General features: G+C 42.0%; 2 protein-coding genes across 2 annotated transcripts; both read left to right on the top strand.

Annotated features, from left to right (window-relative positions):
• Positions 1-69,026: 69,026 nt before the first annotated feature.
• On the top strand, positions 69,027-82,132 carry Eef1e1 (eukaryotic translation elongation factor 1 epsilon 1). Its single transcript, XM_036186751.1, has 4 exons — positions 69,027-69,179; positions 71,415-71,615; positions 72,962-73,057; positions 80,780-82,132. The coding sequence occupies exons 1-4, from the start codon at positions 69,093-69,095 to the stop codon at positions 80,918-80,920; spliced, it is 525 nt and encodes a 174-aa protein (XP_036042644.1). The 5' UTR covers positions 69,027-69,092; the 3' UTR covers positions 80,921-82,132.
• An 11,740-nt stretch (positions 82,133-93,872) lies between these two features.
• On the top strand, positions 93,873-143,910 carry Bloc1s5 (biogenesis of lysosomal organelles complex 1 subunit 5). The gene is made up of 5 exons (XM_036188589.1): positions 93,873-94,033; positions 97,778-97,860; positions 116,587-116,716; positions 131,941-131,999; positions 141,805-143,910. The coding sequence occupies exons 1-5, from the start codon at positions 93,919-93,921 to the stop codon at positions 141,982-141,984; spliced, it is 567 nt and encodes a 188-aa protein (XP_036044482.1). The 5' UTR covers positions 93,873-93,918; the 3' UTR covers positions 141,985-143,910.
• Positions 143,911-144,179: the final 269 nt, after the last annotated feature.

The following is a 144,179-nucleotide window of genomic DNA, read 5'->3' as shown; positions in this document are numbered from 1 at the left end:
TTGCTTCAGGCATTCCCCTAGCTTTTCCATGAAGACTGTGTGGGTGTCATGTTGACATGCATGTGAAACCACAGCAGGCAAGGCACCAGCTCCCATACTGCATCATCGCTGCTCCCGTTAATGTAAAAGACCACATTCGTGTCAGCATGCTTAGGGCAACGCCTTGTGCATAGTAGTCACTCAATAAACAAAAGCCTAGCTGAATTAAGAAGGCAGCAAAAACTCAACTCTAGGGGTGGTACCCAACGGGAGCAAAGTAGAAACAGACACAATAACTGTGACAAACCAAAAGTGACATTTCCAACCAGTGTGACCTTTCTCCTATACTGTTTTAGAAAATGGAGGGAAAAAGAGAAGGAAGGAGGGGGTGGAAAGAGCAGGAGGACAAACAAGGTTTTCCAAGCTGTGTAGCCTCTCCCTAATGATAGGTCGGTGTTCAAAGCATTTCAACAACACAGTCCCTTTGACCTCACTCCCGCTCCAGGCACAGCGACTTGAAACTGGAAAGAGGCTTTTATCGTTCATCAGACTCTGTGGGTGTTGCTGGGTTGCTCACTTCATGCCGGTGACACTGTCTGGGTAAACGATTTGTGTACATTCCGGTGGTCTGCCTGGGTGATGCAAGAAGTCCTTAATGAATGAAAATGAGAGAGATGGCTGGAACCCACAGAGAGTGGATGGGTACAGAGACATTGGCTAGAATGACAGCCGTATTTGCTTGTATATGTACTTTTTTATTCCTTCGTTCACTTGCTTGTTCATTAAAGGGTTGAGCGCCCAGCCTAGGGTGCATGCTAAGTGCATACTCTACTTCCAAGCTGAAGGGGCTCTACCTCCATCCTCTTGCACCCTGGATCCACTTTTAAAGTCAAAATTCTTTTGGATTTACCCCCCTCCAGTAAACCATATGATTCAAAACATTGCACATTATAGAAACAAACCCAATTTCTAGGATCACCTGCCCCTCATTAGCTCTGTAACCTTAAGGAAGTGACAGCTTGTCCTTAACATTGACTTCTGGTGGTTACCATGAGTCAAGCTGCTCTGTCAACGTGCATGACACAGCCATTGACTCCATAAACTCTTAAAATTGTATCAAGGCATGTTTTCCCTCCGTTACTCAATGTGCTCTTTTGCCTAACAACATGTAAAAACGATTATTAGGTTAAATTTTCATCAGACATAAATTAGCACGTTGCTCCCAGTCCAGCCTGCAGATGGCCTCCAGCTTCCTGAGCTGGGGTGGGGAGTGTCAGTGCCCCTCTGGGGCTCCTCACCCCCATTTTACTAGCCTCTCACTTAATGCACAGGACACACTGGAAGTTTGTCCTTAGGATCCATTTGGACCTGGGGTTAAGTACTAGTCTTGCTATCTAGTAAGAAGCATGTCCCTTCATTTCTCTGTATCTCAGCTCCTCCATCTATACAAAAAAAAAAAAAAGACAATAACAAAAAGGAAAGTAACACCCATGTGGGGACGGGTGGGGGTGCGGATAGCCATGGCAGAACAGGGAAGAGCTTAGTTTCCTTCCACTCTGTTCCAAACCTCGCATCCTTCCGTTTCATATGCCCCCCTTAAATTGAGGGGTCCCTCCCTGACCAGGCCACTGTCTCCCCTCCTTAGCTTTGTTTTCACTGGGTGGTCTGTCTGGACTAGTCTCTCCTGACCCCTAAGCTTCTGAAATCCTGTCCACTCTTCAAGACTCCAGTTAAAGACTCCAGGTCCTCTTTCTCACACAGCTTCCCTCTGCCTCCTGAGGTGAAGCTCTCATTCTGAGAAGCCTTAGACCTTTGTTTTGACCCTTTTACTAAAGCTTCACACTGTGTTTATGTCCATTCTAAGTCACGTCCTCAGAATGTTCCTAAGGACACAATATCTGCCTGCGGTTTCCTACCTTTCCCTCACAGGGCTGTCACACTTCAAGTTCTAAAACAGTATTTTTTTGAGTGACTGAATCAATAACAAATTATAAATATCTGTAAAATAATTTTCTGTGAATTGTCAATGATCAATTAGCAAATAAGAAGTTTAGGTCATCTGAATGAAACCAGAAACTCTGATTTTCCATTTTATCTTATATACATAGGAGAATCTACGCGTGTTTACCGGCAAATTAAGGAAGGAATTTAATGGCTTCCTTCACTATTCCAAACACTGCACAGTTTCTCATTTTCTGTGGAGAAAAGCAAATTAATTTAATTATGTCACTTTCTAGCACTGACAGCTTTGGGATTTCACATATGAGAAATCAAAGTAACCAGTGATTTCATTAATTCAATGGTGGAAAACGTGTCAAAATATCACCTGTCTTTGTACACATTAGTGAATTGACTGCATTTTTTTTCCTCTTTTAATTTGTTTGGGGTCCTACAAATGGCATATTAAACACAACTAATGTATCTAGTTTCCCAATGGTTTCTATGAATCCTTTAAGTTCTGTTTCAATGTCAAAAAAAAATTTACCACTTTAAAAATACTCAAAGTAAATTTTTCAAAATTACAAGTGGAAAACAATGCTTCTTTAAAATGTGCAAAGATTATGAAACTGAGCCAACATTTAACTCCATGTGTCCCAGAACAAAGGCATCTCCAATGTTCACAGTGTCGCAGTTCCATGATGGGCAAGAAGGAGCAAAGTAGAACTTAACTGTGACACCATGAAGTGTCTGGGGGCTACCCAAAGGTTCCCACCTGAACCAGAGAGGAAACGGAAATGACAGCCTGATGCATAACTCATGTCTGGAGAAAGAACAGAAGGGAACTGTAGGGTCCTCAGGGTTTGGAAACCATAGGGAAATAATAGACCCACACAGCCGCGTGAAAATGTAATTTACCACAACACATCTGAGGCCCAAGACTGAGGCTCGAGAGCTGTGGTTCTCAGCCTCCCTAATGCTGCCACTCTTCAGCACAGGGTCACGTTTTCTCACGTTGTGGTGACCTGAAAACCATAAAATTATTCTGTTGCTGATTCATAACTATAATTTTGCTACTGTTATGAATCATGGTGTAAATATCTGATACGCAACGCCTGAAGGGGTCGAGACCCACAGGTTGAGAACCACTGTTCTAGATGTTACAATATTAAAGAGTAGTTATGGATATGGGAACTTTTTTAAATAATACACACAACCCAGATAAAATACAAGCCTAGGAAGGACTTAAGAAGACCTCATGCCTTACCCCTTGAGTGACCCCAAAGTTTCCAACACTCTACAGAATTCAAGAAAGATCTTCCTTACCAGCCTATAAAAACTGAGAAGTAGGTACTATTTCTTAAATACCAAGATTTCAACAAAATGTCCCAAGGCATGCAAAGACCCAGAAAAAAACATGGTTCATTCAAAAGAGAAAAATGAATAATCCCTGAAGAAACATGGCATTTGTCTAACTAGAAGAAAACATTAAAAACAACTACAACTGTCTAAAGGACACACGAACAGAGAAAAACACAATCAGAAAAAACTAAAGGAAATGGTCTACTACAATGAACAGGATGACACCATCAACAATAATAGAAATGCAAAGAACATTGGAGCTAAAAGATATAACAATTAATTTGGACGTCTTCATAGAGAGGTTCTAAACAAAGCTCGAACAGGCCAGAGAAAGGGCCAGAAAACAAGAAAATGAGTTACGTGAAGTTGTCCAATTAGAGGAAGGAAAATGATTAAAGTCAAATGGAGTTCCAGAGGAGTAGAAAGAAAATCAGTCCAAAAGGAAGAACGAACAGGGACAGTGATGTTGCTGAAGATGGTGGAAAAGCTCCCACACATGAAGAAAGACACATCTACAAGCCTAAGTCAACAGACTCCAAGAAGGATAAACTCAGAGACTTGTACCAACATATGTCACAACTAACAGTAGACACTGTGACAATGGAGCAGCAGGGCAACCAACCACCATCATGTCTCCAGAAGAACTCCAACAGAGTCCTTGGCAATTACCCTGATAAAGAACCTTACTGGCCAGAGGCAGCGACAGCAGTGTGAAATATTTAAAGAACAGCAATGGGGACCTGTCAACTGAACATTCTATAGTGTGTAACAAAACCATCCTTCAAAGATGAGGAGGAAATCACTACATTCCCAGACAAACAAATGCTGAGGACATTTATTATCACCAGAAACTACAAGAAGGACTATGAAGGAGTCTTTCAAGATGAAATAAAAGGATAAATGAAATAAAAGGATCTGCACACAACTGAAGACAAGCTGGCTTTAGTCTGAAACAGTTTGTGATAGTCTCAGAAGGCTACAATGTGATGTCTGTGGAAATGTTTGTGATGGTCTCAGAAGGCTATAATGTGATGTCTGTGGAAATGTTTGTGATAGTCTCAGAAGGCTACAATGTGATTGATGTCTTTGGAAATAATACACAACATATCTAAAGAATATACACAAAAGATAATGATAAGAGGATTGAATGTATTACTAAAGTTAAATCAGCTAAACACTAAGGAAGGCAGTAAGTGAGGAAATGGGGGGAGTGTTAAACGTCTATAAGATGAACAGAAAGTAAATATAAAAAGTCTAAAGTAAATCTCTCCATAGCCAACACCGAGAGACAGTGGTGGGGGGGGTAAATTAGTAGACTGTATTAAATAAGAATAAATGGAATCTAACCAAAAATTTCCTACAAGAGAGTTGCTAAATATTTAAAGACATGAACAGTTTAAAAGTGAATGTATGGCCATCTTCCAGTAACTCGCCAAAATGACAAACACAGGGAAAGAGGAGAGGCATCCATTATACCCTCGCTAGGCCTTTTGGGAAACAGGGAGTTGTTCCTTTGGCCATGTACATGCAAATTTGCAAGAAAGGTGATATCATTGACATCAGGGGAATGGGAACTGCTTAGAAAGGAACACCTCATAAGTGTTACCATGGCAAAACTGGAAGAGTTAACCCATCACTCATGCCATGGGAGTGGTTATAAAACAAGCAAGCTAAGGGCAAGGTTCTTGGCAAGAGAACTGATGTGTGGACTGGAACAGTTAAGTTTCTAAGAGCCCTTACTAAAGTGGATGAAAGAAAATGATCAGAAACAAAAGGGGGATGCCAAAGAAAAAATATCTGCATTCAATGGAAGTGAAGCCTGCAGTCCCCAGAGAAGCATACTTTTGAGAATTCATAGAAAGGAGCCCATTCCCTCTGAATTCATGGTTAATGTGCAAACAGAACAAAAAAGGATCTAGATGGTACTTTTCTTTAAAAAATAAATGAGAGGCTGAAAAGATGTAATATAAATAATGAGATGAGAGATGGCAATCCTAATGCCAGACAAGATAGACTTTTAGTCCCAAGTTACAAGACAAAGAAAAAGCATCATGTAACAACAAAAAGTCAACTAATACAGAATGTGAACTGCAAATTTTAAACATCAAACACTAGCACTCCAAATTATATAAACCAAATATTAATAGATCTGAGGGATGGTCTACTCTGCAATACTAATGGGAGTCTTCCACAGGCCATATTCAATATAAATAGTATAACTAGATAGCAGATTAATGGGGAAATACTGACATGAACAGCTCTGCATGCATGTATAGAGAGCACCTCATCCAACAACGGCAGAATACATATTTTCCCATATACATGTGAGAACTTCATCAGTATAGACTTCTAGAATGTAAAAATGTTTGTGAAATATGTGAGGATGGAGCCATGCATGGTAGTGTGTTCCCCAGCACCTTGGATATAGAGGAAAAAGGATGAGAACTTAAAGGCATGACTGCTACCAGGGAGTTTGAGGCCAGCCGAGGCTGCATGAAACCTCTCTCAGAAGAAAGTGAAAAGATTGGTCTCCAGAGTATCTTCCAGTTTTAGTGGGACAACACTAGCGAACAGCACAAGAAGAAGAGCCAGAGGTGTTAAACACGCGTGGAAACTGAAAAAGTGTTCTTACACAATCAATGAGTCAAAAGTAGAAACGGCAAGGGAAATACAAACTGTCTTCAGATAAAGAAAAATGAAAACACGTTATCAATTGAAAGCAATAACTAAAAGCAAAGTCATAGCCAGATATGTCTGTACTAAAATGAAAGACCTCAAACCAGCAATTTAATTCTAGATCTTATGAACTAAAAAGTTAAGTTAAAGCCTGCATTACCAAGTAAATAGTAAAAACCAGGGGGAAAAAAAGGAATTGATTCTTTATATCTAAAAACCTGGCAAACATATGGGTAGATTCACTAAAAATAAAAGAGAAACCTCTTTACTAAAATCAGAAGCAAAAACATACATCTTACTATGAATTTTACAGAAATAAAAGTATTTATGAGAGTTCTAAGAACAAGTCTTTGACGGCAAACTGGAAAACCTAGAGGAACTGTGAAAAATCCCAGAAACAATCAAAATCTCATCCTTAAAAAAAATCTAAATAGATATAATTAGTAAGAAAATTAAATTTGTCATCAAAATCTTCCCCAGAGGTTTGGAGAAGCCTGGATCAGTTGGGTTCATTGGTGAGCCTATAAATCCACAAAGTTACAGCCATCTTCCACAGACTTTGCATTTCTTCAAAACAGAACAGATACAAAATGGCCAATAAGCACATGAAAGGATGCCTATAATCATTGGCCATTAAGGAAATACAAACCCAAAACACAGCAGCATACCACTTTCTATCCATTTGGATGGATGCTGTCTGTTTGTGGGAATGGGATGGGGAAGCCAGTGGCATGTGTGTGGAACTCAGAGAACAAGTTGTGGGAATTGGGCCTCTCCTTCCCTCATGTAGGATTCAGGGATCAAACTCCATTGATCATCAGGCTTGGTAAGAACTATCTTAATCCACTGATGCATTGCACCAGCCCATGGATGGCTACACTTGCAACAGGAACAACAAGAATAGCAATTATTGGCGCAAATATGGAGCAACTGGAATGCTGTGCCCTGCTAGTTGAAATATACAGTGGTACAAGTAAACCACTGTCAAACTGTACAACCATGTACTCAGAAAGAATTAATTCTAGTATTCCGTGAGCCAATAATCCCACTTCTGGGTGTGTTTCCTGGAGCAGTAAAAAGTAGGGTGTTAGGCAAATACTTGAATATTCACATGCTTAGCATTATTTACAATATGCCAAAGTTTAAAGCAACCCAGGCCTAGCAACAGTTGAACAGGAGATGCACTAAGATGAGGAATATGTGTGCAATAGAATATGATTCAGTGTTCAACAGAGAAGAAATCCTCTCGCAGGTTTAAAAATATGAGCAAGGTCCTTATAAAAATAAAACCAACCTGCCATGAAAGGGCCAACACTGCAGGACTGCCGCCAGAGTGTCTGCAGTGGTCCAAGAGTGGTGGCCAGGGTTTGGGGAGGGTGTAGAAGGAGGAATTGGTATTGAATGGGTACAGTTTCAGCTTAACAAGACAGGAAAGACCTGGAGATGGACAATTGTGACAGTTGCCAGTATAAACGTACTCACTGTCACTAAAATGTACACTTGAAAATAGCTGAAATAAGAGATGACACTGAAGAAAAAAAATCAAACTTAGAATATCTGGAGTCCATTCAAATTATCAACGTCAATTATAAAAATACGGCTGTTGAAGAAATTTCATGTTACAAAGATTCAATGTTCCTGAAAAGACAGTGAGTGGTATGCTTATGCGCATTGCTTCTGACTGCCTGTGATGTGCATCTAATTCTGGTCAAACAGTGACCTTATCTCCATATTTTCTTTCTTTGCTCAAATATTTTATTAAACTGAACCTGAAGTCAGAGATCCTAAAACTTAATAGCAAATAGCTTTGAATTATTAAAATCATAAATGAATTTGCAGAATTTTTACTCAATAGAAACGTTACCTTAGGTCACAAAAAGTAAGATCTCAATATTACCAGGCATCCCTTGCAAAGACAGTGTCAAACTATTCAGAATGTAGCCAGGAAAGAGTAGCCAGTGGGAGTTTGTGGGAATATGAAACTATGGTCCCTATGATCATGGCAATGAGCACATGAATCTACACAGTGTTGAAATTCATAGAAATGCATACAAAAGAAGAGTCAATCAAAAGGGCTGGAGAGATGGCTTGGCAGGTAAAGATACTTGCTATCAAGCCTGATATCCTGGTGGTTTGGTTTTGGTTTGGTTTGGTTTGGTTTTGCTTTTGCTTTTTGTTTTGTTTTGTATTTCCACAGAACCTGCCAAGTTGAAGGAAAGAACAGACTCCTGCCAAGTTGTCATTTGACCCCTACACACATGCACTGTAGCTGTCACACACATACACACACACACACACACACACACACACACACACACACACACTAAATGTTATAAAAACACTTTAAATATTTTAAAAAGAATCAACAACATTTTCTTCAACAGTGCAGATCTCCAAGTCTTCTTTGATTATTTCCATCTTCATTGGTCTTCCTCCTCGGAATCCACAGACTATACGGCCCTCGGGCTACTAGACAGACACTTGTTCCAGAGCATGCAAGAGAGCAACCAACAGACATCGTCACAGGTCAAACACTCTGTGACATCTTGAAGCAGCTGAGAGCTAATATGCATTAAATGTTTGCTGTGCTGCTCCAATCTCGATCTCCCCTATTTCTACTATTGATCGTTCTCTGGCTTTAGAAGTGCGTGCCCAATAAATATTAACCACCAGACACATGCTAGCAGCTCCCTGCTACAGAATATGCCTCTTGTCATCTCTCCCTAGGAAATAATCAGACCTACACTTAATATACTTGTAACAATAGCAAAGCGCCTCCAGGATACGATGTGAGAAGCAGGGATCAGAAATCATTGTTGCTTTATTTATTATGCTGTCATTTACTGTCATGTGGCAAAGGCCAGAGAATCTAATCCCTAACCCTACTGGGATTAATATAGTTTGTATATTTTTTAAATATAGATTGTAGATTTGAACAGGGCATAACTGAGCTCTGGTGTGGTCTTTTTGTTATCCATATGCAATCTGAGTTTTACCTGCAGAGAAATGAATTTTGCCTAGATCAGGTTGCCTTCCCTAATATCATTGATTTGGACTTTGTATCTGTAACAAAATTTGAATATAGCAGATCTGGGGAGATAGTTCAGTTGGTAATATGCTTGCCATCCAAGCATGAGGACCTGAGTTCAACCCCCAGAACTCACATAAAAATCAGGGCAAGATTGCATGTACTTGTGACCCCACAGTAGAGAGGCACAGATGGGTGGCTCTTTGAGCTCACTGGTCAGCCAGCCTAGCCAATCAGTGAGTTCCAGGGCAATGAAAGACCCTGTCTCAAAACAAAATGAGGCCATCCTGAGACATGAGTTTAATAAATACATGCTTACACTGTATCCACATACACATGAACATACAGACACATGTAGAAACACATAGACATAGAAAAAAAAACTTTTTAAAAAACTATATTTTATGCCAGGAAGTGATGGTGCATGCCTTTCTCATCACTCAGGAGGCAGAGGCAGGTGGATCTCTGAGTTCAAGGCCAGCCAGGTCTACAAATCAAGTTCCAGGATAATCAGAGTTGTTACACAGAGAAACTCTATCTCGGAAAACACACACACACACACACACACACACACACACACACACACACACACACACACAAACCAAAAACAACTATGGCTTATATCTTTTACAAATATGATTATATATACTTTTATTGCACTTGTGTTGTTTAGATACTGACAGTATCAATCCAGTTCATACTGGGGTTACAAGAAAAACATAATTTTAAAAGGATCATAAGCTGGGTGTGGTTGTACTTACTTATAATCCCAAAACACTTGTTTTGAGTTGCTGAGGCAGGAGGATCATCCAGCCTAAGCAATATAAAAAGATGTCATCTCATTAAAAAATATATAACAGGGGGGTTGGGAATTTAGCTCAGTGGTAGAGCGCTTGCCTAGCAAGCACAAGGCCCTGGGTTCTGTCCTCGGCTTCAGCAAATATATATATATATATATATATATATATATATATATATATATATATATATATATATATATATATATTTATCAGGAATAGAAAGATGGCTCATAAGTTAAAAGGGCATACTGCTCTTCCAACTTTGATTTCCAGCACCTGGTCAACAACAGCTTATAACTCCAGAAGCATCTATACGCATGTGCATATATACCTTCCCATACACACCACATAATTTTAAATAGTAAAAATAAATCAAAAATTGTATTTAAATGTGAGGACAAATTCTTCTTAATTTCTTCATCATTGACTTTTGCATATTTTCAAATATTTATCCTTTTCATTACTGTGTTCCAATAACCCCCTTTAATCATGCCTCAATAATCCCATTCTAACTCTCGGTAGCAGTAAGACATTTGAGTCAATGCACTGAGAGATGACTCGCTAGTTCTGCCAATTCTAATCCCACTTGAGCAGCCATGTTGGATTCCTAGGACTATAATCAAAGAACTCCACAAACCAGATTACTTAAAGCAATAGAAACTTCCTCATTCACAGTTCTGGGGGAGTCTGAGCTCATGATGTCCTCAGGAATACATGGTCTTTGAAGCCCCACCTCTGTTGGCATATGGCCCTCTCCCTGCAGATCACACACTATTTTATGAAAACCCTAGGCACACTGCATGAAGATCCCGACTTACTCATGTGTGACCTCTTCTTAGCTAATCATATCTGTAATGATCCCATTTCCAAATAAGGGCATAGTGCAAGGTAAAAAGGGCTGGGACTTCCAAGTGCCTGTATAGAGAGACCATAGTTCAAGTCACAACACTAACTAACTCAGTTGATCGTTCTTTGCTGTGGATGTTGCTCTGTATAAATAAAATGCTGATTGGCCAGTAGCCAGGCAGGAAGTATAGGTGGGACAAGAGAAAAGAGAATTCTGGGAGGTAGAAGGCTGGCTCAGAGAGATACTGCCAGCCACCGCCATGACAATCGAGATGTAAGGTACTGGTAAGCCACAACCCACGTGGCAACTTATAGATGAACAGAAATGGGTTAATTTAAGATATAAGAACTAGATAGCAAGAAGCCTGCCATGGCCATACAGTTTGTAAGCAATATAAGTTTCTGTGTGTTTACTTGGTTGGGTCTGAGCCTCTATGGGCCTGGCGGGTGAGAGAGATTTGTCCTGACTATGGACCAGGCAGGAAAACTCTAGCTACAATTCTTAGTCTTATTTTTGGATGGCTCTGGCATCAAATTGCATGTGTGGTATTTGTGTGGGATGTGGTTCCATACTGATGACAAATTAAGGTCACACTGTTCACCTGACAGTCACAGTGTCCTTTCAGCTGACCAGTTCTCTCCCTCCAGACTCTCTCTGGTTCTCTTGGCCCTCTTCTCTTTCTCTGCTCCGTCTTTGACTACAACTGCTTGTCTTCATTCACCCTGTGCTTATCTACGACACAGTTACAAATTTCCTATCTTTTCCCAGCATTAGTTTATTTGAAACCAACCCCAAACACTTGTGATGGGTGGAGAACTGTGGCTGACCTAAATAGTCCATCCTTCGACAAAATATTTCCTGTTTGTAGCGATGTGAATAAGAATGCCCCCCACCAATTCATATATCTGAAATCTTGGTCCCTAGTAAGTGGAACTGTTTAGGGAGGATGAGGAGATGTGGCCTTGTTGGAGGAGGTGTGTCACTTGGGTGGGTCATTAAGGTTTCAAAAGCCCACACTGTTCCTAGTTAACTCTCTGTCTCATACCTATGGATCAACATCTAAGCTTGCAGCTACTGCTCCAGTACCATGTCTGCCAGTCTGCTACAATGTTCCCGCCATGACAAGATGGTTACAGATGTACCCTCTGAAACTGAGAGCCCTATAGTATGAATCTTAAAGGTACTTGTTAATGAAATCAAATCTGAGGCTAATTATTGGGGTGAATGCTGGAAGATCAGAGAAGCAGAACAAGCCACAACTTTCTCACCTTGCTAGTTCCTCAGGTGATCCTGTTTCCTTAGGCTGGAAGCTTCTGAGTCCTCCTCCACATGAATCTCAGCTGAACTGTGCTACTCCAAAGCCTGAATGCTAAACCAGCCAAATGCATAACTAACTTAGTTCCTGGTCCTCACGCCTTATATACCTTTCTGCTTTCTGCTATCACTCCCTGGGATTAAAGGCTGGGTTTTTGGCATTAAAGGCATGGGTCACCAAGCCTAGCTGTTTCTAAAGTGGCCTTGAACACACAGAGATCCACCTGGCTCTGCCTCCCAAGTGCTGGGATTAAAGGCGTGTACCAACACCGCCGAACTTCTGCTATGGCTTGTTCTGACCCATTTTCTAGCCACCATTTTTGGCTCTGTTCTAGTGGCTGTCTGTTCTTTTACCCCAGATAAGTTTATTTCAGGGAATACCACAATATTTTGGGGGAATACAATACCACATTTCCCCTTTTTTGTCTAAAAATTTAAAAAGGTTATAACTAATACAAGAAAAATCATATCTAATAAGTATATACAATATACACAGTCAAGATTACATTAATGATGTCTAGTCCATTAACATTTAACAGATTCAGGCAAAAAACTCCATTATATATAACAATGTCCAGTCCAGTAACATTTGATAAACTCAGACAAAAAAATTTCATTACTTATCCTATTTAAAACAAGTAGTTCATTTTAAAAAGTAGTTTCAAAATTTGATCTTTTTTCTTATAATATTCATATTCTCTCTTTTTTCTTTTCATAAAAGTTTCAATAATCTACCTTTTATCATTTTTATATTTCTCCCTTTTCTTTTTACAGTAGATCCAATCATCTACCCATTTCTCCTATTATTTCTTTATCTTTTTTTTCTCAGGGTAGATTCAGTGATCTACCTCATATCTATATTCTCCTTTTTCTTTTTTAAACAAAAACTCTATATTGGGGTTAATTGTCAAGTCCAGCCGCCTGCATAATGAGAAAGTGCAGGGCTTGTTTCAAGTCCTTGTTCAAGTAGTCTGTCAGGCTGGATCATCTCAGCCAGTCATCTCGAAATTGTCCTGAGCAGTTTGTAGTCCAAAGCCAATCTTTCCATGGCACTAATGGCTTTACCATAGTCCACATGAATTCATCTTTGTTGGGTCCCGTCATCCTTTTGAAGATTCCAAAGTTGCTGTTAGGCATGGCAGCCCCAAGTCAACTCTCTTTGCTATAAGTTACTTTGGTCTTGGTGTCTCATCTCAGCAATATAAAAGTAACTGAGACACTATTCTTACCCAGTTGCCCCAACTCTCTTGCTCAGTCCATCTGTCTGTGCTTTGGAAAGCCCTGGGTTTGATATGACTAGAGTGGACTCAGGTGTCGCAAGTCTTTTCCTCTATGTGGAATGCTGAGGAGTGGCAGAAGCTTTATGAAGTAGGGCTTAGTACAGAGCATTGAGGGTACAGGAGGCACTGGCACTGAAAGAAACTACAAGAGCAAGTTGTTATGAAAGACCAGGTCAGGGCTGGAAACATGGCTCAGCAGTTAAGAAGGCCTACTGCTCTTCAGAGGATCTGGGTTTAGTGTCCAGCACGCCCGTCAGGTGATTCACCACACCTGTAACTCTAGTTCCAAGGATGCAACATCCTCTTCTAGTCTCCAAGGGTATATAGACACATGTGACATACATTCACATGCACACACACACACACACACACTAAATCTTTTAAATAGATATTTACTTTGGAAAATAAAAGAGCAGGTCTGACTTCTCAAATCTTTCTCAGGCTCCCTTTCCCAGCCTCACTCACTGGTGCTCCAGCAAGGAGCCTCAAATGCCTTAAAGCTTTGGACAAAATTGAAGCAAATAAATGGAGTTGCCTAACTTGGACTTTTAGTTTCCCAAACCCAAGGTAAATAAATGACCTTTCTTTATCATTCATCCATCCATAGGCATGTCGCTATAATAAATGGAAAACTGACTAATACAAACTTGATTGTTGACCTAATAAAGATGATACATGCCTGCATCATGTCCAGTTCCTAATGGCTCATTTCCCTCTTAATGTGAGCTATCCGATTCAAGATTCCAGAGGAGGGGCTAGTGAGATGGTTCCGTGGCTAAGAGTACTTACTGCTCTGGCAGAGGGCTAAAGTTCAGTTCTCACCACTGACATAGCAGCTCACAACTGCCTGTAACTGCAGTTCTAGGGTATCTGACACCTTCTATCCCCTGTGGGCACCGACATGCATGTGGTGCAGGTACATTCATGCAGGCTCAAACACATACACAAAAATTAAAAAGATATAAATCTTTTTAAAAAGATTCCGTGGGAGTTGAGAGAGCCACTGGAGACAGCGATCAAAGGAGAGAAAACTCCGCACTGGTCTGCCCACTCTGCATACTCTTTCCTATTTTTGTGTAGCCACCACATAAGAGCACTAAACCATTTGTTTAATCACCCTGTTTTCCCTGACTACAAGTCATAAAATGCTGTACCCTCTAAAATAATTTCCTAGCTACTTGCTAAGATTCATCTCTGACATTTCATTAAATATGATCATTTAACTGTACAAGTACAAATGCATTTTTAATTTAGCTTACTGCAGATATTACAGATGTGGGGAAATGAATTCCTGTTGCTGTAGGAAATATATATCATTCACATATGAATGCCACAAAAGAACAAATTATTAAAAATTACTGAAACTTCTACGAAGATTTATATTTAACTTTTGCATTTCCAATCTCTGTGTCATTGTGGAAACATAGCATGTCAGTTTGTCGTCCATGATTCTGTGAAGAATGTGTGGGTGATTCCATAGGGATCTTGATCAATAGCACTCACATCTACCGTGCACATGCTGTGGTATTAAAGGCAATGAGGACTGAGTTTCCATTGTGCAGTTATGAAGGTAGCATATATAAGTATGCTAAACAATTGGTTACTGGTCTTCTCTGTGAAAGAAGAGAACAATAAAAAATGTATCTTTTGCGTGGTGTGATGCCTTGGGCAGCCTTGGTGCAGTGGGGAGGGGCTTGGACCTGCCTAGGCTCAGTGTGCCAGACTCTGCTGACTCCCCATGAGAGACCTTGATTTGGAGTATGTGGGGGTATGGGGTGGCTTGAGAGGGAGGGCTGAATGGTGGGAGGAGGGAGGAAATGGGATCTGTGGGTGGTATGTAGAGTGAGTGGAAAATTTAATAAAGAAAAATGAAAAAAATACAAGTAAGAAAGAAAATGTATCTTTGGTCCTTTGTATGATAAATTTAACTGTGGCTCAGGCTACAGCTTTACTAGGAAAGTGCTCAAATGTAAGCCCACATTCTCAGTGCATATGGTCATTGGATGTAGAACAACTGAGGAGGGAATGGACTTAGGCTTTGAAATCAAGAACTTACACCCTGCAAACCAGCAATTATTACCTCCTATGGTATCAGGTACTTCCACAGAATGTGCTTTCACTGCCATAAAAAGAGGCAAACTTGTCTGCAAACAACCTTGCAGTATATTTTAGAGAAGTAAAATAATAGAGGTGTGAAATACTTACTTAGGAAAAAATTCATTCCGGGAAAATAGGAGGCCCAACACTTCCATGTATTCAAAAGCTAAGAAGAAAAAACAATCAAAATGGGTGATAGCAGTGAAATAAAAATTGAAAGTGAATGGTAATGAGAAGCAATCTTTTTTCTCAGCCTGTTCTTGCACATGTTTTAGGTCCATGTTTAGACTTAGATTTGGTGGGAATGATTCCACCCCACTTATCTGGAGACTTTCTAAGTCATATAATAAGTTTAAGATTTTAAGTTTAGAAGGGACCTTTTGAGATAATCTGGATAGATCCTTTCTGCCCCCTAATAGACAAACTGCCTTCCCTCTTTCCTTTACCAAGATAAGGAGAGGGATGACTCCAGGGACTGTTGGTAAAGTAGAATTGGTGAGAAATGGTTGCCCCCAAGCTCCCAAATACTCTGACTGGTAGCAGAGATTCTCCTTTATTTTAGTTCATTGTGTGTTTCTATTTTAAAAAATCCCCAAGAATGGGTAAAATATAAATAAAAGGAATTAATTTGGCCTGTGGCTCTGATGGTTGAAATTTCCAAGGTCCCTGATTCCTCCATGTGGTGAAAGTATATGCAAGGAGGTTCACACAGAGAAGAAACAGGAGTCAGATGAGAGACCTTATGTTCATAACAAAGACGTCTCTCAAGAACTAATTTATTGAGACCTGCGTTGATCCCTTAATGAGGGTAGTCAGGTTTCAGTCACCTGATTGCCACCCATTAGACCTCATATCTTAATGGTTCTCTCTCCTCCACATCACTACATTGAGCACCAATTCTGCCTGTGAGCCTTTGGGGGACAAACCACATCTAAACCACAGCATCTCTGCTACTTGATGAAGCACTTAGGCGAGCCAGGAAGAGCTTTAATTTGTGTGCTGCAGGCTCGTACAACGCTGCCACTTACAAATGTTATGATGTTAGTCCTGTTACAAGTTACTGAGTGAGGCAGTGTGCCCGGGAGGAATGTGGCTGATCAGCGGCAGTGAGGGGGAACGCAGCATCCCAAAGCCACTGGGTTGAAATGAGATTATCTTTACAAAGATTTTTCTTTTAACCACAGCAGCAAACATGTCGTTTTTCAAAAGCAGAACCCATAATCCGCTAAATCAAATAGCTTTTGAATGCAATGTGTCAAAACATTGAGATTCCATTCCATGTCTTCAAGACCTAGCAGACAGCTAGACTAAGGGGAGTATTGAATAACTCTTCTACCACAATAGTTTGTTTTTTTAATACAAAACTGGTACACAAGTATGCATTCCAACACATATGATGAGGTGTGCACAGTACCTTTAATTCAAGGAGGTGGGGAGCAGTCATCCTTCTTACTTAAAAACAGTAACATTTTTTTCAGTTACTTCTAGAATACCAAAGAACAATAAGTCCCAGTTGTTTAAATATTTTACTTTTTACTATGAATGAGAAAAGAAGCAGTAGCTGTGTTCTGAGCAAGGTGGAATTCAAATACACTAACCTGAAATGAAATATGACCTTATTCACCTACAGCAATTCCCAGGGGAATACTGGTGAGCTCACCTTGGGTGCATTTCCACTGTCTCCTCCAGGGGTTTCTGAATGCCCAGTTAAGTTATATGTAGTGTACAGTTTGGATATGATTTGCATGTCTGCACAAAAGTTGATATGCTGGGAACCTGGTCACAGTATGGTACGGCAGTAATAGGAAGTGATGCCTTTAAGAAAAGGGGTCTGCTGGCAGATAATTAGGTCACTGCTCATGGAAAGTATTAATATTGGCTTGAATAGTTTGTCATCTCAAGTGGGGTGGTTATAAAAGGGAACTCACACCGTGGTTCTATGTAGACAGTCTGTACCTTTTCTTGCCTGTCAGACCTGTGGAAATGTAAAGGATAAAAGGAACATCTATTCACCCCAAATAAGGAGGGCACAGACAGACAAAAAAAAAATACTCCAATGAGTCTTCCTAGGACTCAAATAACTGAGTTTATTAGGGTTACTTGGACTCAAATAACTTAATCAAATAACTGAGTATATTAGGGTTACTTACAGGAGCATGGGTGACTCACAGATGGACAGATACTGCCCCCAGAAGTCCCAACCACTGTCCACCAAACTCCTTTTCATTTGGCCCTAAGTCTAGAGGGCCATCAACACAGACCTGGCTTCAGAGCACTACCTAGCACTGAAGTCTTAGAAATGACCACAGGCTCACACAATATGAGACAGAAAACCTAATCCTAGGAAAGTTCAATGCTTCTCCATATAATATCCTTGCTCATATCAAGAATTCTGCTGATCTCAGAAAACACCATCCAACCATGAGAAAGACAACTTACTTGGTTGCCTTTTAGCACATACACCAGCTCAATGGCACCTTGCTGCAAGATGGAGTTACTCAGGCTGGGATTCAAAAGACTAACCCACCACACCATTGTATTTCCAAACCATGTGATGTAGCCAGGACACCAAACTGTTTGGACCCCCTGGTTACCAGAATCATGAGCCAAATAAATCTCATTTCTATGTAAAGTAGCCAACATCAAAAAATTTGTATAGCAATATCAAATACCCTAAGGCATGTGGAATGCCAACTTGACCCCCTAGCAATCCCAGGACAGCAAGAAACAAACATCACAATAAAAGACTGCCTGCATTTCCCTGCCCTTTGTGCAGAGTCCCTCATCCACCCAGTTACATTCTACCCCACATCTGACCTGCCACAGTTCTTCACCCATCGGTCTGTGGCCTCCCTGATCCCATCCCTCTCTCTAAGCTTGATGATTAGCATAGCCACCTCCCCAGAGTTCCAAAATACCTGTCTCTTCTCACCCTCTCTAGCAGTGGTTCTCAACATGTGGGTAATGACCCCTTGGGGGGTCAAACAACTCTCTCATGGGGGTTGCCTAAGACCATCAGAAAACACAGTTATTTGCAATTCATAAAAGTAGCAAAATTACAGTTATGAAGTTGCAACAAAAATAATTTCATGGCTGGGGATCACCACAACATGAGGAACTGTGTGAAAGGATCACTGTAGGTGAATTTTTCTTTGGGCTGCCAGTTCACAAAAAAATGACATGGAGACTTATTAATTATGAAAGATTGGCCTATTGCTTGGGCTTGTCCCACTAGCTCTTATAACTTAAATTAACCCATTTATATTAATCTACACTTTGCCTCATGGCCTTTCACCTCTCTTTCATCTTGCACCTCTTGTTTCCTCTCCATGTCCTCTGGCATCTCTTCCATGCCTAGACTCATCTTTACCTTTCTTTCTCTGCCTGGAAGTACCACCTAACCTCTTCCTGCCTAGCTATTGGACAGTCAGCTCTTTATTAAAACAATCAGAAGATATCTTAGCAAAGACATATCTTCACAGTACAAAAAGATAATTCCACAACATTTTTCCATTTTGTCTAAATGAAAAAGAAAGGTTTTAACTCTAACATAGTAAAACTACATACAATAAGAGCAATTATCAGGTATTGTCTAAATAGAAAGGAAAGGTATTAACAAATGAAACTATATACAATAAGAGGAGAAGAGAGGAGAGACAAAACGTACTATATTTAAAGAGAATATTTCAACTGTTTTCTGTAAACCGAGCTCATTTGGTCTTTCCTCAAAAATATACCTTGTTTTTATTTATGTATGGGCCGAGCTCCTTGGCCTTAAATTGCATCTTTCAGTGAGGCAAGACAAGTCCCATTTTTATGGCATCTTGAGCACTATGTGGCCTACACAGAGTACCCAGCAGTACTGAAGTGAGAAGAGTACTAGTGAAGATGCTGTTGATTAGGATGATGAAGAAGATGACAAGCTTGCAGTGACAACAAACCTTCCTCATCTATAATGTCTGTATCAGAGAGGAACCATTCCCTATGACTTTCAAATTTCTTTCCTTGCTTGTAATACATGTCAGGTTTCACTGAAAGGCTTTTATCTACTCTTTGGGATGATTTGACAGGATGAAAGAAAATAAGTTTTCCATAGCTGAAGAACCCTTGCTGTCTCACAAGAGAACTTAGCAAGAAAATATGTCAAGTAGGATAAAAGAGAAATTGAAAAAGGAAAATAGATGATAGTGAGCCTCAGACAACCTCCTCTGAGTCAAAGAACTATTAAAATGCAGAAGAAATATAAGTCCAGGAAAGTTAAACGTGGCCGAAAGATGTTTGAAACTTGAGCATGTCTAAGGAGATGCTAAAGGCAAAGATGTCATCCGATAACAACGTTCATCCTGAAAAGGCAGGTCTAGGTCACCTCTTCCCATCAGCTGACCTGGGGCTGATTACCCATGGCAGCTAGCTACAAATAATTGCTCTAATCATTCCAGGGAGTCCCTTACCTTGTCCTAGCAAAGAAGCAATGCATTAGCCAGCTTCAGAGGCCAGGCACCCCAAACTTGACATCTCTAAGAAAGACACCTGCATTCTAAGGGAAGCATTCCTTGAAGTGGCTCACGTCTACAATGGCTTCAAAGCTGCCTGTAGATAAGGGTCTCATGAAATGATTTGGGAATTTGTCTTTGCAGGTTGAGCTGAGATGATGACCAGTGGGGTGAAACAGATAACAGCAAGAAAGGGGGAAACATGTCACCCAGGATTGTGTTAAGGACTCAGCTCTTGCAGAGAGTAGAGGATAATTAGGGCTTTGTGTCATCAGAACTCTTCATGTCAACAAAGAAGCACAGTCTGCCTAAATAAGAAACTGTCAGGTCCTGTTAAAGCCGTAAGAGTTAGGGCCTGCTTTCCAACCTGCACCTTCTCACTGGATATGCCAACTTATCTTAGAAGGCTAAGCAAAGAGGTGCTTTATTTGGATGCTTGTATATGTATTTGTTTTCATGCAACTTTTTAATTCTTGAGGAAATTGTCTACGGCTTCTCTTAGCATATAAGCATTTTGTCTTCTTGCTTAGATAATATTGACAAAACCCAAACAAGCTCTTCTGAACCCAAACAAGAAATTATCTAAACACTGTATTTAGTGACAAGGAATTTTTATAGAGAAAAAAGTATGGGGAAATCTCTCTAATGTGCTAAACTAATAATGAACCAGACAGCACTGAATTCAAGCCAGCCCTTTCATATAATAGCATTGGGCATCTACCCACCAACATAGAGCCTTTGTCCTACATAGAATTTAGCAGATAGAGGTACTTGCTTTGTGTCTATTTCTCCATGTAAAGCTGAGATTCTGGAAGGCTAAAAATAGTCCACCCTTTTACTCTTTAAGTCTGACCTAGTAACTGTCACTTAGCTAATACTGAACAACAAATGTTGTAGATGAATTTTCCTCAAACCTCTGAATTAATTGTTAATAGTCACTTTAACTAAAGATGTTTTTCTGAACTAATTTTCATTTTATGTACCTATATATCTAGGGTCACTTAAAAATTCCCAAGTAGAGGGGGAAATGGATAAGATCTCCATAAGTAGTCTGGGGGTAAGGGGGGGACAATGGAGGGTGGAGGATTGGGGATGAGAACATAAAGGATGGTTGAGCCTTAACAGGGATGGAGTGGAAGAACAATGAAAGAGATACCATTATGGAGGGAAACATCATGGGGATAGAGAGAAACTGGGTGCTAGGGAAGTTCCCAGGAATCCACAAGGATGACGCCAGCTTAGACTACTAGCAATAGTGGAGAGGGTGCCTAAACTAACCTACCCTGGTAATCAGATTAGTGAATACCCTAACTGTCATCATAGAGCCTTCATCCAGTAACTAATGGAAGCAGATGCAGAGATCCACAGCTAAGCACCAGGCCGAGCTCTAGGGGTCCAGTCCAAGAGAGAGAAGAGGGATCTATGAGCAAAGGACATCAAGATCATGATGGGGAAACCTACAGAGAAAACCAAACCAAACCAGTGGTAACTCATGAACTGTGGACCAATAGCTGTGGAGCCTCCATGGGACTGTACTAGGCCCTCTGCATAGACAAGACAGTTATGTAGCTTGATCTGCTTAAGGGACCCCCTGGCAGTGGGATCAGGACCCATCCCTAGGGCATGAGCTGGATTTTGGAGCCCACTGCCTATGGTGGGACACCTTATACAGCCTTGGTGCAGGGGGAGGGGCTTGGACCTACCTCAACTGACTGTATCAGGCTCTGCTGATTCCCCATGGGAGGCCTTGCCCTGGAGGAGGTGGGAATGGAGGGGAGGATAGGGGGAAGGATGGGGATTGGGAGGAGGGAGGGGAGGGGATCTGTGGTTGGTATGTAAAATGAATAGAAAATTCCTTAATAATAATAAAAAAAATTCCCAGGTAGAAAGAGGTCATGTTGGGAAATTTTTAGGAACCCTATTACAGAAAACCGTGCACACACACACAGAGCCCCTGCCTTTTTCTCTACGGTACATGCAGATTCTAGATGCTTTTGTAGAGGGAAGGACTAGTGATCAAGGAAGGTATAGGATCGAATCTTTCTTCTGATAAATGTCTAGCCTAGAAAAAAGATGCTTTGACCCCTTCTCTGAGTTTAGCCATTCTCCTGTCTTCAGGGCCAACCTCTGCTTCCAAACCTTCTGTAGTCTCCTATAAAGATTAACCTTTGTTGTCAATTTGACTGGATTGAGAAACACCTAGAAAACTTGTCAAGCACATTTGTAGGTGTGTCTGTATTTCCAGAAATCGTGGACATGTAGGTCAACGAACTGAGAAAGTGGGAATTTCTCTGAATGGTACCATCCCATGGAACATCTAGAAGGAGGAAGCTTGTGCATATGCACACATAGTTCCTCCCGAGCAGATGCCTTTCTACTCCTGATGCTTGTGGACATCAGACTCCACAGTCCTCCGCCTTTGAATGTTGTCACACCAGAAACCCTCCAGGAAGCTTCCAGGCTTCCACCTTCTCACTGGAGCCATGGTCTTGGTTCCTCTTGTTTCTGAAGTTTCCATATTTGGGTTTCTGCAGCATTCTGCACACTTCCATTGTGGGACTGTCCAGCCTCTGATCATGAGAACAAAGCTAATAAATGCCTTCTTCTAATTAGAAATGTATAGGTAAGGATGCAATTCAGTTAGTAGAGTGCTTGCCTATCAAGTAAAAGGCCCTGGGTTTAATCCAAGTACCACATAAAGGGTATGGTAGTTCCCATCTATAGTCTCAGTATGTAGGGGTTGAGGCAGGAAGATCAGAAGTTCAAGGTCATCCTTAGATATATAGTTAGAAACCCTGTCTCAAAAAATAAATATATTCTCTTGGTTATGTACCTGTACTAATACTAATACTCTTGGTTCTGTGCCTATACTTGTACTGACTAATACTTGTCCCGTTGCCCTTAGCCATGGCCAACTATGGTGATCACAGTTGGCATGGGTACTAGAACCTTTCTTGACTTGGTCCCAGTTCCATTGTCAAGCCTCATCTCTTAATGTCTCCATCCCCGATACACATCTTACTCTATCTACCAATCTCTCAAAAAGAAAAAAAACCCGCCTGGCAGTGGTGGTGCATGCCTATAATCCCAGCACTCAGGAGGCAGAGGCAGGTGGATCTCTGTGAGTTCGAGGCCAGCCTGCTCTACAGAGCTAGTCCAGGACAGACTCCAAAGCTACAGAGAAATCTTGTCTCAAAAAGCCAAAAAGAAAAAAGAAAAAAAACCTACCACTGGGCTCTCTCCCATGATGTATGTAGGCCCCATTTTGTATGGTCTCATCTTACACAGTTTTAGCTACCCATGGTCAGCATAATGAATTCTTGCACATTTCCACTCCATCCAGCCAAGGACCTGAGTCATCCCTTAGTCTAGTTTATCCAAAATGCACCAGCACCTACCTTTTCCTCTCTGAGTAGCCATGTCTGATACCAGATCAACTCATGGAATTATAGTGCCTCTGTCCAAGTAATCCTGTTTTACCTAATAATGGTCCCAGAGTACAAAGTAATGATCCTGGCAATTCAGATGTACCAAGGAAAGCTGGGAAATGCTTCCTTTAGACAAAAAGACAGAAGCTTGCAGATTAAGAAGAGGCAAAAAGAAGCCCGTACTGAGGTTGCTGAGATCTACAGTACATGAGGGCACATTCCTATAAATTTTATTACAGGACACTGTCATAATTGTTCTATTTTGCAATTAGTTATTACTGATACTCTTAGTAGTTTAATTCATATATTAAACTTTATATAAGTATTTTATGTAGAAAACCAATGTTATGTGTATAGTATATACACTATATATCATATGTGAAGATTACATAATTACGGTGTATATATATATATATATATATATATATATATATATATATATATAATTATATACATGCCTATGGTTCAGTTCTAATCACAGCTTCATGCTCCACAGGGGCATCTTGTAATGTGTCTTCCATGAGTAAGAAGTATCCACTCCATCCACTGCCTGTTACATATATACCTTCACTCCATCACCAACTCTCAGGAAACTCACTGTTCTTGATTTGGCCAACTATCTCCAATGCATCTCTCAAGTTGCAACTTGAGAAAAACCTCACAGAAAACCTTACTCGGGGACCAGAGTCTGGGCTCAGCAGCCTTGATTTACACACTGATTCTTGGGAAGTATCGATTTTCACCCAGAATCACCTAACCTCTAGAAACAGCAAATTATCTACGATTTTGAGCTCCTATTGTCATAGACAGGGTGCTTATGCTCAGTGCTCCCTCTGTCTTACTCTTTTTTCTCACTACCTCTACTATCATCTAGCTTTTTCAGCAGACTCTTTCTTGAAAGCACTGGGGAGGGGGAGGGGTGGTTCTGGCCCAGTTAAGCATCTAGAAAGATCCAGAAGGATCTTGGCATTCCAGGAGGGTATCATTCCCCAGCTGGCACTGGAAGAATGCCCAGAAACTGTACAGGACACAACACCAGTATGGCACTTCTGTGCAGGGTACAAAGTGACCAGGAAGATCAGAATGTCTGAGTTCCCAAGAGATTTCTGAGCATCTCTTTCCAGTGTGTCTTGGGGGAAAGATGTGGGAGGAGGAGAGAGAATTTGAAATTTTTTAATTGACCCAATTTGTCCAAAAGGGACCATTTTTAAAGAAAAAGAGACCATTATCTTTAGATGTCAAATGTAAGTCTTTCAGAAATCAATGAAAATGGAATTTCTAGAGTAGTGCATGTCCTAGTTAAAAGAAATAAGGAAAACTTCAATTTTTTTTCACATCTTCATTATAATATATTAAATTGGCCTGGTTTTATCAATGAGACAATTTGCCAACTCAACACCTCTGCCAAAATCATTATGTATGAACATGATAGATATCTGAGGGACCAGTAAGTAAAACCCATAAGAAATATTTAACATTCTCAGCTTAGGTTATGGTGGCACATGCCTGTAATCTAACTACCCAGGAGGCTAAGGTACCAGGATTGAAAGTTTGAAGCCACATAGTAAGACCCTTTCATATAGAAGAATTTAAATGAAAAGGGCTTGGGATATGGTTCAGTCTTTAAGGGGTTTGCTGCATAAGCGTGAGAACTGAAGATCAATTCTGGGCACCAATGTAAAAGTGGACTGCTATGCAGTAGGGCTGGAGAGAAAGGAGGTATAGAAACAGACAGACCCTTGGTGCTCACTGGCCAGCCAGCCATGCTGAATCAGTGAGTTTCTGGTTCAGAGAGAGACCCTGTCTCAAAAAGACAAGGCAGAGAGTGATTGAGGAAGACACTCAACCTCTGCCCTCCACACACATACACATACAACAGAGAGAGACAAGGACAGAAAGACAGAGAGACACAGAGAGAGAGAGACAGGGACAAAGAGAGACAGAGACAAAGATTTTAAAGGAGGAAAAGAACAAAAAAGAAACACTCAGAATCCCCCCAAACAACAGCTAAATCCCTTCATTGTGATCAATCCGTAAGTTATATTTAGAACAAATTACCAAAGGATAATATTCATGGAATAGAAGCATTTTTGTATGTAAATGAAGAACATTACACATGGTCATATCCCTAACAGTGCCTTTAAATCCCACTATGCACATTTATCAAGCCTGTGACTAGTTCATGTCTGAAAATATTTATAACAAGAATCTCTACTTTAAGTCACTGTAGTTTAAAAATATAGAATATCATCTATAAATTCACAACATAATTTCTTTTAAAAGTTATTGTTATGGCACGTAGGTAAAGCATTCCTCCAAAATATTGAAGGAATATATTGAAGACATGATCCATTGCAAGCAATGCCTAGAGGGGGGCTTTGGGGAAGTGAAGCATCATGAGAGCTCTGATTTTATAAATTGATTCCATTGATGGATTCAGACTTGAATTGACTGTTGGAAGGTGGGAGGCTCTGAGAAGCATGTCATTGGGAGCGAGAGTTTGAAGGATCCATCTTGGTACTAGACATTTGTCACCATACTCTGCCTCCTGACCACCATGGGATGAACAGTCTTCTCTTCCATGTGTTCCTGAGTATCTCCTTAAGCACCCAGGAACAGAGCCAACCCAGCAAGAACAAGAGCTGTGAGCCAAAACCAGGCCTCTCTTCCTAGCTGTTTACATCAGATACTCTGTCACAGTGGTGAAAACGAACACACGTGTGCTGGGATTTTATGAATCAAAACTTCAGCTCTCTTATTCATTATCTACACATCAGCTATGATAAACTGTCAGAGAGAAACGGCATGAAAGGCTCCATCTTGGCTCATTGTTTCAGAGATTTCAGTTCTCCATTACTTGTTCTGTTGATTGAGGGCCTGCCACAAAGCAAAACCTCACATGGCTGCACAGTGCTACTTTTTCCCCAGGACCAGGAAGTCAAGACAGAAAGAAGAAAGGACCAGAATCTCAATATTCCTTTCAAGGGTACACCCCCCATGACCTGACTCCCTTTCACCAGACTCCACCTCATAAAGAGCCCACCACCTCTCAGATCCTGAGCATAGGCTTTAACACAGGGTTTTTGAGAGATGCTCCAAATTCAAACAACAACATCTCTGTGACCTTGAGCATGTAATTTAGCCATCTGAGTTCAGTGTTTCCTCAGCTGTAAAGTAAGAGAAATAATTCTGACATCAAAAGAAATACCTCAAGCGTAGTATATATGATATGACTCTGAAGTCCCCCTTCTATTTCCACATGGAAGACTAAAGGTAAAGGGAATTAAAAAGAATAGAAGTAGATTGCTGTCTGTGGACACAATGGCTGCTCCGTCCCAATTGCACTGCATTTGCTCAGGCTGTTGAAATGGTTGTTTCCACTCAAAGAACCGTCCTGTGTTCCCTTCTACTCTCTTCTGTTCAGGGAGGACATGAGCAACAGTGGATGATTTCTTCCCCAATGGCTGCTCTACAGTGAAGCCCAAAGCACTAGACCAGCTCCTGGCTGTGTCTCTAGAACTACAGACAGTCCTTTCCTGGCTATTGCTGAGTCTTCTGGGTGCACAAATGACTGTGCCAAACAGCGCCCTATTCCTTAAGCAACAGGAAACGGGACCAGGGCAAGAACACACTCATTTAACAGCAGGACAGCGCGGTTTATAAATGCCGATGTTCTCCTTGATGAAACCTCAGCCAACAGAAACGTGACTTTATTTGATCATGGTTCACAGTGAAAAAACATCCTTTCCCTACACTTCACATTGAATTAAGCTGATGATGATTAAAAATAAAAACGGTTACACGGATAATGTGAACCAAGCCTGGACCATCATGAATATTAGTCACTATTCTTCAGGCTGTCAGACCCTGCCTGTTGGCTAGAATGCTGTCAGCCAGTGTTAATAGCAAAAAAGAACAAGAAGACTTCTTTATACACTTTTTAGGAAGGCACACTTGAGGTTAAATCAAGAAATCGTTTTTCTTTAAAGAAAATGAATCATCAAACACAAGACTATGGGGTACACTGCACTTGTCTTCCTTAGCAACATTACTTTTCAGGTTCTCTAACATACACCTTCCTCCAGCACGTACATAACACCTTGCCATCTAATGCATATTTTTACAATTAAAATGGAAGAGCCATTCTGAGAAATTAAATGTAAATATAGTTGTCTGAGGTTAAAGTTACAGCTTTGACTCTTTCAAGAGGCAGATTTTCTTAGAAGATAGATGGACTTGAATTGAAAAGCTTTGTGATAAAAAAAATTACAATATGAAGCCAGGCAGTGGTGGCGCATGCCTATAATCCTAGCACTCGGGAGGCAGAGGCAGGTGGATCTCTGTGAGTTCGAGGCCAACCTGGTCTCCAAAGCGAGTTCCAGGAAAGGTGCAAAGCTACACAGAGAAACCCTGTCTCGGAAAAAAAAAAATACAATATGAAATAAGGCCACTGTAACAGAAATTACTAATAAGTGCTAGGGATATAGCACAGTGCTGGAGCATTGGTCCAGCTTATGCAAAGAGCTAGGTTCCATCTATAGTACTATGCATACACACACAAAAGGGGGGAAAAACTCCTGGTAAGTACATCTAGCATTGCTAGAAAACCAAGTAAATGGCCATGATTGTGATGGTTTTAATTATCCTATACAGTCCCTGGAAGTAGGTGAGTTTAGTGGGTTCACATTACTTATTTACTGGTTATTACCTGAAACCTGTATTTAAAAAAAAAAAAAATCAGTTATTTTCCCAAAGTACTGTTGCCACAAAAGTGGAAAGCATTTAGGAAGGACTATATTCTGATTTAAGCTTATGTCAATAATTTACCCCTCAGGATAAATTATGTCAGGGCTGAAGAGATGACTCAACAGTTAAGAGCACTGGATGCTTCTCCAGAGGACTGGGTTTCAAGTCTCAGGACCCACATAGCCAGCTAAACCTTCTATAACTCCAGGTCTTGGAGATTCAGCAAAAGTGCCTGGCATACAGTGTTGCTTAAGTCTTGTCAGGAGTCAGGTTGGAGATCCAGGGCTTGGATGAAGGTACACCTGCACTTACCCTGCATGTATGCATAATCAAAAAATAAAACTAAAGTTGAAAAAAAAAAAGCCAGGTGGTGGTATTAATCCCAACACTTGGGAGGCAGAGGAAGGCAGATCTCTGAGTTCAAGGCCAGCCTGGTCTACAGAGCAAGTTCCAGGACATCCAGGGCTACACAGAGAAACCCTGTCTCAGAAAATATATGTGTGTGTGTGTGTGTGTCCTAAAAGCAAAATGTTGAAAATATGAATAGGTCGGGAGGTAAAGTCGACAGAGGTTGGAGAAGAAGGTGCTCATCCTTAGGTGATATCTACAGCACCAAGAAGGAATTTCCTCAAAGTGATGTCCTGACTCCTAAAAGCCAACTTTTCTTACTTGAAAGACCCTATCCTCCTGTTGAATGAATTAAACAGTTCCTAGGTAACCTTGTTGAGAGGCACATGCAATGCATTCACTGGTGTCTATTTCTGTGTACTTCTTCTTAGACAAGTTATTAAAGGGTATGTGTGGTTCTCTCACACTAAATATCTCCTTTTATGAGTTGGGCAAGAAAACCAGGAGGAACCAGAAAAAAAAAATCTATATTAGTATACGATCCATAGTCATCCCTGAAGGAATGGAATGTCCTCTGCCTTCTTCAGTGTTACACTCTAGGCACCAAGCACAGACATGTGGACAGTCCTGTGTGATCTTTGTCTGGCCACATGAACAAATATCAGGAGACCATCATTTATACTCTAACAAACAGCCAGGACAAATATGATTTAGCCAACAAACAAACTGAGTCCCGAAATTCCCACAGAAACTTGGTGAGAGAGACAAGACAAAGTAACTGTGTCTCCATTCTGTCAAGAGGCCCAACACATTGTTCTCCAGTGCCCTGCAAATCCTCAGGGGCTTCCAGGTCACCTTGAAAGATGGAGTAGCTTGGTCAGTTCTCTCTACATGATGCACCACCACACTTTACCACTGCTTAGCTCTATGAGAGAGAGAGAGAGAGAGGAGAGAGAGAGAGAATGGTAGCACAGGCAGAGACAGAGAAAACCGAAAATGGGGTTGAGAAGATGGCTTGGATAATAAAGTGTTTTATATGCACACCTGAGTTTAATCCCCAAGAACCCATGTAAAAAGCTGGGCTCAGTAACCAGTTCCTATAGTCTCAGCACTGGGAGACCGAGACAACGATGCTCCCTGGGGCTCAGTGCCTAGTCAGTCTAGCTAACACAGTGAGCAACAAGTCTGGTAAGAAACGCTGTCTCAATAAATCAGGTGTAAAGTGATTGAGGAAGACATCTGATGTCAACCTCCAGCTTCCACATGTGTGTGCATGCATACAACACACACACACACACACACACACACACACACACACACACACGTGCCTGCACACATACACACATATGCACACATGCACACACATGCACAAGTATGTGCACCTGAATACATATGTACACACACACAAACACAAATACAAAAAAGTAACCTAAGAAGTGTTTTTAAATACTATAATATAAATATTTCTTTTGTAAAGTATGTTGATAACTAGAAAGAAATAAAGAAAAACGGCACTATAGTAGAGTTATTTATAGTTGATTTTTTTCTTCCTTTTATTTACCTGACTTCCTTATTTAATTTTTTGTGCATTGGTATTTTGCTTGTGTATGCATCTGTGTGAAGGTGTCAGATCCCCTGGAACTGGAGTTACAGACACCGGTGAGCTGCCATGTGGGTGCTGGGAATTGAACCTGGGTCCTCTAGAAGAGCAGCCAGGGCTCTTAACTGCTGAGCCATCTCTCCAGCCCCTTACCTGTACTTTCTAACACAGGTTTTATTGTTTATTATTTATAACAAAACCATATTATCTGCATGCTATTTAGGTCCATCTGCCTCGCTTTTTATGTATAAAAAGGTCAAAACTCCATATTGCAAGCAATTTTTTGTGTTGACTCTTCAGTTAGTTCATCTTTTTTTCTTTTTTCTTTTTTGTTTTGTTTGGTTTGGTTTTTTTGGTTTTTTTTCTTTTTTTTTTTTTTTTTTGGTTTTCGAGACAGGGTTTCTCTGTGTAGCTTTGTGCTTTTCCTGGAACTCACTTGGTAGCCCAGGCTGGCCTCGATCTCACAGAGATCCACCAGGCTCTGCCTCCCGAGTGCTGGGATTAAAGGCATGCGCCACCACTGCCCAGCTTCAGTTAGTTAATCTTTGAGCAGACTGGTATGAGAGAGTCTTTAAAATTTTCAAAGGCCTTAAGATAAATGAAAGGAGACCAAGTTTGCATGCACTGGGCTCCAACAAAAGCTCCTCACCAACAACTGGCTTACGCTATGCTCCAGGCTTGAGCAGACTCTCTTTGGTCTCATGATTCTGAGTAGGAAGCACTACAAGCTTGTGACGCCTCTCTTTTACAAAACTCAAAAGAGCACAGCCAAGCTAAGAGAATTGGAGCTCAACTAGTCAGCATCTCAGATGGGTCACCTCAACCTAGACTAGGGAGGGGGCTTCACTGGTTGCATTTCCTGGCACTGTGTCCAAATATTTGATAGAAGCAACTTAAAGGAAGAAAGAGGCATTGGGCTCATGGCTCCACAGAGCTTTCAGTCCATCGACGTGAGGCAGGCACGACAACAGAAGCAACACCATCTGTGGTGGCAGAGGTGCTGAGCAAGCAGCTCCTCACATCCTGGGATACACCTATGCAGGATCCGCCACTAACGGCCCACTTCTGCCAACCAAGCGTCACCTGCAAAAGTTTCCAGAGCCTTCACAGCCACATTTTAGGGGTCAGTCAGAAGAGGAACCTATAGGGAACATTTTAGATTCAAACCCTAACAAGTGGAGATGTTTTGTTCTCTAAACTCCATATGCTGAGGTAAAATACCTAGCGTGTCGGAAGGAGGCTGTATTCACAGAAGAGTTTTTAAGGAGGATATTAAACTAAGGGGAGGAGGCGCTAGTGTGGACCTTAATCAGAACTGATGGTATCTGTGTAAAGGATTAAGATACAGACACACCCAGAAGGAAGACACGTGAGAACTTGGGGAGGAGATGGCCACCTATAAGCCCCGGGGGAAAATAACACAGCCTGCACCCTGATCTTGGACTCTCAGCCTCCAGAGCTATGAGTAAATCACAGTACCATTAAAAGCCACCATCCCTGAATGTGGCACTTTGCTATGCCACCCAAGCTGACTATTAGAGGGTTAGCATGAGATCAAAGCGAGCTCACTGCAAACCACATAACTAAGGAGAACATAGGCTCTCTATTAGGCCCCATGAGTGAGCCGAGCCAGCAGAATCCTTCCTTTAACAGATTTTAAACACCAAAGGTTTATCTGGTCCCTCTGTGACCTGCAACAGACATGGCTTACAGTAGAGCTAAAACAGGGGGGCAGTAAATTTTTCTATCAAACATCAGTTTCCTAAGTCTTAGCTCTTGCTTTCAAGTTCCTCGCCTACCCAAGCCCCCACAGTTGTTAGAACTCTGCACCCAGCGACTGACTGGAAATCCGAAGTTCAGCCAAGACTCTTCTGATGGTCCAAATAGATGAAGGGCAGGCAACATGAGAAGAAATCAAATGCCTGGAAAAGGTAGCACTTTATTAATGAGTCCTTTTTAACTGGTTCCGAGCTGGTGGTACCTAACAAGAGGGAAACTAAAGTGTATAGCAGAGGGAAAGGAGAGCGGCAAACCATTAGCCTGATACTCTCCATTTGCTAAACATAAATAATAGAGCCATTACTTCAGCCCCCTGTCCTTAGCAGTATGGGTTTGATTGTCCTCTTGCCTACAGGTAATTCTCCATCAAAATTAAATCCGTCAGCCAGTCCTCAATTTTATAAACTATGCAGGCAGGGGAAGTGATGAGGTCAGGCAGCTGTGGGCAGAGAGGAGGTTATCCTTCCCAGGGCTACAACACCAAGCCTAAGTTGTTGGGGGCTTCTATTTTTTTTTTTAAATGGCTGTATTCACAGTCCCATAGCGACATCAGCTGGCCACATTCCCAATAGCAGCCTCGATGAAGAGGAAATGGCTCAGAGCAACAACATACCGAGTGTGCTCTCTGGACTCAGCCTTTTCTGATGGAAATATGTGCTGCAAAAGGCGCAGATGTTTCCATGTCTGCGACAAGAAGACGGCAGATGCACAAATGTGCAGATCTTTGTCTTTTAGTGACCACTTCAGTCCTGAAAAATCAGTGATGTTGCTGATGCTTGTCAAACAACCTCTTTCTCCAGGATAATTGTATACCCAGATCTGTCTCCTGGAGTTAAGTCAGGGGGTGTTCCCTGGCATAGCCAGGAGATGCAGTTGTGAGAGAGACAGTGAGACCCGGGGTCTAGTCTGTGCACAATAGGTGAAGAAGAGAAACTAAGACTCTACCTTTAGTTCGGGGGGGCTGCTTAATCTCCAGAGCTCCTTTCTTACACAAGCCTCTTCACCTACAAAGGGTCCTGGGAATTCTTTTACTCACTGTTGCTTCTGATTTTGTACCCATAATCTTATAGCTTTCCCCTGAAGAGGGTCCCTCGGATTGTATAAGCTTTAGATTTAAAAACAATACTGGGATCCTTACCTGCAACACTGTATGAGTTGATGTAAGCTCTTAGATGGCTACTCTGATCAAGACTGTACTGGGTACTGTGGAATACATGGAGAAAACAAGCTTCCAAAAATGTCCTGTTTCAAAGGAGCCACAGCAGTACACGAAACAACTAGGATTTTGACAGCCAAACTGAATGGTTAAGATTATAGACATAGTGACCTGGAAACTCAAGAGACAAAGGTAACAGAGGTCATTAAGGAATTGGAAAGCCAGGCATGGTGGTGCACACCTTCAGTCCCACCACTGGGGAGTGGCATAGGAAGATCAGGAGTTCAGGGTCATCTTCACTACAAATGAGGTTGAGAGGCTAGTCTGGGCTATGAGAAATAGCCTTAAATATATATGTTAAAATTCAGCTATGAAATTATGAGCAATAAGTCAAAAGTAGTATCTAATCAAGGGGAAAACGTGAGTGGAAGCCACAGACTGCTGGGGAAGAGACCGTAAACAAATACAGAGCAAACTAGTGGAAGCCAAGCTGCATGTTAGGAAGTCATAGATGCCATTAGGCTAAAAGAGATATAGCTCAGATTCTTGAGAATTTGGATTTGAGTCATAAATCTCTTACTGACTCAAAGGATGGCCTCAAGGATGACCAGTTGCCTTGGATACAATCCCAACATTTTCCTAACAATTGGCCAGTAGCAACATCAGCATGGCAGTGCTGGGAGAGACTGATCCAGTGAGGAGAGTCTGGTAGTGCTGTGGTCAATCTCTTCAGCTTTAGCAAGAGCTCCGGGTGTCTAGTGACCAGGACTAAAGCATCGGATCATTAACTCTTCTTGCTGTGCAGCAGAGTCGCCATGTGCGGTGACCAGCAACTTTCAGAAAAGGCCTCCGGGTCCTGTCTGCAGAGTCTGTGAAGCACCATTCCAACCCTTTCACAATGCCCACTCCCCTTACACAGCCTGTCTAACTGCTTGGATCTTGGAAAAGTACACATTCCCAGTCTTTAAATACCTGTAACATGTGCTGGATTTTTTATAAGATTTATTTTTATTTTTATTGTCTCAAGACTCTGTGTGTGTGTGTGTGTGTGTGTGTGTGTGTGTGTGTGTGTGTCCAAAAGAGTGTCAGATCCCTGAGAGCTGTTGTGAGCTACTCAACATGGGCACTGGGAGCCAAACCTGGGTCCTCTGTGAGAGCAGTACATACATACTCTTAACCACTATGCCATCTCTCCATTTTCAGCCTCTAATATTCATAACACCATGCCTCACAGGTAAATAGATAAGGCCTTATAGGTCAGTATATCAAGAATTTAAATATTCCCTAAAATATATAACTGCCTCCCTTGATAGCCTGCTGAATGGGTAGAATTGTCAGGACATACCATGGTTCCCTGTGAATGAATTCAATACCACATTGTCATACACAAGCTTCTAAAGTTAGAAGTTGTAACTAGTGTTCTAGTATACCCTAGAGTGCTGGTTAGTTTTTTGTCAACTTGACAAAGACTATAGTCACCAGCCTCAATTGAAGTATTGCCTCCATCAGATTGGCCTATGGGCATTGTCTCAGTCCTTGTTCTATTACTGTGAAGAGACACATGACCATGGCAACTCTTATAAAATAAAGCATTTAATTGGGAGTTTCAGAGAGTAAGTCCCCCATGATGGGAAGCAGACAGGCATAGTGCTGGAGCAGGAGCTAAGAGCTTTACATCTGTAGGTAGCAGGTGGACAAAGGGAGTAGGGGTAGGCCTGGCTTGGTGTCTTGAAACCTCAAAGCTCACCCCTAGAGACATACTTCTTCCAACATGCCTACTCCAGCACACCCCATAATCCTTCCAAATTGTTCATCAGCTGGGGACTAAGAATGAAAATATATGAGCCAAGGGGGAACATTCAACCACAGGCATGTCTATGAGACATTTTCTTGATTATAAATACAGGAAGGCTGAGCCCACAATAGGCAAGGCCACTCTTGGGCAGGTGGTCCCGGGTTATATTTTTAAAAAGTAGGCTGAGTAAGCCATGGGCAGCAAGCCAGTAAGCAGTGTTTATCTGTGTTCTCTGTCTGCTTCAGTCCCTGCCTCTAGGTTCCTGCCTTGAGTTCCTGTCCTGACTTCTCTCAGTAATGTTCTCTTACCTAAAAGTGTAAGCCAAATAAACCCTTGTAGCATGAATCTTAAAAAGTCTTATTAATAAGAACAAACCTGGAGCCAGGTATTAGGGTGAATGCTGGAAGATCAGAGAAGCAGAACAAGCCACAGCTTCCTCACCTCAACAGTTCCTCAGCTGATCCTGTTTCCTCATACTGGAAGCTTCTGAGTCCTCATCCAGAATGGATCTCAGCTGAACTGCTGCTCAAAAGCCTAAAAGCTTAACTAGGCTCTAGTTCCTGGTCCTCACGCCTTATATCCCTTTCTACTTTCTGACATCACTTCCTGGGATTAAAGGCGTGTGTCACCATGCCTGGCTGTTTCCAGCATGGCTTTGAACTCACAGAGATCCACGCCCTCAGACGGCTAGGATTAAAGGTGTGAGCCACCATTTTCTAGCCTCTGTATCTAGTGGCTATTCTGTTCTCTGACCCTAGATAAGTTTATTAGGGTGCACAATATTTTGGGGAATACAATACTACCACAAACCCTTTCCACTCCAAGATGGTTTGGGTCAATGCTTTATCACAGCACCAAAGAAGCAAATTAGCACAACTAGTGCACAGCCATTGCCCACACATTAGGTAGATATTGCTGTATGGATAGATGGGTCTAGAATAGTTCACACAGCTGGGCAGTGGTGGCGCATGCCTTTAATCCCAGCACTTGGGAGGCAGAGGCAGGCGGATCTATGTGAGTTCAAGGCCAGCCTGGTCTACAGAGTGAGATCCAGGGAAGGCGCAAAGCTACACAGAGAAACCCTGTCTCGGAAAAAAAAAATAGTTCACACATGTGAGAAGCTGGAAATCTCCATGGGGTAGTGCTGATAGAAGTGGACCCATCCATAGTCAGGATCCAGGTCACAAAGATATTGAGCAAATGGGACCAAGAGAAGAAGATGACCATCAAATACTGGCAGAGAAGACCAAATGCTACAAGGGGAGACTTGCCAAAGACAAACTTTCCTTCTCTGATTGGCTTAGGTGCCAGTCCTAACAACAACCAAGGCCTTGGATGAAGCCGCAGCGTCATCAGATCACCTCTCAGGTTCACAATGCAATGGTGAATGTATTAGTCAACCCATGCCCAGTACTCAGCACACAGTGGATCAGTGTGGGCTGATCTATCCCATTAAGTCTTGACCCACCAGGCTCTGTTCTCAGTGCTCTATACATATAATCAAGCTTCTATATCCAAGAGTTTCACACCCACAGATTCAAGCAACTTCAGACTGAATATATTCAGAAGAAAACTACTGAGTCTATACTGAACAAGCTCTTTTCTTGTCATAATTTTTTGAGAATATGGTATAGCAACTATTCATGAGACATTTGCCTTGTACTGGGTATCCAAAAGTCTAGAGGTGATCAAAAATGCACAGGAGGACACAGAGTTTATGTGCAAACACTAAACCCTAAGGGGCTTGGCTGTCTCTGGATTTTGGTTCTACGCAGGCGAAATGGCAGGAAGCAATCCCTCTTGGATGTCAGGAGACAACTACATTAAGTCCTTTAGTCCTTGTGACTGTCCTATTAGATGGTTAACACTATCTCACTGCACAGGTGAACAAAACCAAGCACACAGATGGGAAGTAACTTGATCTGGGCTCCACTCTTAAAATGTAGTAGGAAGAATGTGAAGCAAAATAAGCCACATGCCAAAAAGTATTTCCTAACAGGCAAATGAATTAAAAATGTGGTATAAACATAGATTTATAGGCAGGTATTACACTTTATACCACATTTTATCTATTTGTTCGTGTGTATGTGTGTGTGTGTGTGTGTGTGTGTGTGTGTGTGTGTGTGTGTGTGTATATCCTTTGTATGTACTATATATGTGTGTGTAAGTATATATACACAAAGGAACACTATTCGGCAATAAAAGGAATGATACATAGGAGGACAACATAGGTGAATTTCAAAGAAATTATGGAGAGAGAAAGAAAAAAAACACAGATTTCATGTTATTCTAGTTAGATCAGAGTCTAGAAAATGCTAATACATACTGACAGAAAGCAGATCACTGATAGCCTGGAGAGAAAAGTGGAGGGTGGGATAGAGGGTAGATAAGCAGAGTTTAGGAGTGATGGGTATGTTCATTATCTTGATTGTGGTGATGGCTTCATGGGCATATTCATATGTCAAAACACATCAGATTGCACCCTTTAAATATATGAAATGTAGTGGGTGTCATTGGGCCTCAACAAAATGTTAGAAATGTTTTAAAGATTACTTAGCATATGATGGTGTTTTTGAAAGTTTCAGCAGCAAAAACAATTAATAAATGGGGTTTGGAGTCCAGTCAGTGGTTGGTTCTTCTTGGAATGAGTAGCTGGAGAGATCTCCAAAGGTATGCAATTGTTGCCTCCCCCAACCAAGTGCTGCTGCCTATATGGGATGGCCTGCTTATGGAAATGCATTGAGTTAAATGTTTACAATTAATACAGTTTTCCATGCACATGCTAGCCAGCAATAAATAGATTTTAAGAGCTGGAGAGATGGCTCAGTGGTTGAGAGCACTTGAAGTTCTTACATAGGACCAGGGTTTGGTTTTCAGCTCCTACATGGTGGCTCACAACCATCTTGTAACTCCAGTCCCAGGGAATCCATTTTGGCCTCCTTGGGTACCAGGTACACACATGGTGGACAGACATACATGCAGACAGAACACCCACAGTTATAAAATGAAAATAAAGGGAATTAAAAAAAACACAAAATGGAAGTTCCTAGACAGTTTTTAAAAAACATCATTTTTACAATTTAGTTATTTTTAAAAGAAAACCAATGATTGATTACTTATAAGCAGTGTGTGTGTGTGTGTGTGTGTGTGTGTGTGTGTGTGTGTGTGTGTGTGGTTGTATGCCCACTTTAGTGTTGGAGATACATGTGCAGTAGCCTGTTCTATAACTTTCCACCTTGTTCTATAGATAGGGTCACTCACTGAACCTGGAGTAAGGCTGACAGCCAGTAAGCCCCAGTAAGAGTCCTGCTCTGTCCCTTATAGCACTGGAACTAAAGCATGACAGCTGTTTACATGAGTGCTGGGGATTTGAACTCAGGTGCTCACACCTGAACTCTAGGTGTTCTTATCTGCTGAACCATTTCCCTATATGACTAATCATGTTAATGAATAAATGTGAAGCCAATGATTTGGTAGTTGGAATGGATTAAGTTTCCCTGAATAGCAAGAATAGTTTTGAATAAAATGAATATTAAGTTTATCTTTTACAAGAACTTCCCCTTTTCCTCCAAAGATAGAAAATCAGTCTATATCTCAAATGACTTTGATTTTTGTTTGTTATATAATCTGTTTCTTGGTCTCCATGACTAGGCCCATATACAAAAACAAATTACAGTGTCTCTAATGGTATGCTCAGAGACTCTGGAATAAAGATCTGCTCTGGTTTAGATCTGAAATGCCCAAAGCTCATGTGTTGAAGGCTTGATCCTCAGTGCACCAGTGTTCAGGGGTGGAGGTTCTAGAATGTGTGGTTAACCTTGACTGCCAGCTTAATAGGATTTGGAATCCTCTAGAATACACACCTCCAATCAAAGCTATGAGGACATTTCCAGAGAGTACTGACTGGAAATGGTGAAGGCGAGGGGGGGGGGGATGACCCTTCAAAGTCATCAGTACCTTCCAATAAGTGAGTTCTGAGGACAAAGCATTGCTACCCACCCACGTGCCTTTGTTTCTTCCTAAGCAAGTGCACCTACCACCACAGTCACTGTTGATATTAAACTCAGCACCCTTCAATGTGGACTGAAAACTAATGACTCTCCAAGGGGCCCCAGGCCTTTGCCTTCTAGGTTGAGCAGCTAATTGTCAATAGGTAGAACTGGAAAAATACTATGCTACCTGGGATCATTCAGGCCCCCTCCCCCCAAAAAATGGTCCAAATTCTCTCTCATATGTGGGTCCTAGCTTTGAAAATGCTATCTGTTGTGTTTATGCTGGAGTGTGTGTGGAAGCCAGGAATCTAGAACTGAGCCTAGGAGGGGAAGGGATGGATGAAGCCAGGAGGATTAGCAGAATGTAAGTGAAATGAAAATAGAGTGGGGGAAATACAGGAGCAGGAGTGTTCAAACTGGCAGTAGAGCGATGGGGATGGAGAAGTGAGAGGGTTGGGGGAAGGGTCAACCAAATGAAGTACTCATGAAGAAGCTACATGGGAATCTGTGTAAGTAAGATTGCAACCCAAGTGAGCAGTATGAGGAGATAGCAGAACATATGTGATATGGAAAAAATAAGTAAGGGGGATACTAGGAACTAACGATTTAAGAAGAAAGGAGGATGGAGAGCTGGGAAAGGAAGGATAGGAGGGGGAATAACCAAAACTAAGAATTTACAAAGGAATCTTATAAAACTCCAAGTTTGTAAGCTAATTAAAAATATAATTAATCAGCCCCAACATCCAGATAGCAGGTAAAACTCCTGCAGGTAGGCTACTCCACCTCCGCGGCTACCCACTGGACTCTATGACCTACAAGACCTACTCTGCCAACCAAACCCACCGGACCCATCATCGTCCCTCTGGCCAACCACCACCTCACCCAACCCCCTGCAACATCAGCGTCCCCTAAAGTACCACCTGCACTAATTGAAAGAAGAGCAGCACCCCCCCACCCCCACCAGTGAACAGACCTCTCTGGCAACATCAGCAGACACTATAAACGTAAGCGCCACCCACACCGGTTGGAAGAACAGGCACGGGCAAAATCTTTACCAGTTGGAAAAACAGACCCCATAGACACAAGTAAAGCCCACACCAGTCAGAAGAATTGAACCACACACTGAATCTAGGCACCCAAATCCCCATAAACCTCAGCTGAGACAACCCTACTTGACCTCACAACCAGCCAATCACCAGAAACCTCAGCCATTCAGGCCAAAAGACAATAAAGGAAACAAACAATAAAGGAACAAAAGACCCATCCAACAAAGACATCACAAGAATCAACACCTATACCTATAATTATCCCAAACCCCAATGGGTAAACGGCAGTGTAAGAATACATTCAACAACACAAAAAGCAATATGATTCCACCAGAACCTAATGGTTCTACAACAGCAAGACCTAAACATCCAACACAGATGAAGCAGAAGAAAATGACCTTAAGAATAACTTTATGAAGATGATAGAGGCCCTTAAAGAGGAAATGAAAAATTCCCTTAAAGAAATCAAGGAAAAGACAAAAAAAAAAAAAGGAAGAAATCAATAAATCCCTTAAAGAAAGCCAAAAAAATCCAAGAGAAAAAAAATTGAACAGGTGAAGGAAACAGTTCAAGACTTGAAATCTGAAATAGAGGCAATAAAGAAAACACAAACTGAGGGAATTCTGGAAATGGAAAACCTGGGTAAATGAACAGGAACTACAGATTTGAACATAACCAACAGAATAGAAGAGATGGAAGAGAATCATGTGTATTGAAGATACGATAGAGGAAATAGATTCATCAGTTAAAGAAAATGTTAAATCCAATAAATTCTTAATATAAAACATCCAGGAAATCTGGGACAATGAAAAGACCAAACCTAAGAATAACAGAGATAGAAGGAGAATTCCAGCTCAAAGGCACAGAAAAAATATACAACAAAATCATAGAAGAAAATTTTCCCGATCTAAAGAAGGACATGCCAATAAGGACACAAGAATCTTACAATAAAGATACAGAACACCAAATAGACTTGATGAAAAAAAAAGTCCCTTTACCATATGATAATCTAAATGTTAACTATACAGAATAAAGAAAGAATATTAAGAGCTGCAAAAGAAAAAGGCCAAGTGACATATAAAGGCAGACCTATGAGAATTACAACAGATTTCTCAATAGAGACTCTGAAAGCCAGCAGGTCCTTGACAGATGTTTTGCAGACACTAAGAGACTATGGATATCAGTCCATACTACCATACCCAGCAAAACTTTCAATCACAATAGACGGAGAAATTCCATGACAAAACAAGATTTAAATAATACCTATCCACAAATAAAGCCCTACAGAAAGTACTAGCAGGAAAACCCCAACCCAAGGAAGTTAACTGCACCCGTGAAAACACAGGCAATAGCTAATCTTACACCAGCAAATCCTAAAGAAGGGAAACACACACACACACACACACACACACACACACACACACACACACACACACACACACACACACACACACACTACCAACAACAACAAAACCAAAAAATAACAGAAATTAACAATCACTAGTCATTAATATCTCTTAATATCAATGGATTCAATTTTCCTACAAAAAGACACAGTATGGATACAAAAAAAGGATCCATCCTTCTGCTGCATACAAGAAACACACTTCAGTTTCAAAGATAGACATTACCTCAGAGTAAAGAGTTGGGAAAAGACTTTCCAATCAAATGGACCTAAGAAGCAAGCTGGTGTAGCTATGCTGATATCTAACAAAATAGACTTCAAACTAAAATTAATCAAAAAAGATAGAGAAGGACATTTCATATTCATCACAGGAAAAATCCATCAAGATGAAGTCTCAGTTCCGAACATTTATGCCCCAAATACAAGGGTGCCCACATTTGTAAAAGAAACACTACTAAAGCTTAAATCACATATCAAACCCCACACACTAATAGTAGGAGACTTTAACACCCAACTCTCACCAATGGACAGGTTTGCCAGACAGAAACTTAACAGAGAAATAATGGAACTAACATGTTATGACTCAAATTAACAAATATCTATAGAACATTTCACCCAAACAAAAGAATATACCTTCTCAGCACCTCATGGAACCTTCTTTAAAATTGACCACAGAAAGTGATCTCCAGTGCCAATGCGTTCAAGAGTACTTCCTACTTTCTCTTCTATCAGGTTCAAAGTAATTGGATTTATGTTGAGGTCTTTGATCCACTTGGACTTAAGTTTTGTGCACGGTGACAGATATGAATCTATTTGCAGCCTTCTACACATTGACATCCAGTTATGCCAGCACCATTTGTTGAAGATGCTTTCTTTTTTCCATTGTACATTTTTGGCTTCTTTGTCAAAAATTGTATGTTCATAGGTGTGCGGGTTAATGTCAGGGTCTTCAATTCGATTCCATTGGTCCACATGTCACTTTCTAAATATAACACCAGTAGCACAGACACTGAGAGAAACAATCAATCAATGGGACCTGTTGAAACTGAGAAGCTTTTGTAGAGCAAAGGACACAGTCAACAAGACAAAGCAACAGCCTACAGAATGGGAAAAGGTCTTCACCAACCCCACATCTGACAGAGGGCTGATATCCAGAATATATAAAGAACTCAAGAAATTAGACATCAAAATGCCCAACAGTCCAATTAAGAAATGGGCTATAGAACTAAACAGAGAATTCTCAACAGAGGAAGTTCAAATGGCTGAAAGACATTTAAGGAATTGCTCAACATCCCTAATTATCCATGAAATGCAAATCAAAATGACTCTGAGATACCACCTTACACCTGTCAGAGTGGCTAAGATCAAAAACACAGAAGACAGCTTATGCTGGAGAGGATGTGGAGCAAGGGGGACTCTCCTCCACTACTGGTGGGAATGCAAGCTTATACAGCCACTTTGGAAATCAATATGGTGCTTCCTTAGAAAATTGGGAATCCATCTCCCCCATGACCCAGCTGTAGCACTCTTGGGCATATACCCAAGGAATGCTCAATCATACCACAAGGGCATTTGCTCAGCTATGTTCATATCAGCATTGTTTGTAATAGCCAGAACCTGGAAACAACTTAGATGCCCTTCAACTGAAGAATGGATAAAGAAAATATGGTACATATACACAATGGAGTAGTACTCAGCAGAGAAAAACAATGACATCATGAGGTTTGCAGGCAAATGGATGGATCTAGAAAAAAAATCATCCTGGGTGAGGTAACCCAGACTCAGAAGGACCAACATGGTATGTACTCACTCATAGGAGGATACTAGATGTAAAACAAAGATGACTAGACTGCTACACAACTCCAGGGAGGCTACCTAGAAAACGGGACCCTAGGAAAGACACAGGGATCACCCAATGACAGAGAAATGGATGAGATCTACATGAACAACCTGGACAACAGTGGGAGTAATGAAGGGCAAGATTTGAGGGAAAGAAAGCTTAGGGGAGCAGGAGATCCCAGCTGGATCAAGAACAGAAAGGGAGAATGAGGAATAACAGACCATGATAAATGAAGACCACATGAGAACAGGAATAGGCAGAGTGCTCGAGAGGTCCCCAGAAATCCACAATGATATATCCTCTGTAGACTGCTGGCAATGGTCGAGAGAAAGCCTGATCTGACCTAGTCTGGTGATCAGATGACTAAACACCCTAACAGTTGTCTTGGAACTCCCATCCAATAACTGATGGAAGTGGATGTAGAGATCCTCAGCCAGGCCCCAGGTGGAGCTCCAGGTGTCCAACTGTCGAGAAAGAGGAGGGACTGCAAGAGCATGAATTGTTGAATCCAAGATTGCAAAAAGCACGGGGACTAATAGCCAATCGAATGGAAGCACATGAATTATGAATCAACAGCTGAGGAGTCCCCAGCTAGATCAGGCCCTCTGGATAAGTGAGACAATTGAATAGCTTGATCTGTTTGGGAGGCACCCAGTCTGTGGGACCAGGACCTGTCCTTAGTGCATGAGCTGGCTATTTGGAACCTTGGGCTTATACAGGGACACATGCTCTGTCTGGAAGGAGGGGACAGGACCAGCCTGTACTGAATCCACCAGGTTTAAATGAATCCCCAGGGGTGTCTTGGTCCTGGAGGACATGGGAATGGAGGGGAGGGGCTGGGGGGAAGGTGGAGGTGGGGGCAGGAGGGGGGAGGACAGGGGAACTCATGGCTGATGTATAAAATTAAAACACATAATAATAATAAAATTTTAAAAAATCTTTTAAAAAATTGACCACAGACTCGATCACAAAGCAAATCTCAACAGATACAAAAATTTGGAATAACCCCCTGTATCTTATCAGATCATCATGGCTTAAAGTTAGAATTCAACAACAACACAAATTACAGAAAGTCTAGAAACTCATGGAAACTGAACAACACTCAACTGAATCACCACTGGGTCAAGGAAGAAATAAAGAAAGAAATTAAAGACTTCCTAGAATACAATGAAAATGAATGCACAACATACCCAAACTTATGAGACACTATGACAGCAGTGCTAAGAGGAAAGTTAATATCACTAAGTGCCTATTTAAAGAATTTGGAGAAATCTCATACTAACAACTTAACAGCACACCTGAAAGCTCTAGAACAAAAATAAGCAAACTCACCCAGGAGGATTAGAGGACAATGTAGACAAATTTCTAAATGGTCTTATTAAATAAAAAACATGGAGCCAAATATAGGGGTGAGCCTTAGAGAGAGCAAGGAAATAGGGAAAGCCACAGCTAACCTTACCTCACCAACACTGCAGCTTCCAAATACAAATTGCTTCCTGTCTACCCAGGCCTTTATTACCTTGCTGCTCTTCCCTCTCATTGGCTATCTTAGCCCAGCTACATCCATTCCTCTTCCGACACAAATCTATCACTTTCTGTCTGTCTGTACAGACCTCCAGGCCTCTATAATTAGTACTGAGATTAAAGGCGTGTGTCACCAAACTTGGCTCTGTTCCCTAGTGTGGTCTTGAACACACAGAGATGCAGCCTGCTAAGGGATAGGATTAAGGGTGTGTGCTACCACTGTCTGACTTCTTTGTTTACTTAAAATGGCTCCCATTTCCTCTGATCTCCAGGCAAACTTTATTTATTAAAGCAAAAATAAAATATCACCACGTTTTCCCTTTTTTGTCTAATAAAAATTAAAAAATTATAACTAATATAAGAAAAACTATATTCAATAAGTACAACTATATATAATGTATACAAGCAATAAATTCATCAACAATGTCTATTCCATTTGCATTTGACAAATTCAGAGATAATATTCCATTATCTATCCTATTTTGGTGAGTCCAAAATGTACCTAATTCACTTTCTATCCATCCTATCTTATATTACCAACAGAAAACTATGTTATGATGTCTTTCACACCAATACACTTAACACCTCTTAGTGAGTTTCTTTTCTGAATTTCTTAACAAGGAAAACTGTAACTATAACTATCTAATCTTCAACTCCCTCAGAGACCCAAGAAGTAAATAATATTACCTAGTAAAACAGGAAGTACAAACAAGTGACTTCCAAAAAAGATAAGTTATGACAGAAACAGCCAGCTGCCTGGACAGTCACATGAGGTTTCTCTGCAACACTGGGGCATTATCTTTGGCCTACAGGCTTAGCATATCTGACAGACTCATTTGTGAAGCAGGATGTACGCAAGGCCTACAGCTAGATACTACATTCGGTGTGAATATTCTATGTACCAGATAAACTTGAATTCTGCCAGTGTCCTGTCATGATTCAGGATTTTAAGTTCTGGAAATTGCTGGTGTTTTTGGAATTCAGCTACCCATTCTTCTCGGCTTGTGGATGGCTTCATCTCCTTTATTAAATGCCAGTCTACCATTGAGAGGCCAGACTCCATTAGCCTAGTTACTCTTTCAAGAATAACTGTTTCAGCTACTCTTCCACTGCACACCGGAAGCTATTGGTCCACTGCCTACTCAGCTGCCTTCAAAGAAGGGGGCACTGTACCTTTTCACTTCAGCAATGATGCCACATTGTCCTGGCCTCAGAGGACACCTGTTGCCAATGCTGCAACCACACTTGTCTTGGCAAGGATCGGTACTCCTTTGTTTTATGTCCTGTTAGTCCATTTTGGATAGCATACTGTCAGCAGTTGATGCAAGGGCACTTTGTTGCCTAGTGGCTAATTTTTGCCACAATGAAAGTTAACTCTATATGCATTTTCTTCAATACCCATATCTTCTCTGAAGTAGATTGTTGCTGCCAGGAGCCAACATGTCCCATAGTCATAAAAAAAGAAAAAATCTGTTATTAAAACATTTTAAATGCCATCTTCTGTAGAACTCTGAAGGGTTTGAAGATGACCTGCCTATCTAAAATATATCTCTGCTTAGCCTTGAAAACATGCCTAATATGACTACAAGTCTGATAGTAATGTCTAACTACTAACTTTCATTTCTTTATATCCTAATAGTTGGTAATAATAACATTCTAGGATTAGCAAATTGCATTACATTGTTAAACGAACTGTGAAGATACAATATCTTGAACAAGATTAGAAATATACATACAGCATTTTCTAGCAAAATCAATCTCAAATTTGTATCAATATATATAATTTGTACACAATATACAAAAATCCAATCCAATGTAAAATATTTAAAACTAGTAGTTGCCTTTTAAAAGTAGATTTAATAATCTACCTTTTTATCTATAGCCTCTCTTTTTTCTTTTCACAAGAAATAATCAAACTGAGGGCTCAAATCAATAAAATAGAAACAATGAAAATAATACAAATAATCAATGAAACAAAGATTTGATTCTTTGAGGAAAATCAGCAAGATAGACAAACCCTTATCTAAACTAACTAAAAGGCAGAGAGAGAGAGAATATCCAAATTAACAAAATCAGAAATGAAAAGGGGGACATAGCAACAGACACTGCGGATATCCAGAGAATCATTAGATCATACTTTAAAAACCTGTACTCAGACTAGGCCCTCTGGATAAGTGAGACAGTTGTTTAGCTTGAACTGTTTAGGGGGGCCCCAGGCAGTGAGACTGGGACCTGTCCTTAGAGCATGAGTCAGCTTTTTGGAACCTAGTGCCTATGCTGAGACACTTTGTTCAGCATTGGTACAGGGAGGAGGGAATTGGATCTGCCTCAACTGAATGTACTCTCCAGGGGAGATCTTGCCTTGGAGGAGGTAGGAATGGGGGCATGGGTTAGGGGGAAAGCTGGGGTGGGAGGAGGGAGGACAGGGGAATAAGTGGTTAATATGTAAAACAAATAAAAAATCTCTTAATAAAAAGGAAAAATTATGAGAAAAAATTGTACTCCACAAAATTGGAAAATCTAAAAGAAATGGAAATTTTTCTGGATAAGCACCACATGCCAAAATTAAATCAAGACCAGAAAAACAATTTAAATAGACCTATAACCTTTAAGGAAAAAGAAGCATTCATTAAAAGTCTCCCAACCAAAAAAAGCCATGGCAAGATGGTTTCAGCACAGAATTCTACTAGAATTTCAAAGAAGAGCTTATACCTATACTCCTCAAATTGTTCCACACAATAGAAACAGAAGGAACATTTCCAAACTCTTTTTATGAGGCCACAGTTATCCTGATACCCAAATAACACAAAGATGCACCAAAGAAAGAGAGTTGCAGACCAATCTCCCTCATGAACATTAATGCAAAAATATTCAATAAGATACTGGCAAACCAAATCCAAGAACACATCCAAAATCACCCACGATTATCAAGTAAGCTTCATCCAAGAGATGCAGGGATGGTTCAACATATGAAAATCTGTCAATGTAATCCACCATAAAGCAAACTGAAAGAAAAAAGCACATGATCACCTGATAGATGGTGAAAGACCCTTTGACAAAATCCAACACCCTTTCATGATAAAGGTCTTGAAGAGATCAGGGATACAAGGAACATACCTAAACATAATAAAGGCAATATACAGCAAGCTGATAGTCAAAATCAAATTAAATGGAGAGAAACTCAAAGCAATTCCACTAAAATCAGGAACAAGACAAGGCTATTCACTATCTCCATATCTATTCAATATAGTACTCAAAGTTCTAGCTGGAGCAATAAGACAATGAAAGGAGATCAAGGGGATTCAAATTGGAAAGAAAGAAGTCAAATTTTTTCTACTTGCAGATGATAGGATAGTATGCATAAGTGACCCCCAAAATTCTACCAGGGAACTCCTACAACTGATAAACTCCTTCAGTAATGTGGCAGGATACAAGATCAACTATACACAAATGATAAAAGGGCTGAGAAAGAAATCAGAGAAACATCACCCTTTACAATAGCCACAAATAATATAAAAATCTTTGGATAACTCTAACCAAACAAGTGAAGGACCTGTATGACAAGAACATTAAGTCTTTGAAAAAAGAAAGTGAAGAAGATAACAGAAAATGGAAAGCTCTCCCATGCTTTTGGGTAGGTAGGATTAACATAGTAAAAATGGCAATCTTACCAAAATCAATCTACAGATTTAATGCAATCCCCATCAAAATCCCAGCACAATTCTTCACAGATCTGGAAAGAACAATACTCAACTTCATACGGAAAAACAAAAACCCAGGATAGCTAAAATAATCTTGTACAATAAAGAAACTTCATCACCATCCCTGACTTCAAGCTCTACTATAGAGCTATGGCAATAAAAAACAACTTGGTTTTGGCATAAAAACAGATACATGGATCAGTGGAATCAGATTGAATCAAACATAAATCTACATACCTGTGAACACTTGATTTTTGACAAAGAAGTCAAAATTGTACCATGGAAAAAAAGAAAGCATCTTCAACAAATGGTGCTGGCATAACTGGATGTCAACATGTAGAAGATTGCAAATAGATTCCTATCTGTCACCTTGTACAAAACTTAAGCCCAAGTGGATCAAAGACCTCAACATAAATCCAGTTACACTGAACCTGGTAGAAGAGAAAGTAGGAAGTAGCCTTGAATGCATGTCTGTCTGTGGATCTCTGCATCTGCTTCCATCAGTTCCTAGATGAAGATTCTATAATGACAATTAGGGTGGTAACAAAACTGATTATAGGAGAAGGCCATAAACATAGTTGAGCAAGTGTCCTTGTGGTATGATTGAGTATCCTTTGGGTATATGCCCAAGAGTGGTTTCTCTGGGTCTTGAGGTGGATTGATTCCCAATTTTCTGAGAAACCATCATACTGATTTCCAAACTGGCTGTACCAGTTTGCACTCCCACCAGCAGCAAAGGAGTGTTTCTCTTACACCACATCCTCTCCAACATTAGCTGTCATCAGTGTTTTTGATCTTAGCCATTCTGACAGGTGTAAGATGGTATCTCAGAGCTGTTTTGAGTTGCATTTCCCTGATGACTAAGGATGTTGAACAATTCCTTAAATGTCTTTCAGCTATTTGAGATTCTTCTGTTGACAATTCTCTGTTTAAATCTGTACCCAAATATTTGGTTGGATTATTTGGTGTTTTGTTTTCTAGTTTCTTGAGTTCTTTACATATTTTGGAGATCAGCCCTCTGTCACATGTGGGGTTGTTGAAGATCTTTTCCCATTCTATAGGATGCCATTTTATCTTATTGACCATGCCTTTAGCCTTACAGAGCTTCTCAGTTTCAGGAGGTCCCATTTGCCAATTGTTTATCTCAGTGTCTGTGCTATTAGTGTTATATTCAAGAAGTAGTCTCTTGTGGGCAGGGATAGAGGAGAGTGGATGGGGAGTGGACACATGAGGAATGGGGATGCTTGAGTTGGAGGAGGGATGGAGAAGGAGAGAAATGCATGAGGTATCTTGATAGATGGGGCCATTATGGAGTTAGGGAGAAACCTGGTCCCAGGGAAACTCTCAGGAATCCACAAGGATGACCCCAGCTAAGACTCCTAGCAATAGTGGAGAGGGTGCCTGAACTGGCCTTCTCCTGTAATCAGTTTGGTTACTACCCTAATTGTCATTATAGAATCTTCATCTAGGAGCTGATGGAAGCAGATGCAATGATCCACAGACAGACAAGCACTAGACAGAGCTCTGGAAGTCCAGTTGAAAAGAGGGAGGAGGGACTGTATGTGCCAGAAGGATCATGATCATGACAGGAAACGCAGAGACAACTGACCAAGCTCATGGGAGCTCACAGACTCTAGACTGACAGCTAGGGAGCCTGCATGGGACCGATCTAGGCCCTCTGCATGTGGTTGGCAGTTGTGTAGCTTGGTGTTTGGGGGATCCCTAGCAGTGGGACCAGAACCTGTCCCTGGTGCATGACCTGGCTTTTTGGAACCTATTCCCCACGCTGGGATACTTCGCTCAGCCTTAATGCAGTGGGGGAGGAGCTTGGTCCTGCCTCATCTTGATATGCCATGCTTTGTTGACTCTCATGGGAGGTCCTACCCTTTCTGAAGAGTGGATGGATTGGAGGAGGAACAAGAGGGGAGGAAGGAGGGGAACCGATGGTTGGTATGTAAAGTTAATTTAAAAATTAATAAAAAAAAATAAAATAAAAATGTAATTAAAAGGAACAGAAGTACCCACACATACATTGGTACACAATACTGCCCAGAAGACATGGGTTATTAAATGAAAATCTCAGTATCTTCTTGTGAGCTCTCCTTGTTCAGGGAGGTCACCCAAATACCCAAGACACTGCATGCTGCTGTCATTGCTCTTGACTGCCTACTCTAACTAGAGAGTAAGACCTTATTGCTGAAGTCACCTCACATTTTGGTTGCTAGATACAAAGAAAATTGTATTAAAGTGACCAGGCAACTTTCTCCTTCATGACTAGCTGTCAAGTTGCTCAAAGATGTCATGCAGGCTGCTAAGAAAGAAAAGATATCCATGGTCTTAGCCAGCACTGGACCCTGCATGCTACAATACCAATCTGCCAGGCAAGACAAGCCCACTATTGCAATAGTGGCAAGACTGTTTATAGGGGTAACCAACCGAGGCCTGCTCAAATCCAATAAAGATTTGAGGGAATGCATGCTTAATACTGAAAACATGGCCAAAACCCAAGGCTAGGGAAGTCATAGACTCAAGGGGAAAACTTACTGATGTTGTTTTGCTAAAAAGTTATGTTGTCAAAATACCTTTTAACTACTTATGTTTGTATCGATAGATTTATTCTGTTTTTCACTCTGGTCAGAGAAGCTTCTTATTGCAATAGACAGTGATTAATGTAGAAACACAGAGTGCTGAAAATAAACCACCTTGAGGATTCAGCTGTGGACAGGACAGCTGAGTACATAACCCACCCACTGCACCCACCCCAAGGCTCAAGGAATGTCAAGGAAGAAGGTACAGAAAGAATGTAAGAGTCAGAAGATGGGAAGAAGTGCTAAGAAATACTTTCCTCTGAACATGATGGTTGCACATACACACTCACAACATCTGTGTTACCTGCACAAGATAAAGCCAGACAAAAATTCCAGGATGGAGAGGAGAAGGGCCCTCAAGGTCTCACTTCTAACTGAGGAGCTATTGGCAGTTGATGACCACTGGAGGAAGTAGGTTTCCCATGTCCTAGTGCATGACTCCATATTCATGCAAATATGGGCAGACTTTTTGGGCTCAGTGCATAATTGTCTTACTTTTCTATTTCTGTGACAAAACATCATGACCAAAGCAACTTATAAAAGAAGGCATTTAATGCTTTCAGAGAGTGAGTCCACGACCGTCATGGCAGGAACATGGCAACAAGTAAGCAGACATGGCAGTAGCTGAAAGCTTACATCTGATCCACAACCACAAGGTAGTAACTGGGAATGGTGTTGGCTTACCCCTGTTAACACATTTCCAACAAGACCAAGCCTCCTAGTCCTTCCCAACCAGTTTTATCAAATGAGAACCAAGTATCCAAATAAATGTATTACCCAATGGGGGCTATTCTCATTAAAACCACCACAGTAATTTTTTTAAGAGAGGGAGAGGACATGAAGTGGAAGATGTTTTGGATAAGTCAATAGAAATAGAGGGAGATAGTGGGGGCAGATATGATTAGGATTCACTGTATTCATGTATGCTCTTCTCAAAGAATAAAAAGAAATGAGAAAAAGATGCAAGAACTAGACATTGAGTTCTGGTCAAGCAGCTGCTTATCTTAAACTGTAGTAGAGAGAGAAACTAAGATAAAAATAATGTAGGTGTATTAGTGACTTATCTATTGCTGTGATAAAACATCATCATCATCATCATCATCATCATCATCAAGGCAACTTATATAAGAACGAATTTAATTGGGCTTATGGTTCCAGAGGCCTTGCACTGCCACCATGCCTTCCACAGCATGATGGACTGGACCTTCAAACCAGGAGCCAAATTAAACCCTCCCTTCCTTAAGTTGCTTTTGCTGGGTATGTGGTTACAACCATGAGAGAACTAACACAATCTCTGTCTTCAAAGTGGACAGCTGTTTTCAAGTGGACCAACACTACTACATACTGCAAAAGATGTTTCTTGCCATCAAAGACCTCTGATTTACAATGTCTATGCTTTTTCTCATGATTTAACCCAAGATTACCCAGTGTTTGTTTCCAGAGCAGATAGCAAGGGAAGAACTGGATTTTGTTATTTTCTACCATTTTTCCAGACACAGATTTCCCTGGCAATAGAATTTTAGGTTCCAACAGAGACTGGACAAAAAGCCATTACAAACTTTTCCTTTAAAATCAAGCAAAGGTTGCTAAGGATGCTTCAGAGGTAGAACTTCAAAGTGAATACGTTTCTTTTAAAGAGTCTTTTCCCTTTTGGAACAGTCAGATCCATGGTGTCCTTCCCAAGACCCACTTCACCACTGCATGTTGGGAGAATGAAGTGCAGACAGCTTGTCACTGTAACTGCAGGTCATCTGGCCACAAGACACGACTTTCAGAGAAGAGTTGGAAAGGAATGACCCTAAGAGAGGCCCATCTACACCTGGACCTCATTTAAATGATAGATCCCTGGACATTGAGGAAGAGCCTGAAATCAAAGCAGGATGCAGCTTCAGGGCAAATTCACTCTGCATCTCAGCCCCATAGGGATTGCTATGGCCACAAGGTATATTCTGCAGCAGTCTGCCTTTTGTAAAACTGGCTGTGGCAACTATTTCAGCCCCATGTGCCCTTTGAGAGCCTTCTATCTCCCTTCTCCTTGATGCTGAGCGGTCTTGATAAATAGGACATGATAGAAATGTCACTGTGAGACTTTCCAGTCTGGGCCATTTTAGAAGTACATTTTTCAAAGTGTCACTTGGACCGTAAAAAGCTGCAACTCTCTTCTCATGCATAAAGCTTTAAGATTCCTCCAATAATCCCACCAGGAAAAAGAAGAAATGTAAGACGTAACCATGAACATTGCTTGAAATGAAACAGAAAGGAAAGGAAAGGCCATAGTGAAGCCAGATTTGGATACTCATCATTTGTGTGGAACTGTGATCAGACTGGTAATGACAAATAATCCCAACCTTCATTAGCTCAGACATCAGGGATATAACAGAGCTCCCTGATAGGATATAATGTAACAAATAGAAATAAGCTTTCATGTAACATGTTAGTCAAGAAATAAAAGAGCAACCCTGTTGTTGAGAAAACAGTAACAACTATACAAAGGGGAAACAATATTTTGAGTTAACTGTTGAAAAATAAATAAGAATTTGCCCAGTAGGCAAGGGACATTTAAATAAATAATGGCTAGGTCTATCTATCTAGGTGACGGAGAAACAGATAACCAACCAAAGAATGATAAATAGCCAAAACAAGATAAATTGTGTGTGGTGGGTATTGTGTTCCCTGAAATATTGTGTGTTCCCTGAAATAAACATATCTGGGGTCAGAGAACAGACAGCCACTAGAACAGAGCCAGAAATGGTGGCTAGAAAATGGGTCAGAGCAAGCTATAGCAGAAGTTGGGTAGTGGTGATACACACCTTTAATCCCAGCACTTGGGAGGCAGAGCTAGCTGGATTTCTGAGTTCAAGGCCACTTTAGAAACAGCTAAGCATGGTGACCCACGCCTTTAATCCCAGAAACCCAACCTTTAACCCCAGGGAGTGGGGGCAGAAAGAGAAAGGTATATAAGGCGTGAGGACGAGGAACTAGAGGAGTAAAGCATGTAGTTAGTTAAGCATTTGGTTGGTTAAGCGTTCAGGCTTTGGAAAAACACAGTTCAGCTGAGATTCATGTGGAGGAGGACTCAGAAGCTTCCAGCCTGAGGAAAAAGGATCACCTGAGGAACTAGCAAGGTGAGATAGATGTGGCTTGTTCTGTGTCTCTGATCTTCCAGCAATCACCCCAATAACTGGCCTCGGTTCATTAATAAGAACACTTAAGATTCATGCTACATCTGTGTTCTTCTATCACAGAGAGGCATCTAAAACAGACACTGCAGCCTGTGATTACCAGTGAATTAGGTGTCCTTTTCCTGTTTTCCTGCTCTAGTCCTGTCTAGTGTTCTCCTGGTGTTCCACGGTTGTTGGTCTGGTCTACATTTTAGTTAGCAGAAGAAAAGGAAGTCAGAGAAGATGGTGTCACTTTCCTTACATAACACTTGAGCCTAATTCTTATTAAGTGCAGCTTAGCTCCCTGAACAAGGTGCCTTTTGTTTTCAGTTCACGAATCCACGTAAGAACCAACAGTTCTGTAACTAAGGAGGAAGGGGAAGCATGAGGAAGTGGCAATGCTAGAGACTCCTCCTGGACAGGACCCTCCAGGGGTAGAGGCAATGAAGCTTTGGCACCTGGTTCTGAGCATCACAGGAGCCAAGTAGCGTTGCCATGCTTTTGCCCAGTTCTGTTTTCTACAAGAGTGCTAACAAATATATTTTCCTGTTAAGAAAGACAGCTTCCACTGGCAAGTGTCATTCTCTTCGGTCTTCATCTCAGTGCAGAGGCAGTGCAACAGGGCAGCCATCTTCTGACCATGAAGACAAGAGGACCTGCTGTAGTAATGCATCAGGAAGACACAATTAGTGTGAGCTCTGAAGTTCGTGGTTAGAATGGCCGTAAGTTCCTTTGGACAGCCCACCAATAGGTTTTATAGTGTGTAAGAAACTCCCTTGCTGAAATCAGTGTACTTGGGTTTCTGATATAATCAACCACATACGATCTTGCATAATTGAACAAGCTTTCATAATCCCACTTCCTAACCACATGGATCACTCCAAACTCATTTCCCTACTTCCAATCACTCTGCTTGCTGACTCTTCCTCATATTATGTGGGAAAACTATCATGTTGCTTATAAAATCCAAAGGCCCTTCCACGATCTAGGATATCCTGGTCTTCGCAAAATACTCTACAGTCATCTTCCATCACTTTCCTTTCTGTGACCAAGAGGACAGTTTAGTAAGAAATAAATCAAAACATCCTATAATTTCTATTAAGAAACTTGGCCTTTAGCATCCATTGGTAGCTGGGTAGACAGGGAAAATATGGAATATATACACCGTGGACTATTTCTCAGCCACAAAGAATAAGATCCTGCCATTTGTGCCGAAATGACTGAACCTGAAGAATACTGTGCTAGGACTGGAGGGATGCTCAGTGGTTAGAGCACTAGCTGTCCTGTCAGAGGACCTGGGTTTGATTCCCAACACCCACATAGCAGCTCACAATCATCTCTAACTTCATTCCAGGGGATCCAATGCTCTCATCTGGTCTCTATGGGCACCAGGCATACACTCAGTGTACAACATACATGTGGGCAAAACACTTATACACATAAAAACAAAATACATTAATCAGTTAAAAATGTAAAGGAATAGCACAGTGTTTGATCACCACACTTATTGAAATATTCCATGCACAGAAAACTAAATCCCAAATTATGTCATCGATGGGCAAAATCTAAAGAAGTTGAACTAACAAAAGTAAAGGAGAGGAATGGTGGTTACTAGACACTGGGGTAGACAAGGACTAGAGTTAGGATAATAAGAATCAAAATACAATTGAGGATAAGATAGGGTTTGGTGGTATATAGGGTTTTATTTTTTGCTTTCAGCAGTATTTGGGACTGAACCTAGGACCTCATGCTAGGCAAGAGCTCTATTACTGAGCTACAATATCAGTCTGAGGCAGGACACACACACACACACACACACACACACACACACACACACACACACACACACACGGTGAAATAGAGGAATTACTCCTAGTCTGACTTCTGCACAGTATTGTGAGTGTAGTTCATAATGACCTAGTATAATCCTTTGAAGAGCCAACCGAGAAGAGCTTGAAGGCTGTAGACACTGAAAACTGATGGAAGTGCAAGGAAACAGAATTGCTTACCACTCTGATTTGATCACTGTACATTGTAAGTATGCACTGGAATAGTCACACTGTGTTCCACACACAGATACAATTATGTATTGGTTAAGAAAAGAAAAAGCAATGATCATCCAAGATGGGAAGACCATCATGTTGCTTATAAAATTGAATAATGAAGTATTATAACATTATCCAACCCTGAAGTTTCTAAATCAGATTTTAGCTGTAGCCCTGTTTGGAATTGTTTCTTTCCCTTATGCTCTAGGAATAAGAATCAAATCTGAGGAAGGGTTCTTCCTTCTTGTACCTGATACAGCGGCTTGCCTGTGTGCTCAGGCCTTTTGATAAAGAGAAACTGGTTTTTAAAAACTAAAATACATAAGAGCTGCAACAGACAGATTACTCATGGGACTTTATCATGTTGTTTCCTCTACTTCTCTCTGTGTATATTTAAGAAAATTTTCATAGTAAATGTTTTTTAAATAATTCATTGATTTTTATTTTATGTACACTGGTGTTTTGCTGCATGCATGTCTGTGTGAAGATGCCAGACCCCTAGAACTGGAGTTACAGACAGTTGTAAGCTGCCGTGTGGGTGCTGGGAATTGGACCTGTGGGCTCTTAACCACTGAGCTGTCTCTCCAACCCCAACCATAGTATTTTCAAAGAACTATTACATTGACATTTGATATACAACACAGATCATGTTCAGAGTTTAAAAATCTGTCAGACAACCTTGGATGTTTGGGATAATTTCCAAGGGATCTTTGGTGGGTGATTTGCAGTTGCCTAAACACTTCCAATACAAAGAAGCACATGAGTTTTGAGGCAGTCAGAGCTGTTTTCAAGAAAATAATGTTTATCTGGATCCCAAATATACCCCCTTGTAACTACAAGAGAGAATGAGACCATCTTTAATTCCATAAAAGTATTTTTAGCCTTTTAATTTTATCTAGTACCTTTTCCAATAATTCCAAATAAGTTTCTGGTCTTCTGTATCACACTGACATACGCTGCAGAGTCTGCTAGACGGGTGCTAAGGGCGATGTTTCCATCCTCTGGGTTTAAAAGACGTGAGCAAACTGTTTAAGCAAAATTAAGATACCTACAGGCAAAACCTGACAAAGCGTTGCACACTGAGCTACATAATAGATTGAGAATTTTTTAATATCATGACACTCTCCATCTTCACCTACCTGTCAGCTCCACATCAGTTGTTATTAATTTAACACCAGAGAGCCTGGCAAGAGCTGCAAGCTAGCGAGAGCACACAAATCAGGAACGGAGGTGGCGAAACCTCCTCGGAGATTCTTGTTCACAAACTTTATGGGAATTTGAAAAATGCCCCTCAATTTGCAGGATGTTTGATGGGAAATCAAATAAAGGTTGGAAACACAAGTTTCAGTTGCCGAATTTCAAAGCAGAAACAGCTTTAAGACATGAGCAGGCAGGTCGTCTGTGGAATTCTGAGCAGCAACACAGGTATACAGACCTGTCTTTCCAACTATTAGTATTACCCACCTTTAATTAAAAGTACCAATCCCAGAATTAGCTGGTTCTAAGACACAGACATCCAGGTGCAACCAAGCTGGACAAGTGGAGAGCAAAAATGAATCTGCTGTGTGGCAAACTGGTTTCCATAGGATTAAGGACCACTTTGGGTCCTGCTATGGTATAAACAGGGATAGTACCCCCCCAAAAAATGGTCATATATTAAAGGATGGTACTGCTTGGGGGCAGTATAGTTTTTAAGAGGTGGAGCCTGAATCAGGTTTGTTCACACACATCTATAATCTCAGCATTTAGGGGAGGAGTTGGTTTGTTCTTTCCACCCACCTTGACACGGGTTGTAGGTATCAAACTCAGGTCCCCAGGCTTGGTAGGCAAGCCCTTCATCCATCTAAGGAACTGCTTTGTGTGTAACAACCTGAAAATCAGTTTCTTCACCCTTCTGTGAGTGTCAGTCTCCTCTTCTGTAAATAGAGATGATAATGATATTTACTTCAAAGGCTGTCCTGAGAATTGATATGTTGACACCAATGAAGAGTTTAGAACAAAATCCAACAGAGCAATAATCAACAAATGTTTGGTAACCCCAGGATAATGATGGTGAGGAAGAAGAAGAGGATGGGGAAGAGGACCATGATGATTGTGACAAGATGAAACAAGGCCACTTCCTGGGTTCAAAGAAGTAGTTTGAGTGATCCTTGAATGATTGATTTGGAGATTGGTGGAAGGAATAAGTTTTCGTCTTGGCAAACTGGTTCCCAACTCCTGGCTTGTAGTTTTCTGAGACACTTCTGTTTGCCCTGCCCTATTCCCCAGAAAAAGATTTTGTGGTTTTTGTTTATAATGTTTACTTAAAGGCAAGACTTAATAATATCTGCACAGTTCATCTCTCTATTCACTCATCGTCATTTTGTGTCTTTGCATGTGTATGTGTTCATTCAACAAATATACTCATTCAGTGCCCACTCTGCTCCAAACCAGATGTCAGGTGTGATGACTGAATGACAAATAAGATGCAGTCTGTGTCCTTAGAAGTTCACAGTCCAGAGGCAGAGAGATCATAAATATGTGGTCTCAATATATTTAAGGAAAGGGATGTATCTCCATGTGTGTAAAGAAGATGTGTTGGTCAACTTTCCATTACTGTAACAAACACTTATAAATAAAGAGGGTTGATTCGGGCTCATCATTTTTACTGTGGATTCAATGGCAAGCACTCAGTGCAGGAGGGATGAGTGTGTCTGGTGTGGGAGCAATGCCAAAGCATTGCCATGACAACACAGAAACTCAAACGCAGCTCTAAGGAAGGAATGGAGGAAGCTGATCCTGGTGCAGAAAATGACAGTCACAGAGGCCCAAAGGCCCGAGAGCACCTAAGGCTTCTGGAGCTGCAAAACACAAGTAAGTATGAGGCAGACCATGCCAGTCAGGAGATAAAGTCAAAAGAAGTAATAGTATAAATGAACATCAGGCAAAGGTCTCTCAACTAAAGTCCTATGGGGAGTTCAGACATCTTTCCTGCATTAAAATTGAATAGTAGGTTGGTGGCTTGGGACTTCTGGGTGGAGGGCAGATGAAAAGGGAGCATGGTGGCTACTGGGACCCTGAGAAACCACAACAGAATGTGACATAACCTGTGAGGGTGGATGTGCTAAGGCATAAGCAACAGGTGATGAAGAGGTAACTATAAAGAAAGGTATAAAAGGAGTGTGTTGTTGTATTTCTATTACTGTAACTAACTCCTGGGTTGACCAACTTCTAAAGGGAGGAGGTTGATTGGGCTCACAGTTTTAAAGAGTCCAGTATGTGGCTTCTTGGACATTGTGTTGGTACTGCATGGTAGAAGAGGCTTGGCTACCTTATGGCTGTGAAAGATATAGATAGATAGATAGATAGATAGATAGATAGATAGATAGATAGATAGATAGACAGATACATACATACATACATACATACATACATACATACATACATAGATAGATACATAGATACATAGATAGACACATAGATAGATAGATAGATAGATAGATAGATAGATAGATAGATAGATAGATAGATATGGATAGACGAATGGATGTCTGGTGGTACACATCAATATCCCAGCTCTCAAGAGACTGATACAAGAAGACTACAAATTTGAGGCCAGTCTGGGCTCCAACTGAGACTTGCCTGAGGGAGACAAACTGAGTGTGAGGGAGGTTCTTAGAATTTTTAAGGGCATTACCCCAAGTTCCCATGATCTAGGACCCATAGCTCCCAACTCTAAAAGGGTCTACCATCTCCCAATAGCACCAAGCTGAGAATTAGTCCTTAAACCCAGAGACATTTAAGGAATTTTCCAGATCTAAACTATGGAGGTCAATAGTGACCAAAAAGCATTGTGGATCCACACACAAATCTAGCTTTGCTCAAGACACCTAAGTTTGACAGATGGTTGCTCATTCCTGTGCTCCTGGTTCCTAGAACAGTGCCTAGTGCATAGGGATGACTCCATAAACAAGTGGAATAAATACAAGGCATAAGAGAAATAACAGTATGCACAGCACCTGTATCATCCTCCTTCTATCTGCCCCACATCTGATGGCATCTAAACCCCTTTAAGGCCCAGCACAGTCTGAGACAGGAAAATAATCTCCTCAGATGGAGTGTTGTCAGATGTGGCATCGCTAAGAGCAGTCAGATAAGGGAACAGTTTCTGGCACACACAGCTCATTTTACCAGGCACCGAGATGACATGCAGAGAGCTGTCATGTCTGCTCCAAAGAGCAAACCATCCAGTTCATGTTCTACTTGCCAAATTAATTTCATCTGACATTCCCTTTGTATCCTGAGGTATCGTGGGTTTCAAATTTGAGGACAGCAGCACATTAGAATGGTGTTCCATTTGGCAAAATCAGTCTCTCAAATGGTCTTTTCTATGAGTAAGGCTATTCTGATTAGCCCCAAATGAAATAGACAGAGCAGCTAAAGATTCTCTTGTTGATTTTTTTTTTAAATAAAATATAAGCTTGCTTGCTTATACTTAATATCGAGTGAGGTAGAATGTTCATCAGTTCTCCATTACAACAGAGGAGAAAAATGGTAGGAAACGGGGCTCTGCGGGCGTGAGAACTAGGAAACAAGAGGAGACAGTTTGAGACCTTTTGTAGCGGGTCCCAAGACAGACTGCATGTTAGAATTGGCTAGCCCATTTTTTTTCTTAGTGTCAGAGCCTGGCCCCTCACGACATAAAGTAAGGTCAACTCCCCAGCCTGGCATGGCAGCTGCAGCTTGTAAAACCTCTAGGTGCCTTATGCACAGATCTATTATCTATGCGAGACTGAGCAAATAATTTAATGTCATTTTATATAAAGTGAGTATAGTCAATATTCCATGTCATGGTTCTGTAACTTGGATCTATAGTGCACTTGCACACACACACATTTTTTATTGTGTCAGGCATTTCGCTGCCATGATGAGTAAACTAATATATGGCTACCAATTGTTTTTGTTTTTACTAGTTTATTGGACTCAGGATTGAAAATAAATCAAACCCAAGTGAAAAGGTTGCATGCATTGCAATTAGTTATGTCCCTTATGACTCTAAATATATAGTATGTTTTCATATTGTTTTTTTTTCTTTGAATTTATTGGGTGAAACAATAGAGATTGTCTGGTTGTTTTCCACGACTTAGAATTTGCTGTTTGTATCTCCAGAGAATCATTTAGCATATTTCTTCTTTTGTATCATTTGCTGCAAATTTGTTAGGTCAATAGGTCTGGTCAACACAACTGGATGACATGCAAAGGCTTGTCCCCAAATGGGGTGTCCTTATCAAGCCCCTCCCCTCAGGGCTCAGGGATCTATGCTAACAAGGAGGAGGAAAGATTTTAAGAGCCACACATGGTGATGACTCCAGGACAGTGTCTTCCAGACACAACAGGACTGAGGCACATATGAGCCCACAGAGACTGTGGCAACATGCACAGGGTCTGCACACATCTCAGCCAGAATGGGTCTGAGCACTAAGATGGGGAAGGGGATGCATTCTCCCTAACCCCCCAACCAAGAAGCCATCTGCAGCTGATACCTGCTGGCAAGAGGGAAATCGGCTTTCTCAAATGCCTTGGATCACACTCCAGGGCATGCCCCATGCTCAGGGGTAGGTGGCCAACACAAAGTTAACTAACTACATGGTTTTCTTTTGGGGGGGGAGTAGTTTAAGAGGAATGTATTAGGCTTTTTATTTTTATTTTTGGCTTACTGAGCTTTTGATTGTTTTTATTATTTTCGTTTTTGTGTGGGTTTTATTTATTATTTGGGGGTTTTGTTTAATTTTTTTAAGAGAGAAAGTACATAAAACTGGGTGGATAGGGAGGCAGAAAGGAGCTGAGAGTTGTTGAGGGAGGGTTGGAAATGTAATCAAAATGTATTGTATGAAATTTTTTAAAAATATAAATTAAATAAAAAATGTTAAGTCCTGGTCAAATTTAGATTCAGTCAGCAAGATTACTACACAAGCACCAGGCAATGCTGATTCCACTCTCAGGAGAACATTGTATTAGTCAGGACTCTCTGAGGAACCCAGCTAGCAGAATGAATACATGCTGGGCCAGAGAGATGTCACAGAAGGTACAGGAGTCTGCCACCAGGCATTACAGCCTGAGTTCCCTTCCCAGGTTCCACACGGTAGAAGGAAAGAACTGAGTCTTGAAAGCTGTTCTCTGACATCCCTCCACACGTGTACCATGACATCCATAAGTGCACACACACACACATTAATTAAGTAAATAAAAATAAATGAATGTAATAAGAAACATAACATTAAGATGACTATGTATTACAGGGGGTATTTATTAAATTGGCATAGACAGTACTGCTATCTGCAAGTTAGAGAGGCTGAAACCCCAGTCTCTGGTTAGTACATGTGGCTGGATGCCTTACCAGTCCCAGTATGGTGCTGACAGCCAGATGGCTTCCCAGAAAGCCACTGGCTTTTAGTCCACATGGGAAAGCTGAAGGAAATTGATTCCCAGTGTTAGCAAAGCATGGCAACAGCATAGATGCACTCACCCGCAGGGGGTGACAGCGAGCAGGCAAAGCAGCACCCTTTCCTCCCTTAGATCTTACCTCTGGGCTACCTAGAGAGAGAGAGAGCAGCCCACTCTGTGGGAGAGTCTTTCTCCTCAAGTGACCCTTCCACAAAGCTCTTTCACAGAATCTTTAGTTGACTGCAGATCCAATCAAGTTGATAACCAAAATTAATTATTATACTTATCGGTGTAGGGAGGGGGTATCCATGCATATACATACAGGGGGTGTGTTCACGCCCATAGGTGCACATGCAGAGGCCAGAGGGAGAGACCAGGTATCTTTCCCACCTCATGCATTTCCTGCCAATGTCTAGAAGCAGCCAGTTTCCAAAGAGCCGCCATAACTACTTGTGGAAAATGACATTCGAAGCCAAAATCTGGGATTGGGGTGCCACTCTTTATAGAAGTTATGTTTGTTCCAAAGCCTGGTAAATAAACATTGTAACCCAAGAAATACTTATTTTTCTTAAGGCAAAAGCTTCCTAAGTTCATCTGGATATTTTGATTTAAATTCAGAACAAAAGAGTTTGGTTTAACCTGACCTATTTGATGCCTGCAATGCCCAAATCCCAACTTCCACTAATACTCTATAACTATTCCCCTGTTTCATCCCACAGAATACATGCAATCCCATCAGAATAATACCAGCTCCTCTAACACTGTCAAGAAGCTGGGGAATCAACATCAGCAACAAAAAGGCAGAAACGTTTTCCATAGAATTTATTTCCTTCAAGTAAATATAATTAAAAATGGACTGATGATCATACTATAAAGTCACTAAAAAGAGCACCATACTCAGGGATGGAGAGATGATTAAGAGTGGTTATGAGCCCACACTACCCTTCTAGAAGACCTGAGTTTGATTCCCATCAGCTGTATCAGCAGGCTCATAAACACCTGTAACTCTAGCTCCAAGAGATCTGACACCCTCTTCTGACCTCTGGGGGCACTGCACTCATGTGCACATACCCACAGACACATACATATGCATAATTAAAAGTAAAATCCACTGCCAGGCAGTGGTGGCGCACGCCTGTAATCCCAGCACTTGGGAGGCAGAGGCAGGAGGATCTCTGTGAATTCGAGGCCAGCCTGGTCTACAGAGCTAGTCCAGGACAGGCTCCAAAGCTACAGAGAAACCTTGTCTCAAAAAACCAAAAAAAAAAAAAAAAAGTAAAATCCTTTTTAGAAAAAGAATTCCACCTTCTGTGGTCATCTTTGATGAACCATGTGTCTTGTTTTGCTTTTCTGAAGATTTTCTGGAGATTCCTTTTTCAGTTTGATAAATTTATAATGACATAACGTACCTGCTTCCACAGACCAATCTAAAAGATAGTCACTCAGCCTCGCTCTTTTTCTCCTTCTTCTACACTTTATAAAGGTTTGGGTACGTAATTTGATCTTAAAATAATAACAAAAATGTACTTATATTTGCTGCACACCAAAATTTTTTTGATGAAGAGTACACAGTAAATTCTTTCTTGCTTTGCTTTTTCTACTGATCTATCCTAGAGACCATTATTACCACTGTACTGGGGTGTTCCTAATTCCTGTTCTGCGGTTCATACTACTCCACAGTACAAATGCCAAGGTGACTTCAGTAAGTTCCTTATTTAGGAATACTTGAGTGCTCACAGGTTTGTTTTCCCAAATATGGTAGCACTTAGTCTCACACATTCATCCATTTTTTTTTTTTTTTTTTTTTTGTTTTTTTGAGACAGGGTTTCTCTGTGTAGCTTTGAGCCTTTCCTGGAACTCACTTGGTAGCCCAGGCTGGCCTTGAACTCACAGAGATCCACCTGCCTCTGCCTCCCGAGTGCTGAGATTACAGGCGTGTGCCACCACTGCCCAGCTCATCCTTTTAAAAAACATTGCTAGACATTATTAGACTCAGTTCCCTCAAAGGGACTATCTAGTTTTGCTTCCATCTGAGAATAACTGTGTCTCTAGAGCAGCTGACCTGAGCAAGCTGTCACTTTTGGATTGCCACCCATCTTCTAGGTGAGAAACGGTTGCTTGTGCTTGTATTTGGTAACACTAGAAAGTTGTTTGAGCACTTTTATATAGCTTTAAGTTTTTGGAGAAATTGATATCCATAATTCTACTTATTTTACACAGATTTGGTCTGATCTTTTTCTTTTTTTCAGCATCCATTCATACATTACAGATTCCAGACTTTTATACTATTATAGGTTACCATGGTACCAAGTTTTTCACCTGACCCTCTTAGTTTATATGTGACTTTTTATAACTACTCAAAACTTCCTTATTTTTGTAAGTTTTCTTATCTGTGTATGCATGATACAATGTATTCTGTACAGTGTGTATGTCAGTATATCTGAGTGCAGAGGTGCATGCCACTGTACAGATGTGGAGATTAAAAACAATGTGAGTATTAGTCATTGCCTTTCTCCTTGTTCCAGGCAGGGTCTCTTGTATACTGCTGCTCACGCCAGGCTAGCTGGCCTGCCTGCTTCCAAGGACTCTTGCTCTGTCTCCCATCTGGAAGTAGATGGGCTAGGATTACAGCTGCATGATGCCACATCCTGATTTCTGTGGCTTCTGGAGTTCCATACCCTGGCCCTGAAGCTTATGCAGCAAGTACTTTCTCCAATGAGCCATGTCCCCACCCCAGCCTCTATTTTCACAATCAAATATAGCAACCATTTTCATGATTGTGCTTAGATCTGAATTCATGCTTAGGAGTTTCCCCATGCTATAGACAAATCGCCACATGGTCTTGCCTGGTGTTTGTGAGTTTCGCATACACTTGGAGGTTATCAATATGAAGCTAGCAAACATTGTTTTGTAAAAGTCTATCTCGGGGTGGTAAAGATGATTCAGCAATAAAGAGGGCCAACTGCTCTTGCAGAAGACACAAGTTCAATTCCTAGCACCCCTGTGAGGCAGCTTACAACTGCCTATAACTTCAGTTCCAGGAGGATCTCAGCCTTTGACCTCCCAGACACATAAAGACACACATACACACACACACACACACACACACACACACACACACACACACACACTTACAAATAAAAATAATTTTTAAGTCCATTTCAGGCTAGTAGGTAATGGCACTTACCATCATATCTGATAACCTGAGAAAAAGATAATAGACTCTCCAAGTTGTCCTCTGACCTCCATACCTGTTCTGTGGTACAGGAATACTCCCCACACTAATAAATAAATATACAAATAAATACTTATGTCTAAAGAATCCATCTCAAAACTTAAGATAGAGCTCAGTAGTAGCATGCATGCCTAGTATATGTGAGGTCCTGGTTTTGCTCCTGAGCACCCCACGTGAAAAGAAAAATCCCATGTAACGTAATGAAGATTGACATCTATATGATACCATTGTCCACTTATTTAATTCCAATTTCTAAACTTTAAGCATTTTTACCATTAGTCACATAACCAGTTAACACAGGTTAAATCTGAGCATGATTTTTGAGATTTTACATTTAGTGTAAGTAGGATCTTCTCTCCTTCACTTCTTACTATTGATTTGCAAATATTGTTTTTCTCTTTGCTGCTTTTATAAATTCTATTATTGTTTGTGATTTCCCCTTTGATTGAGTTGTCAAAATATGAAACTACAGTCTGTTAAAGGGGGTCAGTTTGGCTTCTTGCTTCAAAACACACACTTCTGCTGATTATCTACTCCAGCTGTAACACAGTGTAACAAAGTGGGAAGCTGGGGACTTCCTTTAGCGAAGAAGTTTCAAAATTTTTTCCCATTTGTCTTAGTTAGGGTTTCTATTGCCATGAAGAAACACCAGGACCACAGCAACTCTTTTTTTCTTTCTTTCTTATTTTTTTTTTTTTGAGGGGGGATAGTTTGGGTTTTTCCAGACAGGGTTTCTCTATGTAGTTTTGGTGCCTGTCCTGGATCTTGCTCTGTAGACCAGGCTGGCCTCAAACTTACAGAGATCCGCCTGGCTCTGCCTCCCAAGTGCTGGGATTAAAGGCATACGCCACCACCACCCAGCTCAACCATGGCAACTCTTATAAAGGAAAACATTTAATTGGGGCTGGCTTACAGTTGAGAGGTTTAGTCCACTATCGACATGACAGCACACAGACAGATGTGATGCTGGAAAAGGAACTGAGAGTGGAGAAGGAGCTACATCTTGATCCCACAGGCAACAGGAAGTGGTCTGAGACACTGTGCATGGCTTGAGCATATATGAGACCTCAAAGCCCACCTCCACAGTGATACTCTTCCTCCAACAAGGCCATACCTACTCCAACAAAGCCATACCTCCTAATAGTGCCACTCCCTATGGGCATCATTTTATTTCAACCACCACATCATTTAATAAAATAAATGACTATTTTTACTTTTTTAGGTTTTAAATTTGCATTTATTGTCTTTTCTGTGTGCATTCATGTTTACAGATGTTGTGAGGAAGTGTGCCACATTGTCTATGAGAAGGTCAGAGAACAGTTTGTGGATGTCAGCTCTCTTCTTCTACCATGTGAGTTTCAGGGATCAAACTCAGACCATCAGGCTTGGCAACAAGACCCCTTAACCTCAGAGCCATCTAGGCCCCATCTTTGCTTTTTAACTGAGTATTTTATTTTTAAATATGAATGAGTCATAAAATAATGTTAATGGCTCTACTACATCTATAAAAATGACTGTATCACTGGGTGGTGGTGGCACACGCCTTTAATCTCTGTGAGTTTGAGGCCAGCCTGATCTCCAAAGCAAGTTCCAGGAAAGGCGCAAAACTACACAGAGAAACCCTGTCTCGGAAAAAAAAAAAAAAAGACTATCATTTTTCTACTTGTTTCTCTTTATATGATGAGTTATGTTACATTTATAATATTGAACTCCCTTAAACATTTGGACTAAATTCCACTTAGTCATGATGTGTTATGTGATTAAATATGTTATTTGATTCTAATATTTTATGTATTTATATTCTTAATATTTTATGTATGATTTTTATCCATATTTTTAGTTGTGTGTGTGTGTGTGTGTGTGTGTGTGTGTGTCCAAGTGCACTCAAAGCCAGCACATATATGGAGATCAGAGGATAATTTGTGGAGACATTGTTTCCTTCCGCTATGTGAGTTCCTGGGTGTCTTTGTCACTGTTCTATTACTGTGAAGAGACACCATGACCAAGGAAACTCCTCTGAAAGAAAGTATTTAATTGGGGGCTTGCTTGCAGTTTCAGAGATTTAGTCTATTATCATCTGCTGGGAGCATGGAAGCATACAGGTAAACACTGGAGCAGTAGCTGAATGCTATATCCTGATCTGCATGGAGAGAGAGAGAGAGACTCTAGGTTTGGCATAGGCTATTAAAACCTCAAAATTCACCCCCAGACACACTTCCTCCAACAAGGCCACACTTGCTAATCCTCTAAATGCGTTCAAATAGTCCCACTCCCTGATGATGAATTATTTAAATATATGAGCCTATAGGGGCCATTCTTATTCAAACTACCACATTCTACTCCCTGGCCTCTATAGGTTTATAGCTATATCATAGTGCAAAATGCTTTTATGTCCAATATCAAAAGTCCTCATGTCTATCATAGTCTCAGCATTGTTTATAAGTCTACAATTCAAAGCCTCTGAGCCTCTGGCAGTCTCTACTGCAATCCCCTGTGTGATGGTTTGAATAGGTATGGTCCTAGAGACTCACGTGCTTGAATGTTTGGCCCATATGGAGCAGGTGTGTCCTTGTTGGAGGAAGTGTGTCACAGGGGTGGGCTTTGATGTCTCATTTGTTCAAGCTATACCCACTGTGACACAAGGTCTCCTTCTGCTGCCCGAATATCAAGATGTAGAACTCTCAGCTCCTTCTCCAGCACCATGTCTGCCTGCATGATGCCATGCTTCCCACCAAGACAATAATGTACTAAATGTCTGTAAGCCAGCCTCAGTTAAAATTTAGTCCATTATCATCTTGGTGAGAAGCATGGCAGCATGCAGGCAGACATGGTGCTGGAAAAGGAGCCAGAAAATTCTACACCTGGATGGGCGAGCAGCAGGAAGAGAGTGATACTGGGCCTGCTTTGAGCATCTGAAACCTCAAAGTCACTCTCAGTGATACATTTCCTCCAACAACGCCATACCCACTAATAGTGCCACTCCCTATAAGCCTATGGGGGCCTCTTTCATTCAAACTGCCACAGAACTCAAGTCACCTTGCTTGCTCACTGGCCCTTCTCTATATTTTTAACCAAGATTGGTATATAGTTTTCTTATTTGGAGAACTCTGTGATGGGTTTTATATTTATAAAACAAATAGCCTAAATTTTTATTCTATGTTCTACAATAGTGTTATAAGCATTGCAATGATTCAATCTTTAAAATTCTGATACACTGTTCTGTGAAACTATGTGGATTCCGTGCTTTTCTTGGAGAAAAAAAAGTCTTCACTACTCCCTGCAAAGCCATGAACCTAACGCAGAACGTTGCTAGGCCCCGCCCTCTATTAAAGAGCCGCCCCTCTGCGCAGGCGCGCTTGCCGTCCGTCCAGCCAATCCGTGGGACAGATCTTTGGGGGCCGGACTTCCTGCTTTATCAATGCCCTAGCAGTCCCGGTTCCGCCTCCGCCGGGAGCTGGGCCAGAAGATGGCGGCGGCCGCGGAGCTGAAGCTGCTGGAGAAGTCTTTGGGGCTGAGACCGGGGAATAAGTACAGCGCTCAGGGCGAGCGACAGGTGAGGCGGGGCGGCAGGAGATCAGCGAGTTGGCCCGGAGCTTACCGGGGCTCGAGAGTGGATCCGGCCGGGTCTCAAGAGTGGACACTGCGCCCCACGTGCGTACGGGACGGGCCCTGTGACTCGGTCTGGACCTCCAGACAAATGTCATCATCCCCTCTGGGAGCTGAAAGTCGGTTAGGGGAGGCGTGGGCAGAGCTGTGGGTTGAGATCCCTCTCGGCGGCCGTGAGTGCTCCTTTTATTCAGCGACCACCTTACGTGCAGTCATGGGGTTGGGGCGGGTATGCCGCCGGGGACTCGCCCTGCAAGCTGCTGGCTGGCTCCAAGGTCAGGCGAACAGTACAGAGTGGTTCCTGGTAGCCGCTTGGCGGAGAGAACAAGGAATGGGGCCGTGCTCATTCCGGGAACACATTGGCTTGGATGTGCATTGTGCAGAGAATTGAGACAGTTACCTGGTGTGGACTGTGGGGTGCCTGGTGAGATGTAAGGATTCCGATTTCTTAGGGTGTTGAAAATGAGTTGTTTGTAACATATTATTTGCCTTGGAAAGACTGTACTAGAGGAAGAACGGTAGTGGGAAACCCAATTTGAATTGTATTTGGGGGAGTGGTTCCAAATAGCTTGTTCTTGTTTGGGCCCTGATTTTTTTTTTTTTTTTTCAATTAGGTGCAGGTTAAATTTTTGTCCAAAATGTAGCAGTCTAGGCTGCAAACGCCAGCCTTCCCAGAGGTGATGTTCTCTGACTCTATCTGGTTTCCTTTGCATCAGCCACTGCTTCTACGTTTGGCTTTGAGAACTAGCCAAGATATGAATGTTGCTCTCGATGATTATTTAGTATGAGGGACAGTCACCAGCAACTAAGAGCCCAACAGAACAATCCCTGAGGAGGAATTCAGTAAGGAATGGCACAGAGGAAGTGGGGTTCTGTTTGTTTATTTGTGTTTCGAGACAGGGTTTCTTTGTGTAGCCCTGACTGTCCTGGAACTCACTCTGTAAGCCAAGCTGGCCTTGAACTCACAGAGATCCACCTGCCTCTGCCTCTGGGAGTGCTGGGATTAAAGATGTGCACCACCATGCCCAGCTCCTAGTTAATACTTTCACCAGGTGTGGTTTTTTAATTTTCCAAAGAATCCAAGGTCGAATTCTGGTCTCCAAGGCTTGCATGTGGTGCACAGATGTACATGAAAGCAAAATACTCATATACATAAAATAAAAAATTTAAGTTTAAAAGAAAACCAAGCAAAGAAGTTGTCCTCATTCTTGTGGAATTTATTGATTCTAAAGGGGGAAAGAAATCTGTTTCCTTTGCCTTGTAAGAGTTCCAAAATTGGTTGTAGGTGATATCTATGAGTATTCTCAGAGCATGCCTAATTGATGCATGAGAAGGTTACATTTACCACGGTATTAGTCCTTGTAGTTTTTAGTGAACTGAGTGGTTACATGAAGAGGTGATGAACATTACTTCTGGATGGACACATCAGATTGCTGGTACAAGTATCTCAGGCTGGTTATTCCTCTGTTGTGGTTTTAGACATGTTTCAAGAGAATTACTACAAGGCAGAAGCCAGGATTGCTGAATCACTGTTTCAATAGTTTCCTCAAACTTCTGTAGGCTTTACTTAAGTAAGAAATAAACTTTTAGGTGGCAGGGGATGTGTTGGTGCAAGGCCCTGGGTTCTATCCCCAACGCTGCAGAAAATAAATATATAGACTTACTAAACCAGTAAGATTTTAGATGTAGTAAAGCTGTACAATCTAATTTGTCTAAACAGGTATTATTTGGTTTATGGGTAGGGGCAATCTGTTTTTCTTATTTTTTGGATTGGTGGCAGGATCTCCCTATGTAGCCCAGGCTGGCCTGAATGTGTAATCAGTCCTCTTGCCTCAGCCTCTCAAGTTGCTGGGATTACAGGCATGGGCCACTACATGTGGCCAAGTGTGGGGAATACTGAGTGAAATTAATAAAGTGTTATAGTTTCTGTTTTTCCATGTTGTATACTCCTGGTTCTGAATTTTGGTAACATTTAACCAGTTTCTGTAGTGTTATGATCAGTTACATTATCCAGCATGCCACTAAATAATAAATCCTGTGGCTTCTGGTGTCTTAACTTCCAGTTATACATAATTTAATGTTATAGAGTATTTCTGAAAATTGGGGATTTTTGTACTTACCTCCAGTTTACAATCATGGTCTGCTTTTAATTTTTTCTGAAGAATTTTTTTCTCTTTTTTAGGTTCCAGTTCTACAAACAAACAATGGCCCAAGTCTAATGGGATTGGCTACCATTGCAACTCATCTAGTCAAGCAAGCCAATAAAGAGCACTTGCTAGGGAGCACCGCAGAAGAGAAGGCAATTGTTCAGCAGTGGTTAGAGTACAGGATCACTCGAGTAGATGGACACTCCAGTAAAGAAGATACCCACAGCCTGTTGAAGGTATCTGGACCGTTTCTGTAGGCTGTGCTGCAGGAGCCAGGAAGCACAAGTCCTTCCCCTCGGGGTCTTTAGTCAGTGGCCTTCATTCCCATTCCCCTTTGCACTGAGGGAAACAAGTGAGTCCTGTGAGGCATCTGTACAGAGACCTAGCAGGACAGTGGTTACCAGTGCCTCGAGGCAAGGTGGGGGGGGGGGGGGGGGGGGGGGTCGGAGAAGAGCAGCCATTAATGTCAGTGCTTTAGTTTTGCATGATAGAAAAGCCCTGGAAATTGGTTTGAAACTGTGAACATGCTTAACTATACAGGCTCAGCCTTCCAGGTGCATTCTTAAAATGGTTAGGTGGTAAATTTTATGTTATGTATATAATCTTAATTAAAGTATTTATATATATAGCAAAGTGTAACATGCATATTTATATGTATTTATAGGTATGTGTGTGTGTATATAATATATATATAGTGTATATACATATATGTGTGTATGTATGTATACCAAACACCAATAACAATTTTCTGGAGCGAATCATCTGAGAAATTTTTAATGTTGGGAAAATTTAACAAGAGCATGATTTTTAAACTTTGCATCTGTAGTTTGTGTGCATGTGAATGTTGTATGTGCATGTGTGTGCACATGCAGCTGGAGGCCAGGGGCCAACCTTAGGTATCTCCGATTTTCTCCACCTTGTTTGGTTGAGACAAGTTCTCACACTAAACCCAGAGCTTACCGATGGCTAGAGAGGTTGGCCAGCAAGCTCTGGGATCCACCTGTCTCTGTCTCCTCAGCACTGGGGTTACAGGCATACACTGCTGTGCCCAGCTTGTATGTGGACGTTCATGTGCAGGCACTTACACTGAGCCATCGCCCCAGCCAGAGTGAGCATCTTTATACTATAAGAACAAACATTGCACTCTGACATGATCATAGATGGTGTTTAGTATGTTGTTTCTATTGTGGAGTTTTGTTTTTTTCTTTTAGGTGATCGGCATCCAGTTTGTGATTTTTTTTTTTTTTTTTTTGAGCTGGGGATCGAACCCAGGGCCTTGCGCTTGCTAGGCGAGCGCTCTACCACTGAGCTAAATCCCCAACCCCCAGTTAGTGATTTTTTATTGTCAATTTTTTTGTTTGTTTGTTTCCAAATGGGTCTCCTCACACTGCTTTCACCCCAGTCTGCCTGCCTCGTTCTCCTAAGTGCTGATGTGAGCCACCACACCCAACATAAAGATGAAGTTGAGGAAATTAAGTTTCAGTACTTTTCTTTTGGGTGGCCTTCTGAATGTTTTAGGCCATGTGCCACAACAGCTTCATCATGGCGGTTTTTGAATTAAAACACTTTTCTCTTTTTTTAGGATCTTAACTCCTATCTTGAAGATAAAGTCTACCTCGCAGGACATAACTTTACCTTGGCGGATATCCTTCTGTACTACGGGCTCCACCGCTTTATAGTGAGTATTCAGGTGGTGGTTAGGTTTTTTCTGTAATATCCAGAATCACTTTTTTTAAATGTTGTGAATTGTAATCAGATCTCCATTTCAACTTATCAAAAAAAGTTATTTTTAAAGAAGGCACTGTGGGCAAGACTTGCCACATAGTCCATTTGCACGGCTGCCCTTCCTCTTCTGCTGCTCTGTGTTCAGCTCCTGCTCCTGCTCCTCCTCCACAGCCTCTGCCTCTGTCATCATCAGCCCCCCCCCCCCCCCGCACTCCACCGTACCCCACCTTCTGCACACCTCCTGCCCGAGCTCTTGAATCAAGTACAGTACCTCGTTGCTAATCCTGACATAATTTGATGAGTCGTCTTGGCTTACGTATTTCCCTTGCCATTGAGTGTGGTCCTTCTGCTTGACTTGGCCACATCTTTCTGCCACCTTCAGCTGCTCTGCTGTGCTCTGTAGTTACCGCCATGTTAAAGTCTTCGTTTTCAAAATGACGTAAGTTAAGAAAGTTTCTCACTCCGATTGCAGCTAGGCTTTGCAGTTGTCGGCTCTCCTCCTTCCCAGTGTCCATAGGTCTTTCTCTCTCTGACTTCCTTGTCATAGAGCCTTCCTCCTTCACACTTCCTCTTCCTTCAATGAATTCTTCATCTTCAGCCCGCCTGCTTGTAAACCCTCAATCACCTTTTCTCCCGTTGCTGGCCTCAGAAGGGAACTCCCCCTGGCCTCACATGTCAGCTTCCCCTCCTTGCCACCCTCGGGGGTCATCTCCCAAACTCTGTTTCCTTTATTCTCTCATTCCTTCACATGTATCCTCTAAGCACTTGGTTAGTCTCTACATTTTAAATCATGTGCCATCATCCAAAACTTATTTACAAACACACACCCCTATTTTCTCCACTCTACTCTGTATAAGTGTCAGCTAATTACTTCATGCAATATTCCTGAGACACAGCCAGGTCAGTCAGGTATCTAACTAATTGGCAGACCCAGGTCCCAAACTCAGGCAGTTTGTCTTGAATTCATGCCTCCTTAGATCGTTTTTTGGGTTGTTTTTGTTTTTGTTTTTGCCTTAAAAAAAAAAAAAACTCTCAACTCCCCATACCTCCAACACCCTTATTCCATTGTGGGAAAATACCTCAACATTTTCTGTAGTCTCTACTTCATATATCCAGTCAGGGCCTGGTGTCCTCACACCCCTATCTCTTCCTTCCTGGGATCTGGAGTGACTTTTGCCTGAGTATCAGTCAGTTTTATTATCTCTGGTCCATATTAAGAAGATACAAATAGGGTGGACTCTATGAGTGGCCAGTAGGCCAGGCTTTTTCCTTCTCAGTAATTTAGTAGTTCCCTAATCCCAGCAAGTACAGATTGTCAGCACGGAGGACTTCCTTCTGGTTCCTGCCACCCTCTGGCTTTGGCCCTGTCTCTGCCTGAGCTGTGACACCCCTGACGTCTGCTGGCTACTGGGCTTTTCCTACCCGTGTCTTTGCTCTTCTCTTTTGCATCCTGGTCCTTGGTACCTTCCTCTACAGTTGTTTGTGTGTCCTCAGACGTCTGTCTGTCTGTGCTCCAGCTCTGCCTCCTTGCATAGGGCTGTCTCAGACTCCCGAAGCATCCTCTCTATTGTTTCTGTTTGAGCCTGTGGAGGACTTCCTAAAGCTGGACTTTATTTTGCTTGTATTGTAATTACTATTTGGAAATCTCTGTCATAGACTGCTTATGTCATAGTTGTAGAGATTTCTTTTTTGTCTGGCATAATCCCTGGCACACCTCATACAGTCAGGCTTCCATAATACCAAGTAAATGTGAATGTTATTGTGTCTGTCCAAGGAATAGGATACATATATACTTGTGTAGATAGATTTTCAAGGACCAAGGCAGATCTTGGTGAATAAAAAGCCCTTTCTACACTGTAAGCCACCACAGTAAGAAGTGATAGTTAGATTCTGACTTCTGCAGTAGCAGGTTCCAAATGACCAGATTGAGCCACGCACAGAGCAGAAATACAGAAAAAAATCCGGTCTGCACTGGACATCTGCAGGCCTCCCTTGTCTTTACCTCGGACTACAGTGTACCATGTGCTGGCCCCGCACTTGGCTGAATTCAATAGCACCAGCCTCCTGCAGAACTAATGAATTGTCTTAGTGTTAGTCAGCCACTTAAGCCATCCTTCTCAATTCGGATTTACTTGACTTTATTAATAGTTATTCCCCAAGTTGGGTATGGTGAAACACACCTATAATCCCAGCATTTGTAAGACTGAGGCAGGAGGGTTGCTACAAGTTCAAGGCTAGCCAGAACTACATAGTGACATATAGGACAAAGGAGGCTTTTTTTGTCAATTGGGTACATTAGGTTCTGTAACATTGTAATGGCCTAGTTGATTAGCTTAGCACAGCACCCCTGTTCTACACTTTAAATATCGAGTGTCTCCAGTGTTGCCCACTGTGCTGTATTTCAGAGGGACTTAAAAAGAACATAGACCTTTATTTTTTTAAGGAACTACTACTAATCTCGTTGAAAAGATAGATTGTTTTACATAAAAATAAAAAATTAGAGGAAATGGAACCAAGTACTGATTTCTGGTCAGAATATGATTTGATCATTTAAAGAGTCAGGTAATGCAGGAAAAAGACACATGACAAATATGTACAGGATATGATTGTCCTTGGCTAGAAAAGGAATTGTCATTATCTAGAGTTTCTAACAGGTAGAATGGCCATATAATTTCTCATCCGAAAGCAGCACGTTTAGCTGTGAAAGGCAGCTTTCCATGACTCTGCTACAGGGAAATGTAGGTGAATGGTCCCTGAGCTCAGAAGAAATACGACTCATTTTCACAAAGCCAGGAATGTGAAGTCAGTGTCTTACTTCCTTGTCGCCCTCCTGACTCAGCATAGTGACTTATCCAGATGCGAACTTGTGAAATTAGCAGTTTCCTTGTATTCTGTACCCATATGTGTTCTATTTTATGTTGTACACCTACAGTGAGATGTAGTGTTTAGTTACATTCTTCGCTGTATTTAGAGTAATTTATTTACATGTGAAGAAAGCTTCATTGGAGCTGAAACATCCCAGCCATGGCAGCCTCTTTATTCCATTCTAGCTTCACTGTATCTTAGTAGCTTCTTGAACATAGAATGATGACGTGGTACAACTTACCTCATTTCAAAATGAAAAAAGCCTCCAAGGGAAAGAGGATTTGCTGCTAAGGTATCTAACCATCTCCCTTGGTGGCAAACATACAGTCTTTCAGCTTGGGGGAGCCCCTGCCTTGACCTGAGCAAGACTGTGGCTGCCTTACCCAGGTGCAAGGGCAGTTACATCTCAACAGAGTCGGTCACTTTTACAAATTTAGCTATGGCACATATTTTGGTGTTATTTAATCTGGGAGAAATGTGCAGTGACTGTCAGCAAGCTAGCAATTGTCTGCAGAGCTCTAAAGTCTGGCTTCCTGTAGCATAAAGCTGTCAGTAAAAAGGACGATTCCTCCCATCTGATTCAAAACAAAGAGGATAGTAAAGTGTATGAAACTCAGGCAAACTAAGTGCGTATTTGATTTTTTTCCTCTGCTGGGCTCACGCAGATCGTGGGCAGAAACCTGTACAACGTTGCACTGCCATAGCAGTGAACAAAATCATAATTTTATTGTACAAAATACTCCTCGCTCCAGCTGCACAGTTACTTAATTATGAGTCTGGCACCTTGAAAGACCTTTGGTTTTCAGGAGACTTTCAACTGTTTCCCTCAGTTCTGAATATTAAAATCAGGGTTATCCTAATCTTTAGCCACTTAAACCTACTTACATTTTCTATTCTGGAATATGTATCTTCTACACCTGTGGCGACTGTTGTGATTAAAGGTATTAGGGTTATCATTTTCAAAGCAACATTGAATAGAATAATTCCTAAATCTTTTTGTTGACCATTACCTTAGGTTTGTACAAGTCCAAGTGTATGCCCTTTCCCAGTCGGAGAGCAGGCAAGGTATTCACTGGAAGGAAGACCTTCTTAAGGAATAGGCCTCATAAACTAAAGCCCTCATGGTGATAGGGTGACAACATGGTGTTAAGTGACATTTTGTTAACTGGATCTGAGTGTACACAGGTGTGAGGGAAGTGACTGCTCGGTAGTAAGTTTGGCTTGGCCACCTGCTTGTGCTCATCAGCTTCTCCAGCTTTGTTCCCGGTAGCAGTATACTGATACTTGCCCAACCTTGCATTCCTTCACTTAGTGTTTTATGTTATTAAATCCTTACTCTGTAATCGGCACAGTGTCTGAAACAAAACCTTCAACAGTCAAGGAACCTTGGGGTAATCAAATCACCCCCTTAGATGGTTTCTGTTGGAAGCCGAGAGTTACAACTCTGGTTGAGAATTTCTGAAATCAGGTCTGACTTAACGCATCTTGGCATGTTATATTATGCTTTGTCAACAATGCCCATAATGTGCCTGTTGATTCCAACTCCATCACCAACTGCCTTCTTCAGTGATTCCTCTGAGTGACAGTCCCTTATAATCAGACTGTGCCTCCAGATTGTTAGAATCCTTTGGGATGCTGTGGATGGCCCATGAGATTGTTCTGAGCGGAAATACATTTGTTCTGAGCACCAGTGGAATTTGGTTCTTGGAGAAGGAAAAGAGAAGAAACAGAAAACAGTAGGAAGCAGTCCCAAGAATAGTGACTGTCCAGAGCCAGCCTGGTGCCAATGGAAGGATAAAGCCTGGCCAGTGCTGAGGTCAGGCTGCAAAGGGTTGGCGTGAATATTTCCCACATTTCCTAGTGGAAAATAAGTCAGTCAGAATATTATCTGTTTGGCTTTAAAGTTCAAAGTCATTACTGAGTTCCAATATAAACAAAAATGAGTAAGTAGGAGGAAGAGCCGGCACCACGAGAGACACTACTGTCTAGACCAGTGAGAGGCAGGAAGCAGCATTTGCATTGGGTTCCCCTGTTAACAAATAAATAAATAAATAGGTGAAAGTGCTAGGAAGCCAGTGTTATAAATGAAAACAGCCCAGGGATCACATCAGAGCCATTTTTTAAAATAGTATCAGTTCAGTAAAGAGAATAATCTCTTGGTTTATTGACAGTAACTTTATGTGAAAAATGTTTTGACATACCAGGTTCAGTCATCATTTTCTCAGACTCAGACAAATTCCAAAGCCTAAGCAGTGGGAAGGACATTAAAAGGATGCTCTGGCCCATTTAAGAAGCCTGTGTGTTTCTAGTAGAAGAGTAAGTTAGCTTAAACCAGCCAAGACTACTGTGTAATAGATCATCTATCCAAAATTTGTTGGATTAAATTTGAAAATATTGGGAGATTTAGAAGCTATTATAATAAAAATGATGTTCTACTTAGGTTGGACTATAGTCCTTATATTAGAGACTCCAATTGTGGCGTTTGGAGGATGGAGCATATTTTGATTTATGTCATCAGTTGCTATTATTTTAAATAATGGGCACCGTAGCAACAAATACTAGTTTTGTATGTTAGCAAATGTTTCACAATATAAAATATAACATATGCATATTCCTTTTCAACCTGGTTCAAAATATCAGTGCACAAACTAAAGACGAATCAAATAATTATTGCTACCTTAGTGTTTAGAATGGTCTTACTCTGTATTTTAGTTCACCCTGAAAAATAACACCCCGTGAAATGGCTAAGTAGTTTTGGTATAATGAAATAACTCTTAAATTCTAAGGAGGTTATCGTTCATTCTTTCATTTTGCAGTCAGTACTGGGAATGGAACCTAGCACGAGCTAGACAGGAATGCATTATGCCACTGAGCTACACCCCCACCCCTAAACTTTTTAAAACCTTGCCTTTCGGAGCCTTCGAAGCAACTCAGTGGTAAAACACTTGCCTGACTGTAGCAGGAATCTTGAAGAGTCTTATTAATAAAACCAAACCCAAGGCCAGTTATTGGGGTGAATGCTGGAAGATCAGAGAAGCAGAACAAGCCACAGCTACCTCATCTTGCCAGTTCCTCAGCTGATCCTGTTTCCTCAGACTGAATGGGTCTCAGCTGAACTACTGCTAGAAGCCTTGAAAGCTTAACCAGCCAAATGCTTCTAGTTTCTGGTCTTCACGCCTTATAGATCTTTCTACTTTCTGCCATCACTCCCTGGGATTAAAGGCTGGATTTCTTGGGATTAAAGGCGTGTGTCACTGTGCCTGGCTGTTTCTAATGTGGCCTTGAACTTAGAGATCCTGAGGGATTTCTGTCTCTGAAATGCTAGGATTAAAGGTGTAAGTGCCACCATTTTCTGGCCTCTATGTCTGTCTAGTGGCTGTTCCCCAGATAAATTTATTAGGGTGCACAATATTTTGGGGAACACAATACCACCACACCTGACATGTCAAGGCCCCATATTCAGCCCTTGACAACAAAAAAAGAGCAAACAAAAACCTAATTTTCCCTTTAAGTCCATGATAAAATTTATAATATATTGGTAAAGAGTTAGAAAAAAAATAATTCATTTACGAAGTGTTTTCTGAATATAAACTAAGGCCCACAAGTGATTACTTCATGTTTCTATATTAATGTATCACATGCTTCTGTTATTTCAAATGTAAAAATCAGCAATAATTGAAACCATAAATTCTCTTATAACAAAGTTAGCCTTCATACTGAAGTTGTTTTGTGTTTTGTAATAGTTGTTGCACACTCACTTACCCTTCATGTTGCTGGGTCCTGTGACTTGACAAGTATTGGTCTATAGGCACACCTCCATACAGCAGCGGCCTTGGGATATCACCTCACTAAGAGCCTGCAGACATGCAGACCTCTGCTTGGAGGTGGACCTGTGGGGCTCAAGTTGTTTCTGTGTTTATTTTCTGTGTGTTAGAGACTTACATGTCCTTTATAAACGTTGAATTAACCACAGGAGAAGGGTTGTATCACCCACACATGGGATCAGAGCTGCCAGTTACTGCCCTTCTTAACTTCCTCTTACTGAACAACCTAACTCCAAAATTTGTCTTAGAGAAAATTCTTGAGTTACCACCTACTTTGGGATGTGATCCCACGGGAATGATAAGCACCTCTGTCTGCATCCAAGAGAGTAACTGATATGAATCACTGCTGCGTCCACTAAAGCATAGGTCTTTACTACCACAGACTGAGGTGTGTTGTCTTAGGTCCCTTTCTAAGTCATGTGCCACTAGACAGCCTTTTCTTGTAGTAACTATGAGCACTTTAAATTAAGCTGGTCACTGTCTCAGTGGAGAGGGAAATTGCCGGAGTCTTCGTGTGCTCGCGCATGTGTGTGTGTATAAAATATGTACGTATGTAATGTATCTATGCACACTTTCTTTTTCATTAAATGGTGTTCTCTCGTTAAGTATGTTAGACATCAAAAACTTCATTTTTGAGGCTTGCTTAGAAATCGGAGAAAGAACTGTATCTTAGCCTTTTGAAAGTCCTTACCTCATTTTCTTTTTCTAATAAAGGGAGAAACCCTTTGGGCCTCTAAATTCTGTATTAATGTCAATTTTTATATTTATGGAAAGCTTGATGCGTTCCTAGAAAGCACATCTGGTTCTGACCTGATACTAACAGATGTTGTTGCTATCACAGCTATCTACAGTTTTCCCCTCGGTGTGAATATGTTGGCTGTGAAACTGGGGGATTAGGTGGTTTTCAGTTTCCGTTACCTCCTAGTGCTGACAGCTCTGCCTGTGCACAGTGAACATTATACATTGTGTTTTTAATCTCTACTTAGGTTGACCTGACAGTTCAAGAAAAGGAGAAATACCTTAATGTGTCTCGCTGGTTTTGTCACATTCAGCATTACCCAGACATCAGGCAACATCTGTCTAGTGTTGTCTTCATCAAGAACAAACTGTATGCTAACTCCCACTAGCAGCCTCTGCAGTGCGGCGGCGGCGGCAGCAGCAGAGTAATGGAAGATATTTTGGACCATGGTACTAATGTAAATTACTATGACATCATTGTTTCTTTGTTAATGTTGGTAGACTTTTTAAAGTGTAAGCTCAAGTCTGAATGTTTTATTTGTCCCTTAGTTAAAGCTTTGCAGTTTTTTAATGTAAAAATTCAACTGTTAGCCAAACAAATCACGAATGTATTACAGATTGTCTCGTTTTTTATAGGTGAAATTCATTTTAATAAAAATTGCAAATCAGTGGCTCAACCTTTAAAAAACAAAGTCACCCTGTCAGTGTTTCACATCTGCTTTTTCGTGTTTTTAAAACTCGTTTTCCTCTTAGATATTTATAGTAGTTTATTAAACGCTATGATAAATTATGCTGAGGATTCAGAAGGGAAGACAGATGTTTGTTTTCAAATTATTTATGTGAGCTAGTAAATGTGATTTTAAAAATCAACTTTTGTTTGTTTCTTTCTTTCCTGTAGTCAGTATTTACTGAGGTGAAACTAACTACTGAGCCCCCACCGAGAGGGAGTTAGTTAAATGAATTCCTCTTAAGCTAATCTGACTCCTTTCTCTTGTCAGGCATACTGAAAGACAGACTTAGGAAACTGGGCTTCACCATCTATCGCTTGACAGAGAGCCAGCCAGCACTCTCGGGGTCTGCCATTACAGTCCTGTGACGAGCCAGGACACTGGATACTGTTAACCACAGCTCTGGACATCCTGGAACTCTCACTAGTGTAATAGTAAGAGGTTATTGAGAGTTCAAGACCTTGTCTGTCCAAATAAGAGAGCTAGAGTCAGGCATCTCATGGCCTTGCATGTTCATAACCCAGCCACAGGATGGCTGAGTCATTAAGGATGGAGATTCAAGGCCAGCCTAGACTACACAGGGAAGTGCTTGCCTAGCATGCACAAGGTGTGTGTTCAGTCCCCAGAGCCAGGAGAAACAGAAGGGAGGGAATCCTAGGCAGTGTGATTCAGAGTTGCGGTGAAAGAGGAAGAAATTTGGAAATACTCAGCACTTTGGTTGAGTCTTGTTATTCCTAAGCGTAATTTTAAGCAAAGCAAAAGCGCCACTTCTAAATATTACTACAATGGAAGCCAGTCTTTCAACACTTGTTCTTTCAGGGAAATCTTAGCTCTGAACCATCAGTGTTCAATAAAATAAAGGTATTTAAAATTTCAAAGAACAAATGAAGTAGTTGCATGTTGCTTGAATTCTAATGGCTCCCTCGGGGGAGGGAGTGGGGGGCATCAATGGCATAGATACCAGGAGTCTGTTGAAAGCAAATAATGAACTTATTTATTCAGTAACAGGGAAGGCCTCCTCCCAGCACCCAGTCTGTGTGCTTGTCCCTCATTGGCTGGGCACGATCACAAACTCTGACAGCTCCTGTTGCTAGGTCCTCAGGCCAACTCCAGGTTGGCTCATAAGGATTACATTATGTGCATGCCTTGGCAACTGGTCTGAGCCAATTTCCTTGACCCTATGGGCCTGTCTTACTACAGTTGCACACTTTAACAATTATATTACAAGAATTATAGCTCGATAAAGTAGCATAATAAGTCAGAATTAGACCACTCTCACCCTAATTAGTGATGAGACACCGGTTAAATCAATGCATCTGATGAAATTCCTCTTCTGAAGTAGAGGTAAAGATCACTGATCTTGTTTCACTTTCGATGGTAATCATAAAAACTCCCTGTCAGTCTCTTCCCACCTGCCATCCCTGAGATACCAGCCTGCTCAGCATGGGAACCCATCTGAGGTAAGACACAAGTTGGTAGTACATCTTCTAATTGCGGAAAAACCAAACTCACATTACCACCTGTAAAATCGGGTCCTTGTTTCCATCAAGATGTAAAAGCTTTCATATTTTTTACCTTATGCTTCTGAGACATCCGTGAGATGCATCTAAAATGTGACCACTTAAAAAAAGTGTGCTATTCAGCCTGGCGGTTGCACGCCTTTAATCCCAGCACTTGGGAAGCAGAGGCAGGCGGATCTCTGTGAGTTCAAGGCCAGCCTGCGCTACAAAGCAAGTTCCAGGACAGGCTCCAAAAGCTACACAGAGAAACCCTGTCACGAAAAAGCAAAAAAAAAAAAAAAAAGTGTGCTATTCTTTCTGAAAAGTGGGTGCCTCGTTCCTACCATACCTGTCTGTAATGCCCAAAACCTGCTTTGCTGACCATTCTGTGATTACCCCAGTGTGTGTTTAGCACTTGCCATAGATAGACTTCAAGATTTGGGGGTAACATACAACACATTCTTGCTCTTAGAGAATCTATACCCCGACCACCTGTGAACAGGCTCCTGAGGCAGGGCACACAAAGATTCTTTTGGGGGCTGCCTGACCCCACCATTCTCTGGAAATAAATGCTAAGTATTGAATAACTGTCTCCTGTGTTCTGGGCCCTGTACTGGAAACTTCATGCTAACTCATGCTAACTTACAAAGCAAGGAGGGCAGACCCTGCTACATGATAAACAATACCTCTGACCAGGGTACAATAAATGAGAATTTACATGACCTTTCAGGGTTGGTGACAGCCTGTCCATATTGTTCACTGATGCTCCTGCCCTGATGAGTTACATGTCTCTATTCCTCACACAAATTTTAGAAACAGATAAAGAACGTCAAGTAGGAAAGCATTACTCTTTAGTCAAGAGTCCACGGGTTTATTCATTCATTAGAATAAATACTAGTTTAAAGTAAGAAAGCAGTATCCATAAAAGCCATTTGTTCATAGACAAAAGTTACATGAAATTCATGTATTTTAAGCCAACTTCCCCTGTGAACACTTCCTGCAGTTAATGAATGATTTCAGTAAGATCTTTACAGTTGTCCCCGACCATCTCTCTGCAGACAGATAAGTGGTATAAGAAAAGCTGATGACTGAAGCTATAGATGGTACCAAACTCTACATAAACTATGTTTTTCCTACATATGCATGTATTTGATGAAAATTAGAAATCAAGTACAGTAAAAGACATGATAGAGTAACGTTGAACAGTTGTAACAATACATTTCTACCACAACCTGGCAACTAGACTAGTTACTAAGTAACTAATGGGTAGGTAGAATATACAATGTGGATACACTGGTCAAAGGTAATTGGCATTAGGGCAGAATTTCATCATGCTGCTCCAAAATAGTCACAATGTGACATGAATTGTTTATTTCTTGGAATTTCCACTTAATATTTTTGGTCTACCTTTGTTAGTGGGTAACTAAAACCATAGTGAAACCTTTCATGAAATGGAACTGCTGTATATGGGGATTTTCATGTTTTGCACCCTGTTAAAAACTGATTTCACCTCTTTATACCTGTAGTTAGGGTCAGAAACAGCACCATAAGTTCCCTACCAGGACGGAATGAGTAAAAGGACTGCCCACTGCCAGCACACCCTGTCACTGCCCCTTAAAAGCATATCTAATTTATGAGATCCTTGCTTGAAGTCTGTCCAGAATAGCTTCAAGATATGATGATAAAAATTTAAACAGACCTATGATTAGGAGAGTACAGAACTGTCCTGTAATCAGCTACACGTCCATCACTCCAAAAGATAAAATACACAACTGTTTGACAAGTTGTCACATTAGAATCATGAGGACTGTAGCCTTTTCAGTTACATTTTTTCCTTAACATTTGCCTTCATTCCTAAAAGAAAAAAAGACAAATGTTACATGAACTTTAATATTAATCTAGCTTTGGCAGAGATGTGGTGACTTAATGGATTAGAGCATTTAGCTTTTTTACCCCAGAGAGCAATATTTCTTCTTTCTCTCCATAATTAGATAATCTGCTGCTACCCATTACCAAGGGCACTAAATTTCAAATTCTCTGTACACCTGAACAGGCTGCTACATATCTGGCCATCTTAATTTTAGTCTTGATTTATGGGAGCTGAATTACATTCCTAACCCTTCCTGGAGCTCTGGGTGAATTTTATTGCAAAAGCAATGGAGAGAAAAGTTACCATCATATATCTCTCTTGCCGGGCAGACTTTAGACACACAAGGGGCTCCACGTCCCGCTGTTCCACGTCTTGTATGGTGGATTTATAACACTGTGAAGCCCAGCTCCAGGCTTACACACAAGCGTATCACAGATGAGATGGGGAATTTGATTTTTGCAATAATGATTACTTGTTGTGGAGCCCAGATTCCTGCAGGCTTTGCCTCTATTCCCAAAACTGCCTGTGAATAAAACTAATTCCTACTGCTTCCCAATTTAGTAAAACTCATCTTTCACTGAGCAGAGGGAGGCCAAAAGAAAGTAGGTGGGAAGTCAGGAGAATCTAAGAGGTTGACCGTTTTTCCTGTTATGTCTCAAGCGTCTCTACTTCCATGATCAGACTTCCTTTAGGAGTATTGTGATTTTTAAGGTTTTTGGGTTCCTTGGGAGGGATAGAAGCCTGAGTCTTTTCCAGCTCAGTGAGTTAATGTGACCATCCCTTCGCGCAGTCACTTCCACTTACACAAGGCCAGGCCCCTAGGGCTTGCCGGTTGGATTCTAGATCCTGCAGATTTGGCCTGCCGTTCCCACTGAGTGTCTGTCATCTCTCCCTGCGGTCTTGCCATGGATAAAATTGATTCTCCCTCACATCATCTGCTTGAGAAATCTGTGCCTGGCAGGCCTGTCTGTCCACGTTAAGTTTGAACTACAGCAGCTGTACCACTAATTTGACAAGGCATAGCTTTAAATAAGAAGGCCCCGGGCTTGCTTTGACCAAGACAAGAAACTTCCAACCCCCAGATTACAAATTCCAAAGCCCCTTCAGTGCAGTCCCTGAACTAGACCATTCCTGTGATAGAAGCTTTCTGCATGGCCCCATTTCTCCTGCCCTTCTGCAACATTTACATGTCTTAAAGGTCTTAGAGACTTTTAACTTGCTGACTGGCTCTCCTGTCCTGTTTCAGCATTTGAGCCCCATCTGTTGGATTAAAACAACTCAGTGTAGCAGGGTTCCTTATCCATAGAGGATATGTTCTGAGGATGCCTGGAACCCTAGGTAATACCTACATTAGCTTTCTAACCAGTTGACAACATCCCATGTATCATTAACTCAGAAGATAGATTTACTGTGTGCTCCTGTTGCTTTACACGGGCGGTGTAAGCTTCTCACCTCATGGCCAGAGGGGTGTGGGATGTGATGATGAAGAGGAAGAGAAGAAAGGAGAGGGTGGCATCCCAAAACTTCCTTTAAGGACATGCCACCAGTGACCTAATGACCCTCCATCTTTTAAAGGCTCTACTACCTCCGCGTAGCACCAAGCTGTTACTGACATACAAGCATTGGAGGAGCAGTCCAAAACCAAAACTATAGTAGTATCATGGAGAGCAGGGATTCTTTATTAAAATCCAAGTTATAATGCCAGGCGGTGGTGGCGCACGTCTGTAATCCCAGCACTCAGGAGGCAGAGGAAGGCGGATCTCTGTGAATTCGAGGCCAGCCTGGTCTACAGAGATAGTCCAGGACAGGCTCCAAAGCTACAGAGAAACCCTGTCTTGAAAAACAAAACAAAACAAAACAAAAGCACCTGGTACATTGAAGGTACTCTCTTTAAAAAAAAAAAATCCAAATTATAAATTAGACACTATGCATTACTTTTCTGTTGCTGTGATGAAATGCCATGACCTAGACTTTATTTTAGCTTATGGTTTCAGAGGCATAGAGTCCTCAAGTAGGAAAGGCATGGCAGGAAAGCAGGAACAGGAAGCTGGTTGATCACATTTTATCTGCATGCAGGAAGCAGAAAGAGAGCAGGAATTGAGGTGAGTCTATAAATCACACACACACACACACACACACACACACACACACACACACACACACCTCATGCCAGTGCTTGCCCAAATCAGTGACATACTTCTCCAAGATTGGATAACCTTCCCAAATGACATCACCAACTGGGGACAAGTGTTCAAATACACGAGCCTGTAGGAGCACCCACATCATCACAGGCACAGGTTAGAAAATAATAATAACAAATAATTATAAGTGTGTTGTAAATAATTTTAAACTTGAGTTATTTGTCTGTGGGACTTTCAATTTAATATCTTCACTGCAGCTGACCTCAGGTAACTGACAGTAGAACAGCCACAGATGGAGAAAACACTCCTCAAACATCATTACAAGATGCCCAGGGAAAGAGAAACACATGGCACTCCATGGTGATTCTCTGTCTTTGGCATGTCCAGAAACCACCTGAGGCTTCTTTAAATAGATTTCCAGATTCATTCAGGTTTTCAATTTACAAGATCTAGAGATGGGCCTGAGAATTTGTGTATATAAATGATACTGGTGTGGTAACTGTCCTATGTAGGCAGAGTCTTTCATTAGGACCACTGGCTCCCCCAAATAACCACACAGAGACTTATTAATTATAAATGTTTGGCCAATAACTTAGGCTTGTTACTAGCTAGCTCTTTCAACTTAACCCATATTTCTTATCTACACTCTACCATGTGGTGGTACCTTTTTTCAGCACAGCACATTCATCTCCTGCTTCTTCTGCATCTGGCTGGCAACTCCACCCACCTTCTTCCCAGTGTTCTCTCAGTCTGGCTCTGTAGCCTAACCTCTTTCTGCATAGCTATTGGCCAGTTGGCTCTTTATTAAACCAATGTGAGCAAAACATCTTCACAGTATACAGAAGAATTATTCCACAGTAGCACTGTAAGAACGTCTGTTACACCTATTCCAGCCCAAAGAATTGTCAGCCTTCAAGGTTGACAAGAGAGCTCCAGCCTTTCTCTTCCTATGTGGCTGAGCCCAATTTTACTTTTTCCAGCATGATTGGGATGACTTGGTGGCTTTACCATGGAGCAGCTGTCACAGGAGCTTCCTAACAGCTCATGCAGCATCCTCTGAATGCTGTGTCACCAGAAGTATATCTCAGGGATTCAGGACAGGAAGGTTCAGTATGAGGTCTACAGGATTGCTGCCATCAATGAGCCTAGTGATGCTCGTTCACAGCACACTGCTTCACACCATGTTGACGCCATGACTGAGCATGCCATATGTGTTTCCTAAACCAAGAAGTGAATACAAACAAATTTATAGGCTTTTACCTCCAATACCAAAGATCCTCTCACCTCTTCTCTTGTGTGTGCACACATGAAATCTAACTAAATAAAATGCAGTTTTGACATTTTCAAAAATATGTATAGAAAGCTCTATTAATCCAGAGACAAGAAAGACAGTAAAATCCCTTCAGAGGAATGATATGGTTGTGGTTTGGATTTGAAATGTGCCCCCCCATGCTCCTGTATTGAACAAGTGGTCCCCAGGTGGTGCTGCTATTTTGGGGAGGTGGTGGAAACTTTAGCAAGTGGGGTCTGGCTGAGAGACATGGGTCACAGAGGTGCACCTTTGAAGAAAGAGTATATGTAGCCCCACTCCCTTTCTTGCTCCCTTCCTATCTCCTGTCTGTCATGACATGAGCTGCCCCACTGTAGCCTCAAATTAAAAAATTCTGCAAAGTAGAAGGTACAGAGGCATATTCTAACTTGGACTATCCCAGATAACAGTACAACTCCACGACATAATAAAGTCTGACCTGATGCTCACAGGTCAGGTTGATCATGAGGCTCAGACCATCAGAATTGCAGGAAAGCACTATGTTCTCAGAGTGTTGTCTCCACTGGTAGACTGAGTGCTCTGTGAGGGAAGAAAGAGGCGGAGTCAGCCGTAGTCACCACTCTATTCAGCTCTCAACACTGTATTGAGTGCATAGCATGTGTTCAATACATATTTATTATGTGTTTTTTAATAGAAACATGAAGAGTTTATATGGCCTGTTGTGGAGGCCCACAAGGTTTCCTTCTGAGATCTGAGCTTGCTTTACTCAGCAGGGCTGCATTAGAGGATTGCTTAACCATGTGTGTGGTTACCAAGTGATTGGAAAGGGTCTTCACTTTTGTGAAGTGCTGGAGGAGGTCTTTTGCTCCACCCCTTGGCATTCCTATAAATAGCCTTTTAGAAGAGACAAAGGGGGCTGGTGGATGTTGATCCAGGCCCTCCCAACTGTCCTGTGTTTCTATCTGTTTCTCTTCCCTCTGTCCTTCTATCTAAACCTTATCCCTCACTCCTCAAGAGTACCCTGGGGTAAAATGTGAGAGCCGGTCTCCCAGCTGGCCCCACACGGCCTGTTAATGTGTTTTTTTCCTCTTCCTTCTTTCACAGTCTCCCTTCCCCATCATCCACCCACTCTCAACCCACAAACATATACAGAGACAATCACTGAAGTAGTTTTTCCTGCCACACACAAGTCACATAGTCATTTAGCCTCTTTGTAAAGTGAGAAAACAGATACCTATTTCAAAGGTGTGCCAGAGGATGAAGTGAATTAATATTTTTAGGGTACTTATCTCGATACCTAGCAGGTAGCACGTGCTGTGTGAATGTTTGCTCAGGGGCGATGTAATTCTAATACTGACTATTCAGAGTTAGCACAGGCTTCAGAGGTGGAGAGCAGAGTTACCCACAAATCCCTTATATTTTAGACTGGAGCCACAGCTCCAGGGTTCCAAAGGCACCCATGGTTTGATAATTCACCAAAAGAACCATATAGCTCAGGAACATGCTCTGTGTACACTAGTTATATTATAAAGTTGCACTGGAGTAGCACCCAAATGAAGAGACACAAGGAGACTTGGAAGAATCCCAAACATGTAACTCAGGCATCCTCAGAAAAGCATCTTCCTCTTGGCACATGGACGTATGATTGCCAGACAAGAAGTGTACCCGAGCTCCAATGTCCTGAGTTTTTTTTTTGTGGGGGGGGTGCCTGTACAAAAGACACAGGTGATCAAATCACAGCCCATGTAATTGAACTCAATCCCCACCCCCCTACCCCACCCCACCCCCGTGGCCTCCTTGGAAGTAGAGCAAAGCATGTGACTCAAATGTAACTGACCTATGAGCCTACCTTCAGTCACCTAGCTAGCACAAATTTAGATGGGTTCTGGGTCCACCATGAATAAAAAAGACACTCCCATCATTTGGAAAGTTCCAGAGATTTATGGGATTACCTTCCAGAAAAGAGGGAGAAACACCAGCCATTTTTTAATTTAAATTTTATGTTTATGGGCACTTGCTCATATGGAGGTTTTGTGTATCACATGCATGCTTGGCACTCAAGGAGGGCAGAAGAGGGTGTCAGATCCCCTGGGACTGGAGTGATAGACAGCTGTGAGTCACCATGTGGATGCTGGGTATTGAAACCAGATCCTTTGGAGAAGTAGCCAGTGCTCTTAACTGCTGAGACATCTCTCCAGGCACCCAGCCAAATTCTTTACTGTACAACTTAGTCAGTGAATTGAATAGTTAGAGGGAACAAATAAAGCATCCTGTCCAGAGAGGGAAGATTAACAAACAAACGGTGGGAAACAGCACAGTGGGAAAGTCTCCCTGCCCCCTCCTCACTAACTGGCTTTACTATTTTGAGATCTAGCAAAATCACTCTTTGACCTTGGCTCTTCTGTTGACTACTCAAGAATGTCTACTTGTTCTGTCTCTCTCTATCTCTTACACACACACACAGACACACACACAGACACACACACACAGACACACACACACAGACACACACACACACACACACACACACACCGTACACATTGTTTAAAAAGCAGATTTTCCCCCCCTCTCCCCCAATACAGGGGTTGATCTAGCAGTTTCTGACACTGCACACAGATCATGTGACTGCAGCTGGCTGGCTGACTGGCTGACAAGGTCTCACACCTCTGGGATAAGAAGGGGACTGTTGGTGTGCCTTGGTTCTCACCTTGCAGCCTCTCTCTACACATGTCTAAACTGACATGTTTGTACACACGATAGCCTCACTTCATCAGGACAGACTGAATGTCCTGCCAAGAAAATGAAAGCAGAAAGCTGCTGGGTCTCCTGGGGTTCATTTATAAGTACAGTGTATTCTGCTGGTGAAAGCAAGTCATGAGGCCAGCCCAGACATGAGGTGAAGGGAAACAAATCCATCTCCCGACAGGCAGTGCTGGTAATCCCCACTAGTGAGAATAAGACCACTACCACAAATTTCGAGCCAAATTTGCAGCAAGCTTCATTAAATCCTGGCCAGGTCCACAGCAGAGATTCCCAGAGATGGCAGCAAATTACATGTCAGAGGCTTATAAAGGCAAAACCCACATGGCTATGCGCTTCCCACTTTTGCCCACTCAGGGGCAAGCATACATTGTGACATACTTCCTGTCTACGTACCTCCTGCTGCATGTGATCAAGCATGTCCTGTGCAGTTGGGGCAACCAAGCTTGTTTACAGAAGCAAAAACATGGGGTCTGTTATTTTACATGAACAACAGCCCCTAGGGTTCCAGGAAGCTCTCTGGCAAGTGGGGCTTCCAGGTTAAAGGCACTTTTGTTTTATAGAACTCTTAAGCTCGATAATTTAAACTTAAAACCTGACTTTATCCCTCACAGTGCAGTGTGGCATGTTTCTTCAGAGAAGACAGGAGCTGCTGTGGCCATTCTGACCTTTAGTCTCCTCATCTGAAAATGGCGATTTTCATAAGTCAGCCTTCCTTATATTCCACAGCCATAGATTCAATCACACAGAGAAAGCATTTTTTAAATGTCATATTGCTTATGCCATTTGTATCACATAATTAAGCCTATAATGACGGCATCTGTACTTAGTATTGGCCTTTTATCCTTGTTGTTATTCCAGAAATAATAGAGTATTCATGAGAAGAACAGGAAGTAGAAGCTGGTCCAATAGGGGAGGGATCCCAAAGCAATGCTTCTAAGAATGTCCTCGCTGGAGGGCAAGAATGCTGGAAGAGAGCTCTGGTTCCTGATTCTTTGCTATCTCTGACCCTTTCCTGGAAGCTGTACCTGAGGACCCAAATGAAACTGAGTAGAGACACCTGGATAACTCAGTTGGGCCAACGGTACTGACCAACCCATCCCCATCCCACGCTTCACCCCAATTTCTACGATAAATCCTTTCAAACCCCACCAGATTATCAGCTCAGTGTTACCCTATTTCTTGGGATCCCTCCTGTTATGTAGGAGCTCCCTTTCTCCTTCCCTCTCTGCCTTTCCTCCCCACTCCCCTTCTTCTCTCTCTGAACTTATAATAAAATTCTCTCTGAAACCTTCTGTGGTCCATGAATTTCATTCTTTGAATTTGAGAAAAAAGAACCTGAGGACAACTGACTCTGTGGAAGTTTTGTGTGACCATGAGCATCTCATGAGATAAAAGCCCACACAAGAGCCAAGGAAGTTTATCCTGTCCTCAAAAACACTTCAAAACTTTCCCTTAACAATGTACCCGCTATTCACAGAGCACTTGTGTTGCATAAGGTATTATAAGCAATCTGGAGATGATTTAAAGACTGCAAAAGGTATGCCCCAGTTCCATGCAAATACATCATTTCATACAAGATACCTGAATATCATCCATTTCAGTTCTCCATGGGGATTCTGTAACTAATACTCCCTTGGATCCTTGATTAGATTAATGACAGACTTAAGAGATATAAGGTGTGTGATGGAGTTTTGTATATTTTAAAGTGTGGAACAAACAGAAGATATTTTAGTGGTGGTGATAAAGAAAGGTTAAGTAGAAGAATAGAAACAGAATATACAATGTCCTAAAGCAGACAGAGGTGCCTGGAGTGATGGTACACACCTGCAATCCCAGCACTTCCACAGAGGCAGCAGAGGCAGGCTTTCAAGAACACCCTTAAATGTACAGCAAGAGCAAGTGTGAGTCTAATCTAAGTGACATGAGACTCTAAAGAGAATTTTGTAATAAAATATTTTTGAGGTTTATTATTATGTGTCAGGTATTATAGTGGTTGATTTGTATCATTTTTATTGTTGTTGTTTGTTTTTTTGAGACGGAGTTTCATGAACTAGATAGAATTCCTGATCCATGTATTGGCATACATGACCTTACTAAGCTTATAAATTTTATCTTTAATTATTATAACACCCCAAAAATATAGATACCTTCATGACAATTAAGCAGAAAAGAAACTTGAAAGTAATTGTCAGTGCAAGAATTTGAGCCCAGTTCTGTCTGTTTCCAAAGTGTTAACTACGGCTGCTAGAATTTCTTTTATTACTTATAACACAAAGTTTGCAAATTTCAGAGGTGAAATCCAGAATCAATATTTTTTAAAACAGCCACATTAATGTAAGAAAAGTATTCAACTTTTCTTACACAAAAAGCCTATGATGAGTCTTCACAGGTTTTCAGCAATCCACAATCTTAACGGAAAATTGTATTTACAGTGCAGAAAAATACGATTGAATAAATTTATTGAAAGTGGAGAGAATAATCACTGCCTTTGAGAGCTATGCCATCTACATATTACTAAAAAGCTAGGAGACGAAATTTTGTATTCACCCTTGCTTTGGGGTTTATCACTTCTTCTGCTAGTAATCCCTGCTTCACCTAGTCATTCTCCCCACGTTCCTTCCTATACATCTCATTTCAGGCCTGACGACAAACACTTGCCTCTTCTGGGAATGCATTCCCCCATGCTGTTGTTTATGTCGCTTCAGATTCCTCCTTCAGCACTAATTTAGATCCTTTAGGATAGACGTTGTTCAGTAGAGAGGGGCAGAGGAAGTGAGAGGTCACATTAGTATATACTACTACTACTGTTATTCTTCTGCACTCCACCCCTGCCCCATCTGCAGGCGTAGGAAGAAATAACAAAGATAGCTGTAATTTTCCCATTTTTCAGATTAACTTTCTGTATTCAGAAATATTCTGTATTCAGATCATCTGCCCTAATCCGGTATGGCGGCATCAGCTACACTCCGAGCGCCTTTCGGGAACCCAAGGACTCCGACGCCCTGTGATGACGTAACTCCCCCTCCCCTCCGGCGCGCTACGCCTTCTGTCTCCCAAACTAGCCTCCAGGTTTGCGCCTGCGCAGCGGAGTCCGCGGGTGGGCGGAGCTGGTCGGGATGAGTGGCGGAGGGACAGAGACCCCTGTAGCGTGCGAGGCCGCCCAGGGCGGCGGCGGCGGCAAGAAGCGGGACTCGCTGGGGACTCCGGGTGCGGCGCACCTCATTATCAAGGGTACGGAGTGGAGGGCGTGGTCTTCCGAGCGGGGTAGGGGAGCGTGCTGGGCCCGCCCCTCCCGCTGCTCCCCGGCTCCCCTGCTGCCCTCAGCGCCTGGCCTGTCTCCGCCCCAAGCCCACTTTCATGCGACCCGCGGCGACGGGCGCCCAAGTTGGGAATGGGAGCTAGTTTGGGCCCCACACAGTCACGTTAGTGGGGTTACTTCGCTCCTTCACCCTCTGTCTATCCTCTGCGCCTTGCTCTTGAGAAAGGACACCACTTTGGATAACGTCCTGAAACAGTACGCACAGCACCGTCCAGTGCGTCGATCTGACCTGTTGCTTCAATCTAAGTGATTACAGTAACTCACCTAGGTTTAATTCGTAAACCTGGAAGTCCCTGTTTCCCGCGGAAAGACCTCTAATTGCATTCTCCACTGCTTCTCTTAACTCTGTTAAGCCCGTCCATCTCACCAACTTCAGTTACACTCCTGCGCTGCCAGGGGAATGATTGCCTCTTCATTGGTGTGGGTTTCCATTTTAATCTTAGTGGATCTGTATGCGGCCCCAGCAGAGCTGGCTGTGACTGTTTCTCATGCTGTCTCTTAATTTGGGGTCAAGAAGTATTGCATGTGTATTAAGACTACGAATTATTTCTGTGTGCAGTCCTAGTGAAGAATTGATTTGTTTTATGACTGTTGTTGGCCTACCTACCATCACTCCATCCACAAATGTTTTTCATCTTGCAAAACTTTGTACGTATTAAACTGTAACTCCTCATACCACATCTCTGACCAAATACAGTCTGTCTGTGAATTTGCTCCGGTGCCTCTGTGGACTGGGCAGCTCCACTCTTCACTATTGGAGACGATGCTGCTGTGATCACGAATGCACAAACATCTTTTTAAGGTCTCTTGTTCAGTACTTGGGGATATATCTCCAAAAGTGGGTCATGAGATGATTCTTTCAACTTTTTGAGGAAGTGGCGTTTCTATATTTGCTGCATCATTTTCTGTTCTCCCATCCTTAGCAGCACACTGGTTATTTTCTGACTTTGGTAGCAGTTACTCTGAAGGGTGAGAGAAGATGCCCTTTGTGGTTGTGATTTACATTTCCTGTGATGTTTGCTGATAAGTGTACTTATGCTTGTGTACTTACTACCTGTCTTTAGAAAAATGTCTAAGGCCTTTACTGAGTTATAGTTCTTGATATATTCTTGGAAGGCAGCTTGCCGACCCCTATACCATCAATGCTGTTCTGTATATATCCTTAGTGCCCTAGCAGGAGTTTGTAGATATTTTCTCGAGTGTCTCAGGTTGTCTTTCATTCTGTTGATTGTGTCTTTGAGGCAGAAGTTTTAAATTTTGAAGTAGTACTGTATTGGAGATCGACTCAAGGCCTCCCTCCCACATGCTAGACAAGAGCCATACCACTAGATGCTACCAACCCCTTTTCCTGTATTCTTATTTTGAGACTGATTCTCACTTCCACATTCAGGACCCAAACACACAGCCTTCCTTTTATTGGGCACTGAGAGAGCTGCACTCCTGTTTCTTCTCATCCTGTAGCCTCATGGATCGATCGTCAAAACAGTCCTCTGTGTCTTTGAGAAGAGATGTTTATCTAACTTCCACATTAGGTTATGAACATGTAGAGATCAAAAGATTATATATCTCTAACATTTTTGTATACCAAACAGTAAAAGAATGCATATAGCCTGGCTAGAGTTGGATTTCTACAGAAATATGTATTTTACACATACATGATTAAACTAGAAGAATTTATATTTAATATTTGGAACTCTTACAGACTGAATTATAGTGAATTTGTTTTGTTATAATGGCACTAGGTAGCATTGTAATTACCTAGTAACTGATAATGTGTATTTCATGATATGTCCCCTCCCCCCATGGTTTTCCACAGTTGAGGTTTTAGACGGGACTGTTAATTTACTTCTGTGTAGAATTGAATTATCTCTGCAGAGTCCAAGTGAGCCCCTGTTATATCATCAGGCTGCAGAAGCAGATGTCTCCTAACCAGCAAACCTTAACTGCTTCTCAGTCTTGTGGAAAGAGATGGTAACTCATGTGTGCTGTGTTAATAGCACGAACAGCTTGCTCTGCGAGATACTCACTGGGGAAGAGATGATTTGGGGACCCTGTGGTATATGATATGCCTCTGGTGCTTCAGGAACACAGCATGCAGGCTGTCTCTGAAACCTGGGAGGAAGCTGGTTAGCATGAACGACAGTGTCAGGGAAGAAGGAGGGCTCAGCAGTAGCTGAGGAAAATTGACATTAGGTGAAATGAGTATCTGGGGTATAGGGTCCCAGACCGTGGCAACTGTAGGAGCTGCGTCAGGATGCCTGAGGCAGCATGGTGTGTTTAGAAAACGGCAGGTGGTTTGGAATGGAGAACCTTAGATGGGCTTTTTGGAGATGAACTGTATGTATCCTGTTGGCCAGTTGTGCTTCAAAGACTTGTATTCCTGAGCTGCAAATAGATACTCTCTCTTGAGAGTATGTTCTCTGCAGAAGGCCTATAAGCTCCTACATTCTCTTGATCTCACTCAGGCAGTTATAACTCTTAGTATACCAGAGGCTCCAAGATCCCAATAAAGAACTTTACATACTCTCTTGCATATCGTGTTTCTCAAATATACTAACCATAGAACTTTCTTCATTAAACTAAACTCCAAATATCTTCCTACAGAAATGATGTGGGTCATAACCTATTGAGAGATTTAAACAAAAATTGTGCTTCTGTTTATATTTTTTCTACTTAGCATATTAAAAAGATACAACCTAGTAGAACTTATAAAACACAGAATTGGAATCTGATATACTTAAAAAATAAAAAATACAGGGAAACTATTACCACATGAATACAGAACGTACATATTTTTACTTGGGTGTTTGATTTCTCTAGCTATTTTATATATATTAAACTAGTCGTTGTTGTTGGAAGGATGAATAGATTGACTTACCCAAACAGTTGAAATTCAGAATTTTCTTTTCATGGCTATGGCTTTTTCAGATCTAGTATAAGGCATGGATACTTAAAACCAACACTCAACACCATCTTTCACAGATAAATCACTAACAGGCCTGCTGGAGAAACTGAGGATATGGCTCAGTGCTAGAGCATTCGCCGAAAATGTGCAAGGCCTCAGGTTCAATCCCCAGTGCTTACAAAGCCCCACGGTGCACTTTGCTCTGCTCAGCTTTCCTCACTCTCTCCACTCTGATGTCAGCCTCCATCTTTAATTTGGTGTGTCCCAGAAGTATCATTTTGCATATCTTCAAAGTTTATGAAAATGGATTTAGTCCTTCTGAAGCTTGCTTCTCTTAAATGTTGTATTTGTGAGATTTATCCATGTTAATAGGTGTTGATCTGGTATATACATTTTTACTCCCTGTTCACAATATGTGACTGTTTAGACTGTTTTCCTTTTAATTATTCTTTTGGTAGTACACATGCCTCAGTAAACATTTATAGATGTCATGTTCATTTGTATAAGATTTTTTTTCTAGGTTATATATCACAGCATGAAATTGCTAAGGTTATATGTCTTCAGCTCTACTAGATATTGTTGATGGCTCTCAAAAGTGGTACTACTGATTAACACACACTGGAAGTGGATGAGATTTCTTCCTGATCCATGGTCTGAACTGGATTTTAATCAATCTTTACCTGTTCTAAAATAGGCCAGAGATTGCACCAATCAACGTGAATTAATTCTCCATTCTATTTTATCTTTCTAGATCTTGGAGAAATTCATTCAAGGCTTCTGGATCACAGACCAGTTACCCAAGGGGAAATTCGTTATTTTGTAAAAGAATTTGAAGTAAGTACCTAAAACTTACTTTGGTGAAAAGCGTTGCACTAATTGTTAATGACCTGCTACACGGAAAGGTAATTTCTGAGGTTTATTTTATGTATTTTTATTTAAGTCTACTTAACATATATGTAGTAAAAATGAAAAGATAAAAGTACTTGTTAAATGCAAGGTCAGACAGCAGGAGGTAGGAGCCATGCTCTGGTATCGACTTTTAGATTATTTAATGTTTGCCAATTGTAGACTTTTTTCATGAAATCAGATAGAGTGAAAAAAAGAACTCTTAGGGATTGAAGGGTGTGAATTCCCAGATGCATTTGTTATGCTTTTCCCTTGGTTGGAGCATAAACAGTCAACGTGAAACATGGGAACTCTGCTTGCCTCTTCCACACTGTTCATGCCCACATCAGTGACCAAACCTTCTACATCTGACTTTACCTAGGGATTCCTACTGCTTCTGATTGCTCTGCCTGCTTAGTCATCCAGTCAGGTTCATTTTCACTCTGCCTGCCCGAGTGATCCAACAGTACTCCACTTTTGAAATCCATTGCCAACTACAGGATGAAGTTCAGCATCCTTCTCTGACCTGCCCCTACTCCAGCCTCCCCACTGGCCATTCTTCACTTTGCATGGGAGAGTCCTGTTTCATGTTATTCTAGTTCTGCACGAGCATTGAGTAGTAATTTCTCAAGCTACTGTTAGATTGTGATCCTATGTAAGTGGAGTTTCTGTCTTCAGATGGGACTTTGACCAAGGAGAGTGTCAAAAACAAAGAATCTCCTAATAAACCCTTCCAACTGCAGCCATGTCTGTGGTGCTCAGCCCTCCAGATAGAGCTGTAGAGCCAGACAAGGAATTTTCAGTTCAGTAGACTCTAACTCAAAACTGCTTAACACTCCACAAGGTTTTGAAGTTTAAAGACGTGTGTAGAGGTGTGTACCTTAGGCATGTCTGTTGTTACCTGGTGCATAAGTTACTTCTCTCATCACTTTGCCCAAATACCTAACAGAAGCAACAGAGAGAGGGGATGTTTGCGTGGCTGACAGTTTAAGGAGATGCTTCTCAACTGGAGAGGAAGGCGTGAGAGCAGGCTGCACATGGACCTGTCACGTCTGGGAGGAGCAAGCGCAGACAGAACAGGAAGCAGGGCCCGGCTGTAAACCTCCAGGGTCAGCCTCCGTGAAGAACTTCCTCCAGTGACAGTCTCCCTTCTGTAGGTTCAAAACCTAAAACAGTCCACCAGGCCCGCACTGAGAGTTTACACACATGAGCCTAAAGGAGACATTTCATAGTCGAGCAATAACCCTAGGAATAGTTAGCAGTTTTCAACATCCTTGTCTGCATGGGACAAGAACAATGTAGGACACACAAAACCACCCAAGGGACATTCTCTACATGTGATGTAAAAACCAATCCCTACAAACTTGCTATGGTTCCTTGATGTTGCATGAATATGTTTAAAAATATCAAATATTCCATATGAGATGAGGATATAGTTATCCTTAAGCGCTGGCTGAACTCACTGTGTAGACCAGGCTGACCTTGAACTCCCAGAAATCTACCTGCCTCTGCCTCCTGAGTGCTAGAATTAAAGGTATGTGCCACCATGCCTGGCCTTAGTTACCCTTTTTAAAAACATGATACTGTTTGTTTAATTTCAAATACTTTTCTGAATTCTAAGCATACAAAAAATAAGTGTTGCAAGTCATCTTGGAGAATGGAATGTGGTTGAACATTCATTGATACAGCAGTTCTTCACTTTGCTGACAATGACAAGTTCTAGTTTGTTTAAAAAGTTTCACATCTACTGCACTTAACTAAAAGAAAAATCCAAACACTTGTTATGCCAGTTCCCTATCCCCTTCTCCCCTTTCCCATAACTAATGTCAGCAGAACGCTTTGTCACTGTGTTCAACAAGACATCCCGAAGCTAAAGGGATGCCCCCTGCAGCAGCAACACACCCAGCCTCAGGACATTCCATGGGCATCTCTACCGCAACCTCCATGCCAAGCAAGGAGCATCAAGAGTTTGCTTAGTGTTTTGTTCTCTTTCCAAATAAGATGTGTACAGCTCGGGATGTCTGTCCTAGAACGACGTAGTTAAAACTACCTTACAGAAATACCAGGAACTTGTTCAGATGCCTTGTCACACCAACAGCAAAGTGCAGAGTGAGGGGAACAGAGGAGTGCCTTTTCATTTTAAGAACATTTGGAGGGGCTGGGGAGATGGCTCAGCAGCTAAGAGCACACGCGGGGAAGGGCACGTGTCCTGTTCTTGGAGGACTTAATTCCAGTTCCTAGCACCCATGTCAGGCAGCTCACAGCCGCCTGTAATTCCAGCTCCAGAGGCTGCAACACCTTTTTCTGGCCTCCTCAGCTATTGTATTTATATGCACAGACACAAACACATACATAATTTAAAATGAAATATAAAAGAAAAACAAAATATGTTTGGAGTTATGTATAACTTGGATAGTTTTAGGGTGCTCTGGACACTCAGAATCCACTGACACTTTGAGAGACGATATGATCATGATCAATTTTTTAATAAAACCTAACACTTCAAATAGGAGGTGCTTCCCTACTCTCTGTAGACAGAGAAATGGTTATTGTGCATTTGAAAATGTACCTTCCTTCTCTTGATCTTCCTCTTCTACCTTCTTCTGGGCAACTTTAGCAGGACTCTTAACACCATCAAATTTCCCTTTAGGCTGGTAACCAGCATCATCCTTCTCATCTGTTTTCAGCTTTGTGGCCTTTGGTGATGTGTGACTACTTTCCACTGTCCCTTAAGTTATTCCACATCTCACTCAGATTTTCTGCCATATGTTCAATGGAGATGCCAGTGTTCATGTGTTTGACCTTGGGATGGAATTAGGAGCAGAATAAGGAAAATGTAGATCATGCTTGTTGTGGGGCATTAGTCCCCTTTCTTCCTTCCTCCTTCCTTCCCAGTCCTGGTGTATTTATCTACCTTTGCCATTTCATAACTGTAGATCCTCTTTGCTGGACACTGTCATCCACCTCTTACAGCACTGCTTAGAAAATTCTGCAAAATTGACAGGACCTCTAGGTTTTTCTTCTTGTATTTTTCTCTTCATGCCTGCACAAAGAAAGGTATAAGCAAATGTTCTCATTAGCTTTAACTGTTACCTTGATAGAGCCTAAAGTCACCTGAGAAGGGAGTCTCAATTGGAGGATTGCCCAGACCAGATTGGCCTGTGGCATGTTTATGGGTATTGTCTTGATTATCTATTAATTGTCTTGATGAATTGGATGGTTCTGGGCTGCACAGAAAACTAGCAGGTGAACAAGCCAGCAAGCAGCATTCTTCTGTGGCAGTGGTTCTCAACCTTCCTAATGCTGCGACCCTTTAACAAAGCTCCTCATGCTGTGGTGACCCACAACCATAAAATCATTTTCGTTGCTACTTCATAACTGTCATTTTGCAGCTGTTATGAATCATAATGTAAGTATTTTCAGAGATAAGTTTGCTGAAGGGGTCGTAACCCACAGGTTGAGAACCACTGTTCTATGGTTTCTACTTGAGGTTCCTGCCTTGAGTTCTGTCCTGTCTTTGCTCAGTGATGTACTGTGACTTGGAAATATAAGCCAAAGCCTTGCCTCTCCTAAGTTGTCTTTGAGGGTGAGCTCTCTCACGGCAACCGAGTGAAACTTGAGCAGCAGAGATTTTGCACTTTGGTTTCGTGGGATCATCTTAGCCATCCTGACTAGGGTTTTCTCTGATTTAGTTGTTCCGAAATGTGGAGTTAGAGTGGGTTCTGCTTTTCCCTTCACTCCAGCAACTACCTTGTCATCAAGTTTACCTCCAAACCACTTATTAAGCTTTCCCACTACCTGCTTATGACTGGCCCCGCCCCTTCACAGAGCTCCATCTGCCCTCCCTGTGGTCAGTAGACTCTACCTGATCACCCGTGCCCAACCTTATTTCTGCAGACCATTTGTCACACACTTGCTGGCTCGTACCACCCTTGCCACCCTCACTGGATCCCCTCCCACACAGCTTCTCTACCCACTTGCCTAAGTCCATCTCCTTGGCCATACTTGAGAATCCTGGATGGCCACAAACTGTTGTACACCTCTCTACCCACGATACTGCAGCCACACTTGCTTCCTTTTTTCTTTAACACATCTCAGTTGTCTGCCTATCTGTAACTCTATCTTTCCAAAATGTCCCTTCCCTCCGTTTTGTGAATGCCTCACTCTTCTGTTTAGATGACAGATTGAGGTATCACCACTGGCCTTTGCTGCAAAGCAGCCACTGAAACATGAATCATGTTGCTCTCTGTGGTACTCTGTGCAGCACCACACTTCCCAATACCATGTAGCAAATCACCACACAGTCAGCAGCATAAGACAAGGCCTGTTCATTCGTATTCTGTATGTCAGAAGTCTGCACATGGGGTGGCCACAACCTAAGCTCGGCTTCTCAGGAAGCCAAACTCAGGGTGTGGGCCACGCTGCATTCTCCTCTGTGGATCAGGGCCCTCTTCCTAACCCACACTGTTGTAGCACTGTTCAGCTCCTCTCTGGAGGCCACTTTCAGCTTCCAGAAGATAACTGTAGACCTTGTCACATAGCTTCTTCTATCTTCAAAGCTTGAGTCTCCCTCACCTGGAATTCCTCTTGTGCTCTAGCAAGAAAAGCCCCCTCTCTGCTCAGGACTCACTTTACAAGTTAGGACCTCCAGAGATAACCACTCTGCCTGGCTCCTGCTTGGAGACCTTAATGCATCCATGTGTTAGGACTAAAACCTTAATCCTTCCCTGTTGTTTTCCACCAGCACAGGGGCTGCACCTGAATCTGCTGCTGCTTCAGCCAGTAACTGCAGCAGTTACTAGCCTGCTACCTCTACATCCTGCTGGATCTGCCTCCTGCCACTGCCACCAAATGGAGTTTTTAAACTACATCTCTATTGTTCTGTTTGCTAATAAAGTCTCAGGAGCCAGAGACTGGGGTGAACATCTGCTAGCTTGTACAGGCGGACCTGCCCTGTTTTCTGGAATCTCAGAAAGAGAGTGTCTCTTCCGTTGCTCCAAACCAAAAAGGACCACCAAAAAGGGCTGCCATACCCAGAGTCACCCCTACTTCCTGTGCATCTCTCTATCCATTTTCTGGACTTCCTCTGACACTCCATGATTACTTTCTGTCAACTAGTTGCTGGCTCTGCCTCCTGACCCAAGGTTGATTTTATTTAATTAATGCAAATCCAAACTTGGGGTTCACAATGTGGTCATCTATCTGGCTTCACAGTAGCACAATTAAGGTTGAATTAACTGGTAGATGTGTGTGCACCAGGGGTGCAAACCTGGAGGTCATTTAGAATTCTGCTGGCCAACCTGGATGTGTTCTTTTCATTCACCTTGCTGGCCTTCATCACTGAAGAGTTGACATCGGACCTGTCATATTGTCTTTTGTATTCAAAACATCTGCAACAGTGTTGGCAGAGGTAACAATCTTAAAACATCCCGTGACTGACCTTTCTCAGAAGTCACCCTTTTTTGTTATTAGGACAGTAGTTACAAATATACTTTAAAGGACATAATTTATTAAAATAATTGTAGAATTTTGAAATTAAGGTGGCTTCTTTAACCTAACTTCCTACTTCGTAAAGATTGAGCCCAGAGATGGAAATCAGTGAACTAATGAACTAATGGCTAAGTCATCCCTAAAATTAAGTGCCTGCTGGTATGCTTACGTTGGTATTCTTGAGGTAATGTAGATGTTTCCTTTTTTCCCCTTTTTTCCTCTATTTTATTAACTTTTCTTGATTTGATGTACATGTTTTCTGTGAAAGAATTATACAAATGAAACTGAGTCCTGAAAAGACATTTTATTTCTATGTTTTTTATTATTCTGTGTTCAAAATAGCTTCCAATTGAAGCCAACATCTTTTTGGCTGGAATGTAAGATGACTGTCAAGGGATGATGGACATGTGTCTGAGAGGACATTGTTGAGCCTTCCAAGGTAGTGTAGATGGGTAGGAAGAACATGGCACTCTGCCGTTTGTACCTGGGTTCCAGGCCTGGCCCCTCTGAGTAGCTATGATTGCATGCTTTGCAAGGCTCAATTTCTTCATCACTAAAAATGGTGACAGTGATATACTTCAGAATGTGAGTGTTTATGAGGGTTAAATGAGATTTCATTTTAAAATCTTTATACTGTGGGTGTTGATAAAAAATGTTTCTGTCATTGAAAGATGATAGCAAGTAAAGCAAAAATGTCCTAATTTTATAATTCAGGGTTTTTTGTTTGTTTGTTTGTTTGTTTGTTTGTTTGTTTTTTTACACTTTAAATTTTTACAATAATTGAGATAAGTTTGGGTTCAGCGTTTTCTTTTCTTCAGCCTGGACTGAGAACCTTGGAAGGCTTCACAGATTTGTGTATCACCACCTCTGCACAGGGTCCACGCTCAGCCTCTCTGGACCCGTCTGACTTCAGTGCCATGCTGCCAAGGGAGCACTGGTTCAGTTTTAGTTTCTTCGTTTTAGATTTACTTATTCTGTTTTCATGTGTATGAGCATTTACCTGCATGGATATATATGTGTGTTTATATGTCTACACCCCATGTGCATGCCTGGCGCTGCAGAGGTCAGAAGAGAGTGCCGGGTCCCCTAGAACTGGAGTTCGGGATGATCATGAACAACCGGATGGGTGCTGAGAATGGAACCTGAGTTCTTGGCAGTAGCAGTGAGGGTTCTTCAACAGCTGAGCCATCACCCAGCTCCCAGGTTCCGTTTTTGATACCTCTGGATAAAGTAGGGATTGCCAAGACAAATGTATGTGTTTTCTCCCACCTTCTCGTCCCCCCACTCCCCCTGCCTCCTCGTCTACTCTCCCTGTCTCCTCCCTCCCTTTTGTTTGTTTTTGAGGACTCACTGTAGAGCCAGGCTGGCCTAGAACTTACAAAGATCCTCCTGCCTATGCCTCATGCATCCGAGATTAAAGGTGTGCACTACAACCAGTTTGTATACACATTCTCTTTAAAAACTTTACCCAGGGCCTGGTGAGATGGCTCTGCAGGTAGACACTTGCTGCCAAACCTGCAAATTGAGTTCAATCCCCAGAACCTACATGATAAAAGAGAGAACTTCTTCCTATAAGTTGTTCTCTGATTTCTACATGTGTGTGTACATACACTCATGAAAAAAATAAATGTAGAATATTTTGAAAAAGGAAAATTCTAGTAAAAAATGAGTTTTCTACATTGGCCATGATAGATGTAACCATATATAGAGAGAGTTGAACAAAATATGTTGAGCATTTGTGTAAGTCACATGTCAGCAAATAGAATTATATAAATAAAACAGACACAGAGACATGGCTACCCATGTCCAGGAAATAAGTCATATCTTGAGGAACTTCTCACTTAAGAATATTCTTTAAAGGGCCCAGAAATGGAGTCTTGGCCTTGTTTGATTTGCTCTTTTTGACCAACACTCTGTTCCTTTCACGTGGTGGCCTCCCATGTTGTGCCTCCCAAGGGCTGAGTGCAGCACAGAAATTTCCCTGAGTGTCAGAATCCACTCCACGCTCTGTTGGCTGGGGCTAGATGGATGGCTTAGCTGGTAAAAGCTCTAACTGCTCTTGCAGAGGACCCAGGTTCAGGTTCCTGCACTCACATGTTGACTCACAGCTGTCTGTAACTCTACTTCTAGGGGACCCAATGCTCTTTCCTGGTCTCTGTGGGTCCCAGGCACACGTATGATGCACATACTAACAACTTACAGGCAAACACTTATACATACGAAATAAAAGTAAGTCTAAAAACAAAAAGAAGACAGGCTATATGCTCTCCAGAGACTTGAGAGTCCAGCACTGTTTCCAGCGCTCACACACAGACCGTAGGAAGCATGCTCAGAAGCAGTGGTCTGCTCCCAGTGTGCCGTCTCTAGAAGGGAGAGACACAGCAGAGCCACTTGGCATCTTCTCTCTGCCACTCAGGTAGAGTTGACTTTAGGAAGAGCTGACTAGACGCTCTAATTCATTGGATTGGAGAATTTTCTCTGCAGAAGTGGGAATAAGTGCCACATGGTGGCAGCATTTCTCAACATTCCTCAAGGACTGGTGGACTGTGACAAGCTGTTTTCTTTTGTGTATGAAAACAGTTGACAACCTTTCTCCTAACTTTAGAGTTTCCCCCTGAATTCCAGTGAGCATTATGGGCAGAGCTTGGGAGACGAGCAGCTGTGTTAGGGCACACTCACACTCCAGCACTTCAGTGAAGGGCAGCGTGGCCGTTTCCTGAGGAGAGGCATTGCCCTCTAAGTCATGGTGTTGTTAGCTGTAGATGAGACATCATGGCCTTTCTCATAGAGGAGAGAGAGATGTTAGAGTTTCATGAGGGGCCTGCAGGGTGGGTGATCCTGTGTGTTTTATTAGAGAGTGCTTGGCACCCCCCTTTCTCCAGTGCTTTGCTAAATACCTACCAAAGAGTCAGCACATCAGTAAGAATGGGTTTAGTTACTGGGAACAGATACATGGAAAACAGGCCTCAACAAGGGCTTATTTTTCTTGCATAGTCCCGAGACAGATTTGGAACGTCCAGGGCTGGCATGGTGGCTCTATGATGTCAGCTTCTTCCAGCCTGTCTCCTTGGCACATTGCCCTTACACTAGAAGTGGCTTTGGAGCCTCAGTCATTGTGTCTGCACTTTGTGTGGTAAAAGAGAGGGCAGGCAGGAAGCAGCAGTCAGCCTCCTTAGAGGCATGTGGCTACCTCAGATACGGTTCAATTGTTGGCAACATGGGAGAATGATGCATAAGTGTCTTGGCAGGCATGTGAAAGTGAGTGAGAAATAATCCTTACAGCCAGGAAGCTTTCAGTGGCAAACCCAGTGTTTACGAGAAGAGATCCCTATAGATCAAGAGCTGCCCTGCTGCAGTTATGACAGATAAGCAGAGCCTGAGAGAGGACCATCCTCCAGGGACAGCTCCCTGCAGGGCTCAACTGGAGAGTGCCATAGGAGAGTGCCACGTGAGCAGAGAAAGAAAAATAGATGTTAAGGGTAGGCAGAGAATTGGAAAATGAGCAGGCCCTCACAGTGGGACAGAAATGCTGTGACACAGGAATGGAAAGGAATCGTGTTGATGGTTCTGATATGGGACAGTGGACGTGGTGGCACTCGATAATCCCAGAACTTGGAAGGAAGGCAGGGCGATTGCTGTGAGTTCAAGGCCAGCATGGAATATATAGTGACACCCTGTCTGAGGAAGACAAAATGAATAAATAAATTCTAGTGTGAGATGAATCAGTCAGGAGAAAGCCCCTTAAAGACAGCACCAAGTAGAATTCCGTAACAGCCCAGTCTCTACCCTGCAGGGCCCACTAGTGTGGAGATTTAAATCACATTGTTGGCCTTTTCCTCTAATGCCATCCAGTTATGTCTCTGGTATGAACATTATAGTTACTATAATATTGTTAACAATTACTAACACTGTAAGTGCTTACTGCAAGGCATTGTCTTAAGCATGTTACATAAGCACTTATTATTAATTCAACTTAAGGAATTAATGTATGTAGTTTTATGGAAGGTTACATGTCATTTTATTTGGAGCTAGGTGTTGTTCCAAGAATTTTTAACCTGGGAATAAGATGCAACTTTTATGTACATGTGTTATTGTAGCTTTGTCCTTTTGTGGTTGATGTTGATACTAGTCCACAATCAGATACATCAGTTTAAAAACAAGCACTTATCAGGTATGAACCTCAGTGAAGAGACTATTTACAACATGCCACTTCCATAGGCCTTTTCGTTATTTAAGCTAATTCTTATCGTTATTAGGCTAAGAAATGTGACTACTAATTCACTTGGTAGAGCTAGGGATACAGTTCAGTTGGTACTAATTCCCAGGACAGCATAAAACTGCTATGGTCTCAGCCCTCAGGAGCTGGTGACCAGAGGATCAGATGTTCAAGGCCATTCTCAGCTACAAAGAAAATCAGGGCTATCCTGGACTACACAAGACCATTTCTCACAACAACAACAACAATAACAACAACAATAATAATAATATCAGATGTGGTGGTTGCATGCTTATAATTTTAGCCCTTCAGAGATGGAGGCAGAAGGATCAGAAGATTAAAATTATCATCAGCTTCCTAATGAGTTTGAGGCCAGCTTGAGTTCTGTGAGACCCTGTCTCAAAAACCAAAAAAAAAGAAAGAGAGGGAGGGAGGGAGGGAGGAAAGGAATGAGGGAGAGAGGGAGAGAAGGAAGGAGGGAGGGAGGGGAGGGAGGGAGGGAGGGAAAGCCAACTGAGAAAGAAACAGAAAAGTAAATAACACTAATCCATTTGCTACAGAGAGTGACTGACAATCAGTTGTGTGACTATATCTCAAGGGGGTCTTCTTAGCCCTCAAATCTCCCCTGGACTGAGAAGAGCCTGTCCCGTCTGGAGCCACAGAGCTCTGCTCTTTTACCTTAGACACCTTTGTTTCTACATTGAGAGACTATTCCTCTGCCTGTTAACAAAGAAGTTAATTTATGTAAGAACTGAACATGCAGCAAAACTCAAAACTCAGTCAGCAAATACAAGCAACAGCAATAATAAAACCAAGGAGAAAGGGCTCCATAATAGCAAATGGCCAAGTCATCCATAGCCTAAAGGCTTCTGTGATGGTTTGAAAGAAAATGGCCCTCAAACGGAGTGGCACTATTAGGAGGTGTGGCCTTGTTGGTGGAAGTGTGTCACTGTGGGGGTGGACTTTGACGTCTCCTTTGCTTAAGTTAGCTCAGTGTATAAACAGTTTACTTCCTGTTTCCTGTGGATCAAGATGTAAAAATCTCAGCTCCTTTTCCAGCATCTGCCTGCATGCTGTCAATGTCCTGCCATGCAGAAAATGGACTAAATCTCTGAAACTGTAATCTACACCAATTCAATGTTTTCCTTATAAGAGTTGCTGTGGTCAATGGTGTCTCTTCACAGTAATAGAAACCCTAAGACAGTTTTCATGACACCAGAAATACCAGAGGAAGTGGAGGGCATGGCAGAGGGAAGTGGGAAGGCCCTGAATGCTACAGAGCCTCCAAGCCCCTGAAAATTCCCATCATGCCTATTTGGGAATCTTGATGGGCCATTTGGAGAAGAACAGCAGAGTCTAGCAGATGGAACCATAGGCTCTACCTCAGAGTGAGGAGGGAGACTCACAGAGTGAGTCCCATGGAGGCCAAGACCACACTGTGAAGAAACTATGGGAGCTGAAGACAGGAACAATGGGAGTTCTTCGCCCTGAAGCCAGAAGCTGTTCCCATCTAAACATAGAGGAAAACAGATTCCTCTAAAACTGGACGGAGCTGGATTCCTTGGAAGGTGCAAAGCGCAGTGACCGTCTAACTTACAGAAGTAAGAGATGGCACAGGATGAGTGGAGATCATAGCTGTTTTAACAGGAGCTTCAGGGGCAGAGAAAGTTACAGAAAACAGTGAGTTAGAATCAGAAAAACTGCAAATGATTGGATAGAGTGAAACAGAAAAGAAGTAAGGGGAAAGAATTGGGGAAAATGAAATTTTATTTTTTGTTTGGTCTTTCTTTTTTTGTTTTGTTTTGTTATTGTTTTGTTTTTCAAGACAGAGTTTCTCTGTTGAGCTCTACCTTTCTGGGAACTTGCACTGTAGACCTGGCTGGCCTTGAACTCAAGAGATCCACCTTTCTCTGCCTTCTAAGGACTGGGATTAAAGGCGTGCACCACTGTGCTGGCTAGGGAAAAGGAAATTTTAAAATTATTTTTGAGGTGAGAATTAAATGAAGAGCCCAAGAATGAGTGGACAAAATATGTAGTTCTAAAGTAAGATTGAAGAGACTTAACATTAGCAAGAGAGGGCCTGGAAAGGGAAGAACACATGTTGATGACGAGTACACATGACCCAAGACTGTGCAACAAGCCCAGGAAAGATCAAAGCACAAAAAAACCAAAAAGAATTCAGGAAAACTTTCCTCAAATTGCTATTGGACTTATTTTGAAGTACGTACTACTTTCTGGGAAGATTAATCCAAAGTAGCCAATGCTTGAGACCATTTCTAAACAGAAAGAAAAAAAAAAAAACTTGGACTTTATAAAGGGAAAAACATCCTCTGGGTATCCAGACTAAATGAATAGGCCCTTTGTAAAGGGAGGAAAATCCAACTGTTAGCAGGTTTGCCTGTGTTATGCTAGAAAACAAAGGCGTAACAACAGTGGGCTTTGTATCTAGCCCATCTGCACCCTAGCTGAGGAGATGACAGACGCACTGTTAGGGTTGTGCAGGGCTCCAGGGACGTTGTTCAGATGAGCCTTTCCTCAGGAGCCGCTGCACATCAGAATGCACATCATAGAGTTAGAGAGACTCTTTCCTTGGGAGTTGGTAAGCATTGAAGTGTGCTAAGTGGGCCAAAAGATGTCTCAGTTGGTAGAGGTGAGTTCTGCCAAGCCTGATGACCTAAGTTTGATCCCTGGAACCCACATGATGGAAGGAGGGAACCAACTCCCTCAAGTTGTCCTCTAGCATGGGCGTGCAAATGCATAAACAAACACACACACACACACACACACGCACAGGCGCACAACTTTGTCATCCCCTTCCCCCCCCCCCCACACACACCATGGCATGTCTTTGTTACCCCCACCAATAAACAAATGAAAATGAAAATGTAATTTTTTTTATTACTTTGTTTTGATTTTTTTGAGACAGCATTTCTCTGTGTAGCCCCAGCTGTCCTGGAGCTCTCTTTCTAGACCAGCTCTCCAACTCAGAGATCTACCTGCCTCTGCCTCCCAAGTGCTGGGATTAAAGGCATGTGCCACCACGCATGGCTATAAGTATTATTATTTTATTTGTTTTTGAGATGGTTTTTCTATAGTCCTGGCTGTCCGTAATTTCCTTTTACACATTTAGCCATAGAATTAATCCTAAGCAGTATAGCTGGGTAGGGTAGTGCAGGCCTGTGTTCTCAGCACTGGGGGGGTGGAAGCAGTAGGGGTCAGAGGTCAAGGCCAGCTTCAGCTACCTTGAAACCCAGGCTATAGAAGACTGTCTCAATCAATCAAACAAACAAACAAACCAGATGCAGCAGATGCAGAGCGAGTGGTGTGGAGAGAACAGCATGTACTGCCTATGTTGGGACAGAGAATGTACAGTACGAGAATTTGGAAGGAGCGGGGAAGGCCTGTGACAAGTATGCTGTTGTCCCTCAGTGATTGCTGCTTCAGCAGTAACTGAAAATAAAAGGGCACAATTTCAAATTCCATCCTGAGGAAAAAGGAAAAACTACAGAAGAAACCAAGATTATCACCTGACAGTGATGTGCCTGGGGGTAGGGAGCAAATAAGCACTAATGAGGAGAGGAGATATTCTCCACAGGGGTGTTATACAAAGCACTGGCAGTGTCAGCCATGAGAACCAACTTGCCAACTTTAAGATGTATGTCCTGGGATGGAGAGATGACTCAGTGATTAAGAGCACATAGTGCTCTTCCTTAACTCCAGCTCCAGGGGAGCCAATGCACCCTTCTGACCTCTAGAGCTAGCCACACACGTGTGTATACCTACAAATACATGTACATTCTAAAGACACATGGTTTCCAACTCAGGGGTGTTTGCTTTTAAGTAGGTGTGGAAGTGGTGCACATTTAGTACTAATCACCTTAGGAATATTTGAATTGGGTCTTTTCTGTCTAGTGAGCTGAGGTCCAGTTCTCTCTTGCTGTGTGGGCAGCAGAGGAAGCCATAGCTCAAGATTGGCTGCAAGATTGTTTGAGGAAACAACCTAAACTGACAAGATGTTTGCTGAGTTAGGGGATTACATAAATTTTTATTTAGGTTTTCAATCTTCTATGGGTTTTGTTTTGTTTTTTAAGATTTATTTATTATTTATATAGTGCTCTGTCTGCATGTATGCCTGTAGGCCAGAAGAGGGTACCAGATCTCATTACAGATGGTTGTGAGCCACCATGTGGTTGCTGGAAATGGAACTCAGGACCTCTGGAAGAACAGCCAGTGACCTCTGAGCCATCTCTCCAGCTCCCTTTTATAGGAAATAACCCCATCATAATTTGAAAGTATCTGAGTCGTTTAGAAAGTACCGGAAAAGGGAACAAGTAGACCATATAGAAAAAGATACATGTATTACATGTGTACTTTTGAATCTTGATAGATTTTTTAATTACATGTATATGTGTGTCTGGACAAATGAGTACAGTTCCTGAAGAGGCCAGAAGAGGGCACCCAATGCCCTGAAGCTGGAGTTACAGGGGCTGTGAGCTAGCCAGTGTGGGTGCTGACAGTTGAACTTGGATCCTCTTAACCACTGAGCCACTTCTCTAGCCCTGTGCTGATGAATCTTACTCACTAATGATAAAAGAAACATCTCTGTAACCCATTCTGTTTTAAAATGAATTTAAAACTTATGTGTATATACTCAGCTGTGTGGTTGGGGAGGGGGCATAAACTCACCTGTCTAGACACACCTGTGCATCCAGGTATATGTATCCTTATATTTAAACCAATGTTTAGATACATTAAAAAAATACCTAACATGTAGGTATATACAAGGATGGGGAGGGAAGCTAGACATTTCTGGATGCATGTTGTTTTACAGATATAATTTTGAAGCCATGTAAATATTTTGTATAATTTAAAACAATACTAACTATCAAAGAGCAGTCCCTAGAGCCAAATTACATATAAAGCCACTCATGTGTAGTTCTAAGTGGTGACAGTGTTACTCACATTCTTATAGGGAGCACTGAGCAGAGGGATTGGCTGCTGTAGAGATGCCTGTGTGTAGTCCTAGAGCTCAGGAAGCACAGGCAGGAAGATTGTGAGGTCCAGGCCAACCTGGGCTACATAGTAAGGCCTTGTCTTAGACAAACAGTGATTTGGCTGTACATTTATAGTGTGATATACCTTCAGAACAAAAAACCCTTTTAAAAACATCTTAGTTTTTAGTAATCATATTTGTGTTTTTATTTGATTAAGTCAAAGAAAAGGGAACTAAGTAATTGTATTGGTATTTTAGAAACTGAAGAGAAACAGAATATATGAAGGTAATTTGAATTTGGTTAGTATGACCTCAAAATGTAACTTTTCTTCATATAAAAACTGAGTAATTTCCAAAGCTAGTCAGTGATGGTAGTTCATATCTGTAAACCCAGCACTTGGGAGGCAGAAACAAGAGAATCCAGAGTTCAGGTCCATCCTATAGTGAGTTCCAGGGTAGCTTGGGCTACTGAGGTAAACCCTGTCTCAAAAAACAAACAACTATTTCCTGCCTTGTCCCCTGTGGGTTAGATGTGGTGGCCCACCCTGTAGCTGTGAGCAGCCTTCCTACTCTAAATTTCATCTCTTAATGCCAGTGGTCTTAGCCAGTTCCAAGCCAAGAGGGAAGTACCAGCTGAATGAGGGTATAAGGTCATACCAAAGCAAAGAGCCTGATCAAGAAAGCTGAAGTTCACGGAAGCCACCACAGCTGGTTGGAACAAAGCTAGGACCCTGAAGAAGCACAAGTTTGGAAAGTCTGACCACCAACAGAGTGAAATGACTGAGAAACTTCGTTATGTTTAGACCTTTGGGGTGCGTGCAAACAAAGTCTCCTTCTAATTGCCCTTAGATGCTAGGGAAGTGACTTGTCACTGTTGCTGCTTGCAGCTGAGGATGCCTTTGAACAGAGTCCTTCTACCTCCACCTCCCAAGGGCTGTGATCACAGGCATGTGCTACTGTGCCTGGTCCAATTTGTTATTTTTTAAATTGGCAAATAAGGGAAGGAAGTTGTGTTTTCTTCTGCTTTTTTTTTTTTGTTGTTGTTGTTGTTGCCCAGAGAAATCACATTGCTGACAAAAGGTAGTCTTCACTTTCAGTATCCCTGTTAATAAGTGAAGATGACATGCCAACTCTGTCCTGTCACGAGAGTAGACATGCATCTGCCTTTGAAAACTGTATGCAAACATCAGACAAACCCTGAATCTGATTGCACAGTTAGTTCTAACTGCTGACTTACAGGAAGGGGAACAGACAGCAGAGGATGCTAAATTACACCATGGAGAGTCATTCATTAAAACAGACTGTGGGAAACTGTGCAGAACAGATGACTCGCTGTTTCTAGTGAATTGCCAAGGAAAAATGTGATAGAGGAGAAATCTGTAGATTGAAAACATATTAACCAGCTGCAGTGTATGACTCTTATTTATATTTTGATTCAAATAAGCATGGGTAAAATGAACATTTATAGGACATTTGAGGGACTGTGAACACACTGTTATTTAGTGATATTAAAGAGTTATTGCCTTTGTGTATGTGTGAGACTTTTATTGTAACCTTTATTTTTAACTTTTAAGATTATTTTATTTTTATGTGTGTGCACCCACATTTATGCATGTGCACCATGTGCATGGTAGATGCCCACAAAGATCAGAAGAGGACATTGCCTCCCCTGGAACTGGAATTACAGATGGTTGTGAACCAACTCGTGATTGCTGAGAAACTGAACCTCCGTCCTCTAGAAGAGCAGTTGATGCTCTTATCCACCGAGTCATCTCTCCATCTCTATATCTTTTATTCTAAGGAAGCCATATGTTGACCGTAAAATGGTATACTATCTAGAGTATGCTTCACAGTGCTCTGGGGGAGGTGTGGTGCATGGAGTTTTATAGAGGAAATGAGTCAGTGTGAGCTGAGCATTGCTGAGGCTTGGTGATGCTGAGAGACATTATGTCCTTTTCTCTCTTTTGTATAATTTTTCATTATAGAAAAATGTGTAAAATAGAAGAAACTAGCCACAGCTGCTTCATAAGCTTGCTCAGAACCCAACAAGAGCCTCAGCAATGTAACTAATTTGTTATTTTCTTACAAGCTTAGCAACCTTCCTTTTTAGTTAACATTTTTATATTAATTTCGGATTCACAGAAAATTTTCCATGATACTACAGTATTCTCTTGTATCCCTAGCCCATTTTCTCATTCCTAATGCCTTATTTTACCACATTTGTAAAACCTGGGAAACAATATTGACAAATTGCTGTTAATACAACACCACAGTTACTGTCCTTGCCGCTTCTTTACTCGGACAGACAGGTTCTCAGTCGTCCATTGTCTCCCTTGAGCAGAACGGCTCTAAAGTCCTGGCCAGGATGCTGTAGCATGCCTCCCCACCTTGTCTGTCTGATGTTTTTCCATGATAGACTGGGCTTCTGGACCTCAGCAAAGACAAGTAGCCTCACGTAACATTACATCCTGCTCCTGCTGCCAGAGGGATGTCTGTGCATGAGCCCTGCATTGCTGGACTGAGGGAGCATTTGTGGCTTCCTCCACTGTGGAAGGAGTTACTTCACTTCCCTGCACTGTTCTTTGGAAGCAACTCACTCAGTCTAGCCCACACTCAAGTTGGATGGGGCGGGTGGTTAAACTTTGCTTTCAGTGGGATGCTGAGAACACCCAGGTTCAGTGATTGATTGAAACTCCCAGGACTTGGCGTAGGGCTGTGTATGAGGCTGTGCTTCACATGAGAAAGGTTCTGCTGTGGGATATCTTTCTGTATGCTGTGAATATGTGTTGCTCTCATTGGTTGATAAATAAAGCTGTTTGGCCAATGGCGAGGCAGAATAAGGTTAGGCAGTACATTCAAACTGAAGACAGAAAGAAGGGTGGAGTCAGAGCAGATGTTGCAAGCTGCTGCCAGGAGAAGCAAGATGTGAGAGAACAGGTATCCCCATGAAGCCACGTGGCAATGCATAGATTAATAGAAATGGGCTGGGTCAAGTTGTAAGAGCTAGCTAGCAAGAAGCCTGAGCCGTTAGGCCATTCAGTCTGTAATTAATATTAAGTCTCTGAGTGATTATTTTACAAGGAGCTGCAGGACCTCAGGTGGGAGAAATTGGTCTGGAGAAACTTCTGGCTATAGAGTCCCAAGCACAGTAAGCAAAGGAGACATGTAGGAAATGGTATGAGAAAAACCAGACAGAAGCTTCCAAAAGTCCTCACCCAGAAGTGCCCTGCAGAGTACATCTCCTCAGCAACAATTATGACGGTGCTTGTAAACCATAGATGACCCAAAGCCGCTTGAGTGGAGGAGCCCAGTGTTGTCCTAGCTGGTTGCACAGACACCTGCCTAGCATGGGCCAAGATTGCATGTACTAAGGAAACAGATGCTGGTATTAACCACATTCCTGGTGCAAGCGCCTTAGGCTCACTGGACTACACTTCCAACTTAGAAGAGACTTGCTCCCTGGGCAGGGGTCCAGCCTTGAAGGCCAGTAGGTTCTTGAAGAATAGCAGGCCTTCACAGGCCTTCACTGCTCTTTTTTTTTTTTTTTTCATGGTGAAGTGTCTGTATGTCATTACTTTACCACCCTTGTTATTTTGAAGAGGATAAAGGCAATCATAAAATGTGTAGCACATACTAACAGAGGCAATGTGACAGTAAGAATGATGAAATGCATATTAAGTCAAAGCAGGGCCCTTTCTAACAAATGTGTGGCCATGTAAGCTCTTTGGTTGCTCTTCTGGTATTTCTCCCCTCCGTTTCTGAACACTACTATAAAAACATTACTCCTAGTGCAACTTTTGGAGCATTTCATAATAAAAATGCCTCCAGGTCTTAGCTTTTTCTGCCACAGAATTAAAAGAAGACATGTGTGCTCCATGGGGATAATGTACGTACTAGTGTCCCAAGCTCACTCTCGGGGACTGCAGGCAGCAACTGCTAAGACTTACAGTACTGGTCATTTTCTTTTTCTTACTAGGAAAAACGTGGTCTTCGAGAATTGCGAGTGCTCGAGAACTTGAGGAATATGATCCAGGAAACAAATGAACGCATGCTTCCCAAGTGCAGAGAGACGATGCAGGACGGCCTGGAGGAGGCCCTGCAGAGACGTAAGTCTAGCTGTGTACCTGTGGCCTTGACCTCAGGTGTTCCCAGACCCGGGCATATTCTCCTGAGTGTTGTTGCAGAGGGGAGGAGAGTGTTCTTGACTGTGGCTTACCAGGGGACAGCCCAGCCACAGACAGTGGTTGTCCAGTGTCACGGATGCGATTGGCTTTGGTATCCAAAGGAAGATGTGTGTACAAGTATTTCACAAGACAAGCTCTTGAGGATGGGAGAAAATTCATGCTTTTTAAATGCTTACATTTTATCACTTTTTGCATTACACAAAATATTTTAATAAGAAGAGGTAACTGACAGAAGAACATTTGTTAGTGTTTTTTAATATTAGACTTTAACATAAAAGAAACTTGTTGCTAGTGTCTGATGTTAAAATTAGGCTATCAGAACATCAAGGCATCTCCTCAGATGTCTACACTAAGAACTTGCAGCTTGCCCACAGGAATGATGCCTGAAGCTTAAGGTGGAACCAGCTGTGAGGGAGGGGGTGAAGCCAGCTGTGAGGGAGGGGGTGAAGCCAGCTGTGAGGAGGGGGTGAAGCCAGCTGTGAGGGAGAGGGTGAAGCCAGCCTGTGAGGGAGGGGATGAGGGTCGTGTACTGTGAGGTTAAAAATCACCCAAGATCACATTTGATTTGTTCATGTAGAACAGCAGAAAAAAAAAGAAAAAAAGAAAAAAAATTGACATTAGGATTTTGTATTATACTTACTTGTTCACACTGCTACATCACTGACAAGCATTCTTGGTAGTTTGCTCTGTGTGTGTGTGTGTGTGTGTGTGTGTGTGTGTGTGAAAGAGACAGAGACAGAGAGATAGAAAGAGAGGGGGGTTCCTATGCACGTGTATATATGGAGGACAGGGGTCAACTCATGTGTCATTTCTTAGGAGCTGTCCACCTTGTTTCGTAAGAGAGAGTCTCTCACTCTCACTAGGAACTGGGGCTCTCTGAGTAAGCCAGGCTGGCTGGCTGGCTGGCCAATGAGCCCCAGAGACCCTTCTCTGTAGCATGAATCTTACAGAGTCTTATTAATAAAATCAAACCTGAGGCCAGTTATTGGGGTGAATGCTGGAAGGCAGAACAAGCCACAGCTATCTCACCTTGCCAGTTCCTCAGCTGATCCTGTTTCCTCAGACTGGAAGCTTCTGAGTCCTCATCCCAGTGGCTCTCAGCGGAACTGCTGCTCCAAAGCCTGAATGCTAAACCAGCCAAAATACTTAACTAACTAAATGCCTAATTCACCTGGGGCCTGGTTTTCATGTCTTATGTATCTTTCTACTTTCTGCATCACTCCCTGGGATTAAAGGCTGGGTTTCTGGGTTTAAAGGTGTAGGTCGCCATGCTTAGCTGTTTCTAAAGTGGTCTTGAACACACAGAGATCCACCTGGCTCTGCCTCCCAAGTGCTGGGATTAAAGGCGTGCACCACCACTGCCCAGCTTCTGCTATAGCTTGCTCTGACCCATTTTCTAGCCACCATTTCTGGCTCTGTTCTAGTGGCTGTCTGTTCTCTGACCCCAGATAAGTTTACGTCAGGGAACACACAATATTTTTGGGGAACATAATACCACACTTCTCTGTCTGCCTCCCAGATTACAGGGGTGCACCACTGTGCCTAGCTTTTTCGTGTAGGTGCTTATATGGAAAGCACTTTACCAACTGAGCCCTTCCCCAACCCCTGATTATTATCAGTTGGAATGCTTAGATATGAATTGAGAAGAACTCTAACACGGGAAGGTTACAAAAGCAGTTGTATCAGACAGTGAGAAACGATGAGCAGCTTGTGACGGGGAGGAAGGAGCAGGGGAGGCAGCTGTGTCTCTGAGTGTCTGTCAAGGTCATTTTTCCCCTTTAGAAGCATACGAATGCTGTCCACATTCAAAACTTAAAACCAAGTCCTCTAGTATGGGCAAACCAAAGCTAACACTAAATATAAACAGAAACAAATGAACCTCAACTGAATTTCCAGTAAGGAAGAACAAAAAATACAGGTAATTCATTGTTTTGGTTTTAGTGTTTTGAGACAGGGTCTCAGCATGCAGTCTAGGCTGGCCTGAAACTTCTGTTCCTCCTGCCTTGCCTTCATAGCACTGGAGTTATGGGCTGTGTGTGTGTGTGTGTGTGTGTGTGTGTGTGTGTGTGTGTGTGTACACACATGTTTGCATGTATGTGGGCTCCCATGTGCATGGCTGTGGGGTTGGCAGAGATTGGCATTATGTGTCTTCCTTGATAGCCTTCCGTTTTACTCACCGAGGCTGAACCCAGAGGTTGCCAGTTCTACAGTGTAGCTGCCCAGCTTGCCCTAGGAGTATCCCATCTCCATCTCCTGAATGTTGAGGTTATGGATGGGCCACCATCCTCCCCTCCCCATTTACGTGGGTGCCGGGCACCTGAACTCTGGTTCTCACCCTTGTACAGCGAGCTGTTTATCCACTAAGCTGTCTCCCCTGCCATGTTTTGTTTTGAATTGGCATTTTTATTTTGAGCTGATTGAGATTTCACATGAAGCTATGATTGAGAAGGGCTTAGGTGGCTTCTTCCTTGGCTTTTGCAGACCAGGGTCTGATGGAACCACTTATCCCCATTATTATCAAACTGCATCTCTCCCGCCCTGTTGGGCTAGAGAGCGTTCTGGCTGTCGTCATGGTCATCTCTTGTGCCTTCTTGGGTCTTGAGGTTCCTGGCTGCTCTGCCTTCTCTTTCTCAGCATCTCTGTGCTTGCTGTATATTTTCAGGTCAGTGCTTTTAATTGAGCTAAAACTGTAAAAGGAAATGTCTATCATCCACATACCTGAGATAGTGGAGTTTCTACTTAGAAAGTGGGGAATGAGTGTGTCTACTCCGTCTTTCCAGAAGGTTCTTCAAGTAGACTTTGAGTACAGCTTAAATAAACAAAAAAACAAAAACCACTATCCTATCCCCCTGCCCAGTTTGAGGGAACCAGGAGAATGTAATTTGAACATCTTCGGTAGGTTTGTTTGTGGATCATTACTTGTGCCATGATTCTGAACCAATTTCCTGTGAGTTTCAGGGTAAAACAAGTGAGTAGGGGGGCTGGAGAGATGGCTCAGAGGTTAAGAACACTGGCTGCTCTTCCAGAGGTCCTGAGTTCAATTCCCAGCACCCATATGGTGGCTTACAACCATCTATAATGAGACCTGGCTCCCTCTTCTGGCCTGCAGGGATACATACAAAACTGTACATATAATAAATAAACAAGTGAGTAGATGTGTTGGCCTCTTGGAACCAAGGTTTTCCTGGGGTAGAGGAATATAGAAGTGAGACAGAGGAAGGCAAGGAAAAGCCTTGTGGAATGGGATTGGGGTTTGGAATCTGTGTATCATGTACATATGTGTGTATGTAAGTATGTTCAACACAAGCTGCAAGAAACATGAGTGTGTTCTGAACTTCACGGACCAGGTCTCGAGGCTTCTTAACGACAGACTAATGCCGAAGCAGTGGTGAGAACTCGGAAGCTGCACGTTGATACTGATGTGATTCAAGTGTCCCTTTAGAGAGGATACAGCCTGCACATGTGCTATTAGAACATGACTGTGTGGGGCTGGCATTTTGGGTATTTGTGTACACACGGCCTGTGCCATTTACCGGCCAGTGTTCAAACGGCAGCTGTCTCTTTCCTCCACGCTGATGGAGTAGGTTCCTTAGCTCTGGGAAACACAAATAGAACATTCAGTGAATTCCCTTCCTGCAGGCTTCCTTCAACCTCCTTCCCACACACCCCTTCCAATCCGCGTATTCCTCTACTCTCAGCCAGCTCCTACTTCCACCCCTGGCTGTTCACAAAATCGGACAGCCAGGATTTTTATTTTCAAAGCACTTCTGCATGGGCATGTCTTAGCTTCTTGGCTTCTTTAAGCATGCATGTGTGGGCATTCCTGCATGCACCCGAGAATATGCTTTCATAAACTGGTCTCTCGTCATGCTCTTGGAGTTCACATGGACTTCTTGACCTATGGTGGTGGCCATATTTTAGAGACCATACTTCCAGAAGGATTGACTGTGTCTGTCAGTTTGCTAAAACTAGATCTGATGGTTTAATGTGTGTTATGGTGATGAGTACAGAAACTGTTTCAGAAGCCTCTCTGCCTCTCTGCTGACTGAACCCAACAACAAGGCTTGCTTGGGAGTGTGGGATCAAGTGTGCAACAGAATTTTCCTCAGCTCCATGAGCTTAAACTCAATGCAGGTGACCCAAGGGACACATTCCCCTGAACATCACCTGGACATTCTTGGCACCAAAGAGCAAATGTGACTGGGAAAATAGCTGACTTTTCTGTCCCCAGAAAAGTCACCCTTTGCAGGAATGCAATTAAATGGGTGTTTGAGACTATCAATAAAAAAGCACAACTGGACTAATGTGCTATGGAACACTCTTTATTCATTTCAGAAAACATAGGTGTTAACAGCCAGGTCAGTGAAAGGCCCATGGCTGGCCTTCCTTTCTGTACTTTCTAATCAGTACTTCCAGGTGAACGTCCATGCCAGGGTCAGTAAGAGCAGACTGCTGCAAGCCACGCTGCTCCGGCATGCTGGAGAAATGGGAACAAGGACCCAGGGACTGAAGTGCTAGGGAAAAACAGATCCATTCTAGCAAAGGTCAGTTTGTCCGGCTACAGAGTCCAGCTGCCAAATTCACTCCCATGACCTTAGCCAAAGTTCTCTAAGGTTCTGCCCAGTTGGCCTCTTCCTTGTCTTTGCCGTCCAAGAATAGCATGGACAGCTGTGATTTAAAAAAAAGAGTGTGTCCCTAGCTGCAGGACTCAGATGCCACACACCACAATGCTTCTCTCCTCGTGGCATTTGGGGGTGAGAACCACGCCTCGGCTTTGCTCCCTGGGCAGCTGAGGGGTTGCATGAGGTTTGCAGAGCTTCTTGCTCCCCTTCCCAAGTGGCTTTACTTCCTTCTAGGGTAGAAGTGGCACATTCTCCTTGGGGAGTCTTCAGACATTCCCAAATTGTCAGTGGGGTCTTCCTGTGGACTGATGCTGTACTTGGGGGTGACCTCCACAAGGAAACGGCACTCAAATAACTGTCACCTTCATGGAGAGTTGGCAGGCCTATCTTTTGAGAATCTTTGTGCTTAGGTCTGTACGTGCACACACTGGAAAATATTTCCTCTCTGCTTTTTGCTTTAACCTAGTAGCCATTCACTCATTCACTTTAATATACATACATACATACATACATACATACATATATATGTATATTTATATTTACCAAGGGCCTCCTCTGCTCTAAGCACTGTCTGCATGGACAAGAGGCATGGTTGGTCACATGACTTGTGAACCTGGCAGAAGCATTTTGGAGGAACCTCCACTGAAATAATTAACCTTAAAATAAAAACAAGCTACCTGCCAAGCAGGGTGATATTTTAGGGACCTCCAGAGAGGAGTGGAGAGACGTTTCCAAAGTTCAGAACAAGCCTGTTCGTTAGAAGATCAGGAATCAATGAACATAGTTTCTGTTTTCTTCAGAATGAGGTCATTTGAAAAGCAGCACAGACCACCCCAAAGCTTGCAGGTAGATACCAGTGCATTTTAAATGCTTTTCCAATAAAGAAGACCCTGTAAGATCTAATGCGAATTTTCAATAATAGAGTTTAAAACTCTTAACTTTGAATTCAGCTTTATGCCTTTTTAGACTTGTCTAAGTAAATATGGGAGGTTAGCAATATGTTTGCTCCTGTATGTGTAATGGAAAATTACTCAACTGCAAAGAATACAGTGCGGTCATTTTCAGAAAAATGCAGAGAAGTGTCTCCTATCAAAGTAACCATTTATCTACTGGAGAGACGCAAAACATTTCACTGTTAGCACAGAGAATAGGAAGACAATCTAGAGGTGGTGACAGCGTTATCACGTGAACAGGCCGGCAGTCACAGCCCTCTGCCCTGTTTGCTCGCTTTGAACCCTGCACACGAGTGTTCACTGTTACTGCACATGAGCATTCACAGTTACTGCACACGAGCATTCACGGTTACTGCACACGAGCATTCACGGTTACTGCACACGAGCAGTCTCATCTGTACAGATTCTGAGCTGCCTCGATTTGTAGTCTTGGCTTAGTGCAGCCAAAATCCATGTCCTCACAGGGTTGAGATGAATGTGTGCATGCACCCTGGGAATTAGCGCTCTGGTAACCCGAGAGAGAGTCGCCTCTCTCAATGATGTGGATTTAAATCAAGTAAGCTATCCTGGGATCTCAGATCCCATGTTTGAAAAATTGGCTGAGTTGGTCTTCTAGCCTCAGCTAAAGTGGCTCCGTTCTTTCCTCCTGTCTTTCTCACGACACTTAGAAATACTAGTGTAGAACTTGGAGTCCCACCCCTTATTGGTCACGTCACAAACAGGACGTCTGCCTGCATTCATTCTTCGTGTTGTGTTCACACATTCATATGTCATTGCTCTCTCTTGGGTGTCGACTGAAGCATCCCTGAAGACCAACACAGTCACCCATCCGATCTAATGCCACCTCTTTCTCCTATATCTACAGACACATCTTTATGGATCACTCCTGGTTTCCGCTTCAGACAGAGTTCTTCTGCTCTCAGGCTTTCCTGGTGATGTTGGAAAGTATTACCAGTAATTTAGAATCTGAACCAAAAGTCTGTTTCCGTGAATGGGAGAATTCTGTTCTAGTGATTGGGGATCTGGCGGCTGAAGGAAGTCCTCGCGTGGTACTGTTGGTGTGAGAAACTTGGCTGTTCTCCACCAGCTGGGGAGAAGCTGCTGCAAAGGGGCTCCTGCGAGAGGGTTTCCCGTGTCTAGTTTGCTAAGTCTCATGGCTCTAATGGAAATGATGATGAGCCTGCAAACTGAATAGTTTCCAAAATTAACCTGGATGTGGTGAGATATTGTGTCCCCAATAAATTGTGAACCCTAATAAAACTTATCTGAGGGTCAGAGAACAGAACAGTCACTAGATTAGACATAGAGGCCAGAAAATGGTGACACATACACCTTTAATCCTGTCACTTGGGAGACAGAGATCCATCCATATCTGTGAGTTCAAGGCCACACTGGATACAGCCAGGCATGGTGCCACATGCCTTTAATCCCAGCACTTGAGATCTCATGTCTTGCTTGGGAAAGACAAACGCCTTTAATCTCAGGAAGTGATGGTAGGAAGCAGAAAGGTATATAAGGTGTGAGGACCAGGAACTAGAGGTCTTTTTAAGCTTTTAGGCTTTTAGCAGCAGTTCAGCTGAGATCCGTTCTGGTGAGGACTCAGAAGCTTTCAGTCTGAGGATTCGTAGAAACAGGATCAGATGAGGAGTTGTCGAGGTGAGGTTAGCTGTGGCTTGTTCTGCTTCTCTGATCTTTCAGCATTCACCCCAATACCAGGATCCGGGTTTTTAATTAGTAAGACCATTTAGCAATTCGTGCTGCACCTAGATCCAGCTGTCATCCCTGGCAGAGTTCATTTTGACTGTTAAACCCGTGTTAGCATCTTTGTTTTTATTTGTGTAAGATCATTAAAACAAGCTTCAACATGGAGTATTTTCTCATCTAAGTATAGCATAGACTGATAAGTCTTATACTTCTGTGTCTGTCCATGGAACCACCACCTTTATCTCCTAGAATTCATGTTTGAGAACCTTGCAGATGCGGACCTTGCTCACTTGGGCAGAGTATCCTAGGGCTGAGTAAGAGATGCTTTCAGGCCCAACTCTATCTGCAGCTCATCAGAAACCACACACACACACACACACACACACACACACACACACACACACAAAAGAAACCAAACAAAAAAAAAACCAAGAGTCTCTCAGGGCACAAGAAGGCCTCCCTTAAGGGAGAGCATCATAGCCAACCTGTTCTGAAGATACAAGTGTCTGTGTCCTGCTTCTCAATTATTTAATAGGCTTCTAAATTTCAACAAGTTTGAGGGCAAAGAGATCTTCCCTTGGTTTTCAAGTAAGAAGAACAGGGAGCATCCAGGTTACCCACTCATATAGCCAGATGTGACCACACTAAGGGTCCCTCACCCATCTCCTGTTCTGAAGTATGGTGACTTTATCTTTATATTATTTAAAAGCAAAAGGGTATCATTAATAAGACAAAAAGAAACCCAGGTATGGTAGCTCCCAATGTTAACCTTAGCATTTGGGAGGTTGAGGCAGGAGGATTGCCAGAAGTTTGAAGCAAGTACATAGTGAGTTATAGGCCATCCTGATCTAAAAGTCAGACCCTGTTTCAAGAATAAAAAAAAAAAGAAGAAAAGAAAAAGGAAGAAAGAGAAAGAAAGGGGAAGGAGAGGAAGATAAAGAATTTGTTTTCTTTGGTGTTGAGACTTGACCTCAGAGTCTCACATGTGCTGTAGATTTACTTACCACTAGTACCTACCAGCCAGCGAAGCTTTAAAAGGAAGAAAGAATGTAATATGTTATACTAAGTAAGTGCATAAACTAATCATTGCTTTTTAACTGTGGTGAACTTGATTGTAATTGGTTGTTTTTACTCTTTGCTCTTTTTTGGCCCACCACCCAGCTCCCAAATACATACATACAGTGGCTTATTATTACTTATAAATGCCCGACCTTGGCTTGGCTTGTTTCTAGCTGCTTTTCTTATCTTAAATTATCCCATATACCTTTTGCCTCTGGGCTTTTCCTTTTCTTACTTCTATAATCTTACTTTCACTCTTACTCCAGGGCTGGCAGTGTGGGTGCATAGCTGACCCCTTCTTTTCTCGCTCCTCGATCTCTCTTCCTTCTCCCAGATTTCTCTATTTATTCTGCCTGCCATCCCCGCCTGTCCTTTCCCCTGCCTTGCTATTGGATGTTCAGCTCTTTATTAGGCCGATCAGGTGTTTTAGATAGGCACAGTAACACAGCTTCACAGAGTTCAACAAATGCAACATAAAGGAATGCAGCACATCTTTGCATCATTAAACAAAAATGTAACACACCATAAAATGATATTCCACAACACTGGATTTCAGCTGTCTCCATGAATAGCAGACTGGAGGAGTGGCGTGATGAGTGACAGCTGGCTGATTAGCGAGTGAAGACATTGGGGATACATGCGGGGGGGGGGGGTTGATAGGAAGGGGACACATAATTTTTCAGTTAAAGTTTTAAGAATTCATGTACATTTTAACAATAAAAAAGTGAGGTAAACCCAAAGGCAATAACTGAAGACAAGTGCTTCTGCAGGCCAGGCAGAAGTTCCTAGAAGCCTGCCCTAAAGAGAGTAACGATATGAAGCCTTTAGAAGATGCAGCCGGGTTCCTCTCCCTGTTTTGGTATTGTCTCGGCTGTTTGCAGCATTAGTGAATGCCTCTCCAGGAAAGATGCCTGATTAGAACTGAAGGACAGCTGGGACCGGACCTTGAGCACCACGTCCTTCTCCCTGCCCACCCTCTCCCTTCGGAGTTCAGTTCTGTGCTCCACAGTTAGAATTTTGTCCATTGTTCTTGCTTACACTATTCAATCCTTGTTTGTTTTGATTTCATGTGGTGTTGGTTTAGAGACAGGGCCCTACAGTATAGCCCAAATTGACCTCAAGATCATGGTAGTCCTGCTGTTCCAGCCTCCTGAGTGCTGGGTTTACCCATGTATGCACATGCCTGGACTCTTTCTTCTTCTGCTTTATTGATTGCATCTGATGGCACTGCTGAGCTCAGTGTGTTTCTTTAGTTTGCAGTCTCCCTTTCTGTTTTATCATCACAGCCAGTCTCTTTCTAAAACGGTGTTCTTTAGCATGCCAAGGCAGCCATAGGGTTGCTGTGGCTTTCTCTGCTGTTCTTAAGAACAGGCACCTTGCCTTGTTTGTCCCATATAGTCTGCTCTTTTCCTTTCTCACCCCTACTTGTTTTTCTACAACGTCTTTCTGGAGCATCTTAAAGTTCTAAGAGTTTTGTCAACTTGTTTTCTCCAACTAAATTTATCAGTAGTGGGAGGACCAGCCCCCAGCAGCCCAAGGTATGCCCCCCCCAAAAAAAAAATAAGTAAATAAATCCACAAATACGGTGAGGGCTGTCCTTTTTTCTGTCTGAGGGGTAATAGGAAAAGCACACACACGATCTGATAACTTTCTCTTTTACTTCATCTTAAAACAATCCTTTCTCTGAAAATCTGTCTCCACATAGTTACATTCCACAGTTACATTCTACACACACACACACACACACACACACACACACACACACACACACACTTCTTGTACATCATTCACTCACTCATTCTCTTACTCACTCTCCCACACTGCTTATCTCTCACATTTTTCTCCCTGTCCATTAAGCTACATCCCCTCACTCAGCACACATACACACCTCACTCTCACACTCACTATCCCCCTACAGCCAAACTCTGAACAATTATATGTTACATTTTCAGGGTCCATACTATTCTCATTACACATGATAAGTCACACAGTTTTTCTCAGGCTAGGGAGGTCACATTGACCGGTCAGTGAGTAATGTTTGGCCGTGCATTTAGCTCTTTCCCAGACAGAAAGTGACATTGAAATTCAGGACTTAATAATAACAGTTAGTTGGCTGAACCTTGAGTGGTTGGGGTATGTGTGGAAAGAGAATTACTGCCGGGGATTATATCTACCAAAGTTGCTTCATGTCTGACCTTGATTCAACAATAAACACCTGGGAACTTATGTTTGTATATTCTCTGTAGGGGCAGCTTATCTGTTTGGATTTTATTCTAAAGTCTAAAATTAGCCATCTTTGTGACTGAGAATACTGTTACTTTCCTGTGTCAGTTATGAAAAATATTCTAGTATTATTTCTATTCTTAAGCAGAAATCATCTTCCTCACCATCTACAGTTCTGTGTGTGCCCAAATATGTAAAATATATTACCAGTGGGCTATAGAAGGAACCCCACAGCTGTTCTTTTAAGGGAAGAAATGTAGTTGTACATGAGAAAAATTACAGACAGAAACCAGTCATTTACAGTCACCCCATGGCATTGCCAAGTGGGGCCCCCCATCAGAGAGTTAGTCATCTGGTGGGTCGACCTGTTAAACCTAGTTATCACTTGCTGTATACTCCCATGGCCCTTGGCATAAATTTTTATAGGTGAGTTGGTTAAGATGTAATCTGGATGGCCGGGTGGTGGTGGCGCATGCCTGTAATCCCAGCACTCGGCAGGCAGAGGCCAGCTTGGTCTACAAAGCGAGTTCCAGGAAAGGCGCAAAGCTACACAGAGAAACCCTGTCTCGGAAACCCCGCCCCCCCCCCAAAAAAAAGATGTAATCTGGAGTCTCATTTATTTACTAGAACTTGCCATGTAGCCTAGGCTGGCCTCAGATTCTTTATTTTCTTATCCACCCTCCTGGGTGCTGGGATTATAGGTTTCTGTTACCACGCCCATCACCAAATACTAATTCTCATGGACTTCACTCATTGGAGTCTTCACTTGCCTTTTGTTTTGTTTTGCTTTTGAGACAGGATTTGGGTATGTAGCCCAGGCTAGTTTGAACTTATGGTAATCCTTCCTCCTCAGCCTCCTGACTTCTGGGATTACAGGTTATGTACCACAATGCCAACAATCCTAACACAATAAACAAGTGTTTATTATCTTCTCTACTTCCTTGTTGAAGAAACTAACATGTATAGTGGTTTAATGGCCATGCCTCTCCCATGATCACAGGAAGAACTGTCATACAGAACAAACTGTTCTGACTCCCAGATTCAAGTTTAGCTTCAGGATACCACTTTGTAAAACATTTTTTTAGGATCTCATATTCAGACTGGCCTTGAACTCACTGTGTAACTAAGAATATCCTTGAACTTTCGATCCTCCTGCCTTCACCTCCTGAGTGCTAGGACTCCAGGCATGTACATCCTCAGTTCTGGAGGTGTTAACTAGAGCTGTATGTGCTAGATTAGCACTCTGCCAACTCAGTTCCATCCCCAGTCTCTCAGATGCTACTTTCTGTGCATCCAAGAACAGCCCTCCTTTTCTTCTGGTTCATCACTCTCGGATTTCTTCCTCTGACACAGGTTCTCCCCTCAGTCTATTTCAGTAGTTCTTATTTACAGCTAAGGCAAGAGCATCCCCTGGCTACATAGTGAGTGTGAGGACAACCTTGGCTACTTGAGACCCTATCTCAGGTAGGGCCATTGGTAAGTTACTCTTATTTTTCCCAAGTCAGTACAGCTTCCTGACACAGATAGCCAAAGAGAATGCTTCCTGTTGAAGGGTGTAGCTAGAAAGTGATATGAAGTGAGGGGAAGTGTCTACAAAATGGGCCTGACAACCTGAGTTCAATCTCTGGAACCCACATAGTGAACTGAAAGAACCAACTACAGAGTTGTTCTTTGGCCTGTTCAAGCTCATATGCCTGCACACCTGTAGTATAAAATGAAATAAAAAGAAAAAAGCCTTTTCCGTTTTGTCGCTAAGTGGCTGGGATGTGAATAACTTCACAGGGAATCAAATTCTGAAGCTGGATGTTCTTTCCAAACATGGAGACAGTTCTATAGAGGGACAGAACTGTAGGCTTGTCATGTGCATCAGATGGACGCTTTTAAAGGCTGTTACAATCCACAGATAAGTGTAGTCATCACACCTCATCAAGGAGACTTTTCACAATAGACAGAGACTGCCACAGAAAACCACAGCCATCAAATTGCAGACTTGTATTGCCTAGTCCCATTGGATACATCTACATAACACTTCCGAACCTAAGTCTCAGGAAACATTGAAGAAGCAGGGGTGGACCTCAAGAGCCAGAGGGTCAGGGAGTTGGCTATGAGATTGTGGTTCCGAGTGATGTCAGCAGCTACGCCAATGAAGTCTCATCAGCATAACTGCTTTAACATGAGCTAAACATGCCAAAGTAGATGGGGGAAAGCCCACAAGGCCTCAACTGTACACAGAGAACTATAGGCAACTAAGGAACGCTGAGAGCAGGGGATATAGTTTTCCCAGAGAAGAGCACACCAGTTGATTATCCAGTACTAAATGGTCAGCCCTGAAAACATTACATATAAGTAACATTACACAGATTGTGTAGGTTATATTTAGGAATATATTATATGTATATACATAGATGCTTATATAACAGTTAATGGACAAAGAGGCTATGGATTTGAAAGAGAACAAAGAGGGGTATATGGGAGGCTTTGGAGGGAGGAAAGGGGTGGGGGGAATGGTGTAATTATAATCTGGGGGAGGGGCTGTGACAGGAGACAGCAAAAGTTGTATGGTCCTACAGCTTTTCTTTTTCATTGCACTCAGAGTGATCCAGAAATGCAAAGAAGACAGAAAAACAGATTTTTAAGTTCTGTTCACAGAGCCAAAAGGGAAAAAAGACAAACAGGAAATGGTAGTGCCACACTTAGGACCGATGATGTCATACTTACTGCCACAGGAAGAAGGCAGATCTAATCTACTCCTCTCATTTGTTAAGGGGAAAAAAAAAAAAAAACTGGGAAGCTAACCCTCAGTCCTTAGATGTCACCTGTGATCCAGCAAAATTCGTTAATGGTCACTGATGATGCAGCTTTTGAAAAGGAGATCCTCTGGCTGCATCCCGGAGGTGAAGGTTCATAGTTTTCTGAAAGAAATCACAGTCCCTGCCCTGCTGTGACCTTGTGACCTGATGTGATCAGGCCTGGGCAGGGGAAGGAAGACAGACAATTAGATGGCTTCCAGCTTCAGCAGCTGTAAGAGAAGCTGGTGCTGTTGGGCCATGCCTCTGCTGAAGGAATTTCACAACTGAAAACACTTTCACTAGAAGAGAGAGAGAGAGAGAGAGAGAGAGAGAGAGAGAGAGAGAGAGAGAGAGAGAACTTTGTGTGAGGGGAGCAGAGAGAATAGGATACTCAGCACACCATCACTTGATGCTGCTTGTGTGTGAAGAGTGTGAAGAGTTACTCTTGTTCCTGTTTTTGCTTTAGAGATAGGGTCTTTTCTGTGGCTAAGGCTGGTCTGGAATTCACTCTGTAGACCAGACTGTCCTATGGGTCTCTCATTAAACCTGGGTCTTGGCATTTTGGCTAAATTGTCTCTGCCCTGAGTACTGGGCTTGCAGACACAGCAGCTGGAAATCCAAACTTAGGTCTTCACACTTGTGCAGCCAAATCCCTGCCCTGTTACATGATTCTTATTAATAATACTTAATATCAGGCATAAGATGTTAACAGTTTACTATGCTTTCTCATGAATGATCATATCTATCCTCATTTGTAAAATGAGTAATGACACCCGGACAGAGACTTGCAGGAAAATTGAGAGGAAGATGTCCTAGGGCAGTAGCAAATGCAAAAGCCCTGTGGTGGGAGTATGCTTGGCATGTTGGAGAAGAGTAAGGAGGTTGACGTGGCCAGAACAGATGTTTGGATGTACAGGCAGGACTTGTCAGATGCGGAGCTAAGGGCGTGGGGAGCCCAGCAAGAGCAGAGCTGGGCATGTAGCAGGCTCTGCAGACATGTCAGGAATCAGTGGACAAGCAAGCAGGTAGAAGACCATTCACAACTGGCCAAGGCTGGCTGTTGGCCTGCAGGCGAATTGCCTTGTTAGAGTAGAAGCAAAGTTCAGCTGGTAATGGGGAGATCTGAGGAACTCTGGGAGTCCTACCAGCCTGGGAGTGCTTTCCCGCACTGTTACGACGGAGTCTGTCCTGAGCCCATCACATGAGGTCTGGGTGGAAGGTTCTTCCTGTGCCTTCACACCAGCACACTGGGAGTTTTAGGTTTTAGAGCATTCAAATTTGGGGATGCTCACCCTGTTTTAGAATTTTGGTTCCTAAGAAATGGAAATGATTTAGTGCATTTTCAAGCTGAGGAGAGGTGAATGTTGTAGCAGCATCCAGGATGAGTTAGAAGACAGGAGGAGAGGCAAGAAGAGTGAGTGGAAAGCTGTGGAGGCCATCTAGATGTCAAGCCTTGCCTATGAGAGAACAGCAGCGTAAGTCAGAAAAGCGAGGGGCTGAGGAGCCTCATCTGGCATTTCCCCTTTTTAGAGAATACTGAGTTGGTTGTTGACAACTTGTCAGTGGGCTTAGTATTTCTATGCCCTTTGGATTACAACTCAAAGGTCAAAAATGGTGGTTTTTTTTTTTTTTTTTCAGCTATATCACCCTAAATGTATTGACAAAATGTGCTTTTCCTCCAAGCCACCCCTCCATCTGGCAGCTAATACCTATTGTTAATATAGTCTGTTGAGATCTAAAGAGTCCAGATGGGCTTCTTCCTTACCATTGAAACCCCAATGTCTATTTTATTTCAGTGCAAGCCGCTAACGACTCCATCTGCAGACTCCAGCAGAGAGAACAGGAACGGAAGAAGGTAAAAATGAATGGGTAACTTGAGCAAGGGGGCACATAAGTTCTCTGAGTTCATTTTCTGACATTTCTGATATGCTGACTTTAAAAGACTTAAGAATGGGGCTGGAGAGATGGTTCAGCAGTTAAGGGCACACTGGCTTCTCTTCCACCAGACTCAGGTTCAATTCCCATCATCCACATGATGGCTCACAATTATCTGCAACTCCAGTCCCAGGGAATCCAGTGCCCTCTTCTGGCCTCTGCGGGCACTGCATTCACATGATGCATAAATACACATCCAGGCAAAACACTTACACACAACAAATATACATGGGGGAAAAAGATTTAAACATGGCTAAAACATTAAGATGTATTGAAAACATGGTGGTACCATCATCTTTTTTTAAAAAAATGTTTGTTTGTATGCATTGTGGTGAGGTGTGCAAGTGTGCTTGTTGGCATTTGTGCTTCTGGAGGCCAGCGATGGACATCTGGTGTCTTCCTTAATCCCCTGCACCCCACTTTTGGAGACAGGGTTTTGTTGACCCTGGGCTCATCAATTTGAGTAGATTGCTAGACAGTGAGCTGTAGGGGCCCTCCTGTCTGACTCCCCCAAACCTAGCATTGGTTACAGCTGCATGCTGCCACTCCCATCCTTTACCTGGATGCTGGGGACGTAAGACCCCGTTCTTTCTGAGCAGGCTCTTTACCAATGAGCCGTCTCCAAGCCCCCATCCATTTTTTTTATCATTTGAATATAGACTTTTTTTCAACATTTCCATATTTTCTTTGAAAGTAGTATTTGTCTCTCACGGGAAAGAGAAAATAGGACTTTTGTTTGCTGTGAAAAGTGCCCACCTGTTGGGACACACAAACCTTTCCTCTGAGCCTGAAGCATATTCAGTGGGGCAGGCATTATTCACCTTCCTTTAGGAAATGTGGCAGGCACTCAGTGGACAGTCACAGGGGGTGCAGCCTTAGCTAGGCAATGCGCTGCTTGATTTGAATTGTATCATAGTTCAAATATGGAAAACAAGTAAAAATGTGAGTTAATGTGATAATTCACCTGGAAATTTCTTAGTGTTTCTGTAATTTATTCATTGATCTAAATTAATAAAAAAATACATCTCACATTTACTAGTACAGATGTTGAAACTGCTATTCATTCTAAAAGCAGTGCCTGTCTGTGTGTTCATTAACTGAGGTCTACCATAGCATAAACAGAAAATGGAATGAACCTTCCAGAGTTGTGGTTTTACATCCTTTATTCTATTCTGTATGTCAGTAGAGAGCTCTGAAGCTCAACAATTTGATGGTAGAAACCTTCCTGAAGGGACCTGGTAGTTGAGCCGGGTCGGTAGGCTACTCTGGGGATCCCAGGGTCCAGCTCTGAAAGCAGGGCTTTGCTGAGAGCACAAGGCCGAGTTGTGGCTGGGAGACCCAAGGCAGGTGGAGGGCCAGCACAGTGCTGAGCGAACTGAAGGCAGGGACTGGAATGGCCTTGTGGGCTGGTGCTTTACCAGCTGCCACCAGGGGGTAAACACTTTCTCATTTGTTACAATTAAGGCAGTGTCTAGACCCTGGGGAGCTAAAATCCAGGAGTCCTAAACCACAAATACTAATAGAAAATAGGCCAAAGTCAGCACTGTAGTCAAGTTACAGAAGCCTTGTGTGATCTTAGCCAGAGGAATGATTAGGAAGGCGGTCCACACCTGCCCCACCTGGTCAGTAAGAAGTCAGTTGCTGGTGGGTAGAGGACAACTGTTAGAGGGAAGGAAGGGATGTAAGCTAAGACAGAAGATAGGAGAAGCTAGTGTGCGGCCAGTTGGGACATCCAAATGACAGCTCTGGGATCCTGAGTCCTGTGTTGACACTTGGTTATTGTGGCACAGGGAGCATTTCTGTTTGTAGGAACAGAATATCCAGTACAATGCTGGCTTGTTTGTTTTATTTTGAGACAGAGTCCTGATGTAACCCAAGCTGGCCTTGTACTATGTAGCAAAGGATAGCCTTAAACTCCTGGTCTTCCTGCCTCTAGTTCCCACCTTCTGTGATTTAGACTTCTGCACTGTGCCTGGCTTTAAACGTGAGCATTTTTGAATACTGAAATACTGTTCCACCACGAATTAGTGGAGAGTCAGTGGCCTACATTTATAAGGAGATACTCTGATTTTTCCCTCCAGATAGTTCAATAAATTAACACTCTTGAAGTAAGGAAAGAGGTACATTTTTACAGACTAGCACCAAGTAAAAATGCCTTACATTCTTTCTGGGATAAACCTTTAGTCTGAGTCCCAATTTTTTTCAGTTTTATACTTGCTAACTATCAGAGCATTAGAAGTATATGGCTACAGGTCCTTAAAGTTGTTTGTTTGACTTACTGTCACCCCACTTCCTCCTGGGCGTGCACGCACGTGTGTGTGTGCGCGCGCGCACACACACACACACCATAAAGGTGAAGCTTAGGTCCCTTGGACAACAAGTATGTACAGATGTAAAATGACCTCTCTTTGCACTTTATTGCCTAATGTTCGTTGTTGCCTGGGGTTATCCTGTTGGCCATGTTCTGTATATTTGAAAGGCTTTTAAAACAAAGAAAGATGGGAGTAGTAATGGAATAAAATAGGCTGTTACCATTAATCAGTAATTCTTTTATGTTAAGACAATTTGTGGAATTCTGTGGGAAGTCAATTGATAAGCGTCATTTGTCCAGATCACATTTCCCACAATTGATATCTAAAAGTACATTCAGGAGAACAATATATGCACATTCTGAAGTTGGTTAGCATGTCTTAAGAGCTACCCTACTACAGAGTTGTATTTTGGGCACTAACAGAATAGTGAACTGAAATACAGTTGGCTCATGAAGTCCACTTGCTCTTAAAAACAGGCCATGGAGAGGTGAGGTGGCTAGGAACAACTGTCAGAATGTAAAAGTGCTCCATGTCCACACATCCACTTGGGTAGCCCTGTCCAGACACCCCAGTGACAAGGAATCGACTGTGAGGGCTTCTGTTTCATCTTGACCACAGACACTTACAACTTTAGCTAGTGTCCATTATGATGGTGTCAGGAGAACAGTGACGTTACATGAAGCCTTGTTCTTGATAGAGTTTAAAAATAAACATTGTTCTTGATAGAATTAGAATGAGCAGAGTAACATGAGTACATACTGCTCTATGTAAAACAGTTTTAGTAGTTCTCATAGTGATACTTTTTAACCAAAGTTATTTTCCTTATACCCCGTGAAGCTTGAGTAAAATCAACATCATGTGTACTACTAACTGATGTTCCAAACCTTTCTGATGCAGGATCTCACCAGAACCCCTCAAGCTGGCCTCTTCCTCCAAGTGCTAGGATTATAGGCATTATGTGCCATGTGGGTTTCCAAAAGACCTTCCCAACCTCAGTTGGATTTTTCCCTTAGTAGAGTTCCTCGGCCTTGGTGCTGCTGGCACTGTGTAACCCGTATGTGTAATGGGGTCTCCATGGGGCTTTCCTTGGCATTGGCCTCTGCCCGCTGCTTGCCTTAGCATATCTCTCTCATCCTGTGTTCCCATGTCAAACATCTCTTGAAGATGAAGGGAATTAGTAACTTAGACTAGCACATGCAAAAATGTTTCTCCTGTGTGTCCAGGCTTCATTCATAGACTTGGTTCTAGATAAAGATTAATCTCAGGATCATTTTCTACTTAAATGTCTCTAATGTGGTACTACCATAAGCCAATTTATTTTTGCTCTTACTTTCTCTGTTGTAACTTAATTTGCTCATTTGACCCAGTAGATAGAGATATTATTAGAGCTGTTGTCTTTGGCTGCATGGGTGTAGCCTTTAACCAGTTTTCAGTACTCGTTAACACTAATTCATCTTCTTCCCCCGTGCCTGGCCTCCAGCATCCTACTTTCTGTCTGGATGAATTATGTCATAATGATGCACCCTAAGAAAGAGTGTACTCAGATGGGCCTCAAACTCACTGTATAGTTGAGCATGATCTCAAACTTGATGTGTAGCTAAGGATGATCTTAAACTTATTGACCCTTCTGCCTCTGTCTCCTAAGTGGTGAAATTACAGGTCTCTATCTCCAGTCCTGGTTTTTTTTTGGTTTTTGTTGTTTCTTTGGGTTTTGATGGTGCTGAAGATTAAACCCAGGATCTTATTTATGCATGCCAGGCAAGCATTCTACCAACATAGCTATATCCCTAGCTCAAGATGGCTTATTTCTTCAGAATTGGTTTTCAAGGTTTGTTCATGATAATATGCAGCCGAAGTTTTGTCCTTTTAAAGGATGAATAGTTACGCAGTTATGCATGTATAACTACATTTGTGTGTATATATATGTACACACACACTACACTGTATGAGTCTATAGCTTTCTGTGGACACCTGGGTAAACCCATAGCTGTCCTAAATAATACTTCATTGACATGGGTTTACAAATATCTACTCATGTCCTTTCCTTTAATTCTTTTAGGCAAATATCCCAAAGTGGAGTTGCCAAATTATATGGCAATTCCATATTTTTTAAGAAGCAGTCATAATATTAGCATATAGCTATGCACAAACCTTAAGTTTTTATTTTTAAACACGGTGTTTTATGATTTTGATTGCCTTTAAAAACTATATTCCATGGTCTTGTCTTTTTTGAAGTATTTTGTGTTTCTGGTGAATTTTCTACAGAATTGAATATTATTTAAAATATAAAAGTTTATATTATGGTGATTGTCGTATTTACCTCCGCAGGAGGTGGAGAGGTAAATGCTGTGCTGTGTTCTAGTCCAGATTCCCTGGGGTCCTGTGCTACAGTGTCTGCTCCTCTCTGCTCTGGTACTGAGAGTCTTTCTTTCCACCTCACTGATGAGCCCTTTCTTCTTCTTCTTCCAATGCCGTCTTAGACACCAGTCAGCTGGTTAGAAGAGTGTGATGCTGGACACTTACACCCAGTGTCTCCTGGAAAGTGCAGTGTTTGTAGATAAACCGCATAGCTTTTTTCTCTAGCGTACAAGTATGCACTTGCAGCATTGTTAGTACAGGGGCGTATAACTAACTTATTTAAAGCAGAGATTAAGTAAGGTTAAAGTAGTGATTTCAGGAACTCCATGGTAGGAAAGCCACAGAAGATCTTCATTTGGGTTGGGAGTTGTCAGCTTTAAACTTAATGGTCACCTGGGCTTTGAGTGCAAGGAATGATTTGCAGGACAGCAAAATGCTACCTGGGTATGTACACATCTGCAGTCGCAATATTCTGCAACTCCAGAATAGAAATACTTGGGGCTGGAGAAGCGGTTCAGCATTTAAGAGAACTTACTGCTTTCAGACTGGTGAGGTTGTGCAGTGGTTAGGAGCCCCACTGCCCTTCTAGAGGACCGGAGTTTAAGTCCCAGCACTCACTTTAGGCAGCTCACACCTGCTTGTAACTTCAGCTCTAGGAATCCAACACCCCTTTTTGTCTCCAGGGGAACCCCCACACACGTAACGTACACTCACACAGACACACACATACATATAAATAAAAATAAATAAAAAATTGAAAAGAGAGAACACATACTGCTCTTACAGAGGAACAGAGTTCAATTCCCATCATGACTTAGTGCCCCTATAACAATCTATAACTCCAGGGGATCTGATGCCTTTGGCCTCCATGGGTGCTGGCTGCACATGCACACATACTTTTTTTTTAAGAATAGAAATGCTGATCTTTGGTCTTTGATACTAACTCTCCTAAGAATCTTTTCTAACAGTGGCTAACAGTGGTTACATCAGGTGGGATGAATTGAACATAAAGGCCTGTGGTTTTACTTGACACACCTGTATTATTTGAATTATTACAAAACCCTATTGCTAAAACCGATGTTATTAAAATTAAGAGATGAACACTTTTAACTGGCGGGGTGGGGTAAACAGTGATATGGTATGCTTTTTAGAAGCTTACTGCGAGTTACACAATAATATTTACCTTTTATTGAGCACCTCAGGCACTGAGCTAGGAACTTGACAGGTATTGCCTCCAATCTTCATAAACTTCATTTATGAACACAAAGTATAATTTTCTTCAGTTCTTTAGGTCAAAGATACTTTTAACTTGCTCAGTGTCATGGTGTTGGTGATAGGTGACCCTGAATTTGAAGTGAGGCTCCTGTGCCTCCTCCCAGGTCTCCATTGAGCTGCACTGACTTGGGTGGGAGAGCAGCCTAGGCAGCTGCCTTATGGAACAAATCAAAAGGCCAGCTAAGCCAGTTATGGCTTTTCAGTTACAGAGAAAGGAGAAAACTGACATCTGAGCATGTGTGTTAATAGTTCCTGTATTTATTAAGAAGGATTCAGGCTGACAAGGCGGCACACAATAAATAAAGTTGAACAAGGTGCCATTTACATGAAGTATGTTTATATTTTCTCTTCTTAGTATATGGCATTTCCTTTAAGCTGTCACAGTTTTCATGGTTTTGTTTTGGTTTTTTGCAAAAATTCTTTCAAACTAATGTAATAAGCTCCTCATGTTTTGTTCAGTTTATGGAGAATTCCAACCTGCAAGACTAACAACTTAAAGCAATAATGTGTTAAAGTGGTTGTTGAAATCGTTTCTCAAATGTGTTGGGTGCAGGAATCCTCATGTAGCCCTCTCTTCCCACTCACATCCCAGTGCTCTGTGCGGCTTATTTTAGGGGGACATTTAACTAAAACCACATCTTCAGACTCATTTTAATTCTCACTTAAAAACTCTTGGTTCTTGAAAACACTGGACAACTTGGCAGAAAACCTATAGCCAGAGCTTCTTCCTCTTGCAAAAGAAAGGTTTAGCAGCCTGTGCAAAACTGCCTTTCCAAAGACCTGTCCTTGGTGGGAGGGGCATGGGTCCCATGCTAAACAGACCTGATCTTGACTCAGCAGCTTAGCTGTTAGATGAGGGACAGTGAAGGACAAAGGTCTGTCCTTAAGCCTTCATTTGTTTGTCTGTAAAGTGAGATCATATGATTTTACAAGAGGGACTTTTAGAAGTGGGCTAAGCAACTAGTTCTGGGGTGCATTTCATAGGCACTAAGAGTGTATTGATCTTTCCAGAGCCCCCAGAACATATTGACTACCAGACACAGTTTCACTTTTTCCCTAGTAATGGTGTGTTGTTCAGCTTAGATAATCTTTTAATTAAAAAACAAAAAACAAACAAACAAACAAACAAAAAAACCCAGAGCCAGATATCAGGGTGAAAGCTGAAAGACCAGAGAAGCAGAACAGCCAGCCACTAGTTCTTACCTCTACGAAATCCTCAGCCTAAAGGGAGTGAGTTCCTGTTTCCTCACACCTTATATACCTTTCTCTGCCCTGCCATGTTACTTCCTGGGATTAAAGGCGTGTGTGCTTCCCAAGCAAAGGCATGAAATCTCAAGTGCTGAGATTAAAGGTATGTGTCACCACTGCCTGACTCTGTTTCTGTCCTATACTGGATCAATTTCATGTAGCCACTGTGGCCTTGCACTCACAGAGATCCAGATGGATCTCTACCTCCCGAGTGATAGGATTAAAGGTGTGTGCCACCACTGCCTGACCTCTATGTCTCATCTAGTGCCTGGCTCTGTCCTCTGATCCTCAGGCAAGTTTATTAGGGTATACGTTATATCACCACAGGTGTGTGCCACCACTGCCTAGCCTCTATGTCTATCTAGTGGCTGGCTCTGTCCTCTGATCCTCAGGCAAGTTTATTAGGGTACACATTATATCACCACAATGGTGCTGGCATTTAAGTTCACAGTCTATCTCTGACTCTTTTTTCTTTTTAATTTTTAAAATTTTAAATGAGAATATAATTACATCATTTCCCCCTTTCTTTTTCCTCCCTCCAGTCCTTCCTCCACACCCCCTCATTCCCTCTTAAATTCATGGCCTGTTTTTCTGAATCATATTTGTAAATAAAGTATTTAGTGTTATTGGTTTCAGGGCTTACTACTTGGCATTGAACAACCAATTAGGGGCCTCATCCCTGGGAAAGTCTTAATTCTCCTACTCTCAGCTTTCATTGGTTGCCTCTAGTTCTTTGTCTAGGGTTGGGGCCCCATGACATTTTTCCCTTCCATATTAACATGTCAGCTAGTATTGTCCTTGTTCAGGTCTTGTTTAGGTAGCCATATTACTGAGATTTTGTATGTGTAGGTTCCTTGTTATGTCTAGGAGGCACAGTTTTACAGCGGACTTTCTGGTCCTCTGGCTCTTACACTCTTCCCACCTCATCTTCTGAGATGTTCTCTGAGTCTTAGGGTAAAGTTGTGCTGTAGATATATTAATTAGGGTTGGGCGCCCTATGGTCAGTTGTTCTCTGCATTTTGGCCAGTTGTATTCTGTAATAGTTTCCATTTGCTGCAAAGAGCTTCTTTGATAAGAGTGAGGGTTGCACTTATCTGTGGGCATAAGGAAAAGTTAGACAGCTATTGGTTACTGCCAAGATAAGAGTGCCACTATTGCATCTTCAGGGCTGTCTTGCCCTGCCAATCATTGTGATTCATAGGCATCAAATGCTTTCCTCTTTTGACAGTTTGCATAGTACTTCTGCTAGACCTCAGGAAGGAAGCTTTCAAGTGAGATCCAGCTCAAATCTTCCAACTCCTGTATCTGAATTTGTTGTGTCTTTAGCAATTCAGATTTGCCTTCAACCCCTGGGAGGCAACTAGGGACAACAGCAGTAGCCCGTGTTGTTTGGGGAATCTCTTGGACTCTTAGGAATTGGTATACAGGAGTTTGGAAGGACTTTACATGTTCTGTCTAGTTTCTGGTGGTTTGTTTCATAGAACTTAGACGGAATTCAAATCTTTTTTTTTTCTTTTGTACAATATTCTACCTGTATTTTATGGTACTCAAAGCAAACCATTGTTGGTGTAGAAATGTTAAAAACCATCCTGAAAACAGCTTAGACATTTGACATGAGATGGTGACATCACTTTAAAAACTAGACTGAACTACAAGATGTTTTGGATTCTCCTCCAGTGACTGCTAATATATGATTCTTTCTAATGTATCAAAAAAAAAATGCTTCAGAAAATGTAAGACAGAAAATTTTAACTTATTGCAGTGACATTTCAGTACGTATTTTTAGACTTGATTAAAACTATATGTAGTTGCCAGGTGTGGTGGCATTTACCTTTAATCCCAACACTCAGAGGCAGAGGCAGCTGACCCTCCGTGAGTTCAAGGCCAGCCTGGTCTGCAAAGTGAGTTCTGAGACAGCCAGAGCTGTTACACAAAGAAACCCTGCCTCGAAAAAACAAAATCCAAAGCAAAAAACCTACCTGTAGTTTGAGAAATTTGAGAGAAATGAAGGTGTGAAGCTGACTTGACCTTTTGTCATTTAATTGCACTAGCAGCCCTAAAGGCAGCTGGTGGTAGAGGACTGTCCCAGCGACCTCTAGGCTCTGCTTCAGACCCTGGTGCCACTTCAAATTGCTGGCACCATAAAGACACTGAGCACTTTAGAGACTGTAGAAATGTGAGTATCCATGTTCACTTATAGTAAGAAAAATTTGAAATGTTTCTAATATCATACGTTTATTTATTTATTATTTATTTATTTATTCATTCATTCATTTATTTATTTATGAGGCAAGTCATTCTGTACCCCAGGCTGGTCTTGAACTCACAGTGACCCTCCAGCCTTAGCCTCCCAAGTGTTGTGGTTATAGACCTCATGTATAATGTTCTTAATGGCTGTTGAGACAGTCATGCACTTTTAGCACTGTCCTACCTGTAACTGGTTGTTCCAATAACTGTCAGTTGATAATGTGCTGTTGTGTAACTACTTATGTCTGAAAGATGCTATGTGGCTTTCGTGCTTTCTTTCCTCAGGTGATTAATGACCACTTGACAGCCAGTGAGAAGCAGCGTCTGCTCCAGTGGGAGGAGTTCATGAAAGAACAGCCACAGCGCCGAGCTGAAGTGGATGATGAGCACAGAAGAGCCATGGAAAGGCTCAAAGAGCAATATGCCGCAATGGAGAAGGACCTAGCGAAGTTTTCTACCTTCTAAGAATTTGATCTACAGATGAATGAGAAACTTTCCCCCAAATCTTCCCACCAACCACATAGCCTCTTCTTCAAGTTTAGAAATATATCCAGTGGCACTCTTAGGTCTAAAGAGAGGAGCTTGTGAAGGGAGCCAGGTAAATGTCCAATGGAAGAAGCGTGCTCACATGTCTAAATGTGATCATCTGAAGGAGAAGAGCGAAAATGGGACAGATTTATTACTAATCAAATGTGGTCTTCTTTTTTGGTGATTAGCTTAGATTGCTATGTGTCCATTCCTTCAAGAATCTGCTTCATTTTCACCAAGGGTAAATGGTTTCTCATTGTGGATTAAATGGCAAGTGTGCAGCCGCCTATCACAGCATCCCTAAGGAAGGGTCAGACTAGCTTTTCCTGTGACAGATGCCATGGTGTCCTTTGAACAATGTGCTTGGAGATACCGTATTTTGCAGTACAACACAATACTGTGTGTTTCACTGAGTGACAAGACATACATGATTGGTGGCCTTGTAGCATTTAATATTTTCATCTTGTAAACAATGCCTAGGAGAAAATTTCCACCCAAATGTATTTTCACATCTAGCATCTCCAAGGATCATCATCTTGCCCTAGATGGTACTTCCCCCACTTTTGTGTCTGTTTTGCTTTGTGTAAGCTCTTTAAGGACCAGCATCTGTGCATGCTTCAGCTGCTCAGTGAGTAGTCAGCAGAGGCCGCCACGGAGTCCATACAGAACTGTGTCGGACTGGCTCTGGGCAGGCAAGGAATGTTCACCCACACTGCAGGTGATCTGTGTTAGAGGTAAATCCCTTTCGTATTAATGTCTGTTCTCCAGCAGGTGTGTCCGTATGGAACACCACTGTCCATCACCACTGTGATTTTTACACACTTGTACTTAATCTAATCAAAGAACCATGTTGAACTTCATTGGCTACAAATTGAACAGAAGTACATGCAGTCATTTGAGGAGCTGCATAGCCAGTGGATATGAGGTGCAGATGAGTCTTTCTAATATTTTCTGTTGCTCTTCGGTCAAGAAAGGTAAGAAACAAATACCTCACTCTCTCAGGATATCTCCATGTTCTCACTGCAGAAAATTGACAATGCTTGCCTGTGTAAATATATGGCCGACTGTGAAAGCTTCATTCTTAGCTCATGCTGAAATGGGATTAAAGCTAATAGAAGAGATGAAATAAGTATTTGAGGTTTCTTTCAGTAACACTGAACTTGTGCCAACTTTCTCTGTCTGCTACTGTAGGCCTGACAGGTTCATCAATCATCCTCTGCTCCCTGGACTGAAAGAGTGCTTGCTGACACAGAAGCATGCTAGAATTTTCTTAATTTCTCTCTTTTAGTGGATGGAAAAAAATTTCCAAAAATATCCCACACGTGAAAAGGAAAGGGAGGGGTCCACAAGGAAAAATCCTCTTTGTATCATAGGCACTTTTTGGAATGTCGTTAGTGACCACCACGCTATTAATAGCTCCTGCGACCAAGTCAGAATTCTGAGTGCCAGTGGACATGTGGACTGTGGTCACTGGACACATAACACAGCAGAGATTTCTGGTGTTTTGTGTGCATTATAAACAAACACTTTACCTCCTAAATTTGTCTATAACAGAAATCTTCCTAAGGAGTGCAGACCAGGGCAGTTTCTAAGCTTTCCATATGAATGCACTCAGTTTTCTGTAGCATTGTTAAATTTCTAAAAGGGTCGGTTGGTTTGCCTTCCTGCTGTCCTGTTCAGTGGTGAACACTTCTCCTTTTCTTCCTTTCCAGATTGTCTTTGTTACATATTCTTATTTAAAATAGTCAAATGCACAATTGACATTTGTTCTATGTTGAACAGAGATACTATGGGTTATGTGTGGCTCACAGGATTCTAACAATCAAATGAAATAATACCTTATAATTTTAAACTATTAGGAAATGTTGATTTGAGTGTATTTTTCTGGTTGTCATTGATTTCTCCCCTACATGTGACATTTTCTTTTTTGTTTCCTAACATATGTGGATTTTAAATTCTATTTTTATTATTAACTCCTCCCATAGTTGAAGTCTAGTCAGAGAATTGGTACGTATATGATTGAATTGTTCATATTTGTTAGAGTTTTCTTTGTAGTGTAGATATGGACAGTTTCACAACTGTTTCATAGTATGTGGGAAATGTGCACTTCTGGCTGGGTGTCCATTAGGCCA

The sequence above is a fragment of the Onychomys torridus genome, chromosome 5 (assembly GCF_903995425.1).
Source record: "Onychomys torridus chromosome 5, mOncTor1.1, whole genome shotgun sequence".
NCBI classification, from domain to species: Eukaryota; Metazoa; Chordata; class Mammalia; order Rodentia; family Cricetidae; genus Onychomys; species Onychomys torridus.
The sequence above is the reverse complement of the archived record's forward strand: the minus strand, read 5'-3'. Positions and strand labels throughout refer to the sequence as shown.

Excerpts from the sequence above, each read along its gene's own strand:
- Bloc1s5 (XM_036188589.1), top strand. The coding sequence starts at position 93,919 with ATGAGTGGCGGAGGGACAGAGACCCCTGTAGCGTGCGAGGCCGCCCAG. Across the intron at positions 97,861-116,586 it reads ATTTTGTAAAAGAATTTGAA|GAAAAACGTGGTCTTCGAGA; the intron begins GTAAGTACCTAA and ends TTTTCTTACTAG. Across the intron at positions 116,717-131,940 it reads GGAGGAGGCCCTGCAGAGAC|TGCAAGCCGCTAACGACTCC; the intron begins GTAAGTCTAGCT and ends ATTTTATTTCAG.
- Eef1e1 (XM_036186751.1), top strand. The coding sequence starts at position 69,093 with ATGGCGGCGGCCGCGGAGCTGAAGCTGCTGGAGAAGTCTTTGGGGCTG. Across the intron at positions 69,180-71,414 it reads GCGCTCAGGGCGAGCGACAG|GTTCCAGTTCTACAAACAAA; the intron begins GTGAGGCGGGGC and ends TCTCTTTTTTAG. Across the intron at positions 73,058-80,779 it reads ACGGGCTCCACCGCTTTATA|GTTGACCTGACAGTTCAAGA; the intron begins GTGAGTATTCAG and ends ATCTCTACTTAG.